We start from the raw sequence: 144,179 nt of genomic DNA, 5'->3' as shown, positions 1-144,179 counted from the left end.
CAATTCCGAAACGAGATGGCGCGTCTAACGGCGCCGAGTGGCAATTTTTGAAACTGCGTGTGGGGGCGGCACTTAGTCCGTCGGTCACATATGCCTGGACACAACACCTGCATGGACCATTTGGGAATACATGCCCATTCTGTACCACTGAAGCGTCCACGGCTACAGTCAAGCACCTGTTGTGGACATGCCCTGGCTTGAACCAGATACGGCGGCGCCACCTGAGAACAGTGGGCCTTCATCCGACGAGACCACCGGATTATGATTTGTGGCTCTATGGCTCCACCATAGAGCACTGTTGATGTATATAGCAGAAACCGGCATCTATCTGTATATTGAACTATGTATGCCGTTGGGCAAACTATCGAAATAAAAAAAAGTGTCTGGCAATTAAAAATAGATATGGAAAAAAATTGGCAGATCCCACGAGTTGCGGGAATCGGTTTCATGCGAAGCAGTCAGCGAGTATTTCTATGCTGCATTTTATGGCTTTGAGCAGAGCGTTACGAGGTGGATTGACGTGTTTTTGTAAGTATAGTAGCTGCGTGCACATCGTGGGCTTGCCAGGCACGTCGACAACACTGGCGTTTAAAGGTTAACTTAAGCTGCCACGTAACGTCAGCCCTCATGTTAGAGTACATACATTAGTATTAGCGAAACTATATAAGTGCACTTTACGGTGCAATCATGTGAATATCATGGTAACTTTCGTTAGCGCATTCCTCCGGGGTCGAGCAATGCTTCAATATAGCTTGCTGAATCATAGGGATACAAATGTAATGTGTATTAGACTGCTATAAAAGCGGAGCCAACACTGGAACCTTGCATGTCGACGATGCCCACAGCTCAATGCCTCACTTTGCCGTTTCTTCCATCGACATGCACACCATTGCTACCGAACAGCGCAAGGATCAATGGATTCGTTGATAATCGTTAGCCGATTTAGCCTTTAATCGATTAATTGCTTTCGGTGGAAAGTTTTACTCGATTAATCGATTAATCGACATTTTTGATGGGTGCTTTAAAACCGATATCTCTTTGTTTGAGAGGCATCGTTCGTGCTTGATATGAATCCAAATCCTTTTATCAGACGCGCTGACCATCGAAAATTCCCGCTTTCGAAAGTGTTGACGACGGGCTTCTTGTGTCCAGTGTGCGAAAATTCCCACTTTCGCACCCCGGACACAAGGGGCCCGTCGTCGGGAGATGGCTGTTGGCTAAATAGCGAGATACTGATAACTGACCTGAAGAGGCGGATTGGTGTCGTCAGGATAGGGTTCTTCAACACTGTCATCTTGGTCGTTACCAACTTTCTTTGGGAGATGGTTTTTTGGCACGTGAATAGAGTGGGCGTGCAGCTGGTGATATCTTAGAGCCTCCGTTGCTAGCTTCGAGAAGTGCTTGCCACATTTATTACACCTTGCAGTCTTCGTTTTTTCATCTTCAGCGAACAACGACCAAACTGCGCTCCTCTTCCGGTTGCACGTCATTATGACATCCCAAAGGTAGCAGTATAACCACCAATGTGTAATAATTACACAATAGAACACGCAAGCAACGCAAGCCCCAGGTATACTCAGGCGACGCTCAACCAGCCTAAGGGAGAGGAGGTGAAGGCAGTAGCAGCAGCAGCAGGAGACTGTGAGCACAGTGAACCAGAGCCAGAGCGAAGCGGGCAAGTTCATTTTTGCCTCTATGGGGTGGAGCCGCCTCCTGTCAGGGCGTGAAGCATTGGGGAGTGCTTAGAGTTCAGGGCGAGTTCATATCTTTCTCTATGGGGTATGGCCGCCGCCAGCTCCGGGCTCGTTCTGCTAGCGCAGAAATATGCGCTGTAGTGAAAGCAGTGAAAGAGAGGCGATGTGCACGGCATCTGCGTCTCAGGATAGCGCGCCTCGAAGTCATGCGCTCCGGCCAAGGGGGGAGGTCGGCAGCGGGAGTGGGGGGTGCCGTAATCGATTAATCGAATAGCTTTATTCGATTAATTCGATTAATCGAAAGGCGGAAATCGATGACGATTAATCGATTAATTGTGGACCTTTAATCGATTAATCGTTCATCGATTTTACCATCCCTACCATTTCGCTGTTCGCGACGACCTCCTCCACCGACGCAATTACAACGGCGACGGCCGCCAGTGGCTACTAGTAATACCCCGCAGTCTGCGTTCTGACATATGCGAGTCTTTCGACTCTGATCCACAGTGTGCGCACTCTGGGGGTATCGAAACCTACCACTGCATTCGCCAACGGTACTTTTGGCGAGAGATGTACCGCTACGTGCAGAAGTTCGTTCGCTCTCGATTGCCAACGCCGCAAAACTTCAACGCACCTGTCGCCGGCAGGTCTGCAACCTCTACCTTGCCCTGACCGACCGTTTGCGTGTGTTGACATCGATTTGTATGGGCCACTTCCTCTGTCGTCCACTGGTAACCGCTGGGCCATCGTCGCTGAAGACCACATCACGCGGTACGCTGAAACTGCCGCCCTCTCAGCGGCTACAGCGCGCATTGTGGCCTGCTTCCTGCTCTACCGATTCATGCTGCGTCACGGTCCACCTCAAGAGCTACTCAGTGATCGAGGCCGTGTCTTCTTGTCGGAAGTCGTCGAAGCCATTCTCAGAGTGCAGCGTTGTTCACCGCAAAACTACTGCTTACCACCCGCAGACGAATGGCCTCACCGAACACTTTAACCGTACGCTCGGCGACATGCTCTCTATATACGTCGCCGTCGATCACACCAATTGGGATGCTATTCTGCCCTTTGTCACCTACGCCTAAAATACCGCCCCTCAGAGCACTACTGGTTTTCCCCCTTTTTCTTACTGTATGGCCGGCACCCATCGCCTGGGTTGCCACTGACTTTCGAGTCAATGTACGCCAAACGACGAGCAGAAAGTCGCCAATAGTCGCCATTTTTTTACAAATTTCGCCAAAAAAGTCGCCATTCTAGATGTGTGCGGTATATCCTATTAATAAGAAGTTCCACTTATGTATAGCCCCGTAGAATACAGTGCCATTCAAAGCCATTAAAATATATTGACGTTTATCAACGCCAGTCGCATCGCCCGCTTCACCATGGGAGTGCTTGGTGCACGTGGTTTTCCGACTAGCCGCAAGATGTTTGCGGTGGCGCGAGTACGAATGGATAAAACGCTCATGATATCCTTCCATTCCTGTCCGCTCGTTTGAAAGGTAACAGTGAGGTAAACCTTGGGCGAAAACCGTGAAGGCGTTGTTTGTACACAGCTTTACATTCCCTTATGTGAAAAAAAGGATTAACAGGTTTATTGAAAGTGGCAACACAGAAGTCTAACAGGTACCACTCATTAGTTAGTCTTATACCTTTCAGTGTGAACTAATATGATACCGCACGCCACTGTCTCTTTCCTATAGTCACTTATATCTACCCGCGTCAATCCGATGCGTTATAATTGAACAGGTAGACAGTGTACAATGTTATATAGCATTTGTTTTCATTGCACACCCTCACCGAGAACAGTAGAAAATGCCCGAACAAATAATTCTTTATTGCACAAACACCCGCGTATCCGCCAATCTTCGCTATACGAGCTCAATTAGGGGATACTGCAGCAGTGAATAAGTCGCCAAGCTATTCAGAACAGTTGGAGCTTTGGCGTAACAAATGGCCGGAACACACGGCCAACCTGTCATCTAGCCCCTTCAAAAGCGAAACTTTAGAGAAGCTCTGAAGCATCTAGATGAATCTAGTTGTATTGAGGAGATAGAAGCATCTAGATGACTTGAGCAGATACACACGAGTTACAGGACGGACATACCCAACGGCGCGTAATATGCACCTCAAACCCCAGAAAAATAGAGAATAGTGCCGCTCATTCGTTAGAAAGACACTGAGTTTAGGATGCATAACGCAGTTGAGACCTAAGCCGAAAATCGCCCAAAAATCGCCAAAAAATCGCCATGTCACCATTCATAAATTTAGGTCGCCACGGGCCTCTCATATTCGCCAATTTGGCGAAAAGTAGCCAACATTGGCAACCCTGCCCGTCGCACACAATCGACACAATCTCTCTGTACAAGCTGGATCGATCTGAGTGTGCGCCTATTCCTGCAACAGCCAGACTTGCTGAAGAGAGTCGTGAACTTGCCAAGACCTTTACTACACGTGACCAAGAGCGGCAGAGGGGCATTCGCGGGGACGCAACCACTTCTGAGCCCACGTTCCTCCCTGGAGCGCTCGTATGGCTCTCGATCCCTGCCACTGCAACTGGCCTCTCTTCAAAACTACTGCCCAAATACGAAGGTCCCTGCCGTGTCGTCGAACGCACATCCCCTGTAAACTACCTGTTTGAACCCATTGAGTCATCTTCGGATATGCGCCGTCGAGGCCGCGACATTGTCAACGTGGAGCGCCTCAAGGCCTAGCATGACCCGCTCACAGTGACAAGCTCTTAGGTCGCCAGGCGGCTCCCTTTTCGTACCCGGGGTAATTGTAGCGAAACCTTGGAACTCTGTAGTGGGTCGTCCTCTGCAGCCCCTTCTAGTGGGTCGCCCTCTTCGGCTCTTTTCGGAGAGAACGCAGCTCGTGCTGAGAGTCGGCCCCGCCTTGACTATCGCTGTCGTTCATCGTTGCCGAGTGCCCGCTAATAAACCTCTTTACACTATCAATATTTGTTATAAGGAAGCTCATATGTCCTGATAAGTAAGTTTATATTTATTGGTCCAATGACGTACACGACCTCGTAGGTATGCAAATAAGGCTCTATGATATGATTACGCGCATCTAGTGCGTCAAATTGTTGGCACCATACACGAACAGCTGCACTAAAGAGCCTAGCAAAACGAAGACAACCGCAACGTTGGCATTTCCTGCAATTTGAGTTAATTCTTTTTTATTAAAATTAACTACTAAATATAAATCTCGCAGTCAAATGAGGCCGATATCCACAACAGATGTTCTTAGCTTCAGCCGGCCACAGATTGTTCTAGCTGGGAAGGTCCACCGTCTCGAAACCTTTAAAGACAAACAAGAAACGGTTAGCAAGTTGATTGAACCCTGTCGGCAGTCCAACACGACACAATCGGCAAACACAAATGCGCAGAATCAGTTATTTACAACATGAAGAATGTCTGTGCAAGGAACAATTATCCATAATTAGTTGGCCATGAGTGCATGAAGGGGAATTCATCAATGGCTCAATTTTTTTAATGTACACAACCTATGAAACCAAGAGACAATGAAGCCAATGAAAGTATAGGGACGTTATTTGCAGTCTTTTAAGTGTAACGTGGTAATTATGATATATAAGGTATGTCCGAAAAGTAATGTCAGTGAGTCGATTAAAAAAGATGTAGTAATCAGATCAGTACAACATAATTCAAGGTTCAAAATAGGCTATTGCTGCGGCGATGCGTCGATTCCAGTGAGATTTCCAGGCGTCGAAGGCGTCACGGTAGGCCTCCCCCGGAATGTCCTTTAAAGCCTTGGTACAAGTCTCTTTGACTTTGTCAACTGTCCTGAAATGATGTGCTTTCACTGGAGTTTTCAAGCGCGGAAACAGAAGGGAGTCTGGAAGAGCCATGTCAGGACTGCAGGGCAGCTGGGGAACCCTTGGCACCTTTGAATCGACAGGGAAGCGGGTCAAGACGAAGGCGATGTGGACTGGCGCACTGCCATCGATGATGGTCGCTGACAGCCGTCCAGTGCGGGCTCCATCGCTGTTCTCTTTACGACTTCTAAAAAGGCTTTATGTCGCCGGTACACTTGTCGTTACGACTAATAATTATCACCAAAGATCTTTATCATAGGAAAAGTTTCCACTACGGACTTGTCGAGTTTCAGGCAAAACTTGACGGCAATCCTTTGTGCCAACGAGCGCTGCATTGTGGCTTGCACGGGAAGTGAAAACCAGTTTCATGGAAAAGTCTCCATACTTACCCAATGGTAGCATACGACAGTGCGACCGCAAGTGCGTGAGCTAACTTCCCCCTGCACTAATATCAATTGGTCCAAACCTGTTGTGAGGTATAGACGCTTTACAATTTAATCATTGACGTTACTTTTCGGACAAACCCTGTAAATAGAAAGGCGAGAAGACAACTTGCCGCTGGTCGGCACTGAATCTACAACCTTCGGATAACGCGCCCGATGCTCTAGCAATTGAGCTACAGCGACGGTCGTCCTCCCATCCTCTTTATTGGGTATTTCTGTGCAAATAAACCTTGGACTGTTAGCCAGCGCCGCTCGTAGCCATTGCGAGAAGTGTGAAACTCTATTTGCCAGCTGGCGTCACGTGCTACCTGAAGGCATCGCAGCCAGGGTGCCGTTCTGGCAGAGGCGTTATCTAAGTTTGTAGGTCCGCTCCCTACCAGCGGCAAGTTGTATTTTCGGCAACATTAATTCTTTTACATTTATATCATAATGACCGCGTTACAGTTAAAGATTACAAGTATTGTCCCCATACTTCCACTAGCTTCACTGTCTGTTGGTTTCATTAGGTTGTACACAGTTGGCAAGGAAGAAGATGTGCCATGCTTAGAAAAAAGGCCCGCCCAAATGTCAGGTCGTTTTATGATGCAATAATCCCTAAAGGGTTTGGCAGTATGTACTAAATAAAAACAAAATAATAACTTCAAACCGTGCTTATCACTCGTACAGTACGAATCCACCCTGTATACGAGATAAGTATGATCTGAAGTCAATAATGATATCGTAGAACTGCGCACGATTTTGACGGTAGCTCTCTAACAAAGTATGGACATGTTCGACCTCAAATTGCATATCTTGATAACTTAGAAAATAACGTGATCTGTTTAACGCACTCGAAATGTTTGTTAAGCCTAAACTTTTTCCTACCGTGTCGAGTACCGCAGGAGTCAATTTTAGGCACCATGTGCACTTTTCCTGCTATATCAATGATATTCTGAATATTCCTAACAGACCTGATGGAGCATTATATGCAGATATTAACATCGTTCTTGCTCACGTGTCTCATATGACATCTGGTTTCATAGAATAATACTTGACTAAGCAATATTTCGCAGCGGCCAAATGCTAACCAACTATTTCTTAATGTTAAAAAGACAAGATTCATAATATTTGCTCCAGTTAGTAATTCGGCTGATATGGGCAGTGTAATTACGGTTTAGTATAGACACACGAATAGACTGCTAGGATATGTGGCCCTCATTCTCTAGGGAGGGCTAGATATACATGATTAGTGTACTGGTGTTTTTACCTTTTTGGCAGAAATAGCTCCAATGTAAAACCCGCGTTAAAATTATAAAGCGTAATATAGCATAAGCGCTATATGTCGAAGAGCCTATAGCAAATGATTGCTTCTGAAACTAAAGCATCGTTATATGGTATATTTCTATCGTTCACTTTAGGACGCATCACTGCTTGTTCGTGTGGGTGTATCATCTAGAGTTTGTGGTGCAGAAAAGAAAAGATTCGCTTTATTAATCACTTGTCGATATGCACACGTACGCTATCACATTTTAAACAGGACTGTATGAGCAAAAAGAAAAATGAATAGGTAGCCTGCGCAACTGCTTTCAATGTGGAATACGAAGTAGATTGCGAGAACGTTTTTCTTTGTGCACCCGTACAACATGTACTTTTAGAACACTCAGTTAAGAAAATGACTGGTTACAAGTTTACTCATCATTCCCTGTGTTACTAATCGTAATATTTCATGCGCTACTTTATGCAAATTTCTGCATAGCGTTTAGGCTGTGTTATGTTTTGCTTAGATCCACTCCATTTCTGGCTTTTTTTTGGTGTGATTTTGACGCTAGAAGTCAGGTTTGTTTCTTCGTCTTTAGTTCCAGCACTGAGGCACTAATAATAATCATAGTATTTCTAATAAATGATAAATATTTGAACAAATAATGAAATAAAATAACGACCACGAGTAGGGTGCAAGCGAAAGAAGCAACCGCACACTTTTCCTTGGGTTTCCGCATCTTGCCGTGGTGCCACACAAAACGTGGCCGACTAGGCTAATGGCCACGCTGTTGTGTGTTACATTTTTTAAGCGAAACTTAAAGAATCCCAAGTATTAAGTCATTATGCTACTGACATGCTAGACGTCAGTGAACAAGACGTAGCTGAAAGCTAACATGCAGCTGTGCAAAAGCAAGAGGTATTAGAGATGACAAAGTGTTCTCGATATTGTGTAACACACAAACAGCAATGATCAATTGATGCAGAAATGAAAAAAAAGCAAGCTCTTACCTGAGTCAATCAACCTGTTGCAGGCCCTTATGAAGCCTTGTTATATGGAATGCCCGTCACATCTTAAAAGGTGGAGGCTCCAGCAATCTGCCTCTGAGCGGATAAGTTTTTTGACAGCTGTTTGAGAGCACATTGAACGGCTGCAGATTGTTTCTAGGCATCAAAAAATAAGAAAAAGAAAAAGAGCAGGTCATGAGGTGTTGCTAAATCCTAAACAAGGAACTGAAGAACATTAGCAACAGGACTGACCAAGCCTTTACTCCGGGCTGCATCGGAAGGGGCTGATATTTACAGTAAAGATGCCCGAACCTGGTGTTAATCGATATGACGCAAGCTTCTCGCGTTGCAATGTCTGAAAACAGTGGACTTGCTCACCCAACTAAAACGAAAACGGCAGGGGTTTTCAAGAACTACTCTTGTAAAGGGACACAGCAACACTTTTTGGAGATTGCCAGAAAACGCCGCCCATCTCTACTGAATGATCCTACAAACCCGTGAGATAGAAATATTTGCACTGCATGAGGCAGGGAATTGACCATTTCGTATCAAAGACCGAAACAATCTCTTTCTCTCGCTTCTGGAAACTTCGATACAAGCGAGACTGACGCAGGCAATGGATAATTTCATGATCGCGAAATCAAGCTCAGTAATACATTCGTTGCTTATTTGAAATTGAGTAAATGAATGAATATACACGTTCATATCTCAAACACTGAAGAGAAATATTTAGCGTGGTTAGGTTGATGTATTACCTGTTTCGGAGTCTTATCACCGCTTACTGCGCGCCAATAAACCTATTTGTTGCGTCAAAAAAACTATCACGCAAGTCCCTGAGCTCGCTGGTAAATTTGAATCGGCCACGCCAAAAACCGAGGAGTTGATGTCACCGTCTGCTGCTGCAACTTTCTGCGAATCAGTGGGCGTCCGAGAGGGAGCGCTGTAGTTGCCCGCTTTCATTATCCTTATTGAGATGACGTGGAGCATTTGCCCATCCCACGACATCACATGAGCCCGGCATTTCCGCGCTTCAAAGTGGCAACTAAAGCTGACGACAGCTTTTGCCTCAAAACACGGAAAGAACCACACTTATTAAAACGAAAACTTCGCCATTAACCAAGCAGAAGTGCGAGGGCGGTCCCACCGATGGAATGAAACCAGATCCTTTCGACATTACTGCGCACAGAAATTAACGGCCGTAATATGTAGCAATAATTCTCGCCTGTTTCATGTTTCCTATAATGAAAATTGATCTAATTTTTTGTTATCCTGTCACTTGCAGAATTTTAACTGAGTGATCAAAACAGAGGCTCTGATGTCATGTTATGAGGTGCCACGGGGAACGGAATGGGGTTCCCTTCCAATTTCTGAATTTCATCGCATTCTCGCTTACAATTTCGTCGTATTCCCGCTCGCCTAGTTGCTTGCGCGGAAGATATTTCTACGGCTCTCCAACACCACTGAAGCTTCTCGATAACGTCCTCATTCATTAGAAACCTCAATAAGAAATAGTATGATACGTGGTTCTTCATTTCCTTAACGATATCACTGAGTCCTTTAAAATTTAAGCGAAATTGAATCAAGTGTAATCTCCATGAAAATAATTATTACCCTTGTTACTTCTTTACGCACGAATGCGTCTCGCTTTGCCTTATTTCACAGGATAATTCATAACGAATACTTCAAAGTCAAACTGAATTCTAGTCCATCTTATATGTAACCTTAGCTTTCCACGCACAAAGTTGTTTCACTACTCATTATTTCGGATCATAAACCACCTAGAACCGCCTGTCCACATCCATAGCTATGATCAATAGTTCGAATGCATTCCAATCAGCAACTGAACACTTGCTTCCTTCTCTTTTGCAATAATAATAATATCTGGGGTTTTACGTCCCAAAACTCCTTCTCTTTTGCAGTACATGTTTTATTTTGATTTTTTTTTACAGTTTTCTGTATATCGGATTCTACTCTCCTTACGCTACCACTCCTTTCTGCAGCGCGGAGGCACCTTGAAAGTATCTAAATTGCAAATTAATTATTGAGCCGTGTTACCCTCCTGAAAACTTTTATTCACAGTAAACCGCAAGTGCTTCCGCTGATAAAATATCTTCTTTCAAAGCAAATTGATCACACACATTTGAACGTACCCCTTGCGTAAAAAGTGTTGGTGGGAGGGGGTTTCACTCACGGTTATATTCTACGCCCGTCCGAAGTGAACTTGACAGGATGGACCTTATTTGACGCTGCTTGTGGGCGCTTTCTAATATGTTACTTTTTTGTTTCTGTGCTCCAGACTGCAAATTACAATCAGTTCGAGCTCGTAAAACAGAACGACAACAACTCACTGCTGCACAGTAGGAGAGGCCTTTACGTGAAAGAATTTAAGCCAGACGAGCAGCGCAATAATGCGGGAAGGTTCTCTGGAGACAAGCGAAGCACATCTGCGTTCACGTTTCGAAACCGGAAAATCAAGACATGTCGCCTCTCCCTTCTGTAACGCTGTCGGGTCTAGAAGAAATTTAAATGATAAATAATTGGTTTACCTCTCCACATAGGTGCAATTCACACTAAACCGCAAATGTGTCCATTCAGAAAATTTCTTCATACAACGCAAACTCTTCTCATGTGTGCGAAGAAACTTTGGAGAAGGAAGGATTGATCGGAGGAGCTTTCACTCACTGCAATGCTGCAGCCGTCGGATGTTAACTTGTTTGCATGGATCTTTTAATGCGCTCCTTGAAGTCGTTCGCCATGGACTCGTAAAACGCCTTTTGTTTTTCAGCCCCGGACTGCAAAGCAGTCAGAGCTGGAAAAGCAGAACAACAATTAACGATAGTACGGTATCAGAGAATATACCAAATTAAGCCGCACGAGCAGCAGGAAAATGGGGTAAGGTACTCTGAAGACAAGCGAAGGACCTCTGCGTTCAAGTTTCAAAACCGGCAGAGAATGGCCGAGACACGAGAAGAACGCGGCGCGTGCACTCATTGCAGCATGTGTTCAGCGAATAACATGCGTAACCTTCTAAAAACAAATGCGGTGTTTCGGGTACACGGAAAAAGCGAGGCTTGACCACTCCTTTCTTTAACGCTGTCGGGTCTCGAAGACATTTAAATGATAAATAATTGGTTTACCTCTCCAGATAAGTGCAATTCACACTGAACCGCAAATGTTTCCATTGCAGGCCCGTAGCCAGGGGTGAAGTACGTGTTGGTGGTTTTGGTGAAGTACGTGTTTTTACCAAAAATAAATCATAAATATAAGTGTTTTTCTCGAATAGTCTCGAACTTCCTGGCTACGGGCCTGTTCCATTGATAAAATTTCTTGATGCAATGCATACTTATCTCTTGCGTGCGAATAAACTGTTTGGGGAAGAAAGGATTGGTCGGAGGAGCTTTCACTCACGGCAATGTTGCGGCCGTCGGATGTTAACTTGTTTGCATGGATCTTTTAATGCGCTCCTTGAAGTCGTTCGCCATGGACTCGTAAAACGCCTTTTTTTTTCAGCCCCGGACTGCAAAGCAGTCAGAGCTGGAAAAGCAGAACAACAATTAACGATAGTACGGTATCAGAGAATATACCAAATTAAGACGCACGAGCAGCAGGAAAATGGGGTAAGGTACTCTGAAGACAAGCGAAGGACCTCTGCGTTCACGTTTCAAAACCGGCAGAGAATGGCCGAGACACGAGAAGAACGCGGCGCGTGTACTCATTGCAGCATGTGTTCAGCGAATAACATGCGTAACCTTCTAAAAACAAATGCGGTGTTTCGAGTACACGGAAAAAGCGAGACTTGACCACTCCTTTCTTTAACGCTGTCGGGTCTTGAAGACATTTAAATGATAAATAATTGGTTTACCTCTCCATTCACACTGAACCGCAAATGTTTCCATTGCAGGCCCGTAGCCAGGGGTGAAGTACGTGTTGGTGGTTTTGGTGAAGTACGTGTTTTTACCAAAAATAAATCATAAATATAAGTGTTTTTCTCGAATAGTCTCGAACTTCCTGGCTACGGGCCTGTTCCATTGATAAAATTTCTTCATGCAATGCATACTTATCTCTTGCGTGCGAATAAACTGTTTGGGGAAGAAAGGATTGGTCGGAGGAGCTTTCACTCACGGCAATGTTGCGGCCGTCGGATGTTAACTTGTTTGCATGGATCTTTTAATACGCTCCTTGAAGTCGTTCGCCATGGACTCGTAAAACGCCTTTTTTTTTCAGCCCCGGACTGCAAAGCAGTCAGAGCTGGAAAAGCAGAAAACAATTAACGATAGTACGGTATCAGAGAATATACCAAATTAAGCCGCACGAGCAGCAGGAAAATGGGGTAAGGTACTCTGAAGACAAGCGAAGGACCTCTGCGTTCACGTTTCAAAACCGGCAGAGAATGGCCGAGACACGAGAAGAACGCGGCGCGTGCACTCATTGCAGCATGTGTTCAGCGAATAACATGCGTAACCTTCTAAAAACAAATGCGGTGTTTCGGGTACACGGAAAAAGCGAGACTTGACCACTTCTTTCTTTAACGCTGTCGGGTCTCGAAGACATTTAAATGATAAATAATTGGTTTACCTCTCCAGATAAGTGCAATTCACACTGAACCGCAAATGTTTCCATTGCAGGCCCGTAGCCAGGGGTGAAGTACGTGTTGGTGGTTTTGGTGAAGTACGTGTTTTTACCAAAAATAAATCATAAATATAAGTGTTTTTCTCGAATAGTCTCGAACTTCCTGGCTACGGGCCTGTTCCATTGATAAAATTTCTTCATGCAATGCATACTTATCTCTTGCGTGCGAATAAACTGTTTGGGGAAGAAAGGATTGGTCGGAGGAGCTTTCACTCACGGCAATGTTGCGGCCGTCGGATGTTAACTTGTTTGCATGGATCTTTTAATGCGCTCCTTGAAGTCGTTCGCCATGGACTCGTAAAACGCCTTTTTTTTTCAGCCCCGGACTGCAAAGCAGTCAGAGCTGGAAAAGCAGAACAACAATTAACGATAGTACGGTATCAGAGAATATACCAAATTAAGCCGCACGAGCAGCAGGAAAATGGGGTAAGGTACTCTGAAGACAAGCGAAGGACCTCTGCGTTCACGTTTCAAAACCGGCAGAGAATGGCCGAGACACGAGAAGAACGCGGCGCGTGCACTCATTGCAGCATGTGTTCAGCGAATAACATGCGTAACCTTCTAAAAACAAATGCGGTGTTTCGGGTACACGGAAAAAGCGAGACTTGACCACTCCTTTCTTTAACGCTGTCGGGTCTTGAAGACATTTAAATGATAAATAATTGGTTTACCTCTCCATTCACACTGAACCGCAAATGTTTCCATTGCAGGCCCGTAGCCAGGGGTGAAGTACGTGTTGGTGGTTTTGGTGAAGTACGTGTTTTTACCAAAAATAAATCATAAATATAAGTGTTTTTCTCGAATAGTCTCGAACTTCCTGGCTACGGGCCTGTTCCATTGATAAAATTTCTTCATGCAATGCATACTTATCTCTTGCGTGCGAATAAACTGTTTGGGGAAGAAAGGATTGGTCGGAGGAGCTTTCACTCACGGCAATGTTGCGGCCGTCGGATGTTAACTTGTTTGCATGGATCTTTTAATACGCTCCTTGAAGTCGTTCGCCATGGACTCGTAAAACGCCTTTTTTTTTCAGCCCCGGACTGCAAAGCAGTCAGAGCTGGAAAAGCAGAACAACAATTAACGATAGTACGGTATCAGAGAATATACCAAATTAAGCCGCACGAGCAGCAGGAAAATGGGGTAAGGTACTCTGAAGACAAGCGAAGGACCTCTGCGTTCACGTTTCAAAACCGGCAGAGAATGGCCGAGACACGAGAAGAACGCGGCGCGTGCACTCATTGCAGCATGTGTTCAGCGAATAACATGCGTAACCTTCTAAAAACAAATGCGGTGTTTCGGGTACACGGAAAAAGCGAGACTTGACCACTCCTTTCTTTAACGCTGTCGGGTCTTGAAGACATTTAAATGATAAATAATTGGTTTACCTCTCCATTCACACTGAACCGCAAATGTTTCCATTGCAGGCCCGTAGCCAGGGGTGAAGTACGTGTTGGTGGTTTTGGTGAAGTACGTGTTTTTACCAAAAATAAATCATAAATATAAGTGTTTTTCTCGAATAGTCTCGAACTTCCTGGCTACGGGCCTGTTCCATTGATAAAATTTCTTCATGCAATGCATACTTATCTCTTGCGTGCGAATAAACTGTTTGGGGAAGAAAGGATTGGTCGGAGGAGCTTTCACTCACGGCAATGTTGCGGCCTGTCGGATGTTAACTTGTTTGCATGGATCTTTTAATACGCTCCTTGAAGTCGTTCGCCATGGACTCGTAAAACGCCTTTTTTTTTCAGCCCCGGACTGCAAAGCAGTCAGAGCTGGAAAAGCAGAACAACAATTAACGATAGTACGGTATCAGAGAATATACCAAATTAAGCCGCACGAGCAGCAGGAAAATGGGGTAAGGTACTCTGAAGACAAGCGAAGGACCTCTGCGTTCACGTTTCAAAACCGGCAGAGAATGGCCGAGACACGAGAAGAACGCGGCGCGTGCACTCATTGCAGCATGTGTTCAGCGAATAACATGCGTAACCTTCTAAAAACAAATGCGGTGTTTCGGGTACACGGAAAAAGCGAGACTTGACCACTCCTTTCTTTAACGCTGTCGGGTCTCGAAGACATTTAAATGATAAATAATTGGTTTACCTCTCCAGATAAGTGCAATTCACACTGAACCGCAAATGTTTCCATTGCAGGCCCGTAGCCAGGGGTGAAGTACGTGTTGGTGGTTTTGGTGAAGTACGTGTTTTTACCAAAAATAAATCATAAATATAAGTGTTTTTCTCGAATAGTCTCGAACTTCCTGGCTACGGGCCTGTTCCATTGATAAAATTTCTTCATGCAATGCATACTTATCTCTTGCGTGCGAATAAACTGTTTGGGGAAGAAAGGATTGGTCGGAGGAGCTTTCACTCACGGCAATGTTGCGGCCGTCGGATGTTAACTTGTTTGCATGGATCTTTTAATGCGCTCCTTGAAGTCGTTCGCCATGGACTCGTAAAAAGCCTTTCTTTTTTTTTCATGGCTCCGGACTGTAAAGCAAAGTCAAAATAGAGTGAAAGCAGAAGGACAACAATTAACAGCAGCACAGTACGAGAGGCCTTTACTTAAAATGATTTAAGCCCCACGAGAAGTTTAATACAAAAGATGGACCTCTGCGTTTAAGTTCGATACCGGCACAGACAGACCGATGCACGAAAAGAACACGGCGGGTACCATCACCGTGACTCTGTTTTCGGTAACTAATGTACGAGTATAAAACCTTCGAGAAAGAAATAAGCTGCAAGGCGCAACCCGGGACAGGCCAAAATAAACAAGCGTGGAGCGCCGGAATACTTACATTTTGTACGTTCATATGCACGTCCACGGCTCTGGAGAATCGAATGCTGCCTTTTCTTGTTTTACGTGCCGCGTGGTGTTACCTGCGCGTGAACCGCGAGCTCCAGGATGATCGCGCGAAGAAGAAGAAGAAGAATATGGCGACTTGTCATCGGAGGCGTTATTATTACTATTTTCCCGAAGATAATATCAATACGTATAGTAAACATAGTAATGCTGCGTCATGGTCGGTGGTTGTTCAATTGTTACTGTGAGAAACTCGCAGGTAACTTTAATTTTGTTGAACTGTTATTTTTCTCCGCGAGATGTAGTCGCGCTGCATTTGCACGTTCCCGCGTAGTGCGACAGCAGCCGCCATTACGTCTCCCGCTCAATTGGTACGTAGAGTGGGCGCGCTGGATTGCACGGAAGCTTTTACATGGCCAAATGTGATTCGCGTGAATTTTTGCACCTTTTATTGTTCACTAACGCTACTGAGATTTGCAAGGGATTCTAGCTTTCGTACAGTGGATCATATTGCCGGTATCAATCATGCGATCTGCCAGCGGTTCGGTTGAAATTTGAGTGTCATTTTCGCCCATGGTAACGGGCCACTAAGATTTACGTTACCTCTTATGAAGGTGTCACCCCCTCAGAAAAAAAATTCGGTGACGAAATGAATAGGTTTTCTACCTAAGTACCGAGAAAAGACTCATCACTTTAAACTTGGGGAAACTGTTCAGTGCAAATTTAGTTTGTAGTTTCATATGTAACGTAGAAATGAATGGACTTCATAAAGCTTTCCGAGACGGCGCGTCGTTGCTCCAGCTGGGTTTTCGATATGTTTCTAATATCTGAAACGGTAGTGGTTTTTTCAATGCTATGCGTGCGCAGTAATTAGAACCATAGCTAGGTCAGCATACTCAGACATGAGATGACTCACTGACTCAGACCGATCCGTGAGCCTTGAGTCTTAGTTAGTTCAAAAAAAAAAAAACAGAAATCGTTTGAACAAATGCTCACGCGCCACCAGATCTTTAGTCTCAATAATGATTTTCAGAAGCTAGGACTGCTGGTATTTTACCCCTTTTTTTTCTGAGATCAACTTAACTACCTTGGTAACTGTTTGGTTTTTCTCATGGGTCGCGAGTATATTTTTGTGACGAAGAAATTTGCGACTAGAATGTTTTTTTTGTTTTTGTTTTGAGCATTCGATTTTTTAATCCTTTGTAGACGCGCGCTTCATTAACTAAAGTGTGGCCAATCCCCTTCGTGCATGCGAACCAGTTATTGAGGCAACAATACTTGTTTTCAGAACATCAAGCAAAGGAAAATTAAAGTCAGGGCTATCTTAAGTCGAAGAGACTCTCGTCTTAAGTTCTGTACACGAAACGTAAAAACGAGTCGATGAAGAAGAAGAACGGCACTGAGCTCACGCGCTGCCACGAGCGCCGCAGGTGGAATCGATTAAGTATTTAGGGGTTATTTATACTGAAAAACTTAATTGGGGTCCGCATATCGAAGCTATGGCAGCTAAAGGAGCTCGTGCGGTAGGGATGCTTCGTAGGCTCAGCAATAAGCGGACAGGATTACGACGTGATGTGCTTCTTATGATTTATTGCATGTATATTCGCCCGATATTGGAGTTCGGCTGCGTCTTGTTTTCTGGGGCACCTGCCTACAAACTTCGGCCATTAGTTCTTCTAGAACGCGAATCACTACGTTTATGTCTTGGGCTTCCTAAATTTGTTGCGAATAATATTTTATACAAAGAAGCGCGCCTGCCTTCTCTTCTTACACGCTTTCATATCCTGACAGTACGTACCTTCCTAAAGATATATGCATCACCCCTGAGGAGGTCGCAGTATGTTTTTATTAATCAGCCGATGTCATTTTTTAACCATCAGTGGTCTATATTACGGTGTCCACAAGTCATTTTCGCACAAAAACTCTTGGCAACATTACAAGTGAACCTTCGGGAAGTACTTGTGTCGAACAGATCTGTGCACCCAATTAAAATACAATTCGATGACATATTTCCTAAGAAATGCAAAGACTTACCTAATAGATACATAAAGGCCATTTTGGAAGATCATTTGTCAAAATTAGATACAAACATCGTAATAGCTACTGATGCTTCAGTTTGTGAAGAAAAGGCAGGAGTGGGAATTACATCATTATCTTTGGATTGGTCTTTCTCAATTCGTTTGCCTGATTTTACACCTATTTATCAAGCGGAATTACTTGCAATCATCCTAGCTTTACGTAAATTACCCTTATCTATAACAGAAGTAGTCATTTTAACAGACTGTCTGTCTGTTTGTTCTTCATTGACGGCACCTAACATGTCATGTACCTTAGAAGTATTTTATTCTCTTGTCCCAAGACATTTACGTTTTATTCGCTTGGTGTGGGTACCAGGTCACAAAGGTTTAACCCTCAATGAATGTGCGGACGCGCTTGCAGTTGCATCACGCGATGGTCCCGTAATTTCTATTTTACCGACGTTGTCCTTTGTCTCTTCGGCGCGATTTGAAAAGTTTGCCACGTCGGTTGACATTGGTAAATCTCCTTTGTCAACATCCGAATTCCTTCACCTTGACTTTTCGTGGAAAAATCGATGGTGCTCCAGCAGAAGGGCAGAAATATCTATCACCAGACTACGATGCCGAGTTCCCCCACTGAACTTTTACCTGCACAGGTCTGGTCTGTCTCAGACACATTTATGCCACCACTGCAACGAGAGTGAATCTCTGCACCATTTCTTTATAACATGCAGATTGTACAAAAATCAAAGAAAAAGACTGCTAGAGGAACCCCTCCGAAGGATGGGATTAAATTTATCCCTTCCGATGGTTCTTTCCTTTGGGGCAATTGAATTGGGCCACAGCCACAGGAACGTTTTCGAAGCCGTATGCGATTTTCTACGGAGACAAAGCGAATTGCTTATTAGGTTATTTAATTTCATTTTATTTTTCATTCATACTGGCTTCAAAAAAAAAAAAAAGAAATATATATATATATATTTCTAATGTTTTTCTAGCCTTGAATATTAGTATTCCCTACATATCCTTTTTACAAACATATTTGAAATGTAAAACAATTGTATCTCAAAAATAAGGTGCCGCCCGTTTCATGGCCGATCCCCCCACAGTGGGTTGCGCCAGGTTGCGAAGGTCCAACCAACCAACTAATTCTGTTTTCCCTAAGTGGCTGCAGATCGAGTCTCTGCGAAGCGTCTCCGTCCCAGAAGATGAATTCACCGACGTTACTCGTCCCGTACCCCAGGCCGAGGCAATGGCACAACCCACATATCCTGCAACGTGGTCGTTGGTGACGTCCTCGCAGCGAGCTGGGAGTACCAGGTCAGGAAGTGGGCCGTGGTCGTGGAAGGCGCTTACGACGACTACGCCATGCGAGGTAGGCGACTGGTTCTCCGGACCGAGGGGGCCCTGTTCCTTGAGATGGCCGTCAAGGACACCCTGTCTCAATGTACCACCATGGAAGCCTTACGGAGCATGCAAGGGGCCTTGCACAAGGCGTCCTTTGTATCCAGGGACGCCGGACGACCGCAGACATGCAGGTAGATGTCATTTTGTGCTTCTGTGTGTCAGCTTTTATAGCTCAGTGGAAAGGCAAATAAATGCGTATTGAAGGTGTTTCAATATGAGTTTTATGCCTTGTTTTTCGTAATAGCAAGAAAAAAAAGGCAATAACGCAAAATTCCTTGGTCTTACAAATCTGAATGCATGTAATATAGCAGATAATAGCTATGTAGCTAAACAATCGCCTCGATTGGCGTATTGTAACACAATTCAGTGCCGAACCTTTGCCGGTCGCAGCGCACTAAGCTAGGATAAAGTACTTGTTTATAGGCAGTGGTGGTGTAGTGGTTATGGGCGCTTGACTGCTGACCCGCAGGTCGTAAGTTCGAATCCCGGCTTCGGCGGCCGCACTTCGGGGGAGGGATAAATGCAAGAGGCGCGTGTGCTTAGATTGTGGCGCACGTTAGAAAAAGCCCAGGTTGTCGAAATTTCTGGAGGCCTCCAATACGGCGTCGCTCATAATCATTGTGGTTTTGGGACCGAAACCCCAATATTTATTACAATTAAAGTACTTCTTTGGTTGATAGAGCGCTGTCACCATGTGCAGATTATCTGCCCAATGAAAATTTATCGCATAAGCACATCGCCAAACGGACACCTTCCACAGTTTTCACACTTTATCAGCGCGCAATCTTCCAATGCCGACGTGATCATGAGGGACTTCGTTAAGCAACCCCCCCCCCCCCTTTTTTAAATCTCTAGCGTATGTGTAGCCTGCGCTATCATGTGCCTTTCTGTACGATCCTATTGTTCATTATCAGGCTTTGAGAATTTAAAATCATTTTTTAGGTAGCAACATTGAAAATAGTTTAGAGCAGTGAGAGGCACAAGGCACCAGCTCAGAGCTAGAAGTGCAACTAGCACTTCTGAGTCACGTTAGGCGAGCGGCGGAAGCCAGTGGGGCCCTGGACTTGGGGCCCCTACCAGGAAACTAACAGTGCCCTTTTTCTACCCCTTCCCTTGAAATAGTTTGTTCTTCCTTGTTCATCGTTCTAATATTCACCGAGAGCGAAGGACGTCCGTGCATGTTACTGTTTTCTCAAATGTACTACCATCTATTTTTCATTAGAATCTGTAGAGCGTAAAAAAAAGTGCATGGGAGTGTGAAGCCGACCGTTCGCGTGCGGGTGGGTTAGTTATCTAACGGTATTATACGGACACTGCAGGTGAATGTTGCCATGAGTGCTGGTATCTTGGTTAGCGTCTGTTAGCTTAGTAATTTTGGTTAAGGTTTGTTAGTGTGGGACTCTCAAAGTAATTTTAGGTAAGATAATGATAAGACTAACGAACTTTTCTCGCGAACAACGGTTAATCGACAATGAATTATTAAATCCGCATGTTGTTTTGAGGCCACTGGTTAGGCCGATAGCTTAGACACACCTGGCTAACATCACGTGACCGACGCAGCCGCATCGATTGTAACCTGTCCCACATCTGCAGCAACATAATCGTCGAGGACGGTCATGTTTATTACAGGGTCCTTGATTTGACGCAATCGACCAAGACTGAGGAACGCCCTTGGAAAGACTTCGCTGGACATCGCAGGATGCTCTTCCCGATGAGCGAGGGCGACGTGCTTATTGACGCGAGCATCGCAGACTGCATGTCATTGCAACTGTGTTCAGGCTGCCGGGCACAAGTTGGTGGACGAACGCAGAGGCCCCTAAGGACAGAAACTATTGAGGTATACATTATTTAGATTTTTCTTTGTCATCTAAGAATCACTGCAATTACAATGGGTGGTACGGTCGAATTCTTTGTTCAAAGGTAGGAGAATGACATTAACACATTGAAAATGATACAAACTTTGCATTTTTTACTGTAGTTTTTACATAGACTGAATACATGAAATTATAGGAAGTGATAGCCAGGTAAGGCATTAGAGAGTTTTAGATGGTGTTCCCAAATATTGGTGGCGCAAGTGGCCATGCGCGTGAAAGCAAGCTCGAGCCCAAATATGTGTAAAATGTAACAAAAACAGGGCTTTGCAACGTGGGTGAGCATAGATCCATTTGGGTCGTCAAAGCTCCTTTGGGTAGGCACAGTCCAGAACAAACTAATTTGTTTCTTAATTTGTTGCGCCAACCAGGCATCTCGCGTGGTAGGCGACGCGAGATGCCATATAAGGTGGAGACAACATGAATGACAACCAACACAGAATCAAGCAAAAGAAAGTATACGGGACGTTATTTGTAGTAATTGGCGTGCCACGGTGGTCTAGTGGTTATGGCGCTCGACTGCTGACCTGAAGGTCGCGAGATCGAATCCCGGCCGTGGCGGCTGCATTTTCGATGGAGGCGAAAATGTTTGACGCCCGTGTACCTAGATTTAGGTGGACGTTAAAGAACCCCAGGTGGTCGAAATTTCCAGAGCCCTCCACTACGGCGTCTCATATCGTGGTTTTGGGGCGTTAAACCCCAGATATTATTAGTTATTTGTAGTAATTATGCGACATATGTGAAGATAGTAAAGTGGACGAAAAGACAACTTCCCGCAGGCAGGGACCGAAGCTCCAACCTTCGAATAACGCGTCCGATGCTCTACCAATACGGCGGCGGTCGTCCTCCCGTGCGCTTTAGCGGGTATATCTGTGCATTTTAAGCCTGAGAGTGTTAGACAGCGCCGCTAGTAGCCATGACGGCGTGTGCGGAACAGTCTTCATTTTCCCTGCTGGCGTTATGTAACACGTGATGTTGTTACGAGTTGGCAGCTGACAAATAATTCCGTGCATACTACCTGAAGGGATCAAATCTGCCAGAACGAAACCCTCGTTAGGACTGAACGAAATAAGGGGAGTTTAAGGGCTCATTGTCTTTGTTAGACACAACATTCATGACAACGTTGTCATTAATGTCGTGTCTAACAGAGAAAACGAGCCCTTAAGTTCTCCTTGTTTTGTTCATATAAGGTGGAGGCCGTTCATGATTGTGAGAGCTTTTGTTCACATTGGACGGCCTGAACTCGCGCTTACAGAGCTGCGCTGTTAAACTGTTCGGCTAGAGTGGGATACGAAACCAGGCCTTCAGCATGGCAAACTGGTGTTTTATCAAAGAGCCACGCCAGTGATCGAAACAACCACGAAAAAAATACCTTTAAAGGCGTCATGTTATGAGGGAACGTCCCTTAACAGACGTATTAATACATGGCAGAAAGGTAGAATGGCACCAAGCGTCAAACAGTGTGAATTGTGCAACGAGTGCGTTGTTTGAAGGCCCACCCATCACAAAGCGCCCCGGCATAATTCATCATAAGCATCAGCGACCGCGTCAACAAAGTTTCAAGCTGCGCGTATTGCCTGCCTGACGGACGCGTATTACCATGGGTACTTCGCAACTGAACTTGCAGTAGGCAGGTATTGCAGGAGAGTTTCAATCGGCCAATGTTATGCGCACAGATGTTTCTTTCCTGGCAGAACGGTTGAGGTGATGACTGGGAAGCGAAGCCTGGCAAGCGACTGAGACCATGCGAACGGGGCCCGATCACGCTATTGCGTTCCACTCTTGGGGGAGAGGTCGAGCATCCTCAAAATTTTCTAGCACTTTCCGATTTCCTAAATGCGCGTGTTAATTCGCATGAAATATGAAGCTAAATTGCATGAAAGTTCGGGGCATTAAATTGTGATCACACGCTTGTACAAATAACTTTTTAGAGTACTGCAGGTTCGGGGTTGAACAGGGAATGTCAGTGACGCTAAATGTAAACATAATTTTGGCAGGCACAAATTAAAACATGTTTCTTTTCGTTTTCTTTTGCAGTTAAGATAGCTTAACTTTTTTTTGTTTTGCTATTGACCATAACGTTGTGGCGGTGAAGAATACAGCAAAGAAAGGTTCTAAGTGAAAGAATGAGCTAGCACTTGAGGGAACCTGGGCCCTTTAAATTACAGACCATTCATAGCCAAACAATAAATGCGCGCAATGTCGTCGGCCTTCGAAATTTGATCTCCAATTCGATCACGTTTGCTTCTTACGTACGACTCATTGTGCATTCCATGAAAATCTCGGGTGCTCCCCTACGTACGAGAATATGCACCATAATTTTTCTCATAAACAATCTGATAAGATGAAGATTCTTTCGCCCTAGAAACAGCAACAAAATTTCATGGAGTTCTCAAACGAGAACGGGCGTCTATTTGCCCCGAGCGTTAATTTTTGATTTTGTTAGGGCATTAGAAGTGGTAATTGGAAAAGCAGTAGTGTTTACACGTGCCAGCAGAGACACGCGCCTTTAAGTAAAACACAAATTTGAGCTTGGGTGAAGTACGCTTACTGTAAGGTGTTGGGTAACTGCAGTATGCCACTAGAGCTTGCCCAAATCGAAGCCCTCCTTAGGTCCAGACACCTCGAAAACGGTTGTGTGATGATCTTATCCACTCTTTCTTTTATTGACGTCATAATTTCTTTTTTCCAATAATATGGGAACGATAGAGGGAGCGTCCACTTGTTTAGACGAAACCATAACATGTTTCATTTTAAAAGCACCTCTTAAACTTCTTCGAGAAATGTCGTTGACGGCCACTACACTCCATAATGTTAAAGCTGAGCGCAGTAGGAGTCTGGCGTCGACGGCATTAAGTCAACATTGTTTAGCAGCAACAGTAGGCTTATCCCTGCCAGTAGTTGCCTCTGTCACTTTTTGAAAGAAAACGTGTTAAGTCACCGTCCTTTGAACTCCAATGCGAAGCGCTCGAGCGTGAACGGGCATGACATCTGATATTTGAATTAGGCACGGTGTGACGCGACTGCTTTCGGATGCACGAAGGCGACCATGCCGCAACCCACGTGTATTACGCCGCTTTCATGTCCGCTATCGTGTTTCGCCCGCTTCTTTACCACGGAACCGCTGATAGACGAGGCGCTGCTGTTCTTGATAAACAACAACGAGCCCGAGGAAGTTGACGCTGGCAGCAACAGCTATGTAACATACGTTTGCCAGGCAGACAGTTCCCGCTGCTATGAGAGGTACCGTGCCACCAGAATCTCTTTCTGCGGTATGTCTGCGGTTCTCTACCTCGCGAAACGTCTCGGCTGGTTCGTAGACACGTTTCGACCTACACTCCTGCATTCTCCGCCACTCCAACTCCACTCCGCACACCTACGTATGCATACCAAGTTATTGTGCAACGTACGGGTCAATTCATACGTGCGGCGCAGAGCTTTGCAAGTCTCGCACCCAATCAATCTGAGATTGAGGCCGTAGCGAGCTCCCGCGCACACTCTCCAGTGTTGGAGCGCGAAGGTCACGCTCTGTAATCTCGCGCCAGTAGTTACTTTTATGTTTGGACCTTTATGATTATTAAGATCGCGCTTTGCCGGCTTGAGCACTCTCGAGCCCACACTTGCACCGTATCTGCTCGGGCGCTACTCTCCTCCTCAAGCTTCTGCGATACTTTCCTCCGCGCTTTTCTCCTCGCGCTGTCTTCGCTGTTAATGTTATTTAATATGAATGTCAGTAATGTCAAGCTGTCTAAATAACATCTTTTTTTCCTCCTGCCCCTTCTCACGCTGTATTAATGCAAAAATTAAACACCGTTGTCATTGTCCGCTGCGCTCTGCAGTCGCTCTCTGTCATCAGCCCCTGTGCCAATCATTCGCTCAGTTAAAATAACGCAAAACACCCGAACGGGCACGACAGAGCAGCGTTCTAAAAGCTCATTGCATGCAGGTCGTTTATTTGTTGTGTCAACTGTCAACGCAGCACGGGGAAGCCTATTGCTCGTGGAGCGACAGCGGGCGTGAGCAGGATTCACCTGGGCGTGCTGTAAGGGGCAGCGGGCACAACCTCGTACAGCCTTGGGCGTCTTGGGATCCGTGTCGCACCACCACCCGCAAGATACGCTGCCTTACCGGTTGATGAAGCTCAACGCCATCACGGACTGCAGCAACCACAGCACGGATGTGGCAACTCCAAGGAGCTGCATTTGGAGGCGACGAGCCAGGTAAGCTAATCTCCAGTCCAGCAAGAATGTCATTGTCTATCAGCATGCTGTTCCATTAACATTTAATTTCGTCCGACTTCTTTCAAGGCACCGTGCACTCGGCTTTCTTTTGTGTTTGTGCTATCGAAGTGTTCGCATGAGGAACCGTCGCCTGTGCGTGACACAGCTTCAGAAAATGGATTATTATAGTCCAAGGTTTGACAGAACACCGTCTGGCGAGGGGCATACATTTCTTGCGAATAAACAAACACTCGCCAGAGTTCCATTTATTGTGTGCACCGTAGATAAATCTTACCTTCTACTACCTCACTTTTCTTGTGGCTCAGTCACACGTAATCGCAAGAAAATGGATTGCAGCAACTTGCGAAACTAAAAAGTAAAAACGCGTTATGACGTGGTTAGTCTTCCTCTAAATTGAGTGGTAGTGCGCATATTGTTTTGCGCATGTCGTATGGCGTGTAAAAGGTAGTTGACGGTCCGACGTAATGTCGCCATTGATGATCTGCATATCATACGTAGCGGTCGTAGGTGTATTCGCGCTTGACTACAGCTTGACGAGTCATAAATATGTAATGTTTGCTACGTTGGTATACAAGCGGGTAGCCGACACTGCCATCCAAATTGGCGTCGTCCTAATATGACCCTTGTATAGGGTCTTTTTTTTGCGCAGATACCACACACGCACATACCAGAGCACCTATAGTGCTCTGGTATGCGCGATGCAGAAGGGGGATGTGCACATGCGTAACTCTTCAGAATATTGTTGCCACGAAGAGAGCAGGATGGAGGCTGTCGTACTGCTTACTCGTATTTTTAGATCATTTTTCTGTTTCGGATATCCATGTGTCGAGACCGCCTTGTTTCTTCAGGTCTTATACGCACACATTTTTGTTTAATTTCAAATTTATGGCGCCTTTTCTAAGGCTCATTGTAATGTTTCTTGTAGCTTGCATTGGTCTTTGAATTAAGAGTGCCAATTGACAAAGAAAATAAATAAATAAATAATTATTTATTTATTTATTTAAGTAAATAAATAAATAAATAAATAAGAAATAAATGTTTCATTTACTCATTCTACGGGCTGAGGTATAATTCTAGGTTAAGTAAGTATCGGCTTCAGATAAGCACATACGCTGAATAAGGACAACAATGCCAGATAGCCCATATGATCTGCTGTAAACCCCTTGTTGCATTTCTTGTGTGCAGCGTAGATTAATATTATCTTCTACAGCCTCACTTTTCTTGTGGCCCAGTCACACGTAATCGCATTTTTCCTCCTCTTCTGCCAAGTTGTCCCCTACCAGTGCCGCCTCTTGTGCATTGGTGCAGGCGTCAAACGCCACCCCATGGGAACAGCGTGAACACGCCGGGCCGAGCAGGGTTGCAGCTGTGCCGAATATTTTCCCGGCATCAACCTGTCTCGGCTGGTGTGGTAGTGCTGCAGCAGGAACTCGCGTGGGTCGGCGTTCTCCTCGGCTCAGTCTGTTCGGGCTGAGGCGGTCGCACTGCGCTCACTGCTAACGTCATCCCCTGCCTTGCCCAGTCTCCTTGAGCACGGCTGGCTGCCGACGTCCGCCAGAAACACTGCGCCTAAAGCCTGGTGTCTGTGGGCGGGTGTCTGCGTTGAAATTGAAGGTCGCTGCTATTTGCAAGGCGCACCGTCTTTTTTATTTCGTTATTTCAATTAGTCATTCAGTGTATAGATATGAATTTATTCTTATTTTCTTAGTTGAAATATACTTCTTCGCAATTGGACTTTGTTTCCGAGTGGATTATTTTAAGACGGTTTTAATCTTAATGCGACACACCAAAGCAAAGTGTGAAATGAGCCCTAGTTGTTGTGACCTCGTTCTGCTGTGTTTAATATTAGGGGTAAGAGCAGTAGCGATAGCAAGCGCAATTTAACACTACAACACGATTTTGAATATTCGGTTACGGAATGCGTGGATACCACGGTGCGAAGCAATAAACGTGGGCTAAGCTCAGCCGCAATGTCGCCGCAATGTCGCCGCATCTGAATAAAACTAACGACAGTGACATTCTTTCATGTTTCCACCAGAGTCCTCGAGTGAGGTCTACGCGTCCCTATTGGTGGAGCAGAGTCACGTGGTGGCGCTTGAGGTATCTCGTCAAAGCAAGCACGCGAACATCTAAGCGCAGCCTGCCTTTTGTCTTCTCGATTTTTCCTTTCTTTTTAGTTGTGACGGTGCAATGACATTTGTTGGTAGCCACTGTGCTGTGCTGCGTACTCCAATGCATGCGGCGTCTTTCGCGCAAATTCTGATGCCATGTCGATTCCAATGTTTTACCCCTGTGACACAGAGCATTTTAATGTCATTCGGATTCTAATGACATTATGCAACTGCTACGCAGCAGTATGTAATGTAATTGGAATCGAACGACTTAAGCAATCGAATGAGTTCGAAAAACACATTCGCACTCACTGTCGAACCGAATGTATACTTTCGACCCCAGAGACTACTAAAATGTGGCATTCAGCATTCTTAATTTGACACGCATTCATACAAACACGCTATTAATGTTACTTTGTTAAGGCGTCTGTCATTTTAACAATAACAGGCGTGCGTAAGGCTGTCGCATGTTTTCACACTCTACCTCAGTGGCGTGTGGCCGCCGGCGCTGTCGGCCGTAATGTAAACAGACGCCTGTGTGCACGTGTATCTGCAGTGGTGGCATCAGCTCCACGAGCACACTGCACCCAGGCGGAGACGTTTGCTTTCATAAGGCTTTGAGAAGACAGTTGTGCGCAGTTCCGTTGCAAGCTATTTTCCCGCATGGACGCACATGAGACCGCATTTTGGAAGCGAACAACCGCGGAACGCTCTTGGTTTTGGCGTCTGTGCCGTCGCTCCGGAAACTGCCATGGGTGCACCTGTCGCCTCAATGTCGCCAGCCGTAGAAATTTAATCTCCGATTCGTTCACGTCGTATTCTTACGTACGACTCATCGTACATTCTAAAAAAAATTGCGGTGCGAATAAAGTCTGTTAAGACGAAAACAGAAACAGTATCAAATTCGATAATTTTGTGGACATGCCCTGGCTTGAACCAGACACGGCGGCGCTATCTGAGAACAGTGGGCCTTCATCCGACGAGACCACCGGATTACGATTTGTGGCTCTATGGCCGCACCATAGAGCACTGTTGATGTATATAGCGGAGACCGGCCTCTATCTGTATATTTAACTACGCATACCGTTGGGCAAACTATCGAAATAATAAAAAAAGTGTTTGGCAATTAAAAATAGATATGGAAAAAAAAATTCGGCAGATCCCACGTACTGTGTAAGTCGATGTTATGCGAAGCATGCGGCGGTAGGTGACTGTGGCGTAACTTTTTTTACTGAGCGACACGTTACAAAATGACGCTAAAGATTTGTATAAATTTTATACGCACACATATATATGTTGAAGAGCCGCATATGTGTTATATAACCAGTTGTTTACGGTTGGGTAACGCTGCCAATGGCAACGTGGGTATTATCAACACCAGAAGCGGTAAGCTGATATGTAGTGCTTATACGTGTCCCGAAAACGCACGCACGTTTCACGAACCTGTGTGCATGTGTGCAAGTAGTTCTTGACAGTTCTTGAACAAGGGCATCATCACCGTGATCAGTGAGCACCAGCAGTTGGTCATGACTTGTTATAGGATCCGGTCGTGATCGCGGTGACGAGGGGTCCATGTGTAGTGAAGTATGTGGTATAGTAGAGCTGTTGGAATTCGTGGATGCCTCGGTCATTTCGTCGACAAATTGTCTGTCGACAGAGCCGGCGACTTGTCGGAACCTGAAGCCACCCTTCGCGTTGCTGAGGTATAGGCCGTCGAGGCTGGTAGGCCTGGTTAGTGCTACGTAGACCAACATCAGTGGATGGTGTTTGTCGTATTCGTAGACTACGTGGGCGTATGTAGCCTACGTAGCCTAGTCTACAAAGCGGCTGTCAATCAATCTGGCATCATCCTCGGTCAGCATGAGGCCATCGCCCAGCCTCGTAAGAGGTGAATATGACACTGTGTCGTTCTGGCGGACTAAGTGCTCTTTACGGTGCGATGATGTGAATATCATACGTAACTTTCGTTAATATATACCTCCGGGGTCGTGCAATGCTTCAATATAGCTTACTGAATCATAGGAATACAAATGTAATGTTTATTAGACTGCTATAATTCGGAGCCAACACTGGAACCACAGCCGTTAATTTGATATGATGCCTGTGTCGTAGGAGTACACATCGTAGGAGTATCATGTAGTGTTTATTGCTTTCTTGTAAAATTAGATAGCCAGCACCACAACCACAATTGACGTTGCACCGATATTACGCCTGCGTAGGCTGTTTTTCCAAACCACTTTATAGACCTAGCGTGGCTAAGTGGTAGAATACCTGATTGCCAGGCTGAATGCTTGGGTTCGATTCCTTCTGGGATCCTAATTTTCATTCTTTCCAATCGTTGAGTCAACGCTGCCTATGTTGGTTTTCCTTAATGCTCTAGCATTTAAGTTACCAATGTCTGTTCTCGCCGTTTCTGGGTAGATATAAACTGTCAATCACCTGTGGCGCATACTCGTACACCGTGGCCCGTGGTAAATGGGTATGTGCCACACGTGTCTAGTGGAAAGGGTTTGACGACGTACGCGACAGAATTTTAACGTTATTCATGTCATGACCCGGCAGTCATATTCGTCAAATCCTCTTACCCTCCCATGCAAATTTTGGTCTACACCAAGTCAAGGAGGCGATCATGAGAGCACCCAGACGTTAGCGGCTAGATAGATAGATAGATAGATAGATAGATAGATAGATAGATAGATAGATAGATAGATAGATAGATAGATAGATAGATAGATAGATAGATAGATAGATAGATAGATAGATAGATAGATAGATAGATAGATAGATAGATAGATACGCTCAAAGTGCCAGAGGTTCGCTAAGAAATGCTTCGCATTTAAAATTTGGCAAATCCCTCGAGTTGCGGGAATCGGTTTCATGCGAAGCAGTCAGCGAGTACTTCTATGCTGCATTTTATGGCTTTGAGCAGAGCGTTACGAGGTGGATCGACGTGTTTTTGTAAGTATAGTAGCTGTGTGCACATCGTGGGCTTACCAGGCACGTCGACAACACTGGCGTTTAAAGGGTAACTTAAGCTGCCACGTAACGTCAGCCCTTATGTTAGAGTACATACATTGGTATTAGCGAAACTAAGTGCACTCTTTGGTGCAATCATGTGAACATCACGGTAACTTTTGTTAGTGTATTCCTCCGGGGTCGAGCAATGCTTCAATATAGCTTGCTGAATCATAGGGATACAAATGTTATGTTTATTACACTGCTAAAAAAGCGAACCCAACACTGGAACCACAGACGTTAATCTAATATGACGCCTGTATCGTAGGAGTACATATGCAGTGTTTATTGCTTTCTTGTAAAGTTTGACAGCCAGCACAACAACCACAATAGACGTTGCACCGCCATTACGCCTGCATAGGCTTTTTTTCAAAACAAGTTTATAGACCTGGCGTGGCTCTGTCGTAGAATATCTGACTGTCACTTAGAATGCTTGGGTTTCGATTCTTGCAGAGAATATAATTTTTATTGTTTCCATTCGTCGGGAAAACGCTGCGGATGTCTGTTTTTCTTAACGCTTTCGCATTTAAATTACCAATGTCTGTTCCCGCCGCTCCTGGGTAGATATAAACAATCAATCACCTGTGATGCATACCCGTACACCACGACCCGTGGTAAACGGGTGCCACACGCGTCAGGAGGAAAGGGTTTGACGACGTACCGAACAGGATTTTTACGTTATAATGTGATGACCCGACAGTCATATCCCTCAAATCCTCTTACCCTCCCATGATAATTTTGGTCTACACCAAGTTAAGGAGGCGATCATGAGAGCACCCAGACGTATACGCGGCTAGATAGATAGATAGATAGATAGATAGATAGATAGATAGATAGATAGATAGATAGATAGATAGATAGATAGATAGATAGATAGATAGATAGATAGATAGATAGATAGATAGATAGATAGATAGATAGATAAAACGCTGAAAGTACCAAAGGTTCCCTAAGGAATGCTTCGCATTTAAAACAACAACGGTTCATATACGTCCCATTATCAGCTTATCTGTAGAACATTACTTGAAGCTGTGATGAAAGTAAAGTTATTGTAAGGTGTTGGTTGCCTGCAGTATGCCACTAGAACATGCGCAAAAAAGGGCTCCGACTCAAATCAAAACACCTTGAAAACGGCTCTTTGTGATTATCTTATGAGATGTTTGTTTTATTAGGATCATGTAATTTATTTTTTCCAATAATAAGTGAATGATAGTGGAAGCGGTTGCTTGTTGAGACGTAATCTTATACGAGTATTACACCCCATGACGAGCTCGAGGAAGTTGACGCGGAGCAGCAACAGCTATTCACTTTTGTGAGGGAGGCAGTTCCCGCTGCTATGAGAGGCACCTGGTGCCTAAGGTACCTGAGGTGCACCTAAATCTAAGTACACGGGCCTCAAACATTTTCACCTTCATCGAAAATGCAGATCCCGCGACCTTCGGGTCAGCGGTCGAGCGCCATAACCACTAGACCATCATGGCGGGGCTTTAATTTTGTTCAGCTTCTTTGGAGCCACCATGCACTCACGCTTATTTTCTCTTTGGGCTACTAAAGTGTCCCACCTAGCACTTTATTAATGAGAACTAACAGGCAATAATGCCAAGGAAAGTATAGCAGATGGTACACTTGTAATAATCGGGATATAAATGTGAAGAAAGTAAAGTGGACGAAAAGATTACTTGCCGCCGGCAGGGACCGAACCTGCGACCCTCGAATAACGCGTCCGATGTTCTACCACTGAGCTACGGCGGTGGTCATCCCCCCGTCCACTTTATAGGGTCGATATGTGCATTTTAAACCTAGGAGTGGTAGCCAGCGCCGATCGCAGCCATGGCGGCGAGTGTGGAACACTCTTTTTTTGCCTTTTGGCGTCACGTAGCACGTGATCTTTTTACGAGCTGGCAGCTGACCAATAACCCTTCGCATACTACCTGAAGGCATCAAGTCTGCCAGAAGGAAACCTTTGCTATGAATGAAGGAAAGAAGATGGCTTTTAAGGGCTTTTAAGGGTCCCTGCCGGCGGCAAGTAATCTTTTCGTCCACTTTACTTTCTTCACATTTATATCCCACTTATTACAAGTAAGATCTCCTATACTTTCCTTGGCATTATTGTCGGTTAGTTCTTATTAATATTGTGTCTAACAGAGGAACACGAGCTCTTAAGCGCAAGCTTCTTTCCTCCACCTCGCACCAGGGAAGGAGGTGGGGTGAGTTATACCCTCCCCGGAAAATTATCAATTTTGCATGTGTATATGTACCGGCACACTATAAACGTACGTACGAGCATACATAAATGATGGTTGAACCCCCCCTCCCCTCCAACAAAGAAAAAGAAAGGAAGTTAATTCTGGCTACGCCCCTGCCACTGTAAATTAGCAGGATACTACTGTCGAACACATCAGTAAAATGATTACACACGCACGCACACGCACGCACACACGCACACACACGCACACACACACGCACACACACACACACACACAGACACACGCAAGCACACGCACACACTATACTGCTCCGGTATGTGCGATGTAGAAATAGGATTGTGCAGATGCCTAACGGTTAAGCATATTTCCACGTGCGATACTTATGTTATTTCCACCATAGGGAACCCAAGCTCAAGTTTGCGGCGCGACGACAGCGCCGCGCCAGCCGCGCTGCGGCTCTGTCGGAAAACACTGAACCGTCGCTCGGCCGACTCAGCCCATTTCACGGTAGCGGTAGCGCACGTGCGCTCGCGTTCTTCTCTCGGTGCGAGTAACTGTGGGGCCGTCAGCTCGGCACGTTGAACCGAGAGGCTTGCTGTGCGAAGCTGCGCATTTCCACGATGGCAGAAGCGACCCCGCGGAAGCGCAAGCGTGGTCCGAAGTATTGCGGTTTAGTGGCCAGCCACAACAGTGCAGACAAGGCACACGATTCACGTGTTAAACTGTATCGGTTCCCGGGCGTGTCGCACGAGAAATAAAGGCGGCAAGCGTGGATAGCTGACAGCGCTGTCTCGCCTTCTATTTCGGCTGTCTGAGTTCATCGCTTTCGTTCGTTCCGACTACCTGAATCGGTAAGTAACGGGGCGCATGCACGCAGCGACTACAGTAATGATTACTCGCTGTCTTCTCGCATTGTTAAAGTCCAGTTACGGTTGTAGGTGAAGCAACTTTGTGTTTTGATTCCCCGTGCTCGTGAGACCTACCAGTCGTTGTTGAACGTTCACATTCGCGTTATACCGTTAGCGTTGCGCGGTTGGTTGAATTCAACTGAACTCCGCACATTGTCAGAAGTTCGGCGCCTGCATTTCACGCGTCGGGAAGGCTGCTTTATCACGCCGGAACGGACGTCTGTGCATTTTCAGCAAGCTTTGACATCGTTCTGCGGGTTTGCTTTGTTTTTGTCACTTTATTGGGGTGATATATATTTAAGCCGCTAAATATAACTGGCACTTCATACATGCTTTGCAATTGCAACCTTGAATTAACCACCTTAATTCTGACTTTGTGCGATTTTCTAGCCGCGTTCACGCAACAGGTTTTATACGCCTGTCAAGTCGGTATCATAAAAAGAGACTGCAAGCATGACGCGAGAGCCGAAAAAACGAGGCGAGCAGTTCATCTTGCTTCACAGTGGTTGAAGCTCAGCTAGCTGCCTCGCGTCTTAATCGGCGGGTGATTCTCCAGCGGCACGGAGGACTTGACTCTAACCTCCTCAGGATGCAGTGCCATGGCCGTATAATCTTTTTTTTTTCGCACGCCGCAAACGTTTGTTCACGAAAGTACACGGCTGCTACTGTAAGCATGCCATATCAAAACAACAATCATATGATTCGTAGTCCACGCCGCAGAACATCGATAGCGTGTATGGCTTCATTTCGGAGTGCATGTTGACCATTATTCATCTTTAACGTGACAGAATGAGACTTACCTCGAGGTATACGTCCTACACGGTGTAATCGCGACTTGGGAAATGCATTTCGCTTTGAGTCGGGCGTGGTTGTCGTCGATCGTCTGCTGTTCACCGTTAACGTGATTGACGGGCTTTCCTCATTTTATCAAGTTCGCTTTGCGGAAGTGCCAGTCAAGCTTGAAGATCCTTTTGAAGCCGCACTGCACGCGGTACATTGTGAGACGCCGCAAGTGCACCGCGAGAGCTCTGCACGTGCACGGAAGCGAGCGGCAACGCGGTGGCGAGAAGGGAAAGCGCTCGCTGATCACGCCCCAGTTTCTCTTTTTCTGCCAGAGATGGCGCTGCCTGTCAAGAGCAGCAGCGCCGCTAAGCGTTGCTTGGGAAGCCTATACGTAACCACAGCTTGGCGAAAGCCGCGCTGCAGTGTTTGGAAAACTTCGCGATTGTCTCGGAGTGTTCTGTTAAGATTACGCGCATGTCGCGAGTAGCCCGAGTTTATTCTGTATCTAAAACGATCACCAGCCATAACGCTGGAAGGTTCGATCAGGCGTGTATTAAAGCTTGTCGTTTATGTGTGCCTCCATAGGCGTGTGCACGGGGGTGGGGGTGGGGCGAAATCTGCCTTGTACATTGATTAGTAAGGGGGGGGGGGGCGCTGCGATGAACCTTCGCGCACTGGAGGATTCTGGCGTAAAAATAAAATAACGCCACTGCCCTTAGACTTATTCAGATGGCTTAGTGATACTGAGTACCAGCTTGAGAAGCGGAGCTGGGCCAGAGATTATTGTTTCGCATGGTTGTGTTGCGATGGAAGTATCTTGTATCTTAAGATACACGATACATCATCGAATGTATCGGAAATACAGATACTGATACTCGTCTTTCGAGACGTATCGCAATACAGATACAAGATACCCATAGAGTATCTAAGATAGTATCTAAGATACATGTATCTTCGATACTGCCCAGCACTGGCGTTGACGTTAAAGCGTTGTTGTGTTCAAGGATAATTAAATTTACCCGAGTTCGATACAGTCGGGTTTGACTCTATAGCGAAAAATTATTCTGCATTTCTTGTTTGCACCAGAGATAAATCTTGTCATTTGCGACATTGCTTCTGTTGTGGTTCAGTCACACGTGATCGCACTTTTCCTCCTCTCTTGCCAGGTTGCCCCTACCAGTGCCGCCTGTGGTGCAGGCGTCAAACCACACCCTAAGGCAACAGCCTAAAGATGCCGGGCCGAGCAGGATTCCAGCTGTGCCGAATATTTTCCTGGGGTCAACCTGTTTCGGCTGGAGTGGCAGTGCTGTAGCAGGACCTTGCGTGGATGTGCGTGCTCCTCGGCTCTGTCTGTCTAGGCTGAGGCGGTCCCTCTGCGGTCACTGCTTACACGACCCTCCGCCTTGCCCCGTCATGTTCTCTACCGCTCTACCTTACGTTTACTAGACGTTGAAGGCGTATGTAGGCCCCTAAGACGCTAACTTGTGTGTCTCCTGAGCACAACAGGCTGATGACTGCTAGAAACATTGCGATCCAGTCCGAAGACTAGTGTTTGTGGGCTGGTGTCTGTGTTGAAGCGGAATGGTGCTCCTGTTTGCAAGGCACCCCGTCTTTTTTATTTCGTTATTTCAGTTAGTAATGCAATGTATAGATTAAAGGTATTCTTGATTTCTGCAGCAGAAATACATATTTTAGCTGTTGAACTTTGCTGCCAAGTGAATTATTTCAAGACGGTTTTAATCTTAATGAGACACACAACGGAAAAACGTGACATGAGCCCTGGTTGTATATGATGTAATTCTGCTGTGTTTAATAGTACTGGTAAGATCGCTAACGACAGCATAAGCCGTATAAAACTCTTAAGCGATTTTGAAAATATCAAATGCGTTGATATTATGGAAATGAAGCGGTACCGTTCGATTGTTCGACTGTGTAAGCTGATGCAATTTAGTTCAGCTTTAGCATGGATCGGTTACTATAGGTTTCGGCTCACCTCCTCACAGTGTTGTACAGGTGCCTCTAAAACAGGACCGAACGCTCGTTCCTCGTTCCTTCCCAACCTTGGAATGCGTTCCCGTTACAAGTTCATTTAATGCAAAAGGAACTCGTTACAGTTATGTTTCGAAAATTGGAACGTGTCGTTACATTAACGTTACATTTGATTTGTTAATCGAAATATAGTGGTCCTGGGGCGAAATAAAGCGAGCAATTTAAAGCTCACATCTAGCTATATATATTATACGAATTTGACATCGCCGACTGCAGGTTATACGTAGACAAACGGAATATAAATAAACGCTCCAAGACAAATTTTTTAGAGACCACCGGCTGTACTACAGACATGTCTAACTTCAACTTTCGTGCTCGTCTATTACAAGTCCCACGCATGGGGCACTTTCTACGTCGGTCTTCATATGCGTAGCCAGGATGCTGCGCTTCAGATATGCGCCACCCCACTCCCACCCGAATATATGCGCCACCCCACTCCCATCCCAATTTTGACCGTGGTTCAGTGGTGTGATCCAGTCTCGACAACTATAGTGTAATCGGCAGTAAACGTACCCTGCAGATTTATTTAGTAAGCTAGTTGGGTGATCCTCCCAGTAAAGTGCTTTGTTTGGAATGACCCATGTAAAACGTGTTCTTCTGTTCAGGACAATTGATTTGCATCACAGCATATGATTCAGGATAATACGTGGACCTGTGGGTTTTTCTTGTCGAAGGAACTAGCTGTTCTAAGCATAAAAGCGGTCAGGCTTTTCCCGGATTATTGAAGCATTCTATTGGCAAATAAAATGTGGGTAATACTTCGCTGACAATGGTCGGAATAACTTAAACGTATTCCAAACTCTTTTGTTTGGAGTTGTCCGTTTGCCCTCCACGATTGGTGGAAATCTGTCGGGTAATTTCTACTGGGCTTATGTGCCACATATAGAAACGGCCCGACATATTAAAACGGGATTTAGAGAATGCTTTAGAGAGAGAGTCATTGCCGCCATTTTGTAGGTATGCGCCATTTTGTAGGTTTAGGCACGCACCGTAAGACACCTATATATAGAGATCAGTTACAGGAGTAAGTAAATACGTTACATTAAGTAGCTCCTTAATTGCGGGAGACAGGCGGATCGGGAGAATTGAAGTACTTCCAGCGATAAACCCATTTCCACTTTGAGATTTCGAAAAAGCGCCCGCTGGTAATAATCGCGGACTAATTAAAATTCGACCAATTTCGCCAGCGAATTTGAAACTGAAGCACTGATAAGTGTAACTAGCAGACGACCTGAATGACGTCACTGTTCACGACAATGCCATTGTAGGGATGTCCGTTCTTTTGCATTCGTTAACGTAAGCGCACCGTGCGTGCCATAATCGCAAGCGCAGGCTGTACACCCTCGAAACGAAGTCGACCGATGCCAGATATAACGCCGCTGGATCACTCTGAACCTGTCGGAAGAATATGGCAGTGGCGCTGTTCCGCGTTTCGGTTTATCCAGTGATATTGGTCGAGTCTCATTGGAATGGAATAACTTTATTTAGGTCCCTCATCCCGGAATAATTATCACTGGATGCTTTTTTTCAAAATCTCAAAGCGCGTGTGGGTTCTTTTCAAGAAAGGTTTCAATCCTGCCATTTTATCTGACCACCCGTTTCCACTGATTAAATCGATAAGTTAACGTGTTTAATTATGGTAGTAATTGATGTTTGTATTCATAGGGGCACTAAAGAGAAAAATGATTTTTATCGTATCAGTAAATATCTTTTTTTTGCTGTACCAAAAAGACCAGACTTGCTGCGAGAAGACGCTTGGTAAGCGAGAACATTCGCAGTGCGAAAATGTGGGCGGCGACACCACCTTCAAGTTCCCAGCATCACTCGCTATGGCTTAAAAATCTACTTCACCAAAATTTCAGGAGGGGGGGAAGCCCTAGCCCCCCCTCCCCCCTGGCTACGGGCCTGGTCCCTATACAAGATCGCATATACAGGAACACTATAGCATGCGGAATCGTCTGAAGACAAATGGGACGAACGATCAGCAGCGCGTATGCTCCGCCCACATCCTTCGCCTCAGCATACGCAAGCTATGAAGATTGTATTCTCATCAAGGAATACAAAACAAGCGACATTGAACAACCTTGCTTCTATTCACAAAAACATACACTCTAAGGAAAAAGAGAGTCCAAAGAGGGTCATGGAACCGTGACTCTCTGCGGGTGTCCATCTGACCCCTTTTGGAAGGTACAGGCAGAGAAAAAGAGTTCGCATTTGGGAAGGAGTCACTGGACCCTCCTGAAGCGCGTTTCGATTGGCTTCCGTCATGAAAGAGCCGCCGTATACGCCATACATATAGCGCGCTTGCCCTTTGGCGCCGTTGTGGCGCCTTGCTCGGCGACGCAGACGAGGTTGGCGCCGGGGTGGCGCGCTGCTCTCCTCTCTCAGTCGTCTCAGTATCCTGGTCTATTGGAATGCGTTGCGTGGTTGCGTTGGTTGCGCGTCTTCAGTGGTGTTGACGGCGGCTCCGTGCACGAAGTGACGCTTGGAGGGCGGAATATTCATGGAGCTGCGGACACCGACAACGGGCGCCAGTTAACGGTGAGTGTACTGCTTTCGTAGGTACTAATTATACAGATTTAGCTGGGCGTCTGCAGCAGCTCAGCGGAAGTTATCTGCCAGCCATTTCCAACAGTAGCCTGTGTCCGCGGGGCTGTTGCGGATGCCCAACTAAAGCTGTCAGTTAACGAGTTGCCACCGTTATGCGCGTTGCTGTACAAGCTCCCATAATGTGAGCGACGCAAACAATTATCGAGGGTCATTTCTTGCTGATCGCACGTCGTATCTGCACTACTGAAGGTGCAAGATGTCGTTTTGAGATACACTTTAGTGTACTTCATAATAACATTTCCATCGACTTTGAGTGTGCAGCGTGCTACCACGAGTGGGAACGTGAAAAAAAAAAAAAAACAGCCTGTGTACAGAACGCTCAGACGCACTATATGTAATGGTTTTTGTTGGCTTAAAGACGGTAGTTTCAGGTGCAGATATAGTACGGTGGATTCCAGAACGTACGCGGTAGTCATTCAAGTTGGACACACTCACCGGTAAAGTGAAAAAGCTCTACACTTTCGACGGCGCGCGTTGTTGCGGCCGCCGGCGTGCACTCTTTTCCCTCGTTTCTGTTTGCTGTTTTCGTGGTTTGCATACACTGCGATTATGTTGGGCGCTATAACAGAATCGAGTTAGTGTACGTGATTGTGGGAGTTATGTGCGCTAATTCTAGCATATGACATGACTGATCTCGACGTAGACGGCGTACGCACGCGGTGGGTGTCGTTCGGGCCCTAGTACTCGCATCTGTTTATCTGAGTATTTAAGAATGGGTTACGGTTTGTAAAACATGCGGTCAATAACCGCTCACGGCATGCCCCTGGCTGCCGGAGGATGTGCTTTGTTGTTTTGTTGTTAGCCGTTATTATGTCTGTGTGAACCACTTATTGTGTAGGTTTTGCAAACCTTTACTGCAATTTCATTTTCTCATCATAATATCACGTTCTGCTTTTCAGATACCGTTTTTCATGGTGCTCACGCTGGACAGGAGCGAGAACCTAGCAAGCCACAAGTCTGATGCCTCAAGCCGTCACCACTTTTTGATTTATTCTTAATCATAAGGAATAAATATGGAAACATCATGGCGATTTCTGCTGTTCATTTAGCACCATATGACACTGTGCACATCACAGTCACACATTTTAGTTGGCTATACTCATAGAAGCATGTAAATGAGGTATACCGAAACTTCTCAATTGGAAATCACAGACCATCTTTTCGCGCTTTCTTCATAACTTTGCTGGAAAATATGTGTTGTTTTGACGAGTTTTATTAAAATAATGCTAAAACTGAACTATTCTTTTTTTACAGTCGCTGGGCAGAACGGCAAGTATTATTGGACTTGCTTAAAATGAATACTCCACTATTTTCAACAGTAGTCGCGCAAAAGTAGAGCAAGCGTAGCTTAAAATACTTGTGGAGTCGCATGATGCTTCGGTGTGGGTCCCTTGACCCCCGTAGGAGCGTTACCGGCAAGAGTCGTCTGACTCCCTATAAGTGGTAACGTGATCCTCCGGATGATAGTTTTTCCACTCTTCCTAGAGGGTCAGGGGACTCTCCTAGAGCGAGCCGACTCTGACCCACCAAGAGAGTCACCGTGACTATTTAAAGAGAGTCCTATACGTGGCAAGTCAGAACTCTCCGAAAAGAGTCACGCATACTCTTTTTTTTCTTAGAGTGTATTGACGGCTTCTACTAGGGAATATGTAGTTCCTAATTGGTCAAAATGAAGTACACTGCATTCTGAGCGAGACTGAGACTTAACATACCAAACTTCTGGAAACTTCGCTGAAATAATGTGTGCGAAATTCGAAAAGAAAAAAAAATTCTTTTTAATCCGTGTCGTTACCATCCGACATTTTGGCGAGAAATGAAAAAGTGCAACTTTTGACTCACTTTCTCATCTATCATTAAACCGATGGTTGAGATATTAACGACATTGGAGTTTTCAGAGTATACTTTATCAGTCTAAAGGAATTTATTGTTTCACTTAGTGTCCCTTTAAAATGTGTGCCGCTACAGGAATATAATCAGGGAGAAAATGTACCGTTTACCAGCCCCGGTGGTGTAGTGGCTATGGTGGTCGACTGCTGATGTGATGTTTTCAGAAGCCTCTTCTGCACGCGCAACCATGAAAACTGCTATCAATATTTGTTATAAGGAACCTCATATGTCCTGATAAGTTTATATTTATTGGTCCAATGACGTACACGACCTCGTAGGCATGCAAATAAGGGTCTCTGATATGATTACGCTCATCTAGTGCGTCAAATTGTTGGCACAACACAAACAGCTGCAATCAAGAGCCTAGCAAAACGAAGAAGACAACCGCAACCCTGATATTTCCTGTAATTTGACTTAATTCTTCTTTATTTAAAGTTGAGGACTAAATACAAATCTCCTAGTCAAATGAGGCCGACATCCACAACAGATGTCCTTAGCATCAATCGACCACAGCATATACAGCTTTTGTGGACACATCACAGCCAGCGCCCCTGGCGGCCCCGGCGCGAAGCTAGCGCGTTTTCAATGGAACTGGCGAGTTTTTCCCGAATAATTAAGTGTAGAGGGTGAATGTTGAAAAACGCAGAAAACAGAGCGCTTCTGGGAACCTAAACGCATGAGAGGACTGCAGCGATCATGTTGCAGTAAGCTTCAATTTTGTTCCCAGAGCAGTTAACGATTGTACAATGGGATTGTACAAAAACGGTCACTGTTGTAAAACTAAGCAAGTTATGTTAATGGTCAGGAAATCACATGTAGTCCTGACAATCAGCTTTCGTTTGAAGGCAATCTCAACTTGCCGCAATTGGCATAACATTGTTCCCTAACGCGTTTTTTGAAGAGCGGTCGTACAAATGTTTGTGGTAAATTGATAAACCCTTGCTTACCACAGGCGACAAGGCGTTTACCATGGCCGAGTGATCTAATCGCTCAAGTTCAGAGCGGGGCGTAACCGCGCCGTCACAGGTAGGATTCCTGGCGACGGATCAGCATTTTTTTTTCAGCCCGTGACTTAGTTCCACAGCTTCGCACAGGATGTCGCCGCCGAAACAAAAAAGAGCTTTCGTTTCGGTTTCGGTTGTTGACTGTAATCTCGAGCTGCCGTTTCTCTTTCTCTTTATTATATGACTTTTTTCGTGTATGTTTAAACACTCCACGCGTATCACATCGTTCAGATCTACATTTGTAATTCTTACTTTATTCCTTTTATAAACGTCCTAAGGAACAGAACGCCCGATCAAGTTAGGGCAGATTTAGGGCCTAATCTAAGAAAAAAAAATAACATGTTATAAGATTGACAGCAATTCAATTCTTTGACCTATTAAAGTGGCTGACTGGGTTAGTTGGTTGTGTATACTTTAGGTTAACAGCGCGAAAAGAACACACGGCGGACAAGAAAAAAAAGACGGGACAAGCGCTTGTGTTATTTTCGCGCTGTTAACCTTAACTTTGACCTATTTCCACTCAGACAAAGCTGAGAGGGAATACAATGTCTAGAGGGTGTTTTCTAAAACGCGTGCATCTATGATATCACTGTGCTATCGATGCGCACTAACCAGACTTCACACCTGTGTTCAGATATCCCTATATTAAAGTCGAGGCTACATGCCAGTTATCGTGTCTTCTGAAATATTAGTAATTTTTCTTAGTCGCATTCGCGCGTATTTCTATTGCAACTTTTGTGTTGCAGTAAAATTTAATATCGAATTATATATTTCTTACTATCTATTTTACTATGATTTCCTTATCTACAATAGAGACAAAACTACCCGATACAGTGGAAGGGACTTTCAAGGTGGGCCTACGCGTTTGAGCCAAAAAAGAACCCCAACCAGGAATGTCTTCGCAGCTTTGACATTCCTATCAAGGCAGAAGATTCCAGGATTCAATACGCGGCTGATATTTTGCATCATGAAGTACAAAAAAGCTCCGGTTTTGAAGACCGTCGAGCGGAGCTGTAATCGCTCTATTCGACATGGGTGATTTTCCGTTGGGCTTTCAGAGGAAGAAGACTACTGCTTGAAAAGCAGTAGATATTAAGGGAAAAAGCAGATTTCGCTAGGCTTTATCTGGCTGAAGACTGGTATTTTTCAGTCATTGCTACTGAGCGAAAAACTAGTAATCAAAATTCCTGTGCGCATAAACACCATTGTTCTCTTAACCCTTTTGGCCCTGGCGGTGTCAATTGACACCACCACACAACATTTCCCCTAGCACCTTGGAAATGAAACCAAGACTGTTCATTCTTGGGGGAATACTTCTTCAATGATGCCCACTGCGATTGACATCAAAATTGTGACATCCTTGCTGAGCTGGGAGCTAGCCGCAAAGAAGACGAAGCTTGAGTGAAGTCATGGGTGACGCCGAGGCGGGTAAGCGTCATTTTCGGGTCGACGTATCGAAGCTGTTTCAATGAGTATCACACTGAAAAATCAGACATCGTTCACATTTTGTGTACTGTAGTGAGTAGCAGGAAAAAAGAATCCATTTTTCTCTAACGACCGCTGACCCCTGATGACCTAATTTGATGTCATGTCTGTAAATCCATTATTACTTGCCCGACTGGCTCAATTTTTCGTTTGTAGTCTATTGAGGTCCTAATTATTAGTAAAACACGCACAAAAAAAGTCTCCGAACAGAAAAAAATATCCAGGGCTGAAAGGGTTAAGGGAACCTCCTGGAAAGAAAGGCTTAAGATTTTCTTTGGAACACCTGCACATCTTCGTGGCAACAGAACGAGCTCCACTCACAACTGAAGAAATTTTCATATGCTGGGTGAACGAAAGAAGCGGGAATTAAAGGGTTCGCTTTCCTCTGATGTGTCTTGTGACCCGGTGTTGAGCAAGTCAAATGCATTTTGTATTCTACATCAGGAGTGATACAGAATAAAGAATTGATTTTGAGAGATTGTAGGAATAGTTACTATATTATGTTGCATTAACAATCGTTGTTGTCAGCGCAAAAACGCCAAAATTCGCTCTTCTGAATTCCTTTGTGCTGATCAAAGTGAACGATTGGGCCAGTAGGTGATTCATGATCGACTTTGTGCTAGCTGTAGTGCAAAGTTGAAAAAGACTGCGCCTACAGAACATGAAAGGAGAGCTTCAGGAGAACTTCCAGCCCATTAGAGTAACGTATTGGTGTATCTGCGCCAACAGGATGCAAGACAATCACCTCGAGCATATGAGTCAGTCGACCGTGAGAAAAAAAGGGAAAAAAAGAAAGAAAAAGAAGAAATGCAATTAGAATAGATGAGTGCCTTCTTTTAACGGGATAGACGGCAGATCTAGAGATTATTTTTGCAGACCCGCTTAGACGGCGCCAAGCTTGCTGTGGCAGCCACATTTCAATAAGAACTAAATGAAAACAAATAAAAGCTATGTTTAATTTCCTTTTTTTTATTCTCATTCCTAGCGTTCTCAAACTTATCCAGTTCTAATTTGAGGTAACGCAAGGAGCAAACGAGCGTCACCCAGGTGGTACACCAAAGGAAATTCGGTTTATTATGCAACCACAATATCCTGTTCGTACCCAAACATAATGGTTCCCTCTAGCTGAAAAAAGAAACTCGGAAAGCAGCATGCTGCTCCAATATCCCACCGGTACGGCAGCGCAAGAAACTAAACAAACAAACAAATAAAAACACGATTCTCTTCATGCATCGTGGGCGCGTCTATAGCGGCCGGGCATTTGGACATGGTACGTCTAGAAAAACTGCCAATTCATTGCCATTCGTCGCCGTCGAGATAACGCCGAAACAGCGCTCTCTTTTCTGCGCACCGAGGTGAAGCGACAGTCTCGGGGCGTGTGTACTGTTTCTTTTGGTTCTCTTTTGTTTAGTGCCGCGTCACTGCATACGTCATGGAGGGACTTTTAAATTCTTTAAGGTCGATACGCCACGTGGTGTCGTTCACGCGAACTAGGCCGCTGGTGTTCAGAAAAGCTGCATATGATTGTCCTAGCTAGGAAGGTCCACCACCTCGAAACCTTTAAAGACAAACAAGAAACAGCGAGCAAGTTGACAGAACCCTGTCGTCAGTCCTACATGACACTGCCGACAAAACTCAAATACGCAGAAGCAGTTATTTACATCATGAAGAATGTCTGTGCGAAGAACAATTATCCATAATTAGTTGGCAATGAATGAATGAATGAAGAGACAATGAAGTCGATGAAAATATAGGAAAATGTATCCGTAGTCTTTACTTTAACGTGGTAATTATAATATAAATGGAAAGACATTATTGTGGACGAGAAAACGACTAGCCGCTCGTCGGCACTGAACCGACAACCTTCGGATAGCGCGTCCGATGCTCTACCATTTGAGCTACGGCGGCGGTCGTCATGGCGAACACAATATTGAGTATTTCTCTGCATGTAAACATGGCAGCGTTATCCAACGGCGCTCGTAGCCATTACGAGGAGTGTGAAACTCTCTTATTTGCCAGCTCGCGTCACGTACGACCTGAAGGCATCACAGCTATAGGGTGTCGCTTCGGGAAACGCGTTGTCTGAAGTTTGTAGGTTCGCTGCCTACCAGCAGCAAGTTGTATTTTCGTCAGCATTAATTTTTTTTACATTTATATTATAATTACCACGCTGCAGTTGAAGATTACGAATCATGTCCACATACTTCCATTGACTTCATTGTCTGTTCGATTCATTAGGTTGTACATAGTTGGCAAGGAAGGAAGATATGCCATCCTTAGAAAAAGGCCCGCCCAAATGCCAGGTCGTTTTATGATATTATAACTTCAAACCGTACTTATCACTGGTATAGTACGAATTCATGCTGTTGTACGAGTGACAAGTATGATCGGAAGTCTTTAATGATATTGTAGAACTGTGCGCGATATTGAAGGTAGCTCTCTAACAAATTATGGGCATGCTCGACCTCAAACTGCGTATCTTGGTACTTACAAAGGAGCGTGATCTCTTTAACGCACTCGAAATCTTTGCTAAGCCTAAACATTTTCCTATCCGTGTCGAGTACCGCAGGAGTAAATTTTAGGCACTATGTGCACTTTTCCTGCTATATAAATGATATTCTGAATATTACTGGCCAAATGCTATTAGTGGCCAAATGCTAAGCAACTACTTCTTAATGTTAAAAAGAGAAGATTCATAAATATTAGCTGCAATTCATAATCCGGCTAATATGGGCAGTGTAATTACGGTTTAGTTTAGACACACGAATAGACTGCTAGGATATGTGGCCCTCATTCTCCAGGGAGGGTTAGATACACATGATTAGTGTACTGGTGCTTTCATTTTTTGGCAGAAATAGCTCCACTGGAAAATCCGCGTTAAAATTATAAAGCGTAATATAGAATAATGACTATATGTTGAAGAGGTGTAGGAAATGATTACTTCTGAACGTAAAGCATCGTTATATGGTATATTTCTATCGTTCACTTTCGGTTGCATTACTGCTTGTTCCTATGGCGCGTAGCATCTATAGTTTGTGGTGCAGAAAAGAAAGGATTCGCTTTATTAAGTCAGTTGTCCGATGTGCATGCGTACGCTTTCACATTTTAAACAGGACTGTATACGTACAAAAAAAGAATGAACAGGTAGCCTGCGCCACCGAAGACTGTTCAATAGCCTTTCAATGCAGAATACAGTGTAGATTGCGATGACTTTTTCCTTCGTGCACCCGTACAACACGTACTTTTAGAACACTCAGTTAAGAAAATGGCTGGTTCAAAGTTCCCTCATCATTCGTCGTTGCTCTTCACCGTTGAACAAGCTACTTCTCTTTCTGCGTTGAAGATGCAATGAGAATTGTACTTTCTAACTCGCATGAAGTTTTGTTTATAGTACTCTGTTTCTGTTTGTATATGCGGCGTAGTTTTTTTGCCCTGTCTCTCATAGTTTCACGTGTTGTGACAAGGTACGGTTCATTCGTTGTATTACAAAGCGTAATATTTCATGTGCTACTTTATGCAAATTCCTGCATAGAGATTATGCTGTGTTATGTTTTTGTTAGAGTTACTCCATTTTTGCTGTCATTTTGACGCTAGAAGTAAGGTGTGTTTCTTCGTCTTTAGTTCTAACACTGAGGCACTAAATATAATCGCAGCATTTCTAACAAGCGATACATAACTGAGAAAATAATAATATCGCGACTTGTCAGCGGAAGGCGTTATTATTACTATTTTCCCGAAGATAATATCAATACTTATAGCAAACATAATACCGCTGCGTCATGGTCGGTGGTTGTACAATTGTTACTGTGAGAAATTCGCAGGTAACTTTAATTCTATTCAACTGTTATTTTTCCCCGCGAGATGCAGTGGCGCTGCATTTGCGCGTTCCCGCGTTCGGCGACAGCAGCCGCCATTACGTCTCCCGCTCCTTTGGGACGTAGATTGGGCGCGCTGAAATGCACGGAAGCTTTTGCATGTGCCAAATGTGATTCGCGTGAATTTTTGCACCTTTCACTGTTCCCTAACGCTTCTGAGATTCGCAAGGGATTCTAGCATTCGTGCAGTGGATCATATTGTCGCTATCAATCATGCGATCTGCTAGCGGTTCGGTTGAACTTTGAGTGTCATTTATCGCCCATGGCAACGGGCCACTAAGATTTACGTTACCTCTTATGTTGGTGTCACCCCATCAGAAAAAAAATTCTGTGACGAAATGAATAGGTTTTCTACCTAAGTACCGAGAAAAGACTCATCCCATTAAATTTGGGGAAACTGTTCACTACAAATTTAGTTTGTAGTTTCATACGTAACGTAGAAATGAATGGACTTCGTAACGCTTTCCGAGACGGCGCGTCGTTGCTCCAGCTGGGTTATCGATATGTTTCTAATATGAGAAACGGTAGTGGTGTTGTCAATGCTATGCGCGCGCAGTAATTAGAACCATAGCTAGGCCAGCATACTCATACATGGGATGACTCACTCACTCAGACCGATCCGTGAATCTGAGTCTTAGTTAGTCCTAAAAAAGAGAGAAATCGTTTGAACAAATGCTCACGCGCCACGAGATCATTAGTCTCCATACTGATTTTCGGAAGCTAAGACTGCTGGTATTTTACCCGCTCTTTTTCTGAGATCAACTTAACTACCTTGCTAACTGTTTGCTCTTTCTCGTGGGTCACACGTGTGCTTTTGTGACGAAAAAAATTTGCGACGATAATTTTTTCTTTGTTTTGAGCATTGTATCTTTTAGTACTTTGTTGACGCGCGCTTCATTAACTAAAGTGTGGTCAATCGCCTTCGTGCATGCGAAACAGTTATTGAGGCAACAATACTTCTTTTCAGAACATGAAGCAGAGCAAATTAAAAGTCATGGCTATCTTAGGTTGAAGAGACTCTCTCCTTAAGTTCTGTACACGATACGTAAAAAACGAGTCGATGAAGAAGAAGAACGGCACTGAGCTCACGCGCTGCCACGAGCGCCTGATGTCTCGCGCTTTCGAACACCAGATCACACTATCAGATGCATCTAGTGCAGCGCTGAAAAGAACTTCCGAAGTCTAGCAGCACCCAGAACATTGATGAGCCCGTCGCTATCCGAATTCTGTGTTCCCTAAGTGGCTGCAGATCGAGTCTCCGCGAAGGGTCTCCGTCCTACAAGATGAATTCACCGACGTTACTCGTCCCGTACCCAGGCCGAGCCAATGACAAAACCCACATATCCTGCAACGTGGCCGTTGGTGACGTCCTCTCAGCGAGCTGGGAGTACCAGGTCAGGAAGTGGGCCGTGGACGCGAAAGGCGCTTACGACGACTACGCCATGCGAGGCAAGAGACTGTTTCCCCGGACCGAGGGTGGCCTGTTCCTTGAGATGGCCGTCAAGGACACCCTGTCTGAAGCCCTACGGAGCATGCAAGGAGCTTTGGGCAAGGCGGTCTTTGTATCCAGGGACGCCGGGCGACCGCAGACATGCAGGTAGATGTCATTTTGTGCTTCTGTGTGTCAGGTTTTATAGAAAGCTCAGTGGAAAGGCAAATAAATACATACTGAAGGTATTTCAATCTGAGTTTTAAGCCTTGTTTTTCCTAATAACAAGAAAAAAAAAGGCAATAACGCCCAATACCTCAGTCTTGCGAATTTGGATGCTTGTAATACAGCAGATAATAGCTACGTAGCTCAACAATCGCCTCGATTTGCGTATTGTAACACAATTCAATGCCCAACCTTTGCCGGTCGCAACGCACTAAGCTAGGATAAAGTACTTGTTTATACGCCGCGGTGGTGTAATGGCTATGGATGCTTGACTGTTGACCCACAGGTCGTAATATCGAATCCCGGCTTCGGCGGCCGCATTTCGGGGGAGGGATAAATGCAAGAGACGCGTGTGCGACGCACGTTAAAAAACCCCAGGTTGTCGAAATTTCTGGAGGCCTCCAATACGGCGTCGCTGATAATCATTGTGGTTTTGGGACCAAAAGTCCAATATTTATTACAATTAAAGTACAACTTTGGTTGATAGAGCTCTGTCACCGTGTACAGATTATCTACCCATTGAAAATTTATCGCATAAGTACATCGCCATAGGAACACGTTCCACAGTTTTCGCATTTTATCAGTGCGCAATTTTGCAATGCCGACGTGAACATGAGAGACTTCATTAAGCACCCCCCTTTTTTAAATATCTCTCGCGAATGTGTAGCCTGCGCTATCATGTACCTTTCTGTACGATCCTATTGTTCATTCTCAGGCGTTGAGAATATAAAATCATCTTTTTAGATAGCAACCTTCTAAATAGTTTAGAGCAGTGAGAGGCACAACCCACCAGCTCGGACCCAGAAGTGCAACCAGCACTTCTGAGTCACGTTAAGCGAGCGGCGGAAGCCAGTGGGGCCCTGGACTTGGGGCCCCTTCCAGGAAACTAACAGTGCCCTTTTTTCTACCCCTTCCCTTGAAATAGTTTGTTCTTCTTTGTTCATCGTTCTAATATTCACCGAGAGCGAAGGGCGTCCGTGCATGTTACTGTTTTTTCAAATGTACTACCATCTATTTTTCATTAGAATCTGTAGAGCGTAAAAAAAAAATGCCAGGCCTGCGCGGAAAGCGCAGCACAGTCACAGCGAAAGCTGCAAGAGCGGCATTTCTAGAGCCCGTTGTAAACTCTCTTGGGGCTACTAATACAAGCACACTAGCAATGTACCCACTACGCCATAAATCACAATATTTGTGAAATTGGGAAGCACCTACAACGCCATTATTCGTCATTGTGCGCAGAAGCGAGGTTCCAGCTACACACATGTAAGGCATTATGTGCACTTTGTTTACGTGACGACTGATGACGACGAAGAATTGTGGCTCAGCCCTTTATAATGGGTTGGAAGCTTTAAACGGCTCACCAGTTACGTAATTCGCATTGTGTGACGCCCGGTCGCTCCCACCATGCAATATAACATACATTGACGTGAGAAAGAGAGACAGACAGAGGGGGAAAAACTTTATTGAGACCCTGAGGATATGGATGATGGGCTCATGGGCTTCCTTGGCAACCAATGCAAGTGCACTTGCGAGGAACCCACTATGCTACAAATCATAATTTCTCTGAAGTAGGGAAGCAGCCACTATGCCATTTTTCGTCATTCAACGGAGAGCCGTGGTACCCGCTAAAAACATGTAAGGCATTATGTGAACTTTGTTGGTGTTGTGCCTGATGACAATGAAGAATTATTGCAGAGCCCCTTGTAGTGGGTTGGAGGCATCCAACAGCCCACTCGTTGCGCAATTCGCATTGTGTGACGCCTGGTTACAGAATTCGCGTTGTGTGGTGCGTGGTTGTTATTTCAATCTTCTACCACACTAAATTACATATGTTAATGTGGTTCCTTCCCGACATGAAGCCTGTATAGCGTCTTTTTGCAAGGCAGTTCCAAGCACCGGCATGGCTCAGAGGTACAACACTGGGCTCCCACGCAGAGGCCCCAGGTTCGAACCCCGTTCCATCCTGGAATTTTTTTCTTATTTCGTTTTTTTTCTTATTTCGAGCGATAGTGGTTACGGACACCGGCGGCGGCGGCGGCAGCGGCGGCGGCGGCGGACAACTACGGCGCCAAAAACGGCCGATGAAATGATCTCATAACAGCTTTCGCTGTAAAAAGTGCATGGGACTGTGAAGCCGACCGTTCGCCTGCGGCGGGGTTGGAGTTATCTAATGGTATTATGCGAGCATTGCTGGTGAATGTTGCCATGAGTGCTGGTATCTTGGTTGGCGTCTGTTAGTCTAGTAATTTTGATAAAGGTTTGTTAGTGTGGACTCAAAGTAATTTAAGGTAAGATAATGATAGGGCTAACGAACTTTTCTCGCGAATAGCGGTTAATCGACACTGAATTATTAAATCCGCATGTCGTTTTGAGGCCAACGGTTAGGCCGATGGTTTAGACACACGTGGCTAACATCACGTGACAGCGACGCAGCTGCATCGATTGTAACCTGTCCAACATCTACAGCAACATAATTGTCGAGGACATTCTTGTGGATTAGAGGGTCTTTGAGGTGAAGCAATCGACCAAGACCAAAGAACGCCCTTCGAACGACTTCGCTGGACATCGCAGGATGCTCTTCCCGATGAGCGAGGGCGACGTGCTTATTGACGCGAGCATCGCAGAATGCATGTCATTGCAACTGTGTTCAGGCTGCCGGGCACAAGATGGTGGTCGAACGCTGAGGCCCGTGATGACCGAAAGTATTGAGGTATACATTATTTAGATTTTTCTTTGTCATCTAAGAATCACTGCAATTACAATGGGTGGTACGGTCAAATTCTTTGTTCAAAGGAACGAGAATGACATCAACAGATTGAAAATGATACAAACTTTGCATTTTTACTGTAGTTTTTACATAGACTGAATACATGAAACTATAGCAAGTGATAGCCAGGTAAGGTATTACAGAGTTTTAGATGGTGTTCCCAAATATTGGTGGCGCAAGTGGCCATGCGCGTGCAAGCAAGCCCGAGCCCAAATAAGCGTAAAAGGTAACAAAAGCAGGGCTTTGCAACGTGGGTGAGTATAGATCCATTTGGGTCGTCAAAGCTTGTTTGGGTAGGCACTGTCCAGAACAAACTAATTTTTTTGTTAATTTGTTGCGTCAACCAGGCATCTCGCGTGCTAGGCGACGCGAGATGCCATATAAGGTGGAGACAACATGAATGACAACCAACACAGAATAAAGCAAAGGAAAGTATAGGGGACGTTATTTGTAGTAATTACCGCGCCACGGTGGTCTAATGGTTATGGCGCTCGACTGCTGACCCGAAGGTCACGAGATCGGATCCCGGCCGGCGACGCTGCGTTTTCGATTGAGGCGAAAATGTTTGAGGCCCGTGTACTTAGATTTAGCTGCACGTTAAAGAACCCCAGGTGGTCGAAATTTCCGGAGCCCTCCACTACGGCGTCTCTCATAATCATATCGTGGTTTTGGGACGTTAAACCTGAGATATTATTAATCGTTTGTAGTAATTATGCGACATATGTGAAGATAGTAAAGTGGACGAAAGGACAACTTCCCGCTGACAGGGACCGAAGCTGCAACCTTGAAATAACGCGTTCGATGCTCTACCAATACGGCAGCTTTCGTCCTTCCGTACACATTAACGGGTTATCTGTGCATTTTGAACCTGAGTGTTAGCCAGCACCGTTCGTAGCCATGACGGCGAATGGGAAACACTCATTTTACCCACTGGCGTCATGTAACCCGTGATCTTGTGACGAGCTGGCAGATGAATAATTATTCCGCGCATACTTCCTGAAGGGATCAAATATGCCACGACGAGACCCTCGTTAGGAATGAACGAAAGAAGAATTTAAGGGCTCGTTTTCTTTGTTAGACACAACATCAATGTCAACGTTGTCATTAATGCCGTGGCTGACAAAGAAAACAAGCCCTTAAATTCTCCTTGTTTTGTTCATATAAGGTGGGGGCCGTTCATGATTGTGATAGTTTTTGTTCACATTGGACGGCCTAACCTCGAGTTTAAAGAGCTACGCTGTTAAATATTCGGCTAGAGTGGGATTCGAAACCAGGCCTTCAGCATGGCAAACAGGTGTTTTATCACAGAGCCACGCCAGTGATCGAAACAACTACGAAAAAAAAAAAACATTTGCAGGCGTCATGTTATGCGGGAACTTCCCTTAACAGACTTATTAACGCGTGGCAGATAGGTAGAATTGCACCAGGCGTCACACCATGTGAATTGTGCAATGAGTGGGTTGTTTGAAGGCCCACCCATCACAAAGCGCTCCGGCCTAATTCATCATAAGCATCAGCAACAGCATCAACGTTTGCAGCTGCGCGTATTGCCTGCCTTACGGGCGCGTAATACCATGGATACTTCGTAACTGAACTTGCAGTAGGCATGCATTGCAGGAGAGTTTCAATCGGCCAACGTTAGGCGCACGAATGTTTCTTTCCTGGCAGAACGGTTGAGGTGACGACTGGGAAGCGAAGCCTGGCAAGCGACTGAGATTATGCGAACGGGGCCCGATCACGCTATCGCGGTACACTCTTGAAGGCGAGCTCAAGCATCCTCAAATTTTTCTAGCACTTTCCGCTTTCCTAAATGCGCGTGCTATTCAGTCAAGCAAATTGGCATGAAAGTTCGGGGCATTAAATTGTGATCACACGCTTCTATAAATAACTTTTTTAGAGTACTGCAGGTTCGTTGTTGAACAGGGAATGTCAGTGACGCTAAATGTAAACATAATTTCGGCAGACACAAATTAAGACATGTGTTTCTTTTCATTTTTTTTTTTTTGCAGTGAAGATAGCTTAACTTATTTTATTTTGCTATTGACCATAACGTTGTGGCGGTGAAGAATACAGCAGAGAAAGGTTCTAAGTGAAAGAGTGAGCTAGCACTTGAGTGAACCTGAGCCCTTGAAATTACAGAACATTCATAGCCTAACGATAAATGCGCGCAATGTCGTCGGCCTTCGAAATTTGATGTCCAATTCGATCACGTCTGCCTCTTACGTACGACTCATTCTGTTTTCTGTATTCCATGAAAATCTCGCGTGCTCCCCTACGTCCGAGAATATGCACCATAATTTTTGTCATAAACAATGTGATACGATGAAGATTCTTTCGCCCTAGAAACAGCAACAAAATTTCATGGAGTTCTCAAACCAGAACGGACGTCTATTTGCCCCGAGCGTTAATTTTTGATTTTGTTAGGGCATTAGAAGTGGTAATTGGAAAAGAAGCAGTAGTGTTTACACGTACCACCAGAGACACGTGCCTTGAAGTAAAACAGAAATTTGAGATTTGGTGAAGTACACGTATTGTAAGGTGTTGGTTAACTGCAGTGTGCCTCTAGAGCTTGCCCAAATCGAAGCCCTCCTTAGGCGAAGACACCTCGAAAGCGGCTGCGTGATGATCTTATGCACTGTTTCTTTTATTGACATAATTGATTTTTTTCAATAATATGTGAATGATAGAGGAAGCTGCCACTTGTCTAGACGAAACGATAACATGTTTCATTTTAAAAGCACGTCTTAAACTTCTTTGAGAAATGTCGACGGGCACTACACTCCATAATGTTAAACCTGACCGCAGTAGCATTCTGGCGTCGACGGCATTGTGCGAATATTGTTTAGCAGCAACAGTGTGCTTATCCCTGCCAGTAGTTGCCTCTGTCACTTTTTGAAAGAAAACGTGTTAAGTCACCGTGCTTTGAACTCCAATGCGAAGCGCTCGAGTTTGCACGGGCGCGACATCTGATATTGTAATTAAGCACGGTGTGACGCCACTGCTTTCGGATGCATGAAGGGGACCATGCCGCCAACGCACGTGTATTACGCCGCTTTCATGTCCGCTATCGTGTTTCGTCCGCTTCTTTACCACGGAACCGCTGATAGACGAGCCGCTTCTGTTCTTGATAAACAACAACGAGCCCGAGGAAGTTGACGCTGGCAGCAACAGCTATGTAACGATATGTTTGTCAGGCAGACAGTTCCCGCCTGGTCATTCCATGCCAAATCATCCAACGTTTTTCTGACCATCACAAATATGGCTGAAAACATTCCACGTTTTTCTTGAAGATCGAAACTCGTTCTGCTCGTTTATTTCTGTTGCCAAAAAGTTTCCCGCCTATTTGTGAGAGTCTGTAGTTTGGCGCCGACTAAGCTAAAGTGCATCAAACAATTTTTTTCAAAAAACCTTTATGGGATGCGCTCGATAAAAAGGTATTTCCGGCAAGCTAATGAAGTGATGTAACTGTAAAAACAACTACTTATTTATGTATATCGATTCTTCGAGGGCTTTTCGCATGAGCGATATTGAATAAAATTGCAAAGTTTGATATCTTTTTTAAAAAAACAAGGCAAACTCAAAGGGTAGAAATGAATTATATACTGGTGACCTGTTCGACATACACAAAAGAAAAATAATTTAGTCGCTGGAGGTGTAGCAGATCATCTGAAAAAAATTGCGAATTTCACTTTTTTTTTTAGAAAAGCTCCGTATTCAGCATCAAAAACTTGCCTTGGTTGTCGGACCAAAAATATGCACCGTATTTCATTTGAAAGTTCTATGTATCAGCTGAACATAGGCAAAGTTACAAAAGGGTACCATTTTTTTAACTTGATAAATATTTTTTTGAAATTTTGTATCTCCACCAGCTTTTCGCCGACGTAACTCAAGCGGCATGAAGCACTCACAACGGCAATCTTCAGCCCATGCCCACTGACCTGGGATGCAGACGTCAAACATGGTGCTGTCTATAAAGCAACCCCATTTGCTTTTCCATTGCTTTATAGACAGCAGCATGTTTAACGTCTGCATCCCAGGTCAGTGGGCATGGGCTGAAGATTGCCGTTGTGAGTGCTTCATGTCGCTAGAGTTAGGTCGGCGAAAAGCTGGTGGAGATCTCTTTCTGCGGTACGTCTGCGGTTCTCTACCTCGTGACACGTCTCGGCTGGTTCGTAGACACGTTTCGACCTACACTCCTACATTCTCCGCCACTCCGACCTCACTCCGCACACCTACGTATGCATACGAAGTTATTGTGCAACGTACGGGTCAATTCAAACGTGCGGCGCAGAGCTTTGCAAGTCTCGCACCCAATCAATCTGAGATTGATTGACGTATTGTGAGGTGTTGGTTAACTGCAGTATGCCACTAGAGCTTGCCCAAATCGAAGCCCTCCTTAGGTCCAGACACCTCGAAAACGGCTGTGTGATGATCTCATGCACTCTTTCTTTTATTGACGTCATAATTTGTTTTCAATAATATGTGATTGATAGATGAAGCGGCCACTTGTTTAGACGAAACCATAACATGTTTCATTTTAAAAGCACCTCTTAAACTTCTTCGAGAAATGTCGTCGACGGCCACTACACTCCATAATGTTAAAGCTGAGCGCTGTAGGAGTCTGGCGTCGACGGCATTAAGTCAACATTGTTCAGCAGCAACAGTAGGCTTATCCCTGCCACTAGTTGCCTCTGTCACTTTTTGAAAGAAAACGTGTTAAGTCACCGTGCTTTGAACTCCAATGCGAAGCGCTCGAGCGTGAACGGGCGTGACATCTGATATTTGAATTAGGCACGGTGTGACGCGACTGCTTTCGGATGCACGAAGGCGACCATGCCGCAACCCACGTGTATTACGCCGCTTTCATGTCCGCTATCGTGTTTCGCCCGCTTCTTCACCACGGAACCGCTGATAGACGAGCCGCTTCTGTTCTTGATAAACAACAACGAGCCCGAGGAAGTTGACGCTGGCAGCAACAGCTATGTAACATACGTTTGTCAGACAGACAGTCCCCGCTGCTATGAGAGGTACCGTGCCGCCAGAATCTCTTTCTGCGGTATGTCTGCGGTTCTCTACCTCGCGAAACGTCTCGGCTGGTTCGTAGACACGTTTCCACCTACACTCCTGCATTCTCCGCCACTCCAACTCCACTCCGCACACCTACGTATCCGTACGAAGTTATTGTGCAACGTACGGGTCAATTCATACGTGCGGCGCAGAGCTTTGCAAGTCTCGCACCCAATCAATCTGAGATTGAAGCCGTAGCGAGCTCCCGCGCACACTCTCCAGTGTTGGAGCGAGAAGGTCACGCTCTGTAATCTCGCGCCAGAAGTTGCTTTTAAGTTTGGACCTTTATGACTATTAAGATCGCGCTTTGCCGGCTTAGCACTCTCGAGCCCACACTTGCACCGTCTCTGCTCGGGCGCTACTCTCCTCCTCAAGCTTCTGCTATACTTTCCTCCTCGCTTTTCTTCTCGCGCTCTCTTCGCTGTTAATGTTATTTAATATGAATATCAGTAATATCAAGCTGTCTAAATAACACCTTTTTTTCCTCCCGCCCCTTCTCACGCTGTATTAATGCAAAAATTAAACACCATTGTCATTGTCCGCTGCGCTCTGCAGTCGCTCTCTGTCATCCTCCCCTGTGCCAATCATTCGCTCAGTTAAAATAACGCAAAACGCCCGAACGGGCACGGCAGAGCAGCGTTCTAAAAAGCTCATTGCATACAGGTCGTTTATTTGTTGTGTCAACTGTCAGCGCAGCACGGGGAAGCCTATTGCTCGTGGAGCGACAGCGGGCGTGAGCAGGATTCACCTGGGCGTGCTGTAAGGGGCAGCGGGTACAACCTCGTACAGCCTGGGCGTCTTGGGATCCGTGTCGCACCACCACCCGCAAGATACGCTGCCTTACCGGTTGATGAAGCTCAACGCCATCACGGACTGCAGCAACCACAGCACGGATGTGGCAACTCCAAGGAGCTGCATTTCGAGGCGAGGAGCCAGGTAAGCTAATCTCCAGTCCAGCAAAAATGTCATTGTCCATCAGCATCTTGTTCCATTAACATTTAATTTCGTCCGACTTCTCTCAAGGCACCGTGCACTCGGCCTTCTTTTGTCTTTGTGCTACCGAAGTGTCGTTTTGTCTTTGTGCTACCGTCGCCTGTGCGTGACGCTGTTTCAGAAAATGGATTATAGCCCAAGGTTCGACGGAACACCGTCTGGCGAGGGGCATACATTTCTTGCGAATAAACAAACACTCGCCAGAGTTGCATTTATTGCGTGCACCGTAGATAAATCTTACCTTCTACGACATCACTTTTCTTGTGGCCCAGTCACACGTAATCGCTCGAAAATGGATTGCAGCAACTTACAAAACTAAAAAGTAAAAACGCGTTATGACGTGGTTAGTCTTCCTCTAAATTGAGTTGTTGTGCGCATATCGTTGTGCGCATGTCGTATGGCGTGTAAAAGGTAGTTGACGGTCCGACGTAACGTCGCCATTCATGATCTGCATGTCATACGTAGCGGTCGTAGGTGTATTCGCGCTTGACTACAGCTTGACGAGTCATAGATATGTAATGTTTACTATATTGGTATAAAAGCGGGTAGCCGCCACTGCCATCCAAATTGGCGTCGTCCTAATATGACCCTTGTATAGGGTCTTTTTTTACACACATACCACACACGCACATACCAGAGCACCTATAGTGCTCTGGTATGCGCGATGTAGAAGGGCGATTGTGCACATGTGTAACTGTTCAGAATTTGTTGCCACGAAGACAGCAGGATGGAGGCTGTCGTACTGCTTACTCATATTTTTAGATCATTTTTCTGTTTCGGATAACCATGTGTCGAGACCGCTTTGTTTCTTCAGGTCTTTATTTTTGTGTTTAATTTCAAATTTATGGCGCCTTTTCTAAGGCTCATTGTAATGTTTCTTGTAGCTTGCATTGGTCTTTGAATTAAGAGTGCCAATTGACAAGAAAATAAATAAATAAATAATAAATAAATAAATAAATAAATAAATAAATAAATAAATAAATGTTTGATTTACTCATTCTACGGGATGAGGTATAATTCTAGGTTAAGTAAGTATCAGCTTCAGATAAGCACATACGCTGAATATGGACAACAATGCCAGATAGCCCATATGATCTGTTGTAATTGTCAACCCCTTGTTGCATTTCTTGTGTGCAGCGTAGATTAATATTATCTTCTACAATCTCACTTTTGTTGTGGCTCCGTCACACGTAATCGCATTTTTCATTCTACGGGCTGAGGTATAATTCTAGGTTAAGTAAGTATCAGCTTCAGATAAGCACATACGCTGAATATGGACAACAATGCCAGATAGCCCATATGATCTGTTGTAATTGTCAACCCCTTGTTGCATTTCTTGTGTGCAGCGTAGATTAATATTATCTTCTACAATCTCACTTTTCTCGTGGCTCAGTCACACGTAATCGCACTTTTCCTCCTCTTCTGCCAAGTTGTCCCCTACCACTGCCGCCTGTTGTGCATTGGTGCAGGCGTCAAACGCCACCCCATGGCAACAGCGTGAACATGCCGGGCTCAGGAGGGTTCCAGCTGTGCCAAATATTTTACCGGCATCAACCTGTCTCGGCTGGTGTGGCAGTGCTGCAGCAGGAACTCCGCGTGGGTCGGCGTTCTCCCCCGCTCAGTCTGTTCCGGCTGAGGCGGTAGCACTGCGCTCACTGCTAACGTCATCCCCTGCCTTGCCCAGTCTCCTTGAGCACGGCTGGCTGTCGACGTCCGCCAGAAACACTGCGCCTAAAGCCTGGTGTCTGTGGGCGGGTGTCTGCGTTGAAATTGAAGGTCGCTGCTATTTGCAAGGCGCACCGTCTTTTTTATTTCGTTATTTCAATTAGTCATTCAGTGTATAGATATGAATGTATTCTTATTTTCTTAGTTGAAATATACTTCTTCGCAATTGAACTTTTTTTCCGAGTGGATTAGTTTAAGATGGTTTTAATCTTAATGCGACACACCAAAGCAAAGTGTGAAATGATCCCTAGTTGTATGTGACCTCGTTCTGCTGTGTTTAATATTACGGGTAAGAGCAGTAGCGATAGCAAGCGCAATTTAACACTACAACACGATTTTGAAAATTCGGTTACGGAATGCGTACATACCACTGTGCGAAGCAATAAACGTGGGCTGAGCTCAGCGGCAATGTCGCCGCATCTGAATAAAACTAACGACAGTGACATTCTTTCATGTTTCCACCAGATTCCTCGAGTGAGGTCTACGCGTCCCTATTGGTGGAGCAGAGTCACGTGGTGGCGCTTGAGCCATCTCGACAAAACAAGCACGCGAACATCTAAGCGCAGCCTGCCTTTTGTCTTCTCGATTTTTCCTTTCTTTTTAGTTGTGACGGTGCAATGACACTTGTTCGTAGCCACTGTGCTGTGCTGCGTACTCCCATGCATGCGGCGTCTTTCGCGCAAATTCTGATGCCATGTCGATTCCAACGTTTTACCCCTGTGACACTGAGCATTTTAATGTCATTCGGATTCTAACGACATTATGCAGCTGCTACACAGCAGTATGTAATGTAATTAGAATCGAATAACTTAAGCAATCGAATGAGTTCGAGAAACACATTCGCAGTCACTGCCGAACCGAATGTATACTCTCTACCCGAGAGACTACTAAAATGTGGCATTCAGCATTCTTAATTTGACACGGATTCATACAAACACGCTATTAATGTTACTTTGTTAAGGCGTCTGTCATTTTAACAATAACAGGCGTACGGAAGGCTGTGGCATAATGTTTTTACTGTTCACCTCAGTGGCGTCTGGCCGCCGGCGCTGTCGGCCATAATGTAAACAGACGCCTGTGTGCACGTGCATCTGCAATGGTGGCATCAGCTCCACGAGCGCACTGCACCCAGGCGGAGACGTTTGCTTTCATAAGGCTTTGAGAAGACAGTTGTGCGCAGTTCCGTTGCAAGCTATTTTCCCGCATGGACGCACATGAGACCGCGTTTTGAAAGCGAACAACCGCGGAACGCTCTTGGTTTTGGCGTCTGTGCTGTCGCTCCGGAAACTGCCATGGGTGCACCTGTCGCCGCAATGTCGCCGGCCTTAGAAATTTAATCTCCTATTCGATTACGTCGTCTTCTTACGCACGACTCATCGTGCATTCTAAAAAAAACTGCGGCGCGAAGAACCAGAGTTACAAGGACATTGTAACGCGCCTACATAAAGTGCGTTGAATGCGCGCGTACAGGCCTTCTGAGCAGCTGAACGCTTATCTATTTCCGCAATTAGCGCTTATTCGCAATGTACGCTTTAGCACGGCATTCAGTGATTCTCTATAACGCATATTCAGTATTTATTTGCTTTCATACTCTGATACTACCTACATTTCTTGCTAATTAGCTTTTATTGGTAAGCATCACGCCACCGCGTTAAAGCGAATGCCTAACGCGTGCCCCAAGATCAAGGACAACCTCCCCAGTTTACCAGTGACAGGTCTCCCACAAAACAAAAAAGTTAATGTGCTTGCACTTCTTTCTTGTGAACGTCCATGTGTACTTGGCCTTCCCCTCAGACAGATGATGCAGTACCCATTAAAAAAAAAAGCATTACCGTCTTCCTCAATGGAACAGCTGTTCTTGAGAAAATATGGTTCTGTTGAATTACTTCACTACAGCAGTTGTTTGCAAGGCTTGTTTGCAATTCAGAATTTCACAATCGTAACACAGAAACACGAGGACTGTAGCAAATATGCAGAAAACTGGAAAAACTATCATATGTGCACTCCCTCGTCCACCTGCCCACAACGTTAAACTTTATTTATACAACAGCAACCTTCAATTATGCTACTATTGATAAAAGATCACCCAATCTACGTTAGAACACAGTGATGACTTTCTGTCTAACTTTCTGTTGCCTATCTTCTACAATGTGTCATAATCTGTGAATCATCTGTTCAATGTGTTTGGTAATAAAACACAAGCAGTTACATTGAGCAGGCAGTATTTCAGCAATTTGTTTTTCAAGCACAAATTCATTTCTTCAATTTGCATGCACGGCAAGTAGTCATACTTCAATTGATACAAGAACCAGTGGTTGCAACATTTTATTGGAATCAAAACAGCAGCAGTTCTCGTGTCAATGTAAGGATATAGGTATATATTTCCATCGTCGTGCACAGAACCTACTCCCAAAACTGAACACTTGGAACAACATATACAGTACAGCCTTAGCACTATACATAATTCACAGCAGTAAAGCAATACGAAAGTAGGGTGTAAAATCTCATCATGATGCGCACTAACGTGTGCACTTCACCGTGCCAGTATGTAAGTACAATCCAAAAAAGATAAGCTACCCAAGGAACTTGATGTCAGCCTACACACAAAGACAACTAATTAGTACAATAAGGCTAGCATCACTTTTGGGAAATATGAAACCGTGTAGACAGGCAGTTGTACAGTTTTTTATTGCATTAGTTTGCCTTATGGCATCAAAACATGTCGCACATGATTTTGGAGTTGAGTTTCCTACAAAAAAGCCCAAAATAGACCTGTGGTGTTGACTGTATGTCCACATACCAAGGTGCATAAAAGCATTCAGCCATGCCCACAAAATTACAAGGTTGCCTTCATATGTTGCTGTACATATTTACTCACAGATACCTGGAAGCCATCGTAAATTTCTGGAAGTGTGCTTGGGAACTTGTCAGCATAATCACATGACTGCATTGTACGAATACTTCTAATATGCATAACAAGTACAGCCATGCGTCAATGTTTTTATGCCAGCTAGTGCCTTCTGTAACTCATCAGTTCATCTTAATTCCTCACTTGATGGCTTACGCATAATTACCACATTGAAAATAATCCAAGCACCATGGCTGCAACGCCAACTTGCAATTAGACAATCACAGGCACTAAATAATAAAATTCCTGTAAGTAGTGACTGGTCGTTTTGCACATTGGATCCTAGGACTTGATATGCCATGAGGATGAATAAAAATTGACCACACATATATAGAGACTGTGAAACAGTCAGGAGTTCAGTTCATAGGTAAGGAAAACGTGAAAACGAAATCAGAACACATAGCAACAAAGGGCACGGAACGACACACTAATAACAACTGAAGTTGAACATGTGCGGCTTTTTTAGTCATGTGTGTTTATATCTTTCTGTGGTTTTGATTACACCTCAGTTACTAGTAGCGCATTGTCCTGTCTGCCCCCTTCATTCCTCTGTGGATGTGTGATTGTTTAGTCTTGTAAATTTTCGTACTGTGTGTTTACATCTTTCTGTGGTTTCGATTAAGCTTCAGTTGCTAGTAGTGCGTCATCCTGTCCCCTTCATTCCTCTGTGCTGTGATTTTTTTGCACCCTCTTTAACTATGAATATACACCAACTCGCCCAACTGCCCCTGTTAAGACTTATGTTTGCTGAATAACACTGGGTCCACTCAGCGTCTTTTTAAACAATGCGAAATTTTCAAATGCACACGATATCAGAAAGGTTGCACGCAGTATTGCGCATAATACTCTGCATCAATACCAGTGTTGGCCTAAATGTGGTAAGATGTACGAGCTGTTCGACATAGTGTAATGTGAGGCACATCAGGGTGTTCCCACAATCATGGGTGTCGGCAGGGGTTTGCACAAAGGGCACGTGCCGCCATCAAGACACACCAGCACTTGACCACACCCAAGCTACACCAATGCTCTCCTGCTCACCAGGTCGATACGATACGCCGCCTTGCACCCCCAAGACAAAATCCTGCCGACACTCATGCCCACAATACACTTGTCTTGAACACAGACTGGTGGGCAAGCAACACTTGCTGCTTTGCCAGAAGTGTATTCCTGAAAATTACACAAAAAAGAAGTCCACTAAGGTTTCTGTATACATAAAAATGAATGTCTTACCGAAGATTCGCACTTGACTATCCTTATTGCAGACATTTTGTCAAAACAGGAAATAAATACAAAATTGAGATGCTGCTAAGTATTTCCTTATGAGTGTTTCACTTCGTGTGCACAGGGCGAAAAACAAACGGATGTAAAAAAATGCGAAACACCACCAGAAGTGTACTCTTGCCATGTTTACCATTATGTGGGTAGATTTTGATGTCAGTAAAGTTATCATTATATGTACACTTTAAAAGGGTTGTGAATATTAGCAAGGTCTTGATTAACCGCACATACTCTGTTTAGGAGTGAAGATTGGTAAACTTGGCACTGAACCATGGCAGAAATAAACAGCGCACTTCTAGTGAGGATAAACTAAGGCCTGGGCACAATAACAGCGCTTTCACCTTGTCAAATTGTGTCAACAGTCATGATACTATGTATTGACCTTGAAAACTATGGCAACATAATGCAAAACAGCAATTTAACGAGAGGGAATAAACAAGATGATTCAACAATATGGTTCAACAGACTCAACAGCTGACTTATATCAATGCGATTAAATTAGCCTTGCACATCTCCTAATGGCTAAGAATATGCACATGTAACCTTGGCAAATTCCACTGTTGATACGTGACCAATGAAGTTGCATTCCTTCCATGCCGTTGAATGGCCGTTCCTTCTTTTCTGTTTTCACTGTTTTCTGATTTTCATTGTTTTCACTAGCGTAAATGTTCGCCCTTTTTGATTTTGTCACTTTGCAGATGGCGTAGGTGTTTTGCCTTTGAATGTGCACGTTTCTTCTGCTTTGTCTTTCCTGTTTCTATTTGTATGCGTATATGTTTTGCCTTGGAACGTGCACACGTTTCTGCTGCTCTCTCTTTTTGCTCTACTGGGCTTTGTGCACTTCTCAAGCTACCATTGTCGCTTTTCACTTGAGGCCCATTTCCTGTATTTTGCTGGAATAAACATTTATCCATTCATTCAATACCATAAAACGCATGTGCTTCACAATACACACTGCACTTAGCAGATGTCTGTCACATGATATGGCCGTCATTGTATAGCTTTAACATGATTTAATCGTTCTAGCTAAATGAATTCAAGTTAATGATGTTAATGTACCTTGATATGCTATTTCACTGTTCCTTGATGCACATGTATGAAGGTACAGTGCTTATGTACCTTAATATGCTCTTTCAGGAGACGGGCAGAGTGCGCAATGCAAAATTGTTGCCGAAAAGTCTTTTCACTTCCTGACAATCTGTGCTTCGGTGGGTTCTCACAGTTGCATGGCGGGAGAAAGGTGTCCAGGGTAGTTGACTGCATCCAAGGTAGATGCTGCAAAATGAGAGCGCACGGTCTTGTCACATGTCAATGTGCGCAAATTGACACGATGACGAAGGATTAAAACAAACAAATGAAGTTTGAGAAAAGAATAAATCCAAAACAAAGTTGTCCTTTATGCACATTCCATCATGTGACAATGTGATAACCGTGGCCTTTTGCTCTAATGTATATTCCCTGAAAGCATCATGCCTCATTCATGCTTTATCGCAAGCAAGAAAATTATATCGTGCAAACAACTTTATCAGGGCGCACTCCTGGGTCGATTGACTGGTCGTATGAAGCATGAGTGATATTCACAGAAGTTCCAAAACATGCATCACACATCATTGCTATCTGGGTTTAACGACTTAAATGCGAAGCATTTGTTAAACACTTCTACAACTTTGAACGGATCCATCTACCTATCTATCTAGCCGCCTACGACTCATAGCTCGTGTGGGTGTTTCGTTAATGGGATGTATGCCAAAATTCGTGTGGCATGACACGACTGCATGAAGAACATGAATGATGGGTCTTAACTTGAAAATCATGATATGCATTTCATTAACGACACGATTTACACGTCACTCTCTTGGTTCTCTTGCGACAGTTTCGTTAACTTGATATTTACCAAAATAGGTATGGCGTCACAAGAGTGTATGACGCACATAAACGACAGTTTCTAACGTGCAAATCATGACACGCTTGTCATGTATGGCGTTATTTTGACAACATGGTCTCAGGGGCGCTAGTGGCCGTTTCGCCTGCTTCATATACACCAAAATTGGTATTGTGCAGTGTGACTGTACGTCCAACATAAATGACAGCTGGCAACATGAAAATAATGACATGCATGTCATGTACACACGCCACGCTCATGGTGCGGTCGCGGCCGGTTCGCTAGCTTGACATATACCTAAATTGATATAGCGTGACGTGATTGTGCGGCGAACATAAATGACATATAGTAACATGAAAATAACGATATGTATGTCATTTACGGCATGGAGCCTGGTGCACTCGCGTCCGGTTCTCTAAATTGATATCATACCAAGATTGGTATAGCGTGGCGTGACTGTATGACGTATACATAAATGACAGCTGGTAACATGGAAACAATGAATGACATGCGTGTAATGTACGGCATGGGTTACATGCCACGCTCATGGTGCGCTAGCGGGCATTTCACAAGCTTGACATGCCGATTTTTCTTTTTTTTTTGCTTTTCAATGCACTTTTCAAGCGACGCAATGTGCAGAAGGTCATCTACAGGTGCATAAGCGACGATAAGGGCTCGCAAAGAGAGAGAACATCAGTATTACTTACCATTTTTGTTCTTGACTGTGCCGAGCACGCAGGGTGCCCATCATCTGCTTGGTAATGCACAGCGGCACGCTCGCTTGAGTCGACAGGCCGTCGCGATTATCGCATTCGCAGCGCAGCATGTCGCACTGTCGTCAAACCACGCATATCACATCCAGCGGCGAGAACACACACAGTGAGGCTGCAGGCACAAAACGCGCACACACGACCGACACTAGCTGATCACTTGAGAAGTGGCGTTCACAAGGCCTAGCCGCCTAGCCGGCCTGCCTAGCTACGACGATCGCGCCGCCGCGGGAACGACTCCCTCCTCACGTTTCTTTCTTTTTTTCTGTTTTTTTTTTCTTCGTGCGCGCATGCGGCGCGAAGCTTTGTCCCATTTCACTTCGGTAGCGCCTCGTCTGGCTTGCTTTTGACCTGGCGGGGGCGTGCCTCGGTAGGCTGCAGCTGCCAAGGCCAAAGGGCTTCCTCGCTTCCTCTCCAGCCGTTCGGAGGGTCTCGTATATCTCTTTCTCTGGGCTATCTGTGCAAGGGATTTTTAGTGCGCTGAAGCATGCCGCCTCTTTTACTTCTTTCCCCCGCACAGCTGCATGCATGCCCTCCAGCACTGAAGGCATTATGGAAAGCTTCGGAAAAAAAAAGAGAAAACATGCCAGAGGAAATGAGATGGGAGTTTTTTTGTTCTTGAACTCCATTCGACGAATGGCGTCAGATAGTGAATTTACCTCCTTTCTTCCACATAATTTCTTAACGAAGTAAAATTGAGGACGCAGAACTTTATTACACCCACCTCATTACACCCTAAGGTAGTACTGTCCAGATGAAGGTAGTATTAAGGAGGATTGTAGCCCTTAAAACGCCCAATTCGGCTAGTTTGCGTTTGCAGTGTAGGGATGCCTTCAATGCCGTGTGTAATTTCATCGAAACCACTAAACGGGTGCCATTTTAACGCGATAGCGTTAAAGAGCTCGTATCACAGAAATTCCGCAGTCGGCGTCGGGGCCGTTGGTTGTGAGCGAAAATTCATCATCTTGTCCGTGACCAAAAAATGGAAAAAGATGCGAATAAAATAAACAATAAAAATGTTGGGTCCGAGTGAGAATCGAACCCAGGCCGTCTGCGTGACAAGCAGGTGTTCTACCACACAGCCACGCCTTTTTTTTTCTTCTTTCATGGTATTTATCACACTTAGTATTACAGTGCACAATAATAGCACAAATAAAGCAAGCAAAAGTACAATCACATAGCGACAATATGCGCTCAAGCGTTACTAAGTGCACACTCGATGGCTAACACAACGTTCAGTAGAATGGTGAGAGCTCTTCACATCGTGTTATACTGGAAAGGTGGTGAGGCCGAGCACCTCACCAAGAGGGGGTACCAGTCCGGTCTAAAGTCCAGGTCGTCATAAATGTCCTTTAGCTGAATAGTCATGCGAATGAAGTGCATGCTTGAAGAAATGGTGGGTTCTGCGTTACGGTCCTGCATACGTGTCTTCCATAAGCTATGCATACCCATGAGGAAAAACATATCATATGGCACTTCATCAAGCGATGTTGGTATAAGATAACGTATGGTGTGAGAATTGACGACAAAACTTTTCTTCAGTGCTCTCTGAAGGACATCCCAGAACAGAATAGCATCTTTGCAGCTAATAAAGCAATGCTCTATTGTTTCCGGCACATCACATAGACGGCAGTTAACAGAAGAGACAAAAATGCCCTTTCTTTTCAACCATGTGCTTGCCGGAAGCGTTTCAGAGTGGAGTTTATAGAAAAATGTTTTTGAATTAGGAGGATTATACATTTTGCGCACTCGTTTCAACACATCGTGGCCTGAAAGATCGGAGTACAATAAACGGTACAACGGAGGCGCGAAGAGCATAGTTAGTAAATCCTTATATAGTACCTTGCGCGAGACTGTGTACAGGTATTCCATGGAAAAGCGAGCTTTAAGGAACCGAACTGCGAGGTAAACTTCCTGCATGAATCCCCACAAACACGGGCGTTCGGAGAAGTTTGATGAAACAACTAAGTCTGGCAAGCAATCAACAAGTGTAACCTGCAAGAATGAACGGATTACGGGGTGGGAATTGTCTCGAAAAAAGAAGAACCGTGAAACTGTTTGCCATAGATAAAGATGTACTAATCCCAACCCACCCTCACTAACTGGCCTGAAAATGTTGTCACGACGCATGGGCTCAAAAGTCGAAGACCATATGAAAGTAGCAAAAATTCGATTAAAGCGTTGTATATAAAATCTCGCGCAATGGATAAGTTGCAATACGTAGTAAAGCTTTGTTGCTAGGAAAGTATTGCAAGCTTCAGCTCTCCCGAATATTGAAAGTCGATGGGGAACAAATGTCTGGGCCTGTCGTTCAAGCTTAGGAACGCGCTCCTTCCAGTAATGCGCACTGAATCTATACGCGTCCAGTGGTACTCCGAGGTATTTTGGCGGGATTCGTGTCCAATTAATCCCTGCGAACTGATTCGGCGTGGTACCCCACGAGCCAAACCATAGTCCTAAACTCTTAGAGGCATTTAAACGCGCTCCTGATACAGCGCCAAACTTTTCAATTGTAGATACCACATTTTCTACACTTGGTTTATCTGTGCAAAAGAAAGCGACATCGTCTGCGTAAGCTAATACTTTAACTTCACTGCCTAATATACTAAAGCCGCGAATACAACTGGACTGTATTATGCTTAAGCACAGCGGCTCTAGATAAAGTGTAAACAGAAGTGGTGACATCGGGCATCCCTGTTTCACCGAAGAGCAAATAGAAACAGGTTTCGAGAGTTGAGCATTAACAATGAGACGAGTTGAGCATTCATTATAACAAAGTTTAACACCTTTAAGCACGACTGTGCCAACATTGGCATGCTCAAGAAGAGAAAAAAGGAACGAATGACTAACGCGATCAAAGGCTTTTGCAAGGTCTACCTGTAGCATTGCAAGCTGTTTTTGATAACCATAGCAGAACTGAAGAACTGTTCGAGCAACGTGTATATTGTTTTGTATAGATCGGCCCCTAATTCCGCATGTCTGATGAGACCCAATGAGAATCGACATCGCAAATTGCAATCTATTTGATAATACTTTCGCAAAAATTTTGTAGTCCACATTTGACAGCGATATTGGCCTGTAACCTTCGACGGAGCGAAGCTTTTCCTTGTGTGAGGTTTTCGGTATTAAAACAGTGTGGCTTTTGCAAAAAGATCGCGGGAGTGTCTCCATGTCATAAATTATTTCAAAAATATCCAGCAATATGGGAGATAGCGTTTTTTTAAAAGCTTTGTAAAATTCAGCTGAGATGCCATCAGGGCCAGGTGTTTACGATAAAGGTAAGTTGTCAATTGCCTGCCCAATTTCCTTTATCGTAATGGGTCCATTGATGGCTTCACAGTCATCGTCTTTCAAGGGGCTCAAGAGGGAAACAAAACTAGCCTTCAGGTGAACGTCAGGATCATCAGAGAGAGAACTAAATAAACTTTCATAGTACTTTTCGAACTTCAAAGTGATGTCTCTTGTATCTGTTATAAGGACACCGTTAGAGTATAAGTCTGGAATTAGTTTAGAAATTGCATGGCGTTGTTCATCCAGTAAAGCTTGACGCGTCGGTTGCTCGGAATTCAAGGTGCGTTGGCTTCTAGATCGAATAGGCGCTCCTTTGTAGCGGGCTGCATCATATCTTTGAAGTTGACATTTAATATTTTCGATTTCATTAATGTACGTTCCCGGCATTTCGCAATCCATTTCATAAAGATTGCACAGACTTTTAAGGAGTGCCTTTTCTTCATACTTTTTATAGTAAGACTTAACGGCTCCAATTTCTATAGCTACAACACGGACTTCTTGTTTAAAAAGCTCCCAAGCAGCAAATATGTGCAAACCAATTGAAAAGGATTGCCTCATTGTCGTCTGGACGCGATTCACGAATTCCTGATCGCAGAGAAGCTTTGAGTTCATCTTCCAAAAGGCCCACTGTGGGCGGAATTGTCTATGACGGTTTTCACCAATTTGCGCAATAAAAATACAGTGATCTGAGAACGACATTGCTTCAGTGCTACAGGATATTTTACGAGAGAGGAGCGATGAGGACACGTAAATCCGATCAAGGCGAGCATAAGAACATCCCTGAACTCTTGTATATGCCGTTACACGGTTCGAGACACCAATGTCAATTAGCCCCGCGTTATCTACAATACCGGATAAAAGCTCGCCACTCCTGTCTCGTCTGCCACTAGGATTGTTACGATCATTAGCGTCACATACACAGTTGAAGTCACCCATTAGTACAGTGCATCTGTCGGAGTCAATTACATTAGACATATTTTTGAATAAATCAAGTCCTTTCGAAACCTCATTAAAAGCATATAGATTTATAATTCGCCACGGAGCTCCTTGCAACAAAAAATCACAGCATATATATCTGCCCTCGTCATCAACACTAGTACCGATTGCTGAACAGGGTAGGCTCTAGGAACAGCCCGCAGCCCGCAGATAAACCTTTTACATGTGAAACACACACGTTGTACTCAGACAGAAAAGGCCGCAGGGCCCTCTCAGTCTCTTCGTCACTCTCGATCTTTGTCTCCTGGATGGCAACAAAGTCGAGACGCTTTCGTTTAAAAAGTCTACGGAGCTGCGCCTGTTTCTGCGAAGACCTAAGGCCACGTACGTTCAAGGTTGCAAAGATGAGTCGCTCAGATTGCGCCATGGTGACTACCTTCTATTGCGCTTATTGTCCCATGTGATCAGTCCTGAGGGTTGATGGTGAGGCTTCCCTTGAACCCCCCTCAGGCCTCCTAGATCGGGATCGCCGACACTTCCCATGGTGCGGGGACGTTCGGCGACGGCGTGACTTCCTACTGACTGTCGCTGGGTCATTCTCCTTGCTTGAATCCGAGCTGTACGTCGCGCGGCGCTTGGGTATTGTTGTATCCACAGAAGCCTGCATATCTTCATCTAACGCCACACCATGATGAAAAAGCTGCTGCGGAGCTGCAGCGCAAGCAGGTGAAGCAACTTCAGCAGGATCCTTCCTAAGGTCTCTTTCTTGTGCTAGAGGCTCTTCGGTGCCATTTTGGGTCAGCGCAGCGTCATTCTTCGTGGGGACTTTTCCTTGTGCTTGAGGCTGTTCGGAGCTATTTTGGATCAGCTGCTTGCCAGATGCACCTGGTTCTTTGCACTCAGAAGTTGCAACTGTGTCAACGGCAGCTGATTTTCTTGTCATTTCTGGATCCTTCTTGGAGGAGCCAGCAGAATCTGAAGTTGACGGTGTGTCTCCTGTTGCATCCAGAACCTCGGTGGCATCCATGATATGCTCTTGTAGGCTATCATCTGGCTGTTGCGTACGCTGCCTGATCAGTTTGTTAGCGTATGTCACAACACAGTCCTCGGCGGAATGGCCGAAGCGCCGACAGTCGTCGCAGCGAGGAGTCCTGCAATTTCGACGGATGTGTTCTCCACTTCCAAGGATTTATCGGCCATGGGCCGAGGTGTTGCTCAGGCTTCAGCCAACAGCAATGACTACCGTGTTGTACTGCCTCGCCTTCCCACCGGTAAGCTGGTTGTGGATTCGGTTTTTCTACATGCGGACTTAGCTGGTCGCCCTTACCGGGTTCAAGACTTTAGAGATGCTCTTCGGAAGATTATCGACTTGAAGGAAATAAGCTCGATAGGTCAATTCCAAATGTCACATGTTTGGATGGTCACGTGCAAGTCAACGCTAACGAAAACAAAGTTGGTCACAAGAGGTGAATTTTTCGTCAAAAATCGTCGATGCCTCGTGATTGACCCGGAGCCTACGGAAGTAAAGATGAAACTTCTGTGGCTTCCTGAGCACTTGGAAGACGCCTATATTCGCGAGGCACTGCAAGTGCTTGGGAAGGTCAAGACAATATCAAAAGAAAGCTGGAAAGTAGCGGACATGGAGCAAATGCAGACGCTAAACCGTGATGTTGTTTTGTCCCTTGCCGATGGAGTCCGTGTTGGCGACGTTCCCCACATTCTTTATGTCTGTGGAGTGCAAAGCCTCGTCCTGATCCCTGGCCGCCCACCACTTTGTCTTCGGTGCAGTAAGGTTGGACACAGCCACGCCTTTGCTTGGAGCTGCACTGAAAGTAACTTTCATGCTTCCCAAAAATACGCGTCCTGTATACAGGTGTCACAGTACGAGATGTAATATCGGAGTAATATTGCGTGGTACAAGCGTACATTGCCATCGGGCATCACACCATGTCAATATCATAACGACTTGGTGGTTTAAAGAGAGCCACCCGTTACAAAAGGCACACACATTACTGCGCGTATTCCCTTAAGACCACGTAGTGGGTGCATCGCAACTTCGAAAAACTTTCTCGCGCATAATAGCTCCTGGTTTAAAGCATACTACCCATTACATAAGGCACACACCTTAGTGCGCGCATTCTGTTGAACACTCGTAGTGTTGGAACTGCGCACTAGGAACAGAATATCGCTATCGCGTTCAACTCTTAAAGGCGAAGCTTAGGCGTCCCCCAACTTTTTTAATATTGCCTTCAAAAACGCTCTTTATTAAAATGCGGTTAACTATATCTAATCTCATCAAAATTGTTCTGATCAGGTTAATACGGCTGTCTGGAATACGAGCTCAATAGCATAATTTTTGAGGTCTTAATTTGATGTCGTATTTATTATTGCCATTTCCACTCTTCCTTTTTTTGAACCATTTTACATTCTTCGAATAAGATTTTAAGCTTCAATCGCATATTCTTGGCCCATCCCCCAGAGTGGGTACGTGCCATAGAACCGAAGGCAAAACAAAACAAAACAAATCGATGGCGGAGATGCATTAATAAACCGCGCTGTGTTTTCGGAACCGCGTTTCAGTGTGCTATATTTATTGGTGAAAGCGGAAGTTGTTCTCGACTTGAATGATCCATAAGGAGGGATCGGCAAGCCACTGCTGTGGTAGCTTTATGGTAGTAGTACCTCCAACAACACCCGAAGAGGGTACATGGCCGGGTGCAGTGCATAATTCCAGCGTCCAAAACTGACCGGCGTCTCCGCGAGAAGTCAACTCCTTTACAAGCGATCAATTCTTCGGTCATCGCAACTTACGGATAGAAGTCTCTGACCCTTGATCACGGTCTCTAGAGGCAACTGCAGCGGTTATTTTGGATAGCAGACGTACGCTACGCAATCTTAGGCACCGATTTCTTAAGGCATTTTCATTTGCTCGTGGATATATGAACCGCTGTCGCCTGGTGGATAGCTATACCGGCTTATCGGTCAATGGTTTTCTGTCACGCGCTAAGGCCCTAAACCCCACTTTCGTGAAACCGCCTGCGTCATCATATACAGCTCTGCTCAACGAGTTTCCGGAGATTACAACGCAATCTCCAATGGATAAGACCCCAAAGCACACTGTGACCCACTGCATCGTTACCACAGGCCCACCTGTTCACTGCCGCCCTCGCCGACTTGGCCCCGATAAGCTTCGAATTGCTCGCAACGAGTTTGAGCATATGTTACAGCTGCAGATAATTCGTCCGTCATCAAGCTCGTGGTCGTCGGCGCTACACATGGTTCCCAAGAAGAACAATGACTGGCGGCCTGTGGTGATTATCTGGCTCTCAATGCAGTCACCGTTCCAGATCGATACCCGTTACCCAATATTCAGGACTGTACTGCCTTTTAAACCGGAACAACAGTATACTCGAAGATTGATCTCGTGAAAGCTTATCACCAGATTCCCGTTGAGCCTTCTGACATTCCAAAAACTGCAATAATTACCCCATTTGGGCTCTATGAGTATTTACGAATGTCTTTCGGTTTGAGAAACGCAGCTCAGACGTTTCAGCGTTTTATAGACGAAGTCAGAAAGGCTTGCCGTTTTGTTTCGCCTATATAGACGATCTTCTCGTTGCCAGCAAGGACGCTGAAACGCACAAGGTACATCTACGTGAGCTTTTCACTCGACTGCGTGATTACGACCTTGTCATCAATGTAGAAAAGTGTCAGTTTGGAGTCTCGGAGATAGCATTCCTCGGACATCAGATCACTAAAGATGGCATCACTCCTCTACCTGACAACGTTCAAGCTATCCTCGAGTACCCGCCTCCCACGTCCATACGGAGTCTGCGACGTTTTCTCGGACTCGTCAATTTTTATCGCCGCTTCATCCCTACATGCTCTACACTGCTGCAGCCTCTGGAAGCACTACTCTCGACTTCGCAAGCAGAGTCAGCCACACTTCCCTGGGACACGGTCGCGGATCAAGCTTTTGCCGCCGTTAAGACCAAACTCGCCCAGGCCACCCTCCTGCACCACCCTTCACCAACTGCTCCCACTATCCTCATGGTGGACGCTTTTTCAGAAGCAGCTGGAGCCGCTCTTCATCAATCGATCAATGCTGCATAGGGTCCAATTTCCTTCTTTTCCCGCAAGTTACGCGACACCGAGCGCTGATACAGTACTTTCGGACGGGAGCTCTTCGCGGCCTACCTTGCGGTGAAGCATTTCAGGTACTTCCTTGAAGTGCGACAGTTTGCCATTCTTACCGATCACAAGCCACTTGTTTCGACTTTACGTTCCTGCGGTGCCACGCACACTCCTAGAGGACTTCGACACCTTGCTTTCATTGCCGAATTCACCACAGACATACGTTATGTGAAAGGCAGCTTTAACAGTGCAGCGGACGCTCTCAGTCGTTTTACCATCAATGCTACGACAGGCACCATCGACCTTTCATTGTCTTCGCTCGCAGAGGCACAGACATTAGACGATGAGCTTCCACGACTCCGATCCTCTACTTCCCTCCGACTGGAACAAGTCAACTTTCCCGACGACGACGTTACGCTCTGGTGCGATGTTTCAGAAAACTGCACTCGTATCTATGTTCCTTCACATCTGCGTCGTGCTGTTTTAGACACCCTCCACTCCATCTGCCATCCAGGCGTAAGAGCTACGCAAAACCTGGTCACTGAACGCTACGTCTGGCCGCGCATACGCGCTGATATTCGTGACTGGGTTCACACTTGTACAGCGTGTGGGCTGTACAAGTGCAGCTTTGGGGAAGAAAGGATTGATCGGAGGAGCTGTCACTCACGGCAATGTTGCCGCCGTTGGAAGGGACTTGTCTGCATGGAGCTTTTCTTGCGCTGCCTGTAGTCGTTCGCCATGGCCTCGAAAAACGCCTTTTTTTTTTTTTTTCATGGCTCCGGACTGTAAAGCAAAGTCAAATTAGAGTGAAAGCAGAACGACAACAATTAATGGCAACACAATACGAGAGGCCTTTTCTTAAAATGATTTAAGCCCCACGAGAAGTTCAGGACAAAAGATGGATCTCTGCGTTTAAGTTCGAAACCGGCACACACAGGCCGTTGTACGAAAAGAACACGGCGCGTGCACTCACCGTGACTCTTAATTTTCGGTAACTAATATATAAGACCTTCGAGTAAAAAATAATAAAATAAGGTGCTTTAGATGCGAGGCGCATCCCGGGACATGCCAAAATAAATACACGTGGAGAGCAGGAATACTTACAATTTTTTGCACGTCCATATGCACGTCCATGGCTCTCGAGAATGGTTGTTGTTGTACCCTCCGCCACATGGCTCATACCCACTCCGGGGGATTGGCCGAGAATTGATCTTATAAAATTTTTAATGTATTTTGAGTATTGAATGTTGATGACAATAAAAATAAATAAATAAATAAATAAATAAATAAATAAATAAATAAATAAATATGCAACAAGGAAAGAGTGCAATAATTGTTTTTCAGACATTCAGATCAGACACTTTAAACGTTGTTCCAAATAGAAATTAGAATACCAGTTTAATAATAATAATAATAATAATAATAATAATAATAATAATAATAATAATAATAATAATAATAATAATAATAAGAAGAAGAAGAAGAAGAAGAAGAAGAAGAAGAATGAAAAGAAAGCTTCTTTTTTTGTCTTTCTATTATAAGAATACTTACATGACATCGCAGTCTAGTTACTAATACTTCCAATTGTCTAGTAAGTGACTTCAGCTCGCAATGCCCTGGCTGCGGAGGAACGTGCGATTTAGAGCACATGCTTTGGCGGTGCCCCTCGTTACGTGGGGATAAGGACCTCACAGAGCATAAATGGAGCTCGGCCCTCAAGAGCTCGGAATATCAGCATCAACTTTGGGCTGTCCAGAGAGCCTGCGATGCGGCGGTTAGGCTAGGTCTAACTGTCCCCACGTGGGAGCGGCCCGCGGTGTCACCCTAAGGGGTGGCACTTCTCCGGATCTTTTAATAAAGTTCTTCGTACCGTACCGTACCCCACAGGATGGTGGTGGTGGTGAAGCTTTATTGAACCCCACAGGATCTTCCACGGAAATTTTAAATGACTACATTCTGTCCTAGGTGTTAATAATTCTATGGCGTCTGCACGAAGTGAAAATTTTCTATATGTAATCGCAGTTATACTGCCCACAACAGGAAGGACCGAAAGAATTTGGACCATTCAATGCAGCTCGCGCTAGTGAGCCAGCTATTTCGTTTAATTGTAATGTAATTTCGTTTAAATGTAAGGTGTTAGAGCACATAATATACTCGGGCATTGCGAACTCCCTAGAAACGAATTCATTTTTTACTAACACACAGCACGGCTTCCGTAAAGGCTTATCGTGCGAAACCCAACTAGCCTCGTTCACACATAAGCTTCATGTCATTCTTGATCGCCGCTCCACTATTGACTGCGTCTTCCTCGATTTCGCGAAAGCCTTCGAAAAAGTATGCCACAAACTACTACTCCTTAAGCTAAACAAACTGAACCTTGGTTCTACTCTTTTTTCCTGGCTAGAATACTTCCTTTGCAAACGCTCCCAGTCCGTAACTGCTAATAATACTACTTCATCACAAAGCCCTGTCCACTCTGGCGTGCCTCAGGGATCTGTACTAGGACCTCTTTTGTTCTTAATTTACATTAATGACTTACCCAGTTGCGTGTCTTCTAACATACATTTATTCGCTGACGATTGCGTAATCTTTCGAGAAATTAATGACAATAACGACGACTGTATTCTACAAAAGGATCTCACTTCAGTCTCAGAATGGTGTAACTCATGGCTAATGCAACTTAATTCATCCAAATGTAAAGTACTACGTGTTTCTCGCACATCATCATGTTTTCCTGGCACAAATTTCCTAAATAGCACTTTACTGGAACAAGTCGAGTCATATCGCTACCTTGGCATTCATATCACTTCTTCCCTAACGTGGTCTCTTCATATCAGTACCATTATCAAGAGTGCTAACAGCATGTTGGGCTATCTGCGCCGTAATTTTTCCACCGCCCCTTCCTCTCTGAAACTAACATTATACAAAACGCTTGTTCGTAGTAAACTAGAATATGCATCAGCCATTTGGGACCCCTGTTCTGCTAACCTAATCAATGCTCTTGAACTCACTCAAAACAATGCAGCCCGTTTAATTCTAACTAACTACAATCGTACCGCAAGTGTTACTACCATGAAACACACGCTTAATTTATCAAATCTAGCATCTCGTCGCAAAGTTTCCCGGTTGTGTTTGTTTCATAAAATTTTTTACCATTGCCCCAATCTACGCGATGAAATCATCTCTCTCCCATCCTTCATCTCACCCAGGCTAGATCATTCTCACAAAGTAGGCGTACCTTCATTTCAGAGTAAATTTTGTTCACAGTCCTTCATTCCTCGCACATCAGTCGACTGGAACCACCTTCCGGGTCCGTCAGCCGGCATCGAGGACAACGCTTGTTTCCGCAATAACGTAGCTAACGTTGTATACCAAGGCTAGCAAAAATTTGTTCATTTCCTGTGTACTACCTTCGTTATTTTTTCTTAGTAAAAGCTCACCGCATTATATATGCTTGTATAACCACGGAACATAACGCCTGTATTTGAACTTTGTTTTCCTGTACTGTATTGTTTATGAACACTCCCCTCTGTAATGCCTTTGGCCTTGAGGGCATCAATAAATAAATAAATAAATAAAAATTCTAATCCACAGTGGCCAGGTAACCATAATAATTTTAAGATATTCAGCTGTGGAGGAATTAGCGTAAGGAACGCCTTTAGCGCAGTTGATTTTGATGAAGCTGTAAGCGACGTACATACTGACAGGCAGTCTGTTATTATTATTGCGCTATCGGCGTTCAGAGTTAGCTTGCGCAGTGCTAGAATAATTTCGAAGAGTTCAGCTTCAAAAATGGGGGTGAAATCCGGTAGTCTTAATAAAGATGACCAGGCAAGCGAAGGGGAGTAAATGACTACGCCTGCCTTTTCGTCTATTACTGAAGCGTCTGTGGCTATTACATTGTTTCCACGTGTGCAAGAGAACCTTGCAGCCAGCTATTTAATACCTTGTATGATTGAAATTTAGGTTTAGAGGGCAAATCTCATCATATTCCATCTTTACATACTGATTGGACACATTTGCTGAAGGCACATCTCGAATGGAATGCTGCCTTTTCTTGTTTTACGTGTGGCGTGGTGTTGCCTGCGCGTGAAACGCGAGCCCCAGGATGCTTGCGCGAAAAGAAGAAGCATATCGCGACTTGTCAGTGAAAAGCGTTATTATAACTATTTTCCCGAAGATAATATGTATACTTACAGCAAACATAATAATGCTGCGTCATGGTCAGTGGTTGTACATTTGTTACTGTGGGAGATTCGCAGGTAACTTTAATTCTCTTGAACTGTTGCCTTTCCCCGCGAGATGTAGTCGCGCTGCGTTCGCACGTTCCCACATTCACTCCCATCCGCTGCTATCAAAGAGTATGAGCAACCCTAGTCGCCTGCTACAGCAGCCGCCATTACGCCTCCCGCTCCTTTGGAAATGTAGAGTGTGCGCGCTGGAATTCACGGAAGCTTTTACATCGCCAAATGTGCTTCGCGTGAATTTTTGCGCCTATCAATGGTAGCTAACACTTCTGAGGTTCGCAAGCGATACGAGCTTTCGTACAGTGGATCATATTGCCGCTACCACTCACAAGCCTCGGCAGCGATGCGATCTGCCAGCGGCTTGGTTGAAGTTTGAGTGTCATTTTCGCCCATGGTAACGGACCACTAAGATTTACGTTAGCACTTAAGCAAGGGAGTGACATGCCCATAGAGCTAATGGGGACGAAAATGTGGACACGATGGTAGCGCCGTCTGGATTCTAACGGTAGTTGCAAAACAATTAAAAATGTTATCTTGGTCTCAGCAGACAAAGCTTTATTATCTTTCACATGCAATTTAGTTTTAAAAACTATGAATATTGGTTGTAGAATTTATAGCTGTGTATAAAATGAAATATTTTTCAAACGCACAAGGGCGCTTTGATATGGCGGCTGGCGTTCCGCATAGCAGACGATGCTGTCGTCGTCTGCTTTGCGTCGCCGCTGTCCCCATATCGCTGCGGCAGCCCCCTCTCCAACCTCCTTGAATTTCTCTCGTTTCCATAATGTACACTGTAGTCAATTACTCATTAGACACTCACAAGTATCCTGCATACTTACGTTATTAGGGTAGTGCTCCGCATACAGGCCGAGCGAAATGACAACGCTGATCACACAAACTTGCCGGAATAAATGATTATATTGCGACTGCATCAATGATTACACAATATGAAGCACACGTAAGTAGCGTTTTAGCATGTATACCAGTGCATAAGCGTTTGTATGCAAAGAAGGTACGTACTGCGCATAGCCCCACAGATGTCCGGAGCACAGAAGCTGTCCAGCGTTGGATGATAAATACATCGGACTGCACGAAGTCTTCGCTGGTATAAGAAAGGTACACCGCTAAAGTCCTTCCACTTCTGCAGCTCAAGATGTCGCACCAATTCGTTCGCAGTATTCAGCAAACTGTCTGTAACTGATATAAAGCACATCCGCGCCCCTTTCACGTCCACCAGTGCGGCGTGACTGTTTGTTTCCTGGTTCGAGCTGACACCAGAAATGCGTCACTTTCAAATCTTTTTAGCCTTCGCGCTATACACGCTTCTGACAGCCTAAAACTAAATGAGAAACGGTTTTTTTATGCGTATTGATCTGAAGTCTCACAAATAAAATCGGCGAAAAAAAGGCTTAGATAGCGTTTCGATTACCGCTGCCGGCAGTGCGCTGTCGCCGTTTCGATGGGGGCGACACCTGAAGGCCCGGACGCGAAGCTCGCAGCATGCCACTGGCTTGACATAAGTAGGTGTTACCCCATCAAAAAAAAAAAAAAAAATCGATGACGAAATGAATAGGTTTTCTACCTAAGTGCTGAGAAAAGACTGATCACTTTAAATTTGGGGAAACTGCTCAGTGTAAATTGAGTTTGTAGTTTGATATGTAACGTAGAAATGAATGAACTTCGTAAAGCTTTCCGAGATGGCGCGTCGCTGGATGGGTTATCGATATGCTTCTAATATCTGAAGTGTTTTTCTCAATGTTGTGCCTGCGCAGTAACTAGAACCGCAGATAGGTCAGTATACTCACACATGAGATGGCTTACTGACTCAGACCGATCCATGAGTATGAGTCTTACTTAGTCCAAAAAAATCACGCCATATCCACGAAGTGAACGATGGTTGAGGAGCTGGCTCGGAGAAGATCGGGGAAACCGGTGAATTTTCCGTACAAGTCCTTCTTCCATCATATGAAGACGTGAAACACGTTGTCCGACACATGTTGGCAACTGTAGCTTCTCAATCATCATTCACTTCGTGGATATGGCCTACAATTCCTCTACTGTCATATAAAGACGTGACACGTTGTTATAGTAGCGATTGTGGTCAGGTTGTTGTCGAACTACAAGCGGTCACAGACCTTGGAGCTGTGGCCGAACGTGTGGTCGAGGAAATCGCGCTTGAAGCGCGCGTCGGCGCCACCAACTTCAGGTAGTGACCGCTTTCGGCGCTTGGCCGCTGCATCCCGCGCCCGTAGCTCTTCGAGGTACTCTTGCCGCCGCTCAGCGCGCTGCTGCGGCTTCGCGAGCTTGTATCTCGGGGTCCGCACGACGCTGACGTCTCTCTGCGGCCTCGACAGCTCCCACCACAGGGTCTTGGCGGCGAGCCCACGCTGCTGCTGCCTTGCGAGCCCTCAGGCTGCCAATGTCATCGCGGCGAGAGGCATGACTGTGTAGACGTGGCGTAGTACCACGCAGTGGTCCAGGGACCCGGGGGTCCAAACACACTTGCTAATAAAGTTTTTCTGTCTGTCTGTCCATCCGCTCCGCCGCCTGGTCTTCTTCATTCATGTTATTAGTATCGAAGCGCACTGGCTGACGACTGTAAAAAGAGAGAGGAAGCGCGCAGTTGTGGCATTCTAACGGTCTCCTATCAAACTAGAGCACGCGCCGAAGTTTAGCGAGCGCTGCAAGCTTCAGTTGGCTATATGTGGTTTTGCCTGCGTTAATATCATGATCAAGGCCCTCGGATAATAAGAGGAAGAAGACTCCTCTGTCGCGCGAGCGTGCGTGAGCCAAGCTAGCGCGAGCAATGGATGCAGGTTACGGTATGGGACTTCGCCCCAGCTTAAGAACCTAGAGAGCTAGCTCCTAAAAATTGGGGGATGCTTAAGCTCCGCCTTTAAGAGTTGAACGCGATAGCGATATCCGGCCCCATCCTCATCGTGCTCTGTTTCGCTTGTCATTATGTTCAGTCGCCCGGTCTCACACACACGCACGCACACACACACTCGACATACCTATAGTAAAGATAAAAGTTTCCGCCCTCTTCAACTGCACTTTTATGACAACAGTGTACCCACTATGTGTATGTAAGAGAATGAGCGCACTAATGTGTATGCCCTTTGTAATGGGTGGCATGCTTTAAACCAGCAGCAATTACGCGCGTGATACTTTTTCGAATTTGCGATGCACCCATTACGCGTTCGTAAAGGAATGCGCGCAGTAATGTGTGCGCCTTTTGTAATGCGTGGCCGGCTTTAAACCACCAACTCGTTATGCAGTTCACATGGTGTGACACCCGATGGCAATATACGCTTGTACCCCGTTTTAATGCGATATTACATCTCGTACTGTGGCACCTGTACACAGGACGCGTATGTTTCTGAAGCATTAAACTTAATTTCAGCGTAGTTACAAGCAATGGAGGGGCTCTGTGGTAGAAGACCTGCTTGCCACGCAGACGGCCTGGGTTCAATTCTCACTCGTACCTCAGATTTTTTACAGCGAAAGCTGTTATGAGATCATTTCACCGGCCGTTTTTGGTGCCGTAGTTGTCCGCCGCCGCCGCCGCCGCTGCCGCCGCCGCTGCCGCCGGTGTCCGTAACCAGTATCGCTCGAAATAAGAAAAAAAAACTAAATAATAAAAAAAATTCCAGGATGGAACGAGGTTCGAACCTGGGCCCTCTGCGTGGGAGCCCAGTATTCAACCTCTGAGCCATGCCGGTGCTTGAAACTGCTATGAAAAAAGGTCCTACACAGGCTTCATGTCGGGAAGGAACCACATTAGCATATGCAATATAGCGTGGTAAAAGAGTAGAATAGGCACCAAGCGTCGCACAACGCGAATTCTGTAACCAGGCGTCACACAATGCGAATTGCGCAACGAGTAGGTTGTTGAATGCTTCCAACCCATTACAAAGAGCTCTGCCATAATTCTTCATCGTCATCACGCACAGCATCAACAAAGTGCGCATAATGCCTTACATGCGTTTAGCAGGTACCACGGCTGTCTGTAGAATGACGAAAAATGGCCACAGTGCCTACTGCCCTACTTCTCAAAAATTACAATGATTTATAGCGTAGTGGGTTCCTCGCAAGTGCACTTCTGTTGGTTGCCAAGGAAGCCCATAAGGCTCCCATGATCCATTTCCTCAGGGTCTCAATAAAGTCAATTCTCTCTCTCTCTCTCTCTACGTTTCTCCGGTTCAAGTGTGTTATAAAGCGTGGTGGGACAGTTAAATAACGACCGGGCGTCACACAATATGCATTACGTAACTAGTGGGTCGTTTAAAGCTTCCAACCCATTACAAAAGGCGCAACCATAATTATTCATCGTCATCAACCGCCGCATCAACAAAATGCACATAATCGCTTACATATGGTACCTCGCTTCTCCGCAGAACAACGAATAATGTCGTGCTGGGTGCTTCCCAACTTCCCAAAAATAGCGCTTTGTGGCGTAGTGGGTATGTTGCTAATGTACCTGTATTAGTAGCCACAGGAGAGTATAACGGGCTCTAGAAATGCCGCTCTTCCAGCTTTCGCTGTGACTGTGCTGCGATTCCGCGCAGGCCTGGCGTTTTTTTGTTATTTATTTTATACAAGATGATGATTTTTCACTCACAACTAACGACGCCTACGGCGACACCGGAATTTCTGCTGAGCGAGCTCTTTAACGCTGTCGCGTTAAAAAAACAGAAATCGTTAGACGAAATGTTCACGCGCCACGAGATCCGCAGTCTCAATATTGATTTTCAGAAGCTAAGACTGCTGGTAGTTAGCCCTTTTATTGCTTTGATCAACTTAATTACCTTGGTAGCTGTGTCCTTTTTCTCGTGGTTCACGAGTGTATTTTTGTGACGAAACAATTTGCGACTAAGATGCTTTCTTTGTTTTTAGAATTGCATCTTTTAGTCCTTTGTTGACGCGCATGCTTCATTAACTAAAGTGTGGCCAATCCCCTTCGTGCGTGCGAACCAGTAATTGAGGCAACAAACAGTCACAGTTTCGCGGCAAAGGCGAAGCAATGAATGCGATAGCAACTAATTACAAAGTCACAAGAAGAACACCAAGCAGCTCGATACTTGCAGCACGCCCATCAAGCGCAAAGGACTCACGAATAGAACACACACCGGATGACCACGAACTAACAGCGGCAACAGCTCGGCACTTGCAGCGCGCTAGGCAGCTCAAACACAACGAAGGACGCTCGAAAAGAACGCACAGGTATACACAGGACGAGGAGCATTGCTTTGAAGCGTGCCCTGCGGGCAATTTCGCGGGTGTTACTGCACACGCGGAAGCACCTCCGAGATCTGAATATCGCCAATGGTGTATACAAATAGCTCGCCTTTAGTATTCAACACAACCGGTGGCGCGTGAGCTGAATAGCGAAGGGTCGCAGGTTCGGATCCCGGTGGTGCTCTTCGAAATTTTTTTTCTTCTGCTTTATTTTTCTTCGTTGGTTTCATTTATATATACATACATATACATATCCGGCACATGACGGCGATGGCGACGGCAAAAATCAGCCGAGTGTCCATATAATTGCTATCGCAATAATACTTCTTTTCAGAACACCAAAAAAAGGAAATGAAAAGTCATGAGTACAGTTGAGGAGACTCTCGTCTTAAGTTCTGTAAACAAAACGTAAAAACGAGTCGATGAAGAAAAAGAACGACATTGAGCTCACGCGCTGCCTCGAGCGCCTACTGTCAATCCCCCAGTGTGGGTATGAGCCACAGCTTCCAGGCTCTACTCTACTCTACTCTACTCTACTGTCCGTGCTTTCGAACGCTAGATCACCGTAGCAAATGCATCTTGCAGCACCGCTGAAAAGAACGTTCGCAGTGTAGCAGCACCCAGGATATTGATGAGCCCACCGCTATCCGAATTCCGTGTTCCCTACGTGGCTTCAGATCGAGTCTCTGCGTAGTGTCTCCGACCTACAACATGAATTCACCGATGTTACTCGTCCGGCATCCAGGCCGAGCCAATGACACTTCCCGCATATCTTGGAACGTGGCCGCCGGTGACGTCCTCTCAGCGAGCTGGGAGCACCAAGTCAGAAAGTGGGCCATGGTCGTGGAAGGCGCTTACCACGGCTACGCCATGCGAGGCAGGAGACTGCTTCCCCGGACCGAAGGTGCCCTGTTCCTTGAGATGGCCGTCAAGGACATCCTGGCTCAATGCACCACCATGGAAGCCCTACGCAGCATGCAAGGAGCCTTGCACAAGGCGGTCTTTGTATCCAGGGATGCCGGACGACCGCAGACATGCAGGTAGATTGCATTTTGTGCTTCCGTATGTCAGCTTTTATAGAAAGCTCTGTGGAAATGCAAATAAATACATATTAAAGGTGTTTCAATATGTTTTACACCTTGTTTTTCCAAATAACAAGAAAAAAGCCAATAACGCCCAATTACTTAGTCTTACGAATCTGAATGCTTGTAAAATAGCAGATAGAAGCTACGTAGATCAACAATTGCCTAGATTTGCATATTGTAACACAAATGCCCAACCTTCGCCGGTCGCAACGCACTAAGCAAGGATAAAGTACTTGTTTATACGCCGTGGTGGTGTTGTGGTTATGGGTGCTTGACTGCTGACCTGCAGGTCGTAAGATCGAATCCCGACTTCGGCGGCCGCACTTTGGGGGAGGGATAAATGCTACAGGCACGTGTGCTTAGATTTTGGCGCACGGTAAAAAACACCAGGTTGTCGAAATTTCTGGAGCCCTCCAATACGGCGTCTCTCATAATCATTGTGGTTTTGCGACCAAGACCCTAATATTTATTATAATTAGAGTACTTGTTTGGTTGATAGAGCGCTGCCACCGAGTACAGATTATCCACCCATTGAAAATTTATGTTAAGTACATCGCGAAACGGACACGTTTCACAGTTTGCATATTTTATCAGCGCGCAATCTTCCAATGCCGACGTCATCATGAGGGACTTTGTTAAGCACCCCCCTTTTTTAAAATATCGCTAGCGTATGTGTAGCCTGCGCTATCAAGTGCCTTTCTGTACGATCCTATTGTTCATTGTCAGCCTTTGAGAATTTAAAATCATTTTTTAGGTAGCAACCTTGCAAATAGTTTAGGGCAGTGAGAGACACAACCCACCAGCTCGGACCCAGAAGCGCAACTACCACTTCTGTGTCACGTTTAGGCGAGCGGCGGAAGCCAGTTGGGCCCCATCCAGGAAGCTCTTAGTGCCCTTTTTTCTACTCTTTCCCTTGAAATAGTTTTGTTCTTATTTGTTCACCGTTCTAACATTCACCGAGAGCGAAGGACGTCCGTGCATGTTACTGTTTTCTCAAATGTACTACTATCTATTTTTTATTAGAATGTCATACCTGCCAAGTTTGGAGAAACGGAATCCGGGAGATTTACTCAAAGGGGGGGGGGGTGGTAAAAATATTTCGACTGCGGGAGGAGGGGGTATAAAGTATGCCGACCGCGGGGGGGGGGGGGGGGGGGGGGGTTGTACTGCGATAGCAATTATAATAATAATATAATAATATCTGGGGTTTAACGTCCCAAAACCACGATATGATTATGAGAGACGCCGTAGTGGAGGGCTCCGGAAATTTCGACCACCTGGGGTTCTTTAACGTGCACCTAAATCTAAGTACACGGGCCTCAAACATTTTCGCCTCCATCGAAAATGCAGCCGCCGCGGCCGGGATTCGATCCCGCGACCTCCGGGTTAGCAGTCGAGCGCCATAACCACTAGACCACCGCGATAGCAATTATATGTACATTAGGCAGTTTTAGAACAGCGTACGCAAAGCTTCGCGCTGGCTTTTAGCGCAACTGCGCCTGCGCGTGCGTCGTACGCTAAGCGCTTGCGGGCTCCCGGTAAGGGACGGAAATAGCGGGCCGCAAACGCTAACGCTAACTTAGCGTACGCAATTCTAAAAGTGCCTACTGTCAGCGGGATTTTGCTGTCGCCGCTGATCTGTACAGAGTCCAAACCGATAACATCGCTTACGCATCGTCTGTTTCACGTGCGAGTAAATGCGCGCTAGCGCTAGGGATTAAGGCGGTTGAAGCAGAGATGAAGCGACCCGGCCATCACCGTCGCGCGAAGGGCACATGCGATAACATCGCTCCGCGTCCGAGGCCTGTCGTCGCTTGCTTTACCAGTTGTTTCGTTGGGCAAGGGACCATAAGGGGCGCCATTGAGACGGGGACGGTTGCGAGCGCTGGCGAACGCGCTATTATGGTGGCTAGCCACCATAGCGCTATCTCAACAGACATCGGCTACCCTTTTAAGTGCTGGACTGCGGCGCAAAGTGCACAGCTACTTCATGCGCAATGCAACTGAGTTGAACCTTTCTACCATCGTTAAAAAAAGAAGAATCCTTTCTACTACGTGGCCAGACAACTTTGCTCATGTGGCCAGACAAAGCACTGGACGCGCGGGGCAAAACTGGATTTCCGGGAGATTTCTCTATGACCCGTACAACAGGGAGAAACGTTCAAAATCCGGGAGTCTCCCGGGTAAACCGGGAGACTTGGCAGGTATGGAATGTGCAGAGCGGAAGAAAAGTGCATGGGACTGTGTGAAGCCGACCGTTTGCGTGCAGCTGGGTTAGAGTTATCTACTGGTATTATACGAGCACTGCTGATGAATGTTGCCATGAGTACTGGTATTTTGGTTAGCGTCTCTCAGTTTGGTAGTTTTAGTTAAGGGTTGTTAGTGTGCACTCTTAAAGTAATTTAAGGTAAATAATGATAAGGGTAACCTTTTCTCGGGATCAATGGTTAATCGATAACGAATTATTAAACCCGTATGTTGTTTTGAGGCCAACGGTTAGGCTGATGGTTCAGACACACATGGCTATCATCACGTGACCGACGCAGCTGCATCGATTGCAACCTATCCCCCATCTACCGCAACATAATCATCCAGCATGGTCTTGTGGATTACAGGGTCCTTGCAGTGAAGCAATCGACCAAGGCCATGGAACGCCCTTGGAAGAACATCGCTGGACATCGCAGGATGCGGTTCCCGATGAGCGAGGGCGACGTGCTTATTGACGTGAGCATCGCAGACTGTATGTCACTGCAACTGTGTTCAGGCTGCCGGGCACAAGCTGGTGGTCGAACGCAGAGACCCCTGATGACCGGAACTATTGAGGTATACATTATTTAGATTTTCCTTTGTCACCTAAGGATTACTGCACTTACAATGGGTGGTACGGTCGAATCCTTTGTTCAAAGGGAGGAGAATGACATTAAAAGATTGAAAATTATACAAACTTTTCATTTTTAATGTAGTTTTTACATAGACTGAATGACTGAATGCATGTAATTATATCAAGTGATAGCCATTTAAGGCATAGAGAGTTTTAGATATTGTGTTCCCAAATATTGGGGACGCACATGGCCATAGCCGTGCAAGCAAGCCCGAGTCCAAATATGCGTAAAAGGTAAGAAAAACGGGGCGTTGCAACGTGGGTGAGCATAAATCCATTTGGGTCGTCAAAGCTTCTTTGGGTGGGCAGTCTAAAACAAATTTGCTGGTATTACGTTATAAAGCAATATAAGGGCGAGCATCTATGTGTCGCGATGCATTCAACTGAAGTTGTTTGTATGGTTGCATGAATACGTTGTCGCACTAATTGTTACTATATAATAATAATAATATCTGGGGTTTAAAGTCCCAAAACCACGATATGATTATGAGAGACGCCGTAGGGGAGGGATCCGGAAATTTTGACCACCTGGGGTTATTTAACGTGCACCTAAATCTAAGTACACGGGCCTCAGACATTTTCGCCTCCATCATTGAAAATGCAGCCGCTGCGGCCGGGATTCGATCCCGCGACCTTCGGGTCAGCAGTCGAGCGCCATAACCACTAGATCAGCGTGGTGGGGCTAATTGTTACTATCGGTGTCCCGAAGACTTTATTAAAGTGTTCGAGTGAAGTATTACTATTTAGCACACATGGCAATGTACCTCCTCCCCCCCCCCCCCCCCCCCCCCCCCCCCCCCCCCCCCATCTGTTATAAATCGTCTTTACGCGATAAACATTAGTTTAAAGTTAGCGCGTTTGTCCGTCTGCCCTCGTCCTTGCGTCTTATTTTTCGCGTTGTAATCCTCAGGAATAGTGCACCGCATGACATGACGATGTATATGATATTAATCGCAATGCACTATTAACTTTTAGCAAAATCTTTCAAATGTGATAGAGGAAAACACCGTATTGTCACAATCGATAGGACATTTGAGTGAAGGTTCCTTCTTGTGCTCACTAGTTACCACATTTGCCTGTAAAAAAAAACACGACGATGAAGGAGTGTTAATCAGAGGGTGCCTTTTAGTTAGAGGAATGCGAGCTAAAGCCGCTTGAGCTAAATTTGTTTGCATATTTTCGCTTAGGAAGAGCGCTTTCGTTAAACTCATTTGCATTGCACAATGCCAACACACTTCAGAGGAACCGATAACTCGCCAAGACTTCAGTAGCATTCGTTAGTATGTAAAGTTGGACGCATTGCCTTCTCTCACGTACAGCCTCGACTTCTTGGTCTTGGCTACGCTGCTGTTTCGGCCGCCGATGCCAAACGTCAATTCCAAAGCCCACAGCGACACGGGCAGCGTGCCTGTTCCAAGCAGCGGCCTTTGGAGGCTAAACGGGAGGTAAGAGTAGCTCTATTCACACATACACCGAAGGAGGGTTTCATTAGCAATTCATGCTGTCGTGCCGCCTAATTGCCTCCTAATTCTGCCGAATTAGGGGCTATAGTTTGCTTGACACTTCCCCTGTCCTTGTGTTACCAATGCGGTGGTAGAGCTTGCGATTACCCAGTAACAAACTGTCCATTTTAGTGCGATAACCTAAAGAGCTTGTTTCGCAACAATTCCTTCGTCGGCGGCGTTGTCGTTGGTTGCACCTGAAAAATCGGCGTTGTCCGTGAGGAAAAAATTGAGGAAATAAAGAATAAAAATATTGGGGCATCTAGGCACTAGTGGTGCGAAGACTGAGGAAACGGCAGAGCTGATGGCCTTCCCTTCCTTCTTTCTTTCTTCCTCAGCCTCAATTTCCTTTCCCAGCCCTTGCTGCATTATACAAGACCATGCTATTCTTCACTGTCTTCCCTCCTTTCCCTCATCACCCTCACGTCACTCCTCCTCAACCTCACTTCTCTTATCCACCCTTGCTATACACTTTATGAAAAAAGAGAGTATTTGGGGAGTGTTTCTGCCGCACAGCAATAATCGTCATCCACCTCGCGTACATTCCTCGCGTTATCACCGCGGTCTCGGCACTTCGCGGTCGCGAACGGCAAGTGCGTTATCAACGTGACATAGCATTCTTGATAGGAAAGTGACGAGAGCCAAGTTTTCAAGAAAGGAAATGCGAGCAAGCCAGATGACGATTATTGTTGTGTGGCAGAAATACTCCCAAAATACTCGATTTTTTCTTAGAGTGTGCTATACTATTCGAGGCTATGCTATGCTTTACTCTCCGCTCCTCCTTTCCCTCCTCACCCTCATAGCACAACTCGCATTTACCAATTAGGCTTAACATAATGAGGAATATCATAATTGAACAGCATAACTAAGCTTAGCATAGCTTGGCATAACATAATTAGGCTTAGACGAATCAGGCTTTGGTTAATTAGGCTTGGGTAGGCTTAGCAAAAATGGCCATAGATGTAGCTCAGTTTGGCGTAATTAGGCTCAATAAAAAATTGTTAATTAGGCTTAGCTTAGTTAGGAATATCCTAACCAGAAGTAGCTTAATTACGTTTAGCTGAGGCTTACTGCATCTTAGTTAGATTTAATTAGGCTTAATTACTTCTTATTCTCATTGACTTTACTAAACTTAGCGTAATTAGGCTCAACTATGCATAAGTTGCTTCAACCAGGCATCTCGCGTGCTAGGCGGCGCGAGATGCCATTAAGGTGTAGACAACGTTAATGAGAACTAACACAGAATAATGCCAAGGAAAGTATAGGGGACGTTATTTGTAGTAATTATGCGATAAATGTGAAGATACTAAAGTGGACGAAAAGACAACTTTCCGCTGGCAGGGACCGAACCTGCAACCTTCGAATAACGCGTCAATACGGCGGCGGTCGTCCTCCCGTGCGCTTTAGCGGATATATCTGTGCATTTTAAACCTGAGAGTGTTAGCCAGCACCGCTAGTAGCGATGACGGTGAGTGTGGAAGTCTTCATTTTCCCTGCTCGTGTCATGTAACACGTGACGTTGTTGCGAGTTGGCAGCTGACAAATAATTCTGCGCATACTACCTGAAGGGATCAAATTTGTCAGAACGAAACCCTCGTTAGGAATGAACGAAATAAGGGGAGTTTAAGGGCTCGTTTTCTTTGTTAGACACAACATTAATGACAACGTTGTCATTAATGTCGTATCCAGCAATGAAAACGAGCCCTTAAATTCTCCTTGTTTTGTTCTTATAAGGTGGAGGCCGGTCATGATTATGCTGGTTTTTCTTTGCATTGGACGGCCTAACCTCGAGCCTAAGAGCTCCCCTGTAGTCACCTAAGAGGGGGGCGCAAAGTCTGCCCCATATATTGACATAATAGCGTGGGGGGGGGGGGGGCGGCGATGAACCCCCCCCCCCCCTGGTGGGGAACCTTGCGCCCGCCTTTGATCAAGAATGTTTGCAGCTGCGCGTATTGCCTTATGAACGCGTAGTACCACGGGTACTTCGGAACATTACTTGCAGTAGGCATGCATTATAGGAGATTTTCAATGGGCCAGTGTTACGCGCACAGGCGTTCCTTTCCTGGCAGCTTGGTTGAGGTGACGACTGGGAAGCGAAGCATGGCTAGTGAATGAGAAGAGCATGTGAGTGGGGCCCGATCAAGCTATCGCGAGTGCTGTTCGAGTGCTATTCGCTCAAGCAAATTCGCATGAAAGTACGGGGCATTAAATTGTGATCACATGCTTGCGCATGCAACTTTTTTAGAGTACTTCAGATACGTGGTTAAGCGGAGTGTGTCAGTGACGCTAAATGTAAACATAATTTTGGCATGCACAAAGTGAAACTTGTGTTTCTTTTCGTTTTTTTTTTTTTGCATTCAAGGTAACTTAACCTTCTGATTTTGCTATTGACTATAACATTGCGGCGGTGAAAAATACAGCAGAGACAGCTTCGAAGTGAAACAGTGAACTAGGTCTTGAGTGAACTTGAGCCCTTGGAATTATAGAACATTCACAGCCTAACGATAAATGCGCGCAGTGTCGTCGGCCTTCGAAATTTCATATGATTCCATCATGTCTACTTCTTACGTACGACTTAATTGTGCATTCGAGCCCCGCCTCGGTGGTCTAGTGGTTATGGCGCTCGACTGCTGACCCGAAGGTCGCGGGATCGAATCCCGGCCGCGGTGGCTGCATTTTCGATGGAGGCGAAAACGTTCGCGGCCCGTGTACTTCGCTTTAGTTGCACGCTAAAGAACCCCCGGTGATCGAAATTTCCGGAGCCCTCCACTACGGTGTACCTAATAATCATATCGTGGTTTTCGGACGTTAAACGCCAGCTATTATTACTAATTGTGCATTCCATGAAGATCTCGGGCGCTCGCCTACGTCCGAGAATATGCGCCATAATTGGCGTCACAAACAGTCTGATAAGATGCAGATTGTTTCGCCCTAAAAACGGAAACAAAATTTCATAACGTTCTCAAACGAGAACACGCGTCTAATTGCGCCGATCGATAATTTTATCATTTCGTTAGGTGATCAGAATTGGTAAATTGGAAAATAAGCAGCAGTGGATACACGTGCCAGTGGAGATAAGTGCCTTTAAGTGAAACAGAAATTTGAGCTGTGGTAAACTGTTTATTGTAAGGTGCTGGTGAACTGCAGTATACCACTAGAGTATGAGTGCAAAACAGCGCAGCCGACAGGAGGGGACAGAAGAGGACACAGTCCCCTCCTGTCGGCTGCGCTGTTTTGCACTCATAATCATGTTGTACCAACACGCCCAATCCTACAGTCTTCTAAATGCCACTAGAGCTTGCCCAAATCGAAGCCCTCCGTGAAGACACCTCGAAAACTGCTCTTTGTGGTGATCTTATGCACTGTTTCGTTTATTCACATCCTAATTTATTTTTTCCAATAATATGTGAATGATAAAGGTAGTGGCCGCGTGTTTAGACGAATCCATACCGCGTTTCAATGGGAAAGGTGAACCGCCTAATTAAAAAAACTTAAATATGTCGTCGACGCGCACTACACTCCATAACGTAAAGTTGAGCGCAGTAGGATTCTGGCGTCGACGGCGTTAAGCCCAAAATTGTTTAGCAGCAACAGTAGGCATATCCCCTCCACAAGTTGTATCTTTCACTGTTTAGAAAGAAAATGTGCACACAGCAATGTGTGGCTGGTGTGGGGTCCGTTGGGCGCGTTAAGTTACCGTGCTTTGAACTCCAAAGCGGCGCGCTCGAATGTGCTCGGCCGTGACACCTTTGAGATTTGACATAAGGACGGTGTGACGCGACGGCTTTTGGATGCACGAAGGCCACTATGCCGCCATCTTACATGCATTACGTCGCTTCCGAATTTGGTGCGCTTCTTTTCCACGGCACCGCTGTTAGAGGAGCCGCTGCAGTTGTTGATCAACAACGACTAGCCCGAGGAAGTTGACGCGCGGGAGAAACGGCTATTTATGTTTGTCCGGCATGCAGTCCGCTGCTATGAGAGGTACCGTGCCGCAGGATCACTTTCTGCGGAATTTCTGCGGTTCTCTACCTCGCGAAACGTCTCTACTGGTTAGTAGACACGTTTCGACTTACACTCCGACGATGGCGGCCGTTTCCTCGGTAACGTGAGGCTCCGCAACGCACGTACGCATGCGAAGTTAGCGACCGAATATGGCCGAAGCGCGAGGATTCTGCAACGTATACCAGTCAAATCATGCATGCGGCGAGCTTTGCAAGTCTTGCACCCAATCAAACTGTGTTTACGCGCAAATTTCTACCAAGTGCACACTGGAATATGAGAGGGCGACAGTGGCCGCGCTTTCAGAAGTGGAAAATGTCTGGACCAGAAGCCGTAGCGAGCTCCCGCACGCAGTCTCCAGTATTGGAGTGCGGGCTCCATAATCACACACCGGAAGTCGCTTTTAAATTCTAATTTTTAAGATTATTAAATCTTAAGCTTGAGCACCCTCGAGCCCACACATGCACCGTCTTTGCTCGGGTGCCAATCTCCTCCTCATGCTTCTGCTACACTTTCCTCGGCGCTTTTTTCCTCGCGCTGTCTTCGCTGTCAATGTTACTTAGTACCAATGTCAGTAATGTCAAGCTGTCTAAGTAACAGCTTTTTTCTCCGGCCCCTTCTTATCACGCTGTATTGAGGCAAAAATTAAACGTCATTGTCATTTTCAATGTCCGCTACGCTCTGCAGTCGCTCACTCTCACTTTCCCCTGTGCCAATAATTCGGTCAATTGCGACGAAGAAGACGCAAAACACCCAAACGGGAATAGTAGAGCAGCGTTCTAAAATGCCTGTTTCATACAGGACGTTTATTTGTTGTGTCAACTGTCCATGCAGCACGGAGAAGCATATTCCTACTCGTGGAGCGACAGCTGGCGTGAGCAGGATTCACCTGAGCGTGCAGCGAGGCGAAGTGGCTTCAGCCGCATACAGCAAGGGCGTCATGGGCTTCATGTCGCACAACCACCCGCAAGAGACGCTACAGCAACAACAGCGCTACGCCAGCGCTGCGCCAGTGCTACTAAAGAGGATGTACGGCCCTGGAACGCCAAGTTGTAGGTCTCCTCGAGCACGGCCGACTGTGACGTCCGCCAGAAACACTGCGATCCAGCCTAGCTGGTGTCTGTGGGCGGGTGTCTGCGTTGAAGTTGAAGGTCGCTGCTATTTGCAAGGCGCACCGTCTTTTTTATTTCGTTCTTTCAATTAGTCCTTCTGTGTATACATCTGAATGTATTCTTCTTTTCTGTAGTTGAAATATACTTTTTCGCAATTGAACTTTGTTTCCGAGTGGATTATTTCAAGGCGGTTTTAATCTAAATGCGACACGCCAAGGGAAAATGCGGAATGAGCCGCAGTTGTGTGTGATCTCATTCTGCTGTGTTTAATATTATGGGCAAGAGCATTAGCGATAGCATGCGCAGTTTAACACTACAACTCGATTTTGAAAATCCTTTTATGAAATGCGTACATACCCGCGCTGGGCAGTATGGATGATACAGCTATCTTAGGTACTATCGTATTGGACATCTTCTATGTGTATCATGGTAAGTCTCGCAAGACGAGTATCTGTATCTGTATTTCGGATTCAGTGTATCGTGTATCTTTTAAGATACAAGATACTGCTATAGAAACACCGCCGCTACTCAAGCTGATGCATGCTACTGTCACTAAGGCATCTGAAAAAAAGAACTAACGAGAGTGATGTTCTTTTATGTTTGCACCAGAGTCCTCGAATGAGGTCTACGCGCCCCATTTGGTGGAGCAGATTCACGTGGTGGCGCTTGAGCCATCTCGACAAAAACAAGCACTCAAAGGTCTAAGCGCAGCCTACCTTTTGTTTTCTCGCCATTTTCTTTCTTTTTAGTTGTGTGGGGGCAACGACACTTGTTCGTAGCCACTGTGCTGTGCTGCGTATTCCAATGCATGCGACTTCTTTCGCGAAATTTACGATGCCACTATAGTGTCGTTTCCAAAGTTCCTCTCGCGTGATGCTTCGTTGCGAAATCTGAAGAATGCAAGAATGGGGTTGCTTTGCGTCTCGCGGCTTTCACACATCAGCAATTTGAAAGTACTCAAGGGCCCCGCCGCGGTGGTCTTGTGGTTATGGCGCCCGACTGCTTACCTGAAGGTCGCGGGATCGAATCCCGGCCGCGGCGGCTGCGTTTTCGATGGAGGCGAAAATGTTTGAGGCTTTGTACTTACATTTAGGTGCACGTTAAAGAACCCGAGGTGGTCTAAATTTCCGGAGCCCTCCATTACGGCGTCTTTCATAATCATATCGTGGTTTTGGGACGTTAAACCCCAGATATTATGAAAAATCTCAAGGAAGTAAGTTTGACTCACGATGAGACTGCCTTATATGGAAATGAGATTCTTATAACCGGCGCGCATACGGCGCCGATGCCAGCTGGAATATAGCAGAAGCATTTACGCATCAAGGGATTTTGGCGTGCTGTATAGTATCTTGTTCTTTCTGCTAAATTACAGTTCTTTTAATCATAATTTGATTGCTAGCGCAAGCGCTCTCCTTGCTGTCCTCCCCCTACTGAAAAAACCTATATGGTTTCATACAGGATCCGTATGGTTTTATACAGGACTTACAGGACTAAATATAGGAATTGTATAGGACCGTATGGGGGTGTATAGGATCCAAATGGGACCTAAACAGGACCCATATGGCGGTATATAGGACGCAAGTAGGACCTACAGAGGACCCATATGGCGGTATATAGGACTCAAATAGGACCTCCAGAGGACCCATATGGCGGTTATAGGATACAGATAGGGCCGGCCAGGACCTATATGGCGGCATATAGGATCAACACAGGAGTTGTTTTCTTTCATCCGCTCTCATTCAAACCTGTCACAATCTCATCCTGATCAATAGTTCGCCTTTTTATCTCTATAAGTGGCAGGACAGCACCTAATTCTCAATGTTATCTTTCAAATTCCCTTTCATCTCACTCTAGCTCTCGAACCAGCTGGCTTTTTTTTTTATCTTGACAAGTGGCAGTGCAGCACATTATCATCTGCTTTCATCTACACCTCGTACAACATCTTTTTGCACGCGCACCCCTTACAAAAATGCACTTTGCGTGTCAATTGACCCCGAACCGAGGCCTTTTTGACTCAATAGCTGGTCAATTAAACGGCAGCTTCTAATGAGTGCCCTCAATAAACATTGAATTGACATTAGGTTTGAAATATTCAGTTGACTCTCACTCATTTTATTTTTAATTGACATACATTAAGAAAGTTTTAATTGACCCACGGTCACTACACATTTAATTGACCTAGTATTGAGCGCTCTCAATGAGGGATGTTGACACCTACATTAGCTTCTGGGGTAGAATTCACAAAACTTATTGTGTGTGTGCGTGCGTGCGTGCGTGCGTGTGCGCGCGCGCGTGTGTGTGTGTGTGTGTGTGTGTGTGTGTGTGTGTGTGTGTGTGTGTGTGTGTGTGTGTGTGTGTGTGTGTGTGTGTGTGTGTGTGTGTGTGTGTGTGTGTGTGTGTGTGTGTGTGTGTGTGTGTGTGTGTGTGTGTGTGCGCGCGCGTCATATGGCCAGCACCACTATTGGCTGCAGTTTTCTCTTACGCATATTTTTCCATTTTTTTATAAGACACGTTCGTTAATAAGGGTCCTGAATTAGGCATAAACCAAACTTGAGGATACAGTTACAGCACTAAGTGGAGCAGCATTGCATTACATAAAACTGCATGCAAGCATATGCTTTCAGGCACTGACTGTGCGGCGCACGTGTTTCTGAACTGTGTAGACGGATCGTGTCGCGGTCAAGTGCGACACGTGCATTTGCTTCAATGATTCGCTAAAATGCTGCCTTCCAAAATTAGCAAAAGTACCCTTGATTCAATGTTTATCGGAATGTGTATTCAATGCTTTGACAGGCAGTGTCTTTATTATTATTATTTTATTACTATTTATTCATGAGAAGTACGATAAAAATGGGGATAAACACGTCGTGGTAGCCGGCTTACGCGAAAAGAATGCGGATTCGACGAACGCGTCTTTCAACGGTCGTGCATTTTTAAGCTGCTCTCCCGACCGTGGGGGGAAAAGGCGCGCCCTATTGTTCCGAAACTCGCCTGTCTGGTAAGTCGCGGGCGGTAGTCTTTGCACGTGGCGAGACCATGAGGGGGGAAGAGAAGAATTCTGAGAACGCATGTCGCAAACTTTCGCTGCACAGGTGCAAGGAGGCCCGTCTACTGTTGCGATCAAGAAAATAACGCGAGAAAAGATCAATTTGTATTTTATAGGGTGCTAATATTTCGCCATGAAAACTTGATAGTTCACAAATAAGCTTCGCAGAATTTATTGGCAGTTACACCAGTGTAAATTTCTGACGGTCACTTTAGTTCTTGTTGTGTATCCCTCCGCGCCGCACTTCCTTCTTCAGAATTGCTCACCAGCGTCACGAGTGCGGACGTGTTCGTAACTTGCGATCTCTCTTGCTCTGATTTCGTGGACATCGAGTACCGCGATGTGCACAGGCTATCAGCGAAAGAGTGAAGAACATACTTCACTCATGTGCTGCAATTGTGGCCGTACATGGAAGTTTGTTTCGGCGGAACGGTTGTTCACCAGACCTAGCATCGCAACTTTCCTGCGGAAAAATGGACACCACAGCCTACATGCAAGACTCCATCGCAGCTTCCCTTCTGCAAAGCTGCCGAGACAGATACCGTCACCATGATGTGCCATCAACATTTTCTGTATTTGCTGGATATCCAAATCACGCGCCTTTGTTGATTATCTTTGAAGGTAAGTTTATCATTTTCACTGCCTTCGTACGTTCTACTCGAAAGTCATGAAAACTGAAAAAAAGTATTGTGCGTTGGATGTTGTATCAGTATGAAACTACGTAACTATTGTGGTTTACATCATTAAACCGTCCTCTTCTAACCCTATGACACGCTATGTACACAATAGTGTACACCACCTGTTTTTGCTAACTGTGTCAACTAGGGGCTAAGAAGGAGTATTTCATGCTTCATTAATTTCGCTTAATGTAATGACATTCATTTTTACCATACATGTGGACTTATGAGTGCTTAAAATTCCTTCACATTCCTGCTCATTATTCCACAGATGCCTTCAACAAGTATGTGGCCGAGAAGCCCAACGAAGTGCCGGGAGCTGAACGTTTGAAAAAGATGAACCGTTTTATTGCGGAAATGCTTAAAGATTTAAATAAATAATCAGTTACCAAATATTCTTGCCTGATCGTTTTTCTTTAAGTATATATGTAAGTGCAACAGTGAATTCTTACATTCTTATAATTAGACTGCTGCGAGATATCATTACAGCTTGAATTGCTGTATACATTTGCTTTTATTATACGCTTCATAAACTGGCATGTCCTTATCAATATGTTCCTTTGCTGCACGTCATTTGTGACCCAAATCGCTGATTCGGCCCATATTACCCATATCACCTGTAACACCCATATAATCCACCTACCTGTATCACCTATACTACCTGTATCACCTATACGACCTATATCACCTATACGACCTATATCACCTATACAACCTATATCACCTATAAACCTGTATCCCCTATACGACCTGTATCCAATAACATCATATGTATGGGTCCTGTATATATAGGAATTTTCAGTAGGGCCGTTTGCATCCCATACATTACGAAGGCCTTTGTATAGTTTTGGCTGTCTGTTTACTGCAGTATGTCTGTTGTAAACGGCTACTAAAATGCATTCATGTCCAGGAATTCGGGACATCGACAACTAGCGCCATCTGTGTGTTGGCTGTTAGTGGCAGCGTCACTCAATGGGAACCGACCTTTAAACATTTATTGTAGTGTAACGCTTCAATATACGCTTAAATCACTTCGTCGACATAATATGGGAGTCATTATGCCACAGTGCGAGAAGTTTTGCTTTATTCCCATTAACTTCCCGGGTTCGAGAGCCACTTTTATATGCTATGTGAAACTCCATAGGTGATAATTTAAAAATTTATATAAAAACAATGCGCCCTCACCTGCTGAAATCACTCAAGGGACCAAATCTCCATGATTCAATATTCGTACCTGTGAAGTTTGGCGGATGTCTGCGAAGTTTCTGAGGTTCGACGGAAACTTTTGCCTAAGGTGCATTGCAGCGAAACCACCTTGTAGGGGTGCATACGCTTCATAGTGTTTACGGTTGCCCTAAAACAGGTGAAAATGTCAGTGTTTTTATATAAGCTTGTTTTCTTGAAGCTGCTAAAGATATGGAGGGTATGAATACTGTGGAGGTCTTAAGTTGATAATTAGCAATGAGAAGTCTTAGGTTAATTAGAACAGATGGTCAAAAATGAGTATAGCTCCTTGTAATTCAAAGTAAGGATTGACAAGATATATTGATACGGATACGAATTTTGCTCCACTGGGTGTAAGTAATCAAGGGTACTAATGAATTTAACAATTTACTTAAAACTTATTGGTGAAAGCGGTTAGTATAGAAGGACATGTATATTATATATATATTTAGATATAGTATTGCAATGCACGCCATTAATATTAGATGGCTGTCGCATGCAAGTAACTAGCAGTAGATACTGTTATAGCTAATCAGTAATCAAAGGTATAAGAGATATGGTAATTGTACTCTGTCATTATTAATACTTACACTTTCAGGTAAATAGAAAAGCGGTAAATAAGAATAAACCAATGGGAGGATTGCGTTGTAATGTATCACATGGAAGTGGAGACGAAGAGGATTAAAGATATAAGAATCTTAGGTTGCTAATTAGTGATTAGGGGTCTTTTAGCTTAATTAGTATGGAAAATTAACACAGTTGACAATGACCCCCAAGAATTCACAATGAGTGAGATTAACTCAGCAACATTATGCAAGTTTGCACCCTGACCATATAAGTAATCACTTGTAATGAATTCAGCAATTTTAAGGTTATAATAGAAATGTTTCAGTATAGAAGGATATGTACAGTCGCCCATTTTTTTAACCTGAACGCGCGAGCGTCGACCGCCGAGTTGATAAGCGCCGTACAACGGAGCGCAGTGGCGAAATGAAGGAGAATACGCGCATGCGCGCAATGAGCAGTCTTGGACAGCTGCCGTCTGCGGAAAAGTCAGCAGACGGCAGTTGCCCACGACTGCTCATTGCGCGCATGCGCGTATTCTCGTTCATTTCGCCGCTGCACTCCGTTGTACGGCGCTTATCAACTTGGCGGTCGATGCTCGCGCGTTCAGGTTAAAAAAATGGGCGACTATACATGATATATATAGGGTATTCAATGTATGAAATTACCATCCGAGATAGATAGTAACATGCAATTATCTTTAGTGATAGTAATCGATAATTAGTAATCAGGGATAATTTGGGGGAAAATCTATAGAACCTAGAAATTAAAGGTACCAAATAAAAGATATGCCAGAGATGACGGTTATAATTTATTAGTGATCATTGTAGGCAGTTGCCTTGTGCGGGTATATGGTCAATAAATTAATAGGTCGATAACATTGTAATGCATCAAATGAAAGCATATAGGAAGAGGCTGAATACATTTAGAATGTTTGCTAATTGGCATTTAGGGGCTCTGCAGCGTAATTAATATTAATATTTTTTTTACAGCAGAGTTATGCCCACGCTTTCTACTACTCGCGATGTAGACAAAACACAATCATCATTATGCCGGCGCACTCAGCATAGCTGTGCCCAGTTAAGCCATGTTAATCATAGCCAATTGTATTTAAGTTTAGTTGAGCACGGTGAAAACTAATTAGCCAAGCATAATACAGCCAGAAGGCTAATTAGCCTAATTAAGCCGTGTTGAGATTCTAGTGCGCGTAGTCATGCCGAGCTCGGCGAGAAATGCCGAGTGATACCGATAAATAATTATGAATGAGTCTAATTAGTGTTAATTAAGTTAATTAGCTAATTAGGTCTAGATTGACTTGTGGTGAAAGCTCGTCGAGATGAAGCCTCGAGTATGTAGATTAAACTAATTAAGCTCATTAGCGTAATTAAGCTAAATAAGATATAATTATTGCTAGCTTGACTAGGGATGCAAGTTAAGCTAGACTAAGTTCCAAATGTGCAAATTAGATCTATTACGCTAATTATTGCAGTTAATCTGATTAAGCTAATTAACCTATTTGGTGTTGTCACTGCCGAGCGATACCCAATCGAACCCGATCAACGCCTAGTCTATACTCGTGATTACCAATGTGACGCCATGAACACTTCGTGCATCGGTGTGTGAATGCACGCGTGTCTAGTCAAGCCAAGACCAGCCAAGTGCCGACCAGCTCTGCTCTAGCCCAGGTTTGCGCGACTCAGTGCAAGCTGCGCAAATTTTTTAAATTAGGTCAGCTAAGCAGAATTCACGGTAAGAATATCTTACTAATGTTGATCTACATTCGCACCTTGGTACACAGTACATTACTAATGAATGGTGACAATGAATTCAACATATGTTCAATTTAGGGGTGAAAGCTGTCAGTGTAGGACATCAGTAAAATAGATAGATAGTATCTAATCTATTCAGCTATAGATCTCAATCTATGCAGTTACAGTACAATGGAGGGAAGCAGTAGAACATCATTCATTATTAGCTGTCATAAATATCATTAATTCGTAATCAATTATAATTATTCGTTTTATATAGATACCATCTCTCACCGACAAGTGTCAAGAGAAACCTTTACCAGAGATGACGATCTAAAGGAGTAATGCGTTGAAAACGGCGTGAAAATTGGACGAAGGCTAAGGAAAAAACAACACAAGCGCTCGCACATTGATGAGTTATGCAAAACACTGGGTGCAAAAGAGCCTGATGTAAGAGAAACAAATTGCAGAAGGGTGTCTTCAAGGGACAGTTGCTACATGTTACTGCACTGAAAACCGCGCGAAAACGGCACGAAGGCTAACGAACAAAGGAATAGTGCTTCTGTTGTTTGTTCCTAAGCCCTCGCCCCGTTTTTGCGCTGTTTGCAACGCAGTAACATGTACCAACTGACCCTTGAAGACACCCTTCTGCAATTTAAAGGAGTAATTAAATCTACTGATAGTTTTAGGAAATTGATAATTAAGTGCAGTTATATGATAAAAATAAATTAAGGCATATGATTGCAAAGCATCAGATGATAGTCTAAAGAGAGAGGGTGAATGCATTGCGAGATTCTTGCTAATGAACCTTTTCAAGCAATCCCAGAAAGCCCCACGGCAGCGTGGCGCACTATGGGAAACGTTTGTACATCGAGCGAGCCGGCCGTTCGGCCGCCCGCGGCTCGTTGGTGCCGTGGGAGCATGAAACGAAAGGAACGTACACGTCGCGGCTTGTTGAATATTCTTACATCGTAAAAGACCACACTTATCCAAACGCATCTGCCTGTATATCTACGCATGAAATGTGAAAGGAATAACACAGTCAGTGTAGGTATTGCCGAGCGTATGTATATCGGACGTAGCAGTTAAGCGATATGTGCGTTATCACGTGCCGATGCCGTTACGACTTTCTGTTGTCAATAATGTGAGCGGCCGAATTCATGTTTAGTGAATGAATACTTGGAAGTTACTAATGCGAATGTGTCGTATTGAAATGCCATAGAATTTTCCGCCTCAGCATTTGGTGTCATGAACACTTTTGCGCTTCCTCACTGCGTTTTGCCGTTATGGCGTATTTCAATGATAATTTCAGTGTCAGAGACTCATATTGCGCACGACTACACATATCTACGGCATGCATTCACCTGCGAGCAAACACGTGAAAGTACAACCAGCGTTTCTAAATGCAACAACTGCAGTTAGTATCAACGAAGGGCGCTAGAATCTTATCATTTGTTATATACATGTATATGCGGTGCGAGCGACGCGCACGCGGTCTAATCAGTCTCACAACCTCACCTTACGCTCGTCGACAGTGCCGATGGACGTTGATTCCAAGTGGATGCGCGAATTGTAAAGACCGCTCCTGGATTTCATCTAGGAAGCCACGTTGTATCGTTTTATTTAATTTTTGCTGCATGGCTGAGGTCTCAAACACGCGGCCCGGCTCGCACGTGTCTGACTTCGTCCCATCCTTTTATTGGTCATCTCTAGAACGGACGAAGCCTCAAAGGGGTCAAGAGAAAACTGCGCACAGGCAAAAACTGGACGTATGCACTAAGGGATGAGGAAGGCAAAGTCACTGTCAATATGGATAGCAAAGTTAAAATAGCTGAGGAGCTTTACAAATATCTGTACAGTAGCCAGGACAACGAGGACGATAACGTAAGAAGTATATTAGTAGGCCAGAGGAATCGGACAACCCACCAGTAACGACATGGGAAGTAAACAAATCCTTAGAGGGAACGCAAAGAGGCAATTGCCGCTGGTTAGGATCAGGTAACATCAGATCTGTTGAAAGACGGTGGACAGATTGTTTTAGAAAAACTGGCCACCATGTATAGAAAATGTCTCTTGACGATGAAGGTACGAGAATCTTGGAATAATTTTAAAATCGCCTTAATTCATAACAAAGACGACGTCAAGGGCTTGAAATATTACATGCCGATCTGCTTACTGTCCGTTGTCTACAAGCGATTTAAAAATATAATAGCTAATACAATTAAGACAACATTACAATTTAATCAACCAAAGGACCAAGCAGGATTCCGTACAGGCTACTCGACAATAAACACATTCACACTATCAATCAAGTGATAGAGAAATGCGCGAATTATAACCAACCCCTATCCGTCAGAGATTACGAGAAGGCATTTGATTCGGTCGAGATGGCAGCAGTCATTCAAGCACAACAGAATCAGGGCGTCAACGAACCGTATATAAAAATACTGGAAGAAATCTTAGATTTAGGTGCACGTTAAAGAACCCTAAGTGGTCAATAATTCTGCAGCACTCCAATATGGTGTCCCACATAATCATATCGTGGTTTTGGGACATTAAACGCCACTAGTACTACTACTACTAATAACAATAATAACAATTAATAATAATAATAATAATAATAATAATAATAATAATAATAATAATAATAATAATAATAATATTATTATTATTATTATTATTATTATTATTATTATTATTATTAGTAGTAGTAGTAGTAGTAGTAGTAGTAGTAGTAGTGGTAGCAGTATTACTAAGGCGGGTTTATTTTGGTTATCCAAAATAACCACTGCAGTTTCCTCTAGAGACCGTGATCAAGGGTGAGAGACTTCTATCCGTAAGTTGCGATGACCGAAGAATTGATCGCTTGTAAAGGAGTTGACTTCTCGCGGAGACGCCGGTCAGTTTTGGACGCTGGAATTATGCACTGCACCCGGGTGTTGTTGGAGCTAGAGTACTGCACGGGGCCGGGCCGGCCCGCGGGCCGGGCCGGGCCGACCGAAGCGTTTTCCGGCGGGTCCGGGCTGGGCTCGGGCTTGCAGAATTACGCCCCTTTTCGGCGGGTCACGAACACACTGACATTGCTGACATCAGCCGCGCAATTTTTCCCGCGTGAACGCTGTGAGGAGGAGGAGGAGGAATAAACTTTATTAAGGGAAACCAGCAGGTTTAAGTGGCCGGGCCTAGGCCTCCCATGAGGGGACGTCAAGGGCTTGCCTCAACGCCGCCTCACGGGCGTGCTGGGTCGCCCAGGTTTGTTCGTCAAGAGCGGAGCTCCGCAGAGCCTCGCGGAGCCTCGACGAAAGGGTCGTGGTGTTAGTGTGTGTGTACTGTGCCGGGCACTCCCGATCATCAACTTTTACACAAGAACGTCGAAAATTATCGGCACCTATCGCTGAAATAGAGAAACGAAGAAAAAGTACATTTTGTATTAGCTGTAGAGGTCGGCAAAGTCAAAATGTCGCGTTTTGCCCCGCCTTACCCTAATATTGCGTGGCAGAATTTTAGAATCGCGCCTGGCGTCAAAATATCTGAATTGAGCAAAGAGAGGGTGGTTTAAATGGGCACTAAAGGCAAATAAAAATTTACGTCAGAGTGAAAGGTCATTGTTTGAGAACGTCTAAAACGTCAATATTATAAATAGCAGTGCTCTAGTAATCAAGAAAATAAAGGGAGTGTCTACCGCTCGGAAAAATTTTTCTGATTGTGGTGAAAATGAGAAGATCGTTCGTCACATCGGCGGCAACGAGCATGCTTTTGCCCCACAAAAAAAGGCATTATATTTTTAATTCGATGTTGAAAATCGTGAAAGAATGACCGCTAGCGTCACCCAACGGCGATGTGGTTCAATCCACTGGTATGACAAGAAATCCTCGAAAGTAGACTCATTTTGCTTAAAAACAAACATGTATAACGTGAAATTATATTTTACGCACTTGAGGCACCTTTCGGTTGCGTCAGAGAGTAATTTTATGGCTTTTTTTTTCCCTCACGCGTCCAAAAAGGCGCCCGGTGGCGCTGCTTTCGGCGCCGTCTTCGATTTTCTCTGCTTCAACTCATGCGCTATGCCATGCGGCTCTCCGCGCTGGTCGCACTGCGCCGCTGTATTATTGATAGGATGTCTCACATGTCCTGCGCTGTGAAGGCGCGCATATATTGTCTCTTTTTGATGAATCGACTTGGCTTGGATTGCGGCAGCAGTGCTAAAATAAACGCAGAAACTGCGATTACAGAAAAACAAGTGTTCTGTAATCGTATAACAAGGCATCATTTAACCGCTAGCGCGCTGAAAACGACTGTTACATTCATAGTGTTCAGCGAAAATAAAGTAATCCTACAGAAATCAGATGTGCTTTCGGTTTTAATTTTTACCGGCACTACAATCGTCATCGCGTCCACCAAACAGTGTTGTGGGCATGTTTCACGCCAATGGAAGAAGACCGAACGCAGATGGAAAAATTCTGTTTTAAAAATTTCTACTCACTGTCCAGAGAAACCGCTGCAAGGTTGGACACTTCAGACAGTACGCTTTCTATTGCGGTACAAAACAGAAAAGCGATGAAGGACGGTAGACAGTCCCTTTAAGGTAAATGTAGGACACTGTATGCGCCACCAGTGGGACGTTTTGGAACGAGCCCGATGGCTTCAAGAGTCCCGAGTACAAATTATCACTAGTAGTCAAGCTACTCATTATAAAAAAGAACATTCCGAGATTTGCAAGACGTTGTTCAACACGGGTTGTGCAAAAGTTTCGTTTTCGCCGGGCTGCGTCGCGCGGTCGCGTCTCAGTGGTAGTTTCGTTATCGCGTACTGCTGTGTGTGCCTTGCACGCTCGTGAAAGTCGCCCTAGCGGAAACTCCGACAAAAGGCCGTGGCCATGCGATGTTGTGTAATGTGCCCTTGAGAGCAGAAACCACGGCGTCGGCTGCCGGGCAGTAAAGGCGGGCAATGTTGCGCAAGGCAAATGCTACGTTAGGCCTTCTCAGGCGCTTGATTTTAAATGTGCTAATGCTGTGCGGACCACCGAAACCTGATTGTCATTAAAAATAAGCATTTCCTTGGCACGAAACAAGCACTGCGAGGTTTCTGACACGCTATTTCTACAATAAACGTCGACTTAACATTTGCCTTTAGTGTCCCTTTAAAGCTGCCCAACCATTAGAAATTGTACTGGTGCGCGTGGCATCTAACTGACGCGAAGTGAGTACTTCGCAAATTAGCAAATGGAGGAATAATGGCGTAGTGGGCGCTTCGCAACTGCACTTGCAGTAGACATTCTAGGATAGTTCGAAACAGTCAAGCACGAACGTTCCTTTCCGCGCGGCACGGTTGAAAACGATGTGCACGGGGCCTGATTATGCTGTCGCGTTCTACTCTTCAAGGCGAAGTAAGGCTCGCATCACTACGTCTATTGTTTTGTACAACGTAACTACAAGCATTGGCGCGTCATTTTATCTATGCAGGTACATATTCCGTGTTTCCGTGGGTGTAATGAGTTTGAAGGACATGATTTTCGCAGCACTCTACGAGCAAGCAACATATCGTGTACAAAGTCAGCTTACAACTAGAAGCCACTGCATTTGCAGCACAGAAATCAAGTAATGAAGTGGGAAATTTTTATGGTTAATTTTAATACGAATACTAACATCTGTGTCTATCAAAATCTTTGAATGTCCACCCATACCTCTTTACAAGTACCCTACTTTGCTGAATTTCTGTAGTTGATCAGCCATCTTGATCTATTCTGGATTCTACATAAACAGCGGTCTACAACACCTGTCGTTTTATTGCTTATCTGCACCGCTTCGTATTGCTCTGTTGTGAAAATCATTGTTTTATATGCTTAGTAAAACTGCAGCACGCTTTCCTCTTTTACCATGCTCAAGTTGTCAATGCTATATCGAGTAGGTCCTTGAATTACGACGTGTTGGGAGCTCTGTTTAACAGATGCTAGAAACACGCATCTTGACAGCTTGCAAATCAGTTTTGCGGAAATGAAGGCGGACCAGGACGAATATTCCGTCGACTTAGAGGATTTATTTCTGAGAAATCCGTATGGATTTCCTTGTGGCTTTGTGCTACAAATGGGTGGTTGTCTATTTTCCCTTTCTCATCTTGATAGCTTGGTAGAAAAGAGTAGACTCAGGTAAATTTACAAGTAAACAATCAGAAAACAGTTCTCGCAGAGTGTGCCGAGAAATGCCCTTGAGTGCTGGGGCCGTTGCCTCACTGCAAAGGGAGAGCGATGGGAGTTGAAGCATCGAAGGACCCTCAAAGCGGTTATACCAGCTGAAGAAAACTCGCCAATGACTTCCTGCTGAATTGATAAAAAACGCAGGCCTGTCGTTGTGATGGCGATGAAAACCTCACTACTGTGGGAGAGAGACAAAAGAGAGACGAACGGTCGCTAGAAAGCTCATCTGGATCAGAGCCACATGAAAGCCAGGGACTCAGTCTGTCAATTATAAAATGAAAATACATCAGTTCAAGAAGTTGTGGCCCCTATTCACGACCAACCTGAACTTTGTACAGTAAAGCGCCCTTTTAATTTAGAAGTAGAAAAAATCACAACAAGAAACTCCCGGAAAACGCCCACATTAACACATTCATTGTTACCAAGCGAGCGCGACAAATCACTATAACTCCGCTTCTACCTGACCGATTTCAAAAATTTTTGCAGCAGTCGATTCGTGAGGCAGTAACGACGCACATTCTACACGTGGTTTGCTGTGCGCGCAGGACGAATCTGGCATACCCTCAGTCAGAGTCGGACAAGCGCCAGCAAACGAAGTTTGCTGTGCGCGCAGGACGAATCTGGCATACCCTCAGTCAGAGTCGGACAAGCGCCAGCAAACGAAGTTTGCTGTGCGCGCAGGACGAATCTGGCATACCCTCAGTCAGAGTCGGACAAGCGCCAGCAAACGAAGTTTGCTGTGCGCGCAGGACGAATCTGGCATACCCTCAGTCAGAGTCGGACAAGCGCCAGCAAACGAAGTTTGCTGTGCGCGCAGGACGAATCTGGCATACCCTCAGTCAGAGTCGGACAAGCGCCAGCAAACGAAGTTTGCTGTGCGCGCAGGACGAATCTGGCATACCCTCAGTCAGAGTCGGACAAGCGCCAGCAAACGAAGTTTGCTGTGCGCGCAGGACGAATCTGGCATACCCTCAGTCAGAGTCGGACAAGCGGACTGTGCGCGCAGGACGAATCTGGCATACCCTCAGTCAGAGTCGGACAAGCGCCAGCAAACGAAGTTTGCTGTGCGCGCAGGACGAATCTGGCATACCCTCAGTCAGAGTCGGACAAGCGCCAGCAAACGAAGTTTGCTGTGCGCGCAGGACGAATCTGGCATACCCAGTCAGAGTCGGACAAGCGCCAGCAAACGAAGTTTGCTGTGCGCGCAGGACGAATCTGGCATACCCTCAGTCGAGTCGGACAAGCGCCAGCAAACGAAGTTTGCTGTGCGCGCAGGACGAATCTGGCATACCTCAGTCAGAGTCGGACAAGCGCCAGCAAACGAAGTTTGCTGTGCGCGCAGGACGAATCTGGCATACCCTCAGTCAGAGTCGGCAAGCGCCAGCAAACGAAGTTTGCTGTGCGCGCAGGACGAATCTGGCATACCTCAGTCAGAGTCGGACAAGCGCCAGCAAACGAAGTTTGCTGTGCGCGCAGGACGAATCTGGCATACCCTCAGTCAGTCGGACAAGCGCCAGCAACTAAGTTTTGCTGGCGCGCAGGACGAATCTGGCTACGACCCAGTCAGTCAGAGTCGACAACGACTGTGCGCGCAGGACGAAGCTGGCCTAACTCATTCAGAGTCGGACAAGCGCCAGCAAACGAAGGTTTGCTGGGTCGCGCAGTGAAGAATCTGGCTACCCTCGTCAGAGTCGGACAAGCGCCACAAACGAAGTTTGCTGTGCGCGCAGGGACGAATCTGGCATACCCTCAGTCAGTGTTGTTGTTGTTGTTGTTGTTGTTGTTGTTGTTGTTGTTGTTGTTGTTCCCCTTACGCCAACCTGTTCTGGCTGAGCCAGGAAGACGACAGTGACGCAACCAACAACCGCACGCACCTTTAATAACTTTCTGTATTATTATACACGGATAATATGGCACGGTCAGACAATGTTCCAGACGGCTAACCCATCCATTTAGATGGACGTGCTGCTAAACAAACAATAACAAGACCAGCTAAATAGAATAGCGCAGTAGAAAATAATCCACAATAATCACGACAAATATGTTCATATACGACGTCCAGCGCATAAATATTGCGCAGTGTCTAAGGGCATATCCAATGCGTACAGGGTGGTCACGCATTCTTTCGCGTAAGCACTCGCTCACGTCGCGGCTGCCTTTATTCGACGCTTCTTCCCGATTTGAGCGAGTTCTCCTTCGAAGCAGACGCACACCGCCAGGAGCCGCTCACGGAATCAACTTCACTTTCGCCGACCTCCAGCCTTCTCCTCTTCACCCTAATTAAGTGCAAAAAAAACCACAAGACCTATTAGTAAACACACATGTTCAGGTAGGTGTGACAAATCTAAGCTTAGTTGAACTTAACGTCCTTCAAAGTGGGATTAAACAATCACCACCAGCATTTCTTGTCCACTATCTTAGTCTTTGCTGCTCGGAATATTCACGCAGCACTACTACGCAACACAAACTTGCACTGGTATGCGTTCAGGGCTCACACAACGAACGGCTATCGTTACGTCCGGCTCAAGTTCTGACGTCGTATGGTCCTAAATAGTCTACTTGACGCTACGAACCAACGCGTTCTTCGACTTAAACCCCGATAGTTCTAAACGAATAGTAAACGTCACGTTGTGATGAATTAGGCACGAAATACTAATGCTGTCAGACTGGAGAAAGAACAGTTCTTTTCATTGGTATTGTGTTGCCAATTCATCACGACATGGAGCTACACCCGACTCACCCTAACGTCTACGCTACTTCCGCACACGTCAAATTCAAGCTGCATAAGGTTGGCAACTGCCCACGCAACGACATTAGTGCGAACATTCGCTGAAAGTTATTACGGAACTGAAGGTACAATTTTGTGCCCAGTATTCTCCTACGGTGGTAATAGAATGAAGATGGCAGAAATTTTATTCCGTATGCATCATTCATTAAGTGTTTCAATGTGCAAACTAATGAGCATACGCTTTCGCAATTGAACAATTCAAAAGCGAAACCAGACGCAAGCAATTATTGGTCCTCAATAGATAATATACACCTCGGTGAATGTATGTACGCACCTGCATTTGATAGTCCTTGAACTCTGCTGCTCTTGGTCCACCGTTACTGCAATGGTTGAACATCTCGATTGCGGTGAGAACGCAACTCGCTGACAAGCACGCTCGGTCGTGCAGAACACTTGATCGACAGAACCCCAAAGTACCAGATGGAGAAGACACCAAGTACGCTGGTATGGGTCACCGAGCCGCTGCGAAGCATTGTCGAAAGAGCTGAACCCCTGGGCATCGCAGGACACGTCGCGAATTCTGCTACTCTCCGGATCCTGCGAAGGAGACGAGCACACATATTTCTACAGTGGAAAGACAAAACCACACCATTGCTTCTATAAGGAGAAATCATGCTATACGGTGGCTTAACAAAACTTCTTGGAATTGCAAGCCAAAAACCTTGCATTACAGGACTAATCTTGCGATAACAAAGTCATGTTGAAAATTACTACATTGAGTTCTTTTACTGCAGAAAATTACTTAATCGGGAATGGCTAAGTGAACAGCTAAGGGAGCTTGAGATGTGATTGAGCAACACATACTCCTCCTACAGGAAACGGTTATGTCAGCAAACGGTCGTAATTGCCATGGGATCTTCCATTCCATGACTACCGGCAACTTGGGAACAGAGGTCATTAAACAGAGGCCCTCGCTTACTTTGCGCCCACACCAAATATTTTCACCCGTTACGTAGACGACTGCTTCAGCATTATACAAGTGTAAGACGCAACAAATCTCCTGAGTCTTCTCAACACCATATAAACAGTTCACTGCAGAATACAAGTTGGATAACATCGTTTCCATCCTCCACGTCTGCGTGAGTGAACAGGAACACTCTCGTTCGGCGCCCGGAAGGACTCATACCGGCTACTCATGCCATCAGGCTTGCCAGAAGTCTTCCGCTGTTTTATCTCTCGTTTTATCGAAAGCCGTCTCAAAGCAGGCCTTCTGCAGGGCGCATCGGTGTTCCGTCCGTTCCAGGTGTGAGCGGAGCTCTAAACCGCATGTTTACATACGACATTCACAATCCACGCGTACCGTTCAACAAACTGAAAAATGAGCTTGCTAACCTCGGGGATGCGATAAACAGCGAGAATTCCCCTTTGTCGACAAAGTACCATGTGCAGACTGTAGCTACATCAGCGAAACTGGCAAGTTCAGGAGGATATTGAAGGAGCGTCAGAGAGAAATCGGCAACAAGAAAGCATCGAACGTCCTGACTTTGCCACGGTCACCGCATCGATTTGTATGACTCCAATACAATAGCTAAGGAGAAGAATCTAGCAACTAGAATACTAAAACTTTTATTCAGTCGACACCGCCAACAGGAACAATGGAAATCTGTCCGCTGACGACACCAATTCGCTAAGTCATATTTTAGTATAAGAGACGTCTTCTGCCTGCTTTAGCGTGATCAAGGAACCCGTACAAGCCCGTAAACATCCCTCGTGCGTTTTTGCCTTGACTTGGTTAGTGACCGCAACTTCATCCTAATGCTACCTGACCAATCGAACTTTCGTCGAACTCTTCTCTACATATCCTACCTGTCAAGATTTCGCATCTATAACAATGGATGGAAAAAGTCCATTAAGATCCTTTGGAGCGCGCTCTATCAGATGTCGCAGATATCGGGAAATAATACGGGGCTTCAACTGGACTCACCGGGGGAATGGATTGCATGTCAACACAACAAGCAGTGCGCAGTTTGGCAATGTCCCTGCAGGATAACATTGGCAATGCATGGTTTGGTATACTGGGCGTTTTTAGGCCCACCCAAAAATGAATGGACGAATTCTCGACGCTACCTTGTCCCACTTCCAAAATGGACGTGGCTAACGCCAAAACTGACCTTGCACAATTCCAGCATTGAGTAGAACCATGCACTAAACTGACTACCCAAAATCAAAGGTTGAGTTCACTCATGTTCAAAACAAACTTGGCCCACTCCTGACGTTTGAGTAATAGAATTGTTGGGATTTTACGTCCCAAAGCCAGCATTTATGAAGGACGCCACAGTGGAGGGCTGCGAAAATTTCGACCTCCTGGGGTTTTAAAATTAAGGTCCCAGCAGGAATCAGGCCCCAGAATTCTGCGTGGTAATCAGGTATTCTACCACAGAGCCACGCCAGATCTAGAAAGTGCTTTGGAAAAAGACCCTATGCAGGCGTTGTTGAATTAATTTTATTCTGATTCTGAGAACACCCAGGCGTAATGTCGGTGCAACGTCAATTGTGGTTGTAGTACTGGTTATCTAATTTTATACCAAAACAACAAACATTACATAAGCGCACTATGATACAGGCATCATGTAGGGTTAACGTCAGTTGAGGTTCCAGGAATGGCTTCGCTTTTATAGCAGCCTAATTAACATTACAATTCTATTTATGATTCAGCAAGCTATATTCAATCGTTGGCCGACTACAGAGGAATACGCTAACGAAAGTTACGTATAGTACTGTAATGTGCACTCCGTTTCGATAATACTGACGTCTGTGCCCTAACGTGAGTGCTGACGTGACGTCCGACTATGACCCCTTTAGACACGCATTATGATTCACTGCCTGCAAATGCGTCAAATTCGCATGGCATGATTCCAAGGCACTCACTATTACATTCCAGGAAAGAAAACGAACGAATGTGTTGCTTTGTGTGAGTAATTCATGTTAATTCGCATGTAACTAATTATCTAATTATTTTGCCATCAGTCAGCTTCAATACTTGCATAAAAAAGAATGAACTATTAGACCCGAAAAGCATGCACACCTTTCTTGGTTGTATTCGTTTCGAGCGGAGAAACAGATTCTCTTGATGTTGGTCCTGTAACGCGGCACGTCGAACGATCGTCTAACATGGTAGTGTCTCCAGCAAAGTGGTCATCTGCAGCAATGCGCAGGACAATGAAGTTAAATGACCGCTAGTTATCCAATCAGGAAGCGTGCACGAATGTGCACACTAAGTTTCAGGACATTTGAAGAAACACGCGGCGTGGGACGCGCCTCTGAAGTTGGTGTCCACAAACGAGGACGCCGTGTCGCAAATGGTTAAAGGAGTACTGACATGAATTTTAAAATTTTTCGGGTTGTTGCTCTAAATGAAAGCACGGGTGCCGAGTACCCTAAAAAGAGTGTCGTGGTGCCTGGGGATGCATTGCATATATTTTTAATACCGCTTCTTTCAACCAGCAGTTTCGGTTTCGCTTTCGAGAGGGCGGCTCCATAGTGGCGTGTCAAGTCTGCCCGTGGCGTCACGTGCAGACTGCAACCCACGAAATATGCACCTGCCGTCCTTTGCTGTCAGTCGAACGTGGTTCATGATGAGTGAATTGTCGTCCAGTGCCTCCGACAGCAATTTCTGTGATTTAGGCTGCATGCAGAACCCAGATTTCGCAAACCAAGTGAGCTGACTTGAAACGTCATAGGGCTCTCCATGCAGTGAAGCTGCCTTGCAGATGCTGGGAGATGAAATCTTTAAAATCAAACATATTTATACGTGTTTCCCGGATGCGGTGTGGGGAGAGCGTTAACACTACATGCCAAGGAAAACAAAAACGTCCGTTTTGCTGCACTTCAAAATCGTGTCAGTACTCCTTTAAGCTACCCTGTGAACGCCAATGTAGACGTCGTGCCTGGTAAGCCCACGATAAGCACACAACTACTACACTTACAACAACACGTCGATCCACCTCGTAACACTTTGCTCAAAGCCAAACAATGCAGCATAGACAAATACTCGCTGACTGCTTCGCATGAAACCGATTCCCACAAGGCGTGGGATCTGCCGAATTTTTATTAACAATAAGCTAAAGCAGTATTCTTGCACCTCGAAACAACGTTGCTGAAATCGTGCTAATTGGCACACAAGTAGAGCGGGTACAATTAACCAAGACAGTGAAAACGTTCCTAATTAGCCACATCAATTACGTCGCCTCTGCCCACAACTGGATAAAGGTGGAAAAGACGAAACTCATGCGCAAAAGCATTAAACAAGTCCTCATCCTACCCCAAAACACGAGTATCTCCCGAATCGATCAACTATGCATGCACAACGACATCGACGAATTCATCGAGGCCGAGACTACGGCCCAAACGGTCCGCCTCTCCTCCTCCTCCAAGGCGGGCCGTCGACTTTTAAACGAGGCTGGCATGTCCCCCACACCCCTACCTTGAACGCTGAGTAACCCTCCCGAGAGATGTTCGAGATACCTACATGGTAACCCCATTCCCACGAAACGTCCACCAACAACCCACCAAGGGCAGCCGCCTGCTCCGGGCTCGCGCGATCCTCGACCGCACCGCCGCGAATCGCGACTCTTCCGTACTCGTCGATGCGGCGCAATACGGTAACTCCTCCACCGTTGCACTCGCGGTAGCATATTGCGACGGAGCCCTACGCTCAGCCACCTCGGTTAGACTAGCAACGAGCGCCATAGCCGAGCAGGTCGCCACAGCTTTAGCGATGATCGATCCTTCGCACACCAGCGTCTTCACAGACGCACGCGCCGTCATTCCGGCTTACGAAACCGGCAATATCGCGCGTGAGGCATGTGCTGGCACTGCCTCTCTTTGTTGCCTGCCCACATGAGCAAAGACGTCCACTCATGACCGAGCGCGAGAACTCACCTGCCTCGACGATCAACCAGCCACCGAATAGCTGGGTCCAGACATAGTTTAGTTTAACGACCCCTTATTCACCTTCCACGAAATCACCTCTCACTATCGTAACAACAGAAGCCAATACCCCTAGCACACACAAAGCTTGAACGCGCGCAAGCGGTAGCCTTTCGCATGCTACAAACAAGACCGTACCCATCGCGTTGCCTACTCGGTCATTACAACTCTGACATCACTCCACAATGCCCAGATTGCACAGAAATTTTATTGTTCACTCTCGCACATGCTCTGGCAATGTCTGGCGTTACCTCGGGGACCAGTCACCAGTTGGTCCGACTGGGAAGAGGCACTCAGTAGCTCCGAGCTCCACCCCCAACTCAAGGCTGTCCGGAGGGCCCAAGAACTGGCGGAACGCCACCACGTTCCCGCCCCGACTCGGGCGTCGCCTACGGTAGCGGCTGCTAGGGTGTCCCTCGTGGTTGCCCCGGCGCCTTAAACTCCTCAGGACTTGTCAATAAAGTTCTTGATGACTGTCGAAATGACCACGCAAACCATACGATTATTCTGAACTCTGAAAATGCGTCATATTTATTGCAATCGTCCTAAACCTATCAGCATGTTTCTTTAAAGATACACTTTTTGCCAGCAACCAGGCTCGCACTATTACGAAAGCACGTCTTCTGTACAATATGTAAAGTGCCACACCTTTTTCAACTCCATTGATCTTTTGTAGAATACATACTACGCAAGTTAGTCTAATGTGAACTTGTAGGCCATGACGGAACTACAAGCATGGCCTATATTATAACACTGAATAGCGACAAGCACTAGCCGGACTAAACGCTAACAAGACTAATACTACACGCATAGCCGAAGACTCAATTAAAGGGTGTAACTTTAGTTATGTAAAACAAGTGTGAGGGGGGTTCGGGCCGCCTGCCCCAGGAACCGCCGCAGCCGATGCAAAAAACTAAAATATTCATTCTACCAGAAACATTAAGAGAAACAATAAAGGAAACGCGTAAACTCATGGGCCACGACACCGCCCACTAACCTACGCCCCGCCGGGGGGCACACCGCGCGTATGCACGCGGGTCCGTCGCTGACTGTCCAGCCGGCGCGTTGGCTGCTCCTTTTGAAGCCAGTGTCTGTGCCACGCGCATCGTTGGTGCGCAGCACGTGCGGCGCCAGCCGCGCGATGAGCGTGACTCCCACAAGTGCTACAATTTTCGCTACGGACGAAAGAAGGGGGAATTTTGCAGGGCTCGTTTTTCTTTGTTAGACACAACGTTGTGTTCAACAAGAAATACGAGCACTTAAAAATTCCCTTTCTGTCGTTCTTTCGTAGCGGGATTCTCGTTATGGCCGAATTGATGCCACGTTGTGTCTAACAAAGAAAAACGAGCCCTTAAAAATTCCCCTTCTTTTAGAGGTGTGCGAATAGTGAATTTTGAAACCAAATCGAATACGAAACGAATAGAACACCGAATAGAATACTAATCGAATACTCTTGGGATAGTTTTCCAATAGTAAGACAACCATATTCAAAAGTCCTACACACTACAACATTTTAATTTAAACAAACATTCACAAACTTTCACCAAACAACATTACGGTTACTTTTAACCGACCCTAAAACCTCGGTTATGAATACCGGGGTAAGCTCGTATACAGCAGCGACCAGAGCCTTCGAAATATTTCGCAACTATAGGTTTAAATACAGCAGTGACTACCGTAATCATGGTGACACTTAGTCGCTTGCTTCTAAAATAAAATTGAGACACCACGCCTACAGCTAAATCTGTCATAAAACTGATAAATATGACATTACAACATGGGCCTCTGCAAGAACAATTTACGCAAATAATTTACGCGTCTGTTGTCTATAGTGAAGCTGAGCGCAGTCGTAGTCCCTGCCGTCAGTTATTACAAGACGAAGACAGGAACTTATTAATGCGATGCAGCATAGTAAAAATTGAGTAGGAGTGGAGTTTTAAGAAGAAAGAAAACGCCTTCATCCGGTAATTAGCATAGGTAATCTCGCAAATTGTTGGGCTGCATGCGTATTGGTAATTCAGTTATTAAAGACAAAAATGACCTTCAGCTGTTCTAGAGTTTCATTGTGTTCGGGTTCTCCCGTCGGTGCTGATTATTCGAAAACTATGCGAAAATAAAACAATTCGCGAAGCTTGCACTAAGCCGCGCAAAGCTTGAAACAGCGAAACTGGACATTTCTGAAGACTTGTGGGAAGACGTGAGGCGTTCGCTTTCCCACACGTTTTTATTGATGCTTGCTCTCCGATGGGCAACCACAGATGCTGTCTTCTTGCGGGCCTCTTCTCTCGCGCTAGGCTCGAACGTGCGGAGAGGCCCGCCGCGGTGCTCTAGTGGTTATGGCGCTCAACTGCTGACCCGAAGATCGCGGGATCGAATCCCGGCCGCGGCGGCTGCATTTTCGATGGAGGCGAAAATGTTTCCGGCCCGTGTACTTAGATTTAGGTGCACGTTAAAGAACCCCAAGTGGTCGAAATTTCCGGAGCCCTCCACTACGGCGTCTCTCATAATCATATCATGGTTTTGGGACGTTAAACCCCGGATATTATTACTATCGAACGTGCGGAGCAGCTGATGCGCAACTTCGTCGTTTTCTCCGAGACGCTGATGACTCGCGATAAACTAATCTGGTTGCTTCAGGTTGCGCATATAGGCACGCACACATACAAGTGCGCACACGAACATACATAAAGTATGGTTGAACCCCCCCCCCCCCCCCCCCCCGAAAAAAATTTCTGGCTACGCCCCTGAGCCGGAAGCACCTTACACGGAAGCACCTTACGTCCTGGGCGAGGCCCCCTTCAGGCGCGGGAACACAGAAGGAATCGCGTCGCTGTTCAGTCGCATACACTTGATCGTCAATCCCAGCGACTGCATCAGAGACGGGCTTCGTACGTAGTCGCTGTCATGGAAGTGCTTAGAGCTCAGCACACTTGCTCTCGTAGGTTTGAAGTCTTTTCTTTTAACTCCAGTGACCCATTTTGCAGCCATCTTCTGATCCCGAGGAAACTTATGCAAATCGATCTCATCGCGACCGAAAGTGTCGCAGCAGCCATATGCCGCGCAGTACTGCGGCATCGCGAGTCCGCTTCAACCCCCGACAAACACAACTAGTGAATGTCGGACACCAAAAATCTCTAATCGAAACAAGACAGTGGTGCAACGGCAAGAAACCCATGCGAACTGGCACAACTGGTGCTTCGCTAGGCAGCAGGTCGCAGCAGAAACAAATAACAAATCGAAGCAAACAGGCGCAACGGCCCTGCTCGTTCCTGTCGATGACGTCACCTCTCCACGTTTCTCTCTCAGCCGTCCTCCTAACCTGCGCTCCGCGCGCGCAGGGGAGCGTTCCCTCGGCCAAAGTTTGCTCGCTTATAGCGCCGTTGTTTAGTCGAAAATCGGGGGAAAAACCTTCGCAGGCATGTTCTAAGAGGTCGCGATACCGAATTTGCAATAAATTCGCGAATTCAAAACCGTTTTAGTGTCCCTTTAAGCCTAGTTGAGATTCTGGTGTGCGTAGCCATGCCGCGTTTGGCAAGATGTGCCGAGCAAAGCCTAATTAAGACTAAATAGTACTGCGCCTAACTAGCTTTAATTAGGATAATTAGCTCATTAGGCTTAGATTGACTTCGAATGCAAGCTATTCGGGGCCGAGCCTCGAGTGTGCGAGTTAGGCTAATTCAGTTATAATTAAGGCTTGTCTGACTTGGGATGCAAGCTAACCGACACCAAGTCTCCAATGTGCCTCTTAGACCTATTAAGCTGTTGCATGTCGGTGGACTAGTTGGTTTGTTAGCATAGTAACGAAAAAACAGCGCGTGAATACAGGAACGGAAGGGGCACCCACACGAGTCCTGTGTGTGTGCCCCTTCCGACCCTGTCTTCTCGCGCTGTTTTTCCGTTACAAATCTAATTATTCTAATTATTCTACTTAAGCTAATTATCCTACCTGGTGTTGCGATTGCCAAACGATACCCAATCCCGATCAACAACTATAGTATATACTCGTGATTTAGTTGTGATCCCGTGAACACTTCGTGCATATGCGTGTGAATGCACGTGTCGACACTTGGCTGGTCAAGCTAGGACCAGCCAAGTGTCGACCAGCTCCCCTCTAGCCAAGCTTTGCGCGACTCCGTGCAAGCTGCGCGAATTTTGAAAATTAGGTTAACCAAGCAGAATTCTCAGCAAGTGACTAATGTTGATCTACATTCACACCTTGGCATGCAGTGCATTACTAATGAATGGCGACAACGAATTCAACATATTTTAGATGTAGGGGTGAAAGCTGTCAGTGTAGGACATAATTAAGACAGATAGATAGCTAGTATCTCAATCAATGCAGTTATAGCACGATGGCGGCAAATGATAGAATATTGTTAATTATTAGCAGCAATAAATATGATTAATTCGTAATCAATGATAATTATTCCTTTAATATAGATCCCATTTATTACTCACATGTGCTACGACAAACATTTACGAGAGATCACGATTTATAGGAGTATACTGCGTTGGAAACAGCGCGAAAACTGGACAAAGGCTAAGGAAAAAACGACACAAGCGCTGGCACATTGATGAATTATGCAAAGCACTGGGCGCGAAAGAGCCTGATGTAAGAGAAACAGATCGCAGAAGGCTGTGTTGAAGGGCCAGTTGCTACATGTTACTGCGTTGAAAACAGTGTGAAAACGGCACGAAAGCTAAGAAAACAAAGGAACAGCGCCTTGTGTTTGTTCCTTACCCTTCGTCCCGTTTTCGCGCTGTTTTCAACGCAGTAACAGGCACCAACTGGCCCTTCAAGACACCCTTCCGCAATTTAAAGGAGTAATTGCGCTGATAGTTACAGGCAAATAATTAAGTGGAGATATATAATAACGAAGTCACAGTTTCGCCGCAAGGGCGAAGCAATGAATGCGATAGCAAGGAACTAATACGAAGTGAGGCTCGCCAATGGATACTCTCAGTTTGCACATCGCTTCTGTTGCAAAGGCGGCCGAAGCAGCGAAGGAAACTAGCGTGCTTCAAGTGTCGAGCTGTGACACTTGATAGTTCGCGCTCATCTTCTGTTTGTTCGTTTAGCGGCGTTCCTTGAGATCGAGTGACTTCCGTACGCTCCGTAACATGAGCGCGGACATCACGGTGAAAGCGTGAAACATCCCTCTTCCCCTCACCACGAGAAAACCGCGCGAGCAGACAGCGGAAGCGCAAGCTTCTCCCATGCGCAAATATAAGAAGCGAGCGAGCTCGCCGACGACTTTTAAATGCGCCCGTCGGGCTCCTAGCGCCATCTCGTGGTAATGAAGAAACGCTTATTATCGCCTGCTGTCTCCGAGTCCGTCCAGCGCTAAAGGGTGTGTATATAACGCTCGCCGTTAGCTACGTGGAGGATCTGCGTTTCGTGGCGTAGTGGATAGCGCTGCTCGCTGCGGAACAAGAGGTCCCTGGTTCGATTCCGCGCTTCGGAAGCATTTTTCTGAATTATTTATTTTGGGGCTTTTATATATATATACATACTTATACATATACGGTGCATCACGGCGGCGACGGCAAAATCCAGCCGAGACTGTCCATATAATTGCTATCGCAATAAAATTAATTGAAGGATATGATTGCAAAGCATCACATGATATCCTATAGAGAGAGGGTGACTGTATTGGGAGATTCTTGCTAATAAACCCTTTAAAGCAATCCCCGAACGCCCCGTGGAAGCGTGAGGCACTATGGGAAAAGTGTGTACATCGATCGAGCCAGCCGTTCGGTCGCCCGCTGCTCGTTGGTGCCGTGGGAGCACGAGACGAAAAAAACAAACATAAACACGTCCCCGCTTGAATATTCCTACTTCGTAAAACACTTCACATATCCGAACGCACCTGCATGTATCTACGCATGAAATGTGAAAGGAAGAACGCAGTCAGTGTAGGTATTGCCGAGCGTATGTATGTATATCGGACGTAGCACTTAAGTGGCATGTGCGTTATCGCGTCCCGATGCCGTCAAGACGTTCTGTTGTCATCATTATGAGCCGAACACCGAATTAATGTTTAGTGTACAAATACTTGTAATGTACTAGCGTAAATGTGACGTACTGAATTGCCATATACACACCTTTCCGTTTGAGCATTTGGTGTCATGAACACTCTTGCGCTTGCTCGTATAGCCTATTCAAAAGGTAATGTCAGAGTTGCAGCTCATCTTGCTCACGACTATACATATCTGCGGTATACATTCACCTGCTAGCCAACACGCGAAAGCACAACCAGCGTTTCTAAAATGCAACAACTGCAGTTAGTATCAACGAAGGGCGATAAAAGCTTACGGTTTGTTACATATATGGTGCGAATGACGCGCACGCGGTCTAATCAATGTATGCTTTATTTTAGTAAACGCCTACTACGTATACTCTTTCGAGTACTCTTTAAATATCAGAGCCTCACCTTCAGCTCGTCGACAGTGTCGACGGACGTTGATTCCAAATGGATCTGCGAATTGCATAGACCGCTCCTGAACTTCATCTAGGAAGCAGAGTTGTATTGTTTTATTTAATTTATGCTGCAGGGGCAGGGGACCCGGCCCGACTCGCACGTGACTGACTTCGTGCCATGTTTTTATTAGTCATCCCTAGAACGAAGCCTCATATCGGTGAAGAGAAAACTGGGCATAGGCAAAAACCAGATGTATGTACTAAGCAGTGTTGCGGAATGGGCGCCTTCATTCCAGTTCCATTCCGGGGAATTAGAACTTGCCGCAATTCCATTCCCTTCAATTCCTCGGAATGAAAAAATTCGCCCATTCCCACTCCGGGAATGGCCGGGCAGTTCCATTCCCGTAATTCCATTCCTGTAATTCCTCAGCGTATGAAATGCATCTGATAGTTTTATCGAGTTAAGAATGAGCGCCCCATCAGGCTGATGTCATCAGATTCATTAAGAGCTGCAAAAGTACGCAAAGCAAGTAACCAAGATCAAGGGATAGTAGCTTGGTAACATATCTCGTGCAGTACATCCACCCTCCTAATTCCCATAGGGGCAGTTCTCCCGCTACCTATAGTATTTGCATGGTCAGCATGTTTGAACGAATGGTGATGTTTGAATATTGTTTAAGCTTAAATGTGTTAATGCTAAAATGACGACATAACGCATTTTTATGCTGACAAAAGTAGCGTTGAAGAAGACTAAGCAGTTTTGCCACGCCTCTGGAGCGGTCGTGAATATGGAGAAAACTAAGATTTGATTAATAGGGAACAAAACCCTCTAGATCTGCTGGTATTAGTTGGAACAGTGCACCGCTCGGGCACCTTGTGCCTTTGCATCGAATACTGGGCAGCACTGGGCAGCACTGCTCGTCAGCACTCATGCTTGTCAAGCGCGCCTTTCAAGCATGGATGGGGTGAGGAGGACTTTCTGTGTTCGCCTGCGCGCAGGCATGCAATGTCTTCCTTGTCGCAAAGGTTATTTACGTGTGTCAGGTATTAAACTGCTCGTGAGATAAAGATGAGGCTGTGCATAGAGTATTCGCCGCTTTCAGGGGCGTAGCCAGAAATTTTTTTCGGGGGGGGGGGGGGTTCAACCATACTTTATGCATGATCGTGTGTGCGTTTGTATATGTGCGTGCCTATATACGCAAGCAAAACTGAAAAATTTCGGGGGGGGGGGGGGTTGAACCGCCCCAATTCCCCCCTTGGCTACGCCCCAGGCCGCTTTCGTGTGGGGGTATCAATGGGAACCAACGCGCAGGGATAATTTGTTTCTCTCTTCAGTATCTGCTGGGATAATGCATTTGTTTGCACACTAACTTATGCCTCAGTTTCTCTTTTACAAATTTGCAGATCGTTCACACTTTTACACGTCTACCCTTGGCTCTGGCGAACTAAAGGTGGACCTAGAGAATACGTTATGGCCTTCGACTTCGAAAAAAACATGTACTCAGGCCTACATGACCAATTTGAGCATCATATTACAGTAGTAGCAATTAAGGGTGTCGGAAAATACGTTCCTCCCCAATGCCCTCGCGATGCGAACGCGGGTATGTGCCGAGTCGTAGCAAGAAAAGACGCAAAAGAAAAGGGGATAACGATAATAATGAAACGATCCCACCCCGGAGCAGTGGGAGTGCAGGCTGACCAGCTCTCAGCTCGAGACTTCGGAGCAACACAGTCTATATAAGGACAGGATTGTAGTAGGCGCGTTGCTTATAAATGTAGCGTGGGCCGCGGCGGCTGCATTTTCGATGGAGGCGAAAATGTTTGAGACCCGTGTACTTAGATTTAGGCGCAGGTTAAAGAACCCCAGGTGGTCGAAATTTCCGGAGCCCTCCACTGCGGCGTCTCTCATAATCATATCGTGGTTTTGGGACGTTAAACCCCAGATAGTATTATTATTATATAAATGTACCGTGCTTGTAATAAGCCAAGCCATTTTAAAAATACTGCTTTATTGTTAAATTCAAGGTTCTGACTTAGTGATAATTGAAAAGTTTGATAAACAGCGCGTAGACGAAAACTTGCTCTATTTTCGGAAACAGACGTAATTACATTCACATTCCATTCCGTGCAAAAAGCGCTTAATTCCATTCCCATTCCATCCGGGATCGCGAAAATGTGGAATGATTCCGGAGTCATTCCAATTCCGGAGTGGGAACTCCGCAACACTGGTACTAAGGGACAAGGAAGGCAAAGTCACTAACAGTATGGATAGGATAGCTTAAGTAGCTGATGAGTTTTACAAAGATCTGCACAGTAGCCGGGGCAACCAGGACGACAATGTAAGAAGTAATAGTAGACCAGAGGAATGGAACATCCCACCAATAACGACAGGGGAAATAAAGAAAGCCTTGGAGGGAAAAGAGGCAAAGCCGCTGGTGGTGATCAGGTAACATCAGATCCGTTGAAAGACAGTGGACAGAATGTGTTAGAAAAAGTGGCCACCCTGTATACGAAGTGCCTCTTGACGGTGAGGTACCGGAGCCTTGAAAGAATGCTAACATAATCTTAATCCACAAGAAAGGGGACGTCAGGGACATGAAAAATTGCAGGCGCGATCAGCTTACTGTCCGTTGTCCACAAGCTATTTACAAACATAATAGCTAACAGAATTAGAACAACATTAGAATTCAACTAACCACAGGACCAAGCAGGATTTCGTACAGGATACTCGACAGTAGACCACATTGACACTATCAATCATGTGATAGAGAAATGCGTGGAATATAACCAACCCCTATATATAACCTTCATAGATTACGAGAAGCCATTTGATTCGGTCGAGTATCAGCAGTTACGCAGGAACTACGGAATCAGAGCGTCGACGAACCATATATAAAAATACTGGAATAAATCTTAGATTTAGGTGCACGTTAAAGAACCCCAGGTGGTCAATAATTGCGGAGCCCCCTACTACGGCGTCCCTCATAAAGATATCGTGGTTTCGGGACGTGAAACCTCAACAATATTATTATTATTATTATTATTATTATTATTATTATTATTATTATTATTATTATTATTATTAACACTTGATACTGGTAGAGTGTTGGTTTATGTAAATTGAATTACCAAAAATGAAAGCTCGATGCCTTTATATTCAACGTGGTTGAACGTTTTCTCCGAAGTGCATTGGTTTAAACCGCACTCGTCTTAAGCGTCTAGTCGTGTTTTGGATTCCTCAACTTGCTATATGACTGAAAAAAAAATACAAAGAGCAGGAGAGGCCATTTCTTGACTTGTACCCCGCGAAAATACACACTGCGGTGTAGCTTTTCGCATGTGACAGCAGCGCCAGAAGACGGCCTAGCGAGCAAAGCAAGCAATCCTGCGGCAAGAGCATCCGTAATTCTGAAGTGTCCACATGCAAATACACGTGTATACTTGCGAATTATTAATAAGCAGATGACAGAACATGCCCAAAATTAATTTAGGCAAAACTCGGTGCGTGACACTCCAGCGTTAATGATGAAGCGTGTGTATGGGGTTGTTTTTCACATATTATTTCTGTTGTCCCCCAGCGTCCTACTTAAATAATAATTTAAGGGATTTTACTTGCCATAACCACATTGTCATTACGGGGCAAGTCGCAGTGGGGAATTCTGTAATAGGTTTGAACACCCGGGGTTCTTGAACGTGCACCTAGATCTAAGTGAGCGGATGTTCTTGCATTTTATCCCCGCTGGAATACGGCCGCCATGACAGGGAATCGAACCCGCGACCTCGCGCTTAGCAGCGCCACACTTTATCTGCCAATAGCTCGCACGGCGAGTATGTACATTATCTCGGTGGCGCTGGAATAAAATTTAACCCCTTTAGCTCACGCTAAGGAGACCACAGTAGCCTATGCTCTGGAGAGACATTCATTAATTAAACTACTTCAACGTTATTAGTCAACTGCATTGTTCGTCCCACCCTCACCCTCAAGCATTTTCCACCTCACCCGTTGTTGCACAGCCTGCGGTATCGGCCCACTCGAGTTTTGGTACCAATGGTATTCGCGCCGCCGAACGCCGGATATTTAAAATCACGAGCCATACAACGCTCTCTCCTTAATGAGTGATAGTTACTTAGCACCCTCTGACGGTGCGGTTTGTTTATTGACATTACTGTACAATTGAAACGATGGCGATGAGTGATATGGTAGTCGAGGAAACCGAAGAACTTCATGATCTAAGATTTCTGACAAATTAGGTCTGTAGATTAGTAGGTGAACATCGTGTCACCACCAGCATAGGCAGTCACCAGCATAGGCAAACAACGCGGGTTTCTCGATACGTTATAGGAATCTAATCTGTCTCATAAATCCTTCACCAAACTTAACAGAGAGGAAAACGCGGCCTGTGTAGCGTGTCATGGGTATAATGAAGTCAGTGCTTTCCGACGTCTTTAGTTATGTTATTTAGAAACAAAAAGCGCGCTGTTGAAACTAAAGCTATTTTATTAAAACCATTCTTTTTAAGAAGATCATCCAACACTATTCTGCTTGCAAAGGTATTCTTCCTTTCCTTGTGCTTCTTATTGAGCTTTAAAGGAAAAGTCACAGTTTCGCCGCAACGGCGAAGCAATGAATGCGTTAGCAATAAATTGTAATGTAACGCGAAGAATGGGAAGCAGCTCGAAATTGCCAGCGCGTCGCTCGAGACCAAAGGACGCACGAAAAGAACGCACACAGGACGAGCGCGAACTAATGCGTCACAGCTCGACACTTTGAAGCGCACTGCTGAAACATAAAGCAGGACGCACGAAAAGAACGAACAGGTACACACAAGACGAGCTCGAACTAATTGTCGCTTTTGTTCTGTTTGAACAGCGCGCTCCTTTCGCAAACGCGGCCGCTGCAGCGAGCGAAGCGAAGCACCCCACCGGCCGCCCCTTCTTTCCTCGAGATAAGCGCACGTAAGCGACCACGCCCTATAAGCGAAGAGCAACGGCGATCGCAGGAGCGGCGCGCGCACGTCGCGCCATCTATGTAGCCACTAAGAAAGCATGCTGAATTACATGGCGTATATAAATAGCGCGCCGTTAGCAGGCTGAAAGATGGTGCTGTCGTTGCTGTCGTGGCCTAACGTCTAAGGCAGCGGGCTGCAAATCGAGAGGTCGCCCGTTCGATTCCGCGCGTGGGAAAGAATTTCTAAATTATTTTTCTTTATGGCTTTTCTATATATATGCATACTTATACATATACGGTGAATGACTGCGACGGACATTTTCCAGCCGAGACTGTCCATATAATTGCTATCGCAATAAAATGTCTGTGGCAGCGAATATAACACAGCCAGGCGTCTTCACGTAATAGTGCGAAATGTTGATTCGATAAATTGACGCCAACAAAAATTGGGGACATCAAGACTCTCTGCACATTCGGAAACCTGCGATCGTCGTCACCACTTCCCAAGGTTGCATTATTTTCTGGAAGTTAGCTTTTTCACATCTACAAAACAGCAGCGCTAAAGGACGTTCTTGCTTTCTTTTAAGAAACCCACATCATTGGACGAAATATGTTGGAGAGGCAGGGGATGAGAGGAAGGGCAGCGCTCTCTTTCGAGAGTTCGTCGTCAACAAGCACAGCCAAGCGAGTTGTATACGTGTACACGCTTTCATTGCAACAGAACTGCTGATTCACAGTCGAGCAGCCCAACCGGCCGCTTATTGCATGCGTTGCGGTTATCTGTCGGCGACTGAGGTTCGCGCTCGCTGGTTGTAGCGGATGTCGTCATCGTGCTTTTTTTTTTTATGTATTGTGTTCTCAATTCGTGCGCTTACGGCAAGCGTCATCGCGCGAATTTTGAACGTTGAAGGTCCGTACGCCACGTGGTGTGAAAAACGGTACACTAGAAGCGATGTCCCGAATTCCTGGGTATGCATATAGCGCATGTCAGAATATTTTTCAGATCCGCCAAGCTTGGTAATTGACAAAGATTGCTTAATGAACTTTTTAAATAGTAGCTCTAGAGAAAAATTTTCAATACAAAAGTTGTAGCGCTCGTTTAATCTATGCTAACTCCCCTGCTTCATTTTTTTCTGGCCTTTCTTTAAAGCGCTCGAATGTTAAAAAGTACCACGTGACTGCAGCCTAACGCGCGGCGCTTTTAGGGCCCTCAAATGTAAGTTGAACAAATTATCGAAGGCTGCTCCGCGCACGAAGCTCGATGGAGCAGGCTACCGGCGATTGCGATGGACGCTAAATGATGATAGGGGCGTACCGTCTAAAGAAAAAAAATCACCATCTCCCGCTAAAGTGGACCATGAGGCGATTCGAAGCAGCGTTTCGGCATATCGAGCCCGCGTTTCAGAGGGGGAGTGACGAGGAGGTGTATGGAGAGTGTTTGCGCATGCGCAGTAAGGGTGGCCGCCTCGTGTGAGTGAATCTTATCTCGGTCCTTCATCGCGCTGTCAACCTCGCCCCTTCCAATGCCTGTTTAACAAAGTGCTTGACTGGGCTGGTTGGTGCTGCATAGTAGACGAAGAACGAAAACAGCGCTAAACACGGGACTAGAAGAGGACACGGCGCGGTGTTTGCGTCCTCTTCTCGTCCCGTGTTTAGCGCTGTTTTCGTTCTTCGTCTTCCGATGCGTGTCTTCATCGGTGCGAAAAGAAAAGAAAAAACAGTTCCTACGCTGCATCAAATGCTGCCTACGGTCTCATGTGGCATTTGCTCCGTGGCTGCCACTTTTTCGTTGAAGAATTTTTTTTTGTTATTGTTGAAACGGTATGCTCATTTTGTCGCTTAACGTCCATCGCAGTCACCGATAACCTGTTCCATCGATCTGCGTGCGCGAAGCAGCCTTTGATAATTCGTTTAACCTACATTTTAGGGCACAAAGCGCCGCGCGTTTGGCGGCAGTCACGTCGTATTTTTTAAAATTTGCGCGCTTTAAAGAAAGGCCGGAAAAAAATTAAGCTGGGGAGTTATCTTAACATAGATTGAAAAATTCGATGTTCCTGAGCAAGCGCTACAACTTCTGTATTGAAAACTTTTCTCTAGAGTTACTATTTAAAAAGTTCATTAAGCAATCTTTGTTAATTGCCAAGCTTGGCGGATTGGAAAAAATGTTCTGACGTGCTCTATATGGCTCAGAACAATACTGCGCTAATTGAAGACGCGTAGCTCCTATGCTTAATTTTTGTAATACTTGGTGCTTCTTAGCTTAAACACCCTGTATAGCATGGTCTTTAAGGCTGGTCGTGCAGCTATTTGCTTGGTCTCGCGCAACACGTATTGTATCTGATTCGGTTTAGTGATTGGGTGTAATGATTGCGTTTGTTGCTCCCTACGTCACTGTTTCTGAAACTATGGGAGCGATTATGCAGTACTACACGCGATAGCACTTTAATAATATCTGGGGTTTTACGTCCCAAGACCACTGTATGATTATGAGAGACGCCGTAGTGGAGGGCTCCGGAAATTTCGACCATCCGGTGTTCTTTAACGTGCACCTAAATCTAAGTACACGGGCCTCTACCATTTACGCGATAGCACTGACGCGGCTTTGGTCAGCTTTTTTTTATAAATTTATATATGAAAAAAAAAATATAGGAAGGTAGGCTACGGTAGAGCCGACTATCCCATCATCATGATAGTAGTATTGAAGAAATACACAAAGACAAGAAAATTAGGAAAAATAAATGAATAAGGAAATAAAAAATAATCAGAGGCACTTTGTACATATACAATATGTGGCGTATAAAGCATCAGCAGATACTTAGGGCATCGTCCAGTACATATAGCTGATAGAGTCCGTTGAAACCAATCGTATTTTCAATGAATTAGTCAACCGGTCTTTTCGTTAATCACTTCCCTTGATTTTTATTTTTTTGTGAAAAACGTACAAATGTCCTGTGCAAGTGACAGGTGCGGGAAAAGGTCAGGCAGGCCGTGGATGTGATTTCACCAAGCTTTCTGAATAGGTTCGACTAGCATCGCGCGGCGTTCTTCGCGATAACATACCTATACCACATTTTGAGCCCATTTCGCTAATGCAGACTATTTTTTTAATAATCGTTAGCAAGAAAAAAAAGGGATGCATCCTAAGTGCATCAGAAGGCCAACTGCAATGAAATTTAATTTTTCCAAAGTTAGTTACAAGGGAGTAGTATTAGCCCCCACCACATCTCTCACTGCCGTCCCATCGCGTATGACGACAGCAGTGAGTCGTCAGCCGCGCCGCACGTGTGTTTGCTACATGAAGGATGCTCAATGCTATCAGTCAATCTGCGCCGCTTTTGAAGCAACACTTTTTCATGTTTTGTTGAAAAGTGTGGGCGAGATCATCCGCAAAAATGTTACCAGCAAAACGGAATCGCAGTCGGCAGCACAATAAGGGTGGATTACTCCTGGTGCTCGCTATCAGATGGTATATGTGCATGTGCGGTCGTACGGTTTTCGGGTCACGACGATGTCGTGGCCGTGACTGCCTGCATGAAATGCCCCCCCCCCCCCCGCCTTTTTTTGTTGACGATTAGCTTGAGCAATCTGCCTTCTGGCACCATGTCTGCGCAATAGTTCGTACAAAGTTTTCGCTCAACGCGCGGCGCGCATCGGGCGCCCCGCTACGTTGGCCACAGAGCTCTCAACTTCGCTGCAGCCGTGAGCTACAAAATGGTTATCGCTAATCGCACTTATGCAATTAAAAAAAGTCACGAGAAAGCGGCTGCATCGCGTTAATGAATGTACCGCTTTAGCGGGTTGGGTTCAATTGGTTGCAGAGGTGAGCGAGCTATAAAACTGCAGAGATGCGAGCTGAATAACGACCCGCCGCGGTAGCTTAGCGCATAGGCGTGCGCACAGGGGGGGCAGGGGGGGGGGGGCGGCCGCCCGCCTTAATCCCCTAATAGGGGGGCGCACAATATGCCCCGTACATTGACCCTTCTAGTGACCTAAGGGTGGGGGGGGGGGGCGCAAAATATGCCCCATACATTGACTTAGTAGGGTGGGAGGGCGCTGCAATGAACCTTTGCCCCCCCCTAATGGGGAACCCTGCGCACGCCTATGGCTTAGCGCGTAAGCTATCGCGCTGCTAAGCCCGAGGTCGCGGGCTTTGTTTCCGGGCGATGGCGGCCAGATTTCGATAGGCGAAATGCGAAGAACACCCGTGTTCTCAGAACTGGATGCAATTTAATAGTAATATCTGGGGTTTTACGTCCCGAAAACATCATACGATTATGAGAGACGCCGTAGTGGAGGGCTCCGGAAGTTTGGACCATCCGGTGTTCCTTAACGTGCAGCGACATCGCACAGTACACGGGCTTCTACCACTTTGCCTTCATCGAAATGCGACCGACGCGGCCGGGATTGAACCCGCAACCTTCGGGTCAGCAGCCGAGTACCATAACCGCTGCTCCGCCGCGACGGACTTGCAATTTAAGTAAATCCCGGTGGGTCTACATTAACCCGGAGTCCCCACTGCGGCGTTCTTCAATCGTATCGTGGTTTGCACATGCTTTCTCAGGAGTTATATCATGCAAGCGAAAGATGCCTCGAGAGCATCAGTGAATTAAGATGCCTAAAATTGTGTTGCAGCACGTCACGTACTAGGCCTGCCCAATATTTCACAAATTCTTACTTAGAAAATGCAATTCGTATGTGAACTTGTACGGTGTGTATGGTGGTTGAAAAACAATACAAAAATACAAGTTTGTTTGAACACCAGGTTTTGACCGCAGTCGCGCCGAAGTGCTGTCTTCTAAATTTCAGTGTATACCTACGGCCGCCCATGCAGAAAAACGTTGCATGGTCTTATGGAAACACATATCTAGAACATCTTGTACCCGCACGGGCAAAATTTACTGGTAAGGAGACAATATTACGCAGTCATGTATTTGCTGCACCACTGACCACCCGAAAATGACCTTGACTTCGTCTATAATTCAGCTAACGTGCGCATGTTAATCTATACGATATAACGTCACTTATTCGCTCCTGCATTGCTGAACGGGCGCATTTAGAGGGCGAACTGCTACGTCTGACAAGTATAGCATACCACAAAAAGCAAAAATCTGAGTTTTCAACAGAAGTTGTTGTGCAAGCGCGCCATTCAGAAACAAAAGAAGTGGAAGTTATCGATATAGATCACACACATCGTGTGTACCACTGATTAGCTTTCTACATGCGGTCTTGCACGGTTGTCTCCTTTTTCAGAAAGTATGGGAAACATGTACATCATTTCGAAGCGCAGCGCCGGCAACGTCGACGGCACTGAACCTGCGGTTAGATTGTTTCAATGTTTGCCAACGGTGCGGCTACATTTATCGGCAGTAGTAAGAGATATGTAGCACCATATAAAGGAAACCACGCCAGTACAAAAGTCACGGCGCTGCCTTCGACCAAAACTGAAGTGAACGCAACACGGTATCGCGCTCAAGTTACCTTACTCGGTAGGCTTTGGACGCATCTCTTGTAGCCGTTGGCGCAAATGTCACGGTATCGCACTCAAGTTAGCTTACTCGGTAGGCTTTGTGATGTATAGGACGGCAACATGCTAGGTGTCGACGGAAGCCGGTCTAGCTGAAAGAAGCGTCCCAAATTCTTCGCAGGAGCAAATAAATGAAAGAATAACAGGACTACTGCGTATTATTAAAGCACTGCTCTCATCATCAGATTTCTTTCTCTGCGAGAGTAACTATCTGCCGCTTTTTTGTTGGCCCGTTCTCCGTTACTATACTGAAGCGCGTTCCTCATATTCATATTGTGGTTCTGGCACGTGAAACCGGACGAATTGTTATTACTCTTGAAGGCTTTTGTGCTAATGTCAATTTCAGTATTACCACTTTAGTCTGAACAAATGAAACTTCGTTGCCACCTGCAGCGAAACACGACTGCTCCAGAGAAAATATTACAACGCATAACTCACCTTCACTTAGAGCGCTGTTGGTAGAACCATGAGGCCTGGCTCCTGGTACGCAGACACCAAGCCATGCCGATACGCAAATGCTCGATCAGTGAATCGGTCGTCCACGTAGTACATCTGCAGGAAGACTGCGAAGTGCCCACCGCGGGAAGAAGCCACACGAATCGTTGCCAACACAGAGTTAAACCGCTGTTACTTGTAGACCATGCGGCTTTGCCTTTTATACCAATGTCGCTCCCACACGCATGCGCAAAGTGCTTCAAGAATGGAACATTTGTGACGCTTTTTTATTGGCTGCTGCACGCAAAGTCTGGTCTGACATGAACGCTATCAGAATCCAGTCGTAATTTATTTTTTATTTAAATTTTCGTTTTTATTTGTCCAGCAAGTGCCACGAATTCTTTAGGCTTGCCGATGCTTCCTGTACGCGGGAGTGAAGAACAACGCGCGCGCTTTTCCGTGACCGCAGTACAACTACGTGCATGTCTTAAAGAAGGGGCGACAGCAAATTTCTGAACCTCTTTTTTTTCTCACAATCAGTGGCGACAGTCTCGTTAATAACGGCAACGAAACTCATTTGCCCAGCGCGAGACGAATGTTTATTTATATGCTCGTATGTTAGGACCTGAGGCAGTTTCGATTTCGAAGAGCACTCCAGAGTCCCAGTACGTAGTCGGCCTACTCGTTAAAGAAGTACTGACATGAATTTTAAACATTTTCGGATTGTTGCTCCAAATAAAAATTCGGCAGATCCCATGCTTTCTGGGAATCGGTTTCATGCGAAGCAGTCAGCGAGTACTTCTACGCTGCATTTTATGGCTTTGAGCCAAGCGTTACGAGGTTGATCAAGGTGATTTTGTAGTGTAGTAGCTGTGTGCACATATTGGGCTTACCAGGCACGTCGACAACGCTGGCGTTTAAGTGTACTTATGGTGCGACGTAACGTCAGCCCCCACGTTAGAGTACATACGTCACTATTATCGAAACTAAATGCCCGTTACGGTGCAATCATGGGAATCTCATACGTAACTTTCGTTAATGTATTCTTCCGGGGTCGAGCAATGCTTCATTATAGCTTGCTGAACCATGGGAATACAAATGCAATCTTTATTAGACTGCTATAAAGCGGAGCCAACACTGGAACCAGAGACGTTAACCTGACATGACGCCTTTCTCGTAGGAGGACATGTTTGTTGCATTGTTACACAATTATATACCCAGCACCACAACCACAATTGATGTTGCACCGACATTACGCCTGCATTGGTGTTTTTCCGAAGCAGTTTCTAGACCTGCCGTGGCTCTGTGGTAGAATACCTGATTGTCACGCAGAATCCTTGGGTTCTATTCCTGCTGAGATCCTAGTTTTTGTTCTTTCCATTCGAGGTCAACGCTGCCGATGTCGGTTTTTCTTAATGCTCTGGCATTTTAATTACCAATGTGTGTTCTCGCCGTTCCTGGGTAGATAAAAACTGGCAATCACCTGTGGCGCATACCCGTACACGCGGGCCGTGGTAACGGGTGTGTGCCACGGGTGTCTGGAGGAAAGGGTTTGCCGACGTACTGGACAGGATTTTCACATTATTCATGTCATGACCGACAGTCATATTCGTCAAATCCTCTTACCTTCTCATGCCAATTTTGGTCTACACCAAGTTAAAGAGGCGATCATGAGAGCCCCCAGAGGTAGGCAGCTAGATAGATAGATAGATAGATAGATAGATAGATAGATAGATAGATAGATAGATAGATAGATAGATAGATAATAGAGATAGATAGATAGATAGATAGATAGATAGATAGAAACGCTCAAAGTGCCAAAGGTTCGCTAAGAAATGCAGCAAATAAGGGAATTACTAAGCAGTAATTAGAATAAAAGTGACCTATCAGTTGTGAGCATGACTCAGCCGGAGTGACATTCAAATTCGTCAGTTGAGCGAATTGGTTAAGCATCATGTCATGATTCCTGCGTAGGTGGCGGTTCAAAATTCTGTGATCGAGCGTTTGATTCTTCGACGCAGACGGGAAGTAGCATGCAGCGTCCACACTACCGCACAAACATTCTTCGTTGTCAAATTCTTTGGTAGCTCTTTTGCGCACTCCTTGAAATGGGTAGCGTTCCGTATGTGTCAGTCTTGCGACAGTAATGAAGCTGTTCATTCCCGCTTGATGACCCTCTGCAGATCCTACCACGAACGTGTGCTATGAACTCGCGGCTTCTTTAATGTATGTTGTCACTAACGGTTACACATCGTGTGTACGGGCTCCACGACGCTGCTCCGTGTACTGCTTCGAAGACGGTTATTCTGTGCGAAGCACGGGTGCAACATTTTCATCGCTTGTGGCAGGTTTTCCCAAGAAAAAAAAATGACCTTTAAGGCAGAGATTCTAGTCGCGTACTTCACTTGGTCGTCGTCCATGCAGAGGAATGCAGTGGTATAGTCGTTAAAGTATACTCTGATGGGGTGGTGAATATGTCACGCCATCTATCTCTGCAGCCATGTGCAAATAAAACATAAGGTCTCTGTTGAACCTTTAACGAGGCCACTTACTTTTTTGGTTGGCAAACAGAAGAGAAAAAGGCCGCAGTTTCGCATCAAGGTGAAGCAATGCTGCAATAGCAACAATTTTTAATGTTATGTGACAGTAAGGCTAAGTTTTATCTTTCGCAACCAGCCCGGCGTAACTGAAGAATACGCCGCGTAAGGAAACGCCAGCCGCTGCAACGTGCGCAGCGACCTTCGTCGCAAACCGAGCGCCGAGAACAGCGCTTAGAAGGGTAGGAGCCGTCTCCTGATCTCTGTCAAAAGAAAGCGTGCGTGACCGCGCCGAGCGGGCAAAGCACGAAGTTTCGGCAAGGGCCATGCAGACCCCCCGCGTACTCCACGTTTTTGTCTCGGGGCATTTGACTCGCACAGACATTTCAGCGAATATAATAATTATATATTATATATATATATATATAGATATATATATATATATATATATATTATATATATATATATATTATATATATATATATATATATATATATATATATATATATATATTATATATATATATAATGCCATAAATGTACGATTCATTCAAAGTGCTGTAAAACGCTCCTGCGTGGAACTGGGACTCTGTAAGTATTTTTTCGAGGAGTTAGATACTACTGCCTGTAGTGAGCCCGCAATGAAAAAAAAAACGATGTGTTGAATCACCTTACCCCGAAGAAACACAAGTGGAGGAGCAGTGATAAAAAAATATTTTTCCTGTATACAGCAAGCCCTCGCTGCAGCACAGATTCCGGGAGCTGTTCCGCAAGGCACGCGCAGTCGCCGGCGATGGACCACTGCTCGTCGCGGGAGACTTCAACGCGCCTCACGCGGCCTGGGGATACGCACGAGAAACACCTAAGGGCAGGCGCCTGTGGGAGGACTCTGCAGACCAGCGACTGGAACTCATCGCGAACCCTGCCGATCCCACGCGCAGGGGCAACAGCGCATGCGTTGACACGCTACCGGACCTTGCGTTCGTGGCGAACATAGCCAACGCGCAGTGGCACAACATGCAGGAGGATCTCGGAAGTGATCATTCCATAATAGAGATTCAAATAGATACAGGGCAGCATACTAAGGGTGTGCCACTTCGAGAGCGCAGGGAAAGCCAGGGGACGTAGGCTCCGTCTCGTGGAATGGGACGCATTCCGCAAGACACGCAAAGAACGCGAGCGAGGCGACCGGCCGATAACAAACATTGACGAATGGACCGAAACGCTCAGGGCAGACGTGGACGCGGCAACGCACGAGGTCCCTCCTGAGGCAAACCTTCAAGTGATCGATAGCAGGCTCCTGCACATGTGGGAGGCCAAGCAGGCTTTGCTGAAGAGATGGAAGCGTCAAAGGCACAATAGGACGCTGCGCAGGCGCATAGCCAAACTGGACAGGGACACAGAAGAACACGCCTTCCAGGTATGCCGCGCGCAATGGGAGGAGACGTGCAATGGCCTTGAGACTCAGATGCGCGGTGCGAGCGCTTGGCGCCTCTTCCGGCACCTTCTGGATCCGGAGGAAACCAAGACCGCTCAGGGGCACAAGATTCGCAGACTCGTACGCGACTTTGGGGGCACGCCAGATGAATTTCTTGAGGCCGTTCGCGAGCGTTACTTCAGAACGGGAGAAAGACTACAGCACGCAATGTACGACGGAGACGACAACGAAAAGCTAGACGCGGAGTTTAGTGAAGCAGAAATCAGGGCGGTCCTAAGCAGTCTCAACACCAGGTCGGCCCTGGCCCGGATCGGGTGACCAACAAGACCCTACGCAACCTGGACGACGAGTCAATTACGCGACTTACGGCCTACGTTAACGAGTGCTGGCGAGAGGGGCTCCCTCCCCAATGCGTGAAAAGGGCCCGCGTGGTCATGATTCCCAAACCGGGTAAGCAGGTGACGATCGATAACCTAAGACCAATCTCGCTCACGTCCTGCGTGGGCAAAATCATGGAACACGCTGTCCTGACTCGCGTGACTGATTACCTCGAAGATGCCGACGTCTTCCCCCCCACGATGTTGGGATTTCGTCGTAAACCTTTCCGCGCAGGACGTGATGCTGCAGCTCAAACACCAGATCATAGACGACACTTCTCGTTCCACCAAGGCGATTCTCGGCCTCGATCTGAAAAAGGCTTTTGACAGTGTCAAACACGCGGCGATTCTCGACCGTGTCCGATCGCTGGGATTAGGCCAAAGAATGTATAACTATATACGCGATTTCCTCACGGGCAGGCGTGCGAGCGTCGTCGTCGGCAACGCGGGAATCAGAGGAATTCGAGACGGGCCCGATGGGTACGCCGCAGGGCTCTGTCGTGTCGCCCATGTTATTTAATCTCGTCCTTCTTGGGCTTCCGGAAAAACTAGCTACAATAGAGGGACTGCATCACAGCCTCTATGCGGACGACATCACCCTCTGGGTCCCCGAGGAGGATGTGACGGCAACGTAGAACGAACGCTTCAGATGGGCGTGGACGCGGTCCAGGAGTTCTTGCGAGGCACGGGCCTCGAATGTTCGGCGGCCAAGTCCGAGCTATTGCTCTACAGACCCACGAGCAGGGGCCGCAAAACCGTGCTTCCCGGCGGAGGGAGATCAGACATTAGAGTAGTAACGGCGGACGGCGTTCCCATACCGAGCGTAGAGCATATAAGGATATTGGGACTACACCTGCAGGCCAACGGTCACAACGGTGAGATGGTACGAAGACTTAGACGCTCAGTAGACGACACGATTCGACTACTCCGCCGCATAATGAACAGACGCAGCGGTATGCGGGAAAGTTGCGCGATCCGCCTCGTACAGGCGTACGCGATCAGTCGCATAACGTTCGTAGCCCCTTATCTAAAGTGGCTGGCGTCTGAACGAAACAAGATCGACTGCATGATACGCAAAGCGTTCAAGAGGGCGGTCGGCATCCCTGTCAATGCGAGCACGGACAAGTTCTTCGAGCTGGGCCTGCACAACACCCTGGGCGAACTGATCGAGGCGCACAACATCGCACAATACGAGCGACTGTCCAAGTCCAAGACGGGCAGGCGCATCCTCGAGTCACTCGGCATAACATACCACGCACAGTGCGGGGAGAAGACGATGGTTCCGATCACAGTCCGCGACCGTCTCACCGTCCCGCCGCTCCCCAAGAACATGCACCCGACGCACCACGTCGGGCGCCGCAACAAAAGGAGCGAGCGACCTGCAAAGAATGTATGGCAACAGCGAGGAGGCGGTGTACGTGGACGCCGCGCGATACCCAGAGGGAAGGTGTGCTCACGCGATCGCAGTTGTGAATCACACGGGCAAATGCATCGCGAGCGCCACGGTGCGTACGAAACACATAGAGGCGGCCGAAGAGGCGGCGATCGCTCTAGCACTGGTCGCGGCACCGGAAGCTGCGGTCGTGATCAGCGACTCGCAGGCTGCCGTCCGTGGCTTCGCGCGCGGCCGCATCTCGTGGCAGGCGGCCCGCATACTTCAGACTCGCTATGGAAGCAGGGACGGCGGCGACTTTCGAGGAACGATGGCCCCGACGTCACCGTCCTCGCATTCAAAAACCGAAAATGCGACGGTCTTTCTCCTGTGGACCCCGGCTCACACCAGCGTCCCGCTTGCAGGCAACCAGGCGGCCCATACCGCGGCTCGAGGTCTCACTCACCGAGCCGCGGCTGACTCCATCCCAGAGAGAGTAAGAACACAACAGCAACCGGAATGGTCGTGGGGCGATCGCCTGACCACATTCAGCGACATCACACAACATTACAGACTAAACAGACGCAAATACCCTCCACCACACGACAACTTAAACAAAAGACAGGCCGTAACTGGAGATTACTACAAACAGACACTTACCCCAGCCCGGCGATCCTACGCATCTGTTATCCGAGCTTGTACCCGACGGACGCGTGTAAAGCGTGCGGGGAAAGAGCCACACTGCGGCACATGCTTTGGGAATGTGCCGGGAGAGTTAATGTCGCTGCCGCCGCTCACTTCGCGACGCATGTTAGACAGGGGCGAATTGCTACCACCGCGCGAGGGCAGGGGCCGACCGCCGCCGCGGCTGTGGTCACTGCTGAGGATCGGCTGCGTCGGCGTCGCTGCCGCTGGGAGGCGGCACTCACCAGCGACAAGCTGACCGACCAACTTTGGGCCGTCCGGCAAGCCGAGGATGCCGCCCGGGTGCAAGGGCTTCAAGCCGTCACCTGACGCCATCATCGACGGAGAGTGGGACGGGACAGGGGTTAATCCCCTCTTCCCCCCGCCTCGTCCGGACTTTTAATAAAGTTTATTCACTCCTGTATCTGCAAATTTAACCGTGTTGCGTGCTCGGCTGTTTGAGTCCTTAGAAGAACTTAAAATTAGCAACCAGTGTTCGGAACCTGCGCGAGAGCATGTACATCGACACCAATAATTAAAAGGGTAACCTACTCATGAAACCAAAACTCGCCGATGATGGGCTGGAGTGCTTGAGATAGCCATTCCTAAGTCATGACAGGCGATTCACCGCTATTCTTAGAGCGGGATGTATACAACAATTGCGCATAGGTCGGCAAAAAAATTGGAGCTCCCTCAGACTCACTGAAGAAATACATTTTCCTCCGAAGGCTCACTCGGACTCACCAATTTTCGTCAATCGGACTCACTCAGACTCACTAAATGTTTTCTCAACCGGACAAACTCGGACTCAAACTCACCAACATATTACTCAGCCGGACTCACTCAGACTCAGACTGACGGCTTGACCTGTATCTGAGTGAATGTGAGTGAGTCGATTCATGAGTGTGTTAGCGTTAAATTAGTTTTTTCGGGCATGGTGCCGATGCTCTTTAACGCCAATATCTCACGCAATCGGTGCTCTACGATGCGCCTTTTGATCTTGCACCATCAAACACGTATTATAAGTGGCTTAAATCATGAAAGGACATTTTTATGAAATACGCGACTCACACGAGATATATTATCAAGAACTTTCCGTGAAAGAGTTTGCACGAAGAGATCACGCCCCCCCCCCCCCCCACACACACACCTCACACCTCTGATCAATAAATATGGAGGTGGCGCATGAACACGCGTGCGTTGACATATGTGTGAATAGACTTGGGTTTAATGGTAAGCGGATATAAGACTGATAGTAATGCTGAAGATGAGTAGATATGACCATAGGTCGGCAATAGACGGTGTAGGCCACTCAGAATCATTCAAGAAATATATTTTGTGCTAGGGCTCATTCGTATTCAGACTGACCAATATGTTTCTCAACCGGACGCACCTGGACTCAGGCTCACTAAACTTTTCCTCAGTCGGACTCACTCCGACTGAAACACACCAAAAGATTACTTACCCGGACTCGCTCAGAGTCAGACTCATGGCCCGATCTGAGTCTGAATGAGTTTGAGTGAGTCGACTCATGAGTGAGTTTGCCGACCTGTGCAATTTCGTATTATTGGTAGTAACATACGGGGCTGAAAACTTGGACGATAACAAGGAAACTCGAGAAAAAAGTGAAGTACCGCGCAATGTATGACGGATGAGAAAAATGGCCCGCATTAAGACACCGAATGATACGTAGAGGAAATAAGGGAACAAACAGGCGTTGCCGACGTCCTAGTTAACATCATCAGAAAACAGTGGATGGCGCAGGTCACTAATACGAAGGACCGATACTTGACGTGCCGTTAGTGCGGCGTAATGGATACCAAGAGAACAGAAACGAAGTCAATGACAGCAGAGTTGTTAGGTCGAGGTGATTGAAATTAAGAGTGTCGCAGGAATAAAGTGCAATCAGCTGTCGCAGGATAGAGGGAATGGGAGATCGTTTAAGAAAACCTCAGTTTTGAAGTGGTCACTGAATAGGCTGAAGATGATGATAATTATGTTATGATGCTCACAGAGGCATTTCTTGGATTGACCGAAAGAGGCTTAATCACAGCTGAACGAGCAGTGTGCCCGAGCTGTTGAACATACAATTTAACTGGATTTAACGTAACCTAGCGTTCTAAGCTATAAGCCCTGATAAATACATCAATCAGATAAAACGGTTGTTTTTTTATTGTCAACTCATAAAACTGCTAATTGATCGTTACACTTAATGTATTGGCAAAAATGAAAGCTCAGAAGCTTTACATTGACGCTGGTTCAACATTGTCTGCTCGGTGCACCGGTGTACGAACAATGAGCTACACAAGTATTAAGCCTCTAATCATGCTGCGGATTTCCGAACCTACACTCTAGAAAATTGGCCGCGTATCTGCGTGCTTCGCTGCAAATGTCGTCTAAAAACGATAGAAGAGGCGCTGCGTGAGATATGGACGCCATCCGGCAATACGTCGGGAAGCATGAGTGCTGTGTTGCGGGCTGGTAGTCCCGGCGCAGCAGCAGGCGAAGACTGGCGGTGACCAACGCGACCGGCGGGGACGCCAGCCAGCCCGAACACGCGGTTTGGCGGGAAGCGCCGAAGCAGAAGGAACGTCCGCATTCAACGAGTGCTCTCCACACACTCTTTTATTTACACGTCGCTTGGGAAAACAGGAATGCCAGAGCGCGCCCCATGGCAATCATACAGTGCAATATGGAACCGAAACCGAAACACAACAATGAGCTCGTGCAGAGGGCACGGAGGAAGACAAGTTTCAGCGCAGTCGCATTTTCAGCGCAGCTTAAGAAACTAGGGTCTCTAGAATTACGTATCTATGCATTTTCTATTAAAGGAACACAGCACGTAATACTTAACTAGTGATGTTGCGCCTCAGATATGCGTAATGTTTGCTTTTTGATCAACAATGTACACAAGTGTGAACCTAGTCATTCGTTCAAGGTGGCTGGCCCTTGGGCAAGTGGTTCAACTTTGGCCGGGCGGCTGAATCGAGGGACGTGCCGACAAACAGAAAGACAGAAAGACAGACCAAAATTTCGGCGTTTAAGTTCCCCAAGAAAGACTATCGTCTTTAAAAATCCCATGCTTACCTAAGCGTGAATTTTCGAAACTTTTATACGCTTAAGCTACTCGTGACATTTCTCCCCGCTTACGGACAACGCCTATAGGTGTTGACCGGCAACATCCTCTTCACGCACGCCAGGCGTGACATGGGCCGCTTTTCCCACGTTTATATTGGCGTGACCGTTTTTCACGCTTAAAGACGGCGCGGAGGATCTGCGCCAGAGGCGGAAAGAGACGGAGTGGGGCGAGCCCCACTCCCTCTCCTGTCTCTCCTTGAGCGCAGACACTAGCGAGCTTGAAGCAGGGGCCGCTGTCGTCTTCGGTCGCTTCCCCGAAGCGAGCTTCGCTCACAAACCTGTCCTTTCCTCTTGACCCTTGGCAGCAGGCAGGTGAAGTAGGTGCTGAATGTTCTGCATAGAGATTACGCAAGACACTCCCGCCGTTGACACTAAAACTAATCCATTAACACGCGGTTTGGGTGAGCCCTGGTCGACAATTTCATCTGTATACAAGCCCTTTCCTATTTCTTTGCACAAAAGCGTAATGCCCTCTCAAAAACGCTGTGCCGCGCCTTGCGTTGGAGGATAGTGAACCATGACCACCATATATGAAACGATAGGACAGCATTCCCAGTATTTAGGTTTCCGCGTTGTCCAAAATACATTTTCATATTATTTTTCCATGGCGTTCTATCAAGCCAACACGAAGGTTGTAAGCAGCAAAAGAAATACCACCCATATATTTTTTCCTTTTATTTGTGAAATATAAACTCCCTCAAAATGCGATGGAACGAAGCAGCGGCTCAAAGAAGTTGCAGAGCTGACACCTGAAATATTTTTATAATGCTTAAGACTTCGTTTCTTTAAATCCGCAACGCGGTAAGCAAGTTCTTCAATCTTGTGTGGGCCCCTGACACTTCCTTGCCGAGCCCCGGCTTGACGACTGATTGGACGAAGCCAAGCAATTGGCCATACGCTGCCGGATACGTTAGGTCTTTCATGTAGTACATGCATAAGCACATCCTTAGTGCTTTCTCTGGAGAGGTCTCTGCCCTCATTTGAATGGTCTCCTGTTTGCTGGCCGCAGATGAGGAACTTCTTTCGCCCCAAACAATGCATGGTCCCAATGTAATCACTTGGGGCGTCTGTAAAAAAATTATTTCCTTAACCAAACCTCCATGCTACAGGTGAAAAAGACACTTCAACTACACTGTTAAGGTAACCAATTATCGCTTGCTTTTACAGCAGTTCTTACCTATATATTCCAGTGGCCCATGAATGGCAGGTGCGTAAGTGCGTGACCACAGTAATACACCATACGAGTGGAAAGGACAGCTCCTGAGCCGTCGGACTTCGGCGGATTTTCTCTCATAAACTCGGAACCACTCACGGTTGTGCTTGCACCGCCCCGCGTTGCACGCCGAGAATATCTTCTGAAGTGAAACATTGCGATACAGACGCTCTTCGGTAGTATGGCTGGCGCGGCAGCCTCACGAAATAAAGTTCCGTATTCCTCGCGAAAGGCGCGGGGACCGGCGGGGAGAACGCGTATGCGCATGCGCATGAACCCACGGCATACAGCCTTGCTTCCACGCTGACCTGAAGGGAACGTCACGCTTATTTTCGGTAAC

The 144,179-nt window shown here is 45.8% G+C and overlaps 1 protein-coding gene and 1 long non-coding RNA gene across 2 annotated transcripts; one reads left to right on the top strand and one right to left on the bottom strand.

Moving 5' to 3' along the window:
* Window positions 1-48,315: 48,315 nt before the first annotated feature.
* Window positions 48,316-94,528, top strand: LOC119376172 (uncharacterized). Its single transcript, XM_049411921.1, has 5 exons — window positions 48,316-48,588; window positions 84,907-85,042; window positions 87,703-87,910; window positions 89,288-89,413; window positions 94,307-94,528. The coding sequence occupies exons 1-5, from the start codon at window positions 48,396-48,398 to the stop codon at window positions 94,526-94,528; spliced, it is 885 nt and encodes a 294-aa protein (XP_049267878.1). The 5' UTR covers window positions 48,316-48,395.
* A 16,577-nt stretch (window positions 94,529-111,105) lies between these two features.
* On the bottom strand, window positions 111,106-133,192 carry LOC125757001 (uncharacterized). The gene is made up of 3 exons (XR_007414987.1): window positions 133,085-133,192; window positions 116,005-116,226; window positions 111,106-111,361 (listed from the first exon to the last, which is right to left on the bottom strand). It is a non-coding gene; the product is annotated as an uncharacterized LOC125757001 (long non-coding RNA).
* Between the last annotated feature and the right edge of the window lie 10,987 nt (window positions 133,193-144,179).

Source organism: Rhipicephalus sanguineus, chromosome 1, assembly GCF_013339695.2.
Source record: "Rhipicephalus sanguineus isolate Rsan-2018 chromosome 1, BIME_Rsan_1.4, whole genome shotgun sequence".
NCBI classification, from domain to species: Eukaryota; Metazoa; Arthropoda; class Arachnida; order Ixodida; family Ixodidae; genus Rhipicephalus; species Rhipicephalus sanguineus.
Note: the sequence above shows the minus strand (reverse complement) of the source record. Positions and strands in the feature narration are given on the sequence as shown.

Excerpts from the sequence above, each read along its gene's own strand:
- LOC119376172 (XM_049411921.1), top strand. The coding sequence starts at position 48,396 with ATGAATTCACCGACGTTACTCGTCCCGTACCCAGGCCGAGCCAATGAC. Across the intron at positions 48,589-84,906 it reads ACTGTTTCCCCGGACCGAGG|GTGCCCTGTTCCTTGAGATG; the intron begins GTGGCCTGTTCC and ends CCCGGACCGAAG. Across the intron at positions 85,043-87,702 it reads GGACGACCGCAGACATGCAG|GGTCCTTGCAGTGAAGCAAT; the intron begins GTAGATTGCATT and ends TGTGGATTACAG.